General features: G+C 43.1%; 2 protein-coding genes and 2 long non-coding RNA genes across 4 annotated transcripts in view; 1 reads left to right on the top strand and 3 right to left on the bottom strand.

Annotated features, from left to right (window-relative positions):
* The first annotated feature begins 9,958 nt into the window (after nt 1-9,958).
* On the top strand, nt 9,959-13,150 carry LOC134438900 (uncharacterized). The gene is made up of 6 exons (XR_010032685.1): nt 9,959-10,531; nt 10,805-10,897; nt 11,303-11,390; nt 12,150-12,289; nt 12,656-12,789; nt 12,914-13,150. It is a non-coding gene; the product is annotated as an uncharacterized LOC134438900 (long non-coding RNA).
* A 479-nt stretch (nt 13,151-13,629) lies between these two features.
* Nucleotides 13,630-14,902, bottom strand: LOC134438901 (uncharacterized). Its single transcript, XR_010032686.1, has 3 exons — nt 14,771-14,902; nt 14,173-14,341; nt 13,630-13,730 (listed from the first exon to the last, which is right to left on the bottom strand). It is a non-coding gene; the product is annotated as an uncharacterized LOC134438901 (long non-coding RNA).
* Nucleotides 14,903-25,993: 11,091 nt separating this feature from the next.
* Nucleotides 25,994-76,447, bottom strand: LOC134439286 (NLR family CARD domain-containing protein 3-like). The gene is made up of 6 exons (XM_063189188.1): nt 76,440-76,447; nt 60,684-62,471; nt 59,969-60,030; nt 49,887-49,973; nt 26,471-26,686; nt 25,994-26,322 (listed from the first exon to the last, which is right to left on the bottom strand). Exons 1-6 carry the CDS (start codon nt 76,445-76,447, stop codon nt 25,994-25,996), a joined length of 2,490 nt encoding a protein of 829 aa, XP_063045258.1.
* A 55,129-nt stretch (nt 76,448-131,576) lies between these two features.
* LOC134439284 (NLR family CARD domain-containing protein 3-like) overlaps nt 131,577-131,583 on the bottom strand; it is a 39,203-nt gene continuing 39,196 nt past the window's right edge. Inside the window, exon 8 of the mRNA XM_063189187.1 lies at nt 131,577-131,583. This exon is cut by the window's right edge and continues 30 nt beyond it. Within this exon, the coding sequence (XP_063045257.1) occupies nt 131,577-131,583 (7 nt within the window).

Genomic DNA, 131,583 nt, shown 5'->3' with positions numbered 1-131,583 from the left:
GATCCGTGTTCCTACTATGTAATTGCATTGTTCAGGAGAAAGTAGGCTATTGTATTTTATCTTATTTTGAAAATTCAAAATACAGGGGAGAAAGTATTTTGATACATATTTCAAATACTTGACTGACTTACTGACATGAAATACAAAATTCAAAATACTATGTTCTATTTCGAAATGTATTTTAATTGAAGTATTCGAGATACTGACCATCCCTGCCACCACCTAGTGTCAGTATTATGTCATTGCTTTGAATTTCTTAGAATTTAAATTCTGTGAAATTCAGTTTCCTGCCATTCCAATTCGAATTGCAATTCCATTTCCTGTTTGGAATTTCAATTCAATTCATATTGAAATTCAAGAATTGAATTTGAATTTTGGGGTCATTCTCAATTCAATTCGGAATTTCGTACAAGCCTGGCGTCCTCACACTACACAAGCCGACAGTCGGATGTGAGCGAAATGCTTCGCAACAGGCATGTTTCCCCGGTCTGCAGAGGAGGGAACATGCGCACCTGAGGTGGAGATGAGGTCGCGCTCAACAGCGAATCGCACGGCCCTATTAATTTGTGCATGTGAAGTGTCAAATCGGGTCGTAGCACTGCTTTAACTGTGCGATTTACTAACGAGCCACGACCAGGATTTCAAACAGTTTTGATTTTCTTACGACCCTGCGATTGCACGATCGCGAGGTGAAATCGCTTGTCGTTACCCCATGTACATACACTACACGATGCGAGACTCAAGATTGACCTGCGATTGAGCAAATAATCGGCCCGACTCCCAAAGAGTCATGCAAGTGCCAAATCGGGGCAAAATCGGGGCAAAAGTCGCACAGTGTAAGCCCAGCTTAAGGAGGAGAAAGGAACAGGAGGGGGCGAAGCCCTCTCGCTCATAGAGCCAGAGGGGATAACCAGCATTGGAGCCACATCAGCTCTGTGTGGGAAAACGACCTGGGGAGTGACCGGAGAAGGCGTGTGTTAAGTTTGACACATGATCTTTGGCGACTCCAACCGCGTGGTGTACAGTCCGGAGACAGGGAGGGCATATTTCCGTGCCAAACGCAGTGATCTACAGCGTTGCCCCGAGGGTGCAGTCAGCTGCCTTAGCTAGGGAAGCAACACCGACCTACAAGGTGGTTGTCATTCTTCTCTGCACAAGATTCTCTTTGGTCACTGGAATCCGGGTGTAAGTGCCATCCGCCACGAGCAGGAAAGCGTCTACCTATTGCTCTCGACTTGTAAAATCTGCGAGGGGTGGCTATGCGAAACATTGCTAGAAATTCTAGTCTCACTACACACACGTCGCATTACACTCCCATGCAGGCATTACACTCCCATGCAGGGTGTAAACTGCAAGGTAGCCAAAGCGCCTGATAATAGGGCCCTGGGGAGATAAGGATATCCCACCTTGCTGCCGTGGCCAAACTCATTTCTTATCCGATGCTCCCTCCAGCGGTGTGTGTGTGACAGCCATGACAGAGGAGTCGAGGGAAAGCAACGCTTGGCCATGTGACCTCTCAGAGCCCCTAACAGACTCTCTGGCCCATCGAGCTAGAGAGGGCTCTGTGAGATTAAAAGGGGGGTGACGGCTACCGAAGTAGCCGCCTTGTCATGCCTTTCACTGGGCCAGCGTGAAGATAAGGAATATTTATGAGCTTTTGGTTATCCGTTTATCGGTTTACCGGCTGGGGCCTCTTCTGGAGCGTCACAAGCTCTCGAGGGACTTCGGTGGGCTCATGAAGCCGTGTATGGACCTGGTGGCTTGCGCTGCTGCACTCTGGGTTTGGGCGCACGGGAGACAATCGCTGCCAATGTTTCTGTGTGTGTGTTGCTGACCCATTCTGAATGCTGTTCTCCCTGGATGCTGTTCTGATTGTGGTATTCGTCTGGCCAAGGGCGCCTGGAGCCGTACGGCCGAACGCACTGTGCGTACCTTCACTAGTCGAGGGAATTTTTTTTTTTTTTTTTTAAATAAATATTATGCCTATTGTGTCTTCCATGAATATTTTGACAAGGCAACATATTATAAGAGAAGAAGCAGCATGAAGCAAATTAAAGAGCAGAGACTATGGGTGGGCACCATTAATTTAAAAAAGGCAGATAGCCTGCTCTTTGCTTCTGGGTGTAAAAAAAAAAAAAACATATACAGTAACAAGTTCTAGTTCCATCAGCGGAATTCTAACTTGAGTGGCTACTACCAGTCAGACATAGCCCGCAAAGTTAAGTCTAGTACTTCTATTTAGCAAGGACATCTCTTAATTTCCCACTTGGAATATAGGTCGTGGCGTCGCTGATGGCAGAACAATCAAATAACCGAAGTTAATGTCTTGAAAGTGACAAGTTTCAATCATAGCAAAAACCATGTGTTTGCCAAATGCCAAAAACCTTGTCATGTGGGCTAGCAAGAAGGCATTGGATGTTAGCAGTACAGGTAGACTAAAGCCGGGCATACACTGTGCGATATTTTCACTCGTGGGTCTTAAGCTTCTGCTCACACTGCACGATGGAATTTCACTGTTTAAAAGTTCACAGCTCACGACTCACGTCCTCAGACTACACGAGCCGACAGTCGGATGCGAGCGAAATGCTTCCACCGTACGACGCAACAGGCATGTTTCCCCGGTCTGCAGAGGAGGGAACATGCGCACCTGAGGTGGAGATGAGGTCGCGCTCAACAGCGAATCGCACGGCCCTATTAATTTGTGCATGTGAAGTATCAAACTGTTTTGATCTTCTTGCGACCCTGCGATAGCACTATCGTGAGGCGAAATCGCTTGCCGTTACCCCATGTACACTGCACGAGGCGAGACTCACGATTGACCTGCGATTGAGCAAGAAATCGGCCCGACTCTCAAAAAGTCGCGCGAGTGCCAAATTGGGGCAAAATCGGGGCAAAATCGGGGCAAAAGTCGCACAGTGTAAGCCCAGCTTAAGCTGTTTCATTCATCACTGAGCCCGCCGTGGCAAATATTTTAGGGTACACTTTGCTTCTGGTGTCATATTTCCTAAAGTATTTTGGTTACCGTTCTGTGTATTGTGGCTTTATTTCTACAGAGACGGTTTTATGGGAGGTACGGAACTTTGTACTAGCTTCAGACGGCAGCACTGACAGCTCGAGCTGTGTGTGCTATGCAAATACATTATGCTCGGGAAAGCATTCGTTCTAAAGCAATTCTGCATGTTTTGATAACATGCAATTTGAGTGTTTCTAATGCTTATTGTGCACATTTTCCTGTTTGCTGACATGAACAGCATTCTGCGATTTGTGTGGGAGTGCGTCGGTGCTCTGTCTGTATTGCGCATTTGTAATGAGCCTGGACTATATACATATGTATTCAGTGCATTCCCCGGTGGGTTAACAGGCTGATGTAGTCGCTTTCTGCCTTTTCTTGCACAACGTGCCCGGGCTTTTTATGGTCACAGCTCAGCCATGTTTGTGATGTGAGCTTCATTCATGCTGCAGCAGACACCTCTGCGCCAACTTTCTACCCGAGTGGAAAAGTATAAGGCTTGAAAAGTTATCTAAGTATCTAATGATATCCCCATGCACGAGAGAGAACAGAAGTGCATGCATGCAGGCCTTCGTAGTAGCCTAGTTGGGGAAGTCACTGCAGTTCAATGTCACAGTTTTTTTAATAGTAATAGTAAGCATATGCATGGCTGCACCTAAAGAAATAGCCAAACGGTTTTCAAAACCGTATCCTACCTTGTCAACGTCAACAAGTTACTTTATTTCCTAAGATAGCCTAAAGCAATATGAAAAACTGATGACTGATTAAGAAAAACACCCCAGACATATTGACTATACTCCAATCCTATGATTTTTTCCTCTCCGGTGTCATGGTCTGCTGTCATTTCTCTGGTGTTTTTTTTTTTTGGGGGGGGGGGGGGGGGGGGTGTTGGTGCGTACCTTACTGGTCAAGTCTGCAGGCGCCCCTGCATCTGACCCAGCCACAGAGAGAAGTTCCACTGCCAGCTACTGACCCAGGACGGATTGATCCAAGAGAGCCAGATCCAGAGTGGGTGCCCTCTACGCCTCAAATGAAGGCTCCTGGATCGCAGCGAAGGCCTCCTGGCCAAAGAGGCCCTCCGTTGCCAAGGGAAGGTGCATGATGGCCCCTTTCTCCTTCTATGGAAGGGCTTTCAGAACCGCGCCGTCTTAGAGGGATTAGGACCCTGCATACACTGTGCAATATTTTCAGTCGTGGGTATTAAGCTCCTGCTCACACTGCACGAGTAAATTTTGCGATTTAAAACTTCATATTTCACGACTCATGTCCTCACACTATACGAGCCAACAGTCGGATGTGAGCAGAATGGTCCGACTGTGCGACACGACACACTTGTTTCCCAGTGCTGGGAGTAACGGCGCTAGAGTCAGGGTTTCCGGCCGGACAAAGTGGCCGGCCGAGTTTTCATCTTCCGGACATTTTTAAAACATGCTGGTCAAATAAGCTATTTCACAGTTAACTAGCTTAAATTCTCACTTGCATGACCTGCACATGACCGTGCATGAACAACTAAACACCCCCACCAACTCTGTTAAATGCCGTAAGATCAGACAGACACATTAGCTCTACACACAGAGACTGTCCGTCACTCCACGGCAATACAGCTTTCGGCACCAACTCTTTAATGCGCTCACGACGATACACAGACACGCGTTGCACACCTCTCTCTCAGTCACATCGTCACCATTATCCATAGCCTACCAACATAACAAAACGGTAGTGGGAAAACAACGATTACAAAGTGATCAATTTATTTCCCCAAACCGTGTAAGCGCACTGCGAACAAGTGAACAGTGCGAGTAAACGGGAATAAATTTAAATATTATTTCAGCTCAGCTGGGGAACGGGGGGATCGAGCAGCCAAAGCGCAAGCAAGCAGACGGCTCTGAAGCATCCCATTTGACGTGCTATTGCTGGAGCCAATCACAAGCCTACACAACACAACTTCTCGTTCAAACCTCGATATTTTTCCCTCGAGATGATCGCCTAGGCCAGTGTTTCCCAACCTTTTTTGTGCCAAGGCACACTTTTTCCCTTGAAAAAATCTCGCGGCACACCACCAACCAAAAATGATGAAATAATGAAAACAAATTATTCTCTGATAAGAATGACTATATTGTTAATAGCCTATAGGCGGCTACAAAGTGTCTTGAATAGCAATCAAACAAACACAAAACTGTATTTTTTGTCATATTTTATATTTCCTCTTTCAAATAAAAAGTGCACTTAATGATCACTTCTTAAAGAAGCTATAAACTTCAAAGTAGGCCTACAATTTACAAATTGTTATTCTGTCCAAAAGCATTCTATTAGCAGGAATACAGAAAATAATGCTTATTCTGACAGTAGCAACATTTGGGAAATATTTCAATGAAGATGCGTACAAATATCAATCTCTGTATATTTTACTCACTTAATCTTAATGTGAAACCTATGCGTCTTTCACCTTTGGCTAAGGCCTGCTAAAATGCCCACTAAAATGCTGGTTTGACCACAATCACAGCGCTGCAAAAGGACGAGGTCGGTCAGAAGAAGTCGGACAGTTTGACAGCGCTCCATTAACTCAAAGGCGGAAATCTCATGTTTTCAAATGCAAGATATTTCGGTCATATTATTATTAAAAACTGATTGGAAATTGTGCCTGGGGTGTTTGTGACAAAGGTGGAAGTTTCCCCGCAGGGTAACGGGAGGTAATCGCTTTCCTCTTTCCCTAAAACCGGGCTAATTATGCTTACCGGCAGTTGGATAGTCTGGCTTGAAGGGTCTCGGCATCCTCACACTCGAATAGAAAGCACGCAGACCAACAAACTACGTTGTGTGCTCAATCATGTCACCACCTCACTCGTTTAACTTTTCAGTAAGGTTGTAAGCAAAACACAAATCTGTTTCAGGGTAGGATTTTGGTTTTCTGACCTAATTAATGAAGAAACAGCGCTAGCAAAGTTAACTATCAGTCACGTCTGGAGGATTGTTTTGACTAGCAGCTGATAATGGACACTTTTTGTTTGGGCTACTGAAGATACATCAATGCAATTCGCTACCTGCTGCCACCTAGTGATAAGGAATTATTTCATGCTTAGGACGCCAGTCAACAGCAGACATTAGGCTACTAGAAAATGACATAGGCATTATTTGCTGATAATAACATGAATTAAAAAAAAAAAAAAAATCCACAAGAATTTTCCACAGCACACCTGACGATCTCTCACGGCACACTAGTGTGCCGCGGCACAGTGGTTGGGAAACACTGCCCTAGGCTACCATACGCGCAATCTCGGCAGAAAACAGCACAGAAAGCCATCAAATGCGCTTATGTCCAGGCATTGCCCCAGCCGAATTCAAGCTACCATTTTCCAACTGTTGTTTGCAATGAACGCCAGTATTCTCACAGCTACCCCCGACCAGCAAACTAACAAACTACTACTGCTACGAACAAACTGGCTAAGAACTGCTTATTGGGATCAATCTCGAGGAAGTCACAGTGAACTTGTGAAACGCATGTTTACACAATGGCTGAGACGAAGGGAAATAGAAAGCTAACACAAATGAGCCAGGACCTGAATCTGCGATTATTATGGCAGCAGGCAGGCTAGATAGCTAACGATAGACAAAGTTTGCCTTAACTGAACTGAGTTGTTGAGCGTGTCACTACCTTGTTTCTGAAAGTATTTCCATTTGGGGGCAGCAATAGTCCAACTGATGTGTTGAAAACAAGACCAGCCATCTTATTTAATTACTGTATTATTACACGGTCACGGTTTTTTATCACTCTTCTCATGAGAAGCGCTAGCTAGCTGTCAGCTGTCAAGAAGATCTGACCATGAAACTCGGCTATTCTGATTGGTTGACAGGAATCACATTTTTCTTATTTTCAGCCATGATTGGCTGTTTGTCTACATTTCGAGGACGCAGCTGTGTGTGCGCCCAATAAGAGAAAATAGATTTTAAATAGACGGGATACGGCTATTATACATTTCAAATGGACGCTTTGACCGGTGAGATTTTTTTTTTGGACATTCAAAAATTGTACCGGCCAATGGCCGATAATTACCGGACTACGGAATGTCTGGTTAGAGTATAACGGCGTTACTAACGGAGCCTCATTTTGAGTAACGGAATAATTGCTTAATTACTTTATCCGTAATTGTAACGCCGTTCCCGTTCGGCTCAGGACACGAGTGAGCTCAACAAAAAATTGCCAGGTAGGCTATGTGGTTGAAAACATGTTTCCCTTATCCACTGTGGGGTCAGTTGTTAAGGGCTCTTGTTGCAAAAAAAAAAAATCCATCTCGTGGAAGAGAAATGAGCACATCCCTAAAAATGTTGTGAACTGGATTGACCATTGATAATAGGTCATGAAGATATTTTATAGTATCTTCAGCAAAAATAACATCACTGCCAAAATAACATCACAGAAAAAGGATGAAAACCCCATCACCATTCTTTCGTTTCTTTGACATTTTAGCAAAAAAAAAAGTAACGCAAAAATACTTTCCCTGGTAACTAGTTACTTTTATAGTTAAGTAACGCAGTTACTAACTCAATTACTTTTTGGAAAAGTAACTGGTACTTGTAATCAGTTACTTATTCAAAGTAACTTTCCCAGCACTGGTGTTTACCAGGGCTGCAGAGGAGGGAACATGCACACCTGAGGTGGAGATGAGGACACAATCAAGAGCGAATTGCACGGCCCTATTAACTTGTGCTTGTGAAGTGTCCAATCGGGTCATAGCACTGCCTTAACTGTGCGATGTAGTCACGAGTCACGACCAGGATTTCAAACAGTTTTGATTTTCTTGCGACCCTGTGATTGCACGATTGTGAGGCGAAATCGCTTGTCGTTACCCCATGTACACTGCACGATGTGACACTTACGATTGACCTGCGATTGAGCAAGAAATCGTCTCGACTCCAAAAAAGTTGTGCGAGTGCCAAATCGGGGCAAAATCGGGGCAAAAGTCGCACAGTGTAAGCCTAGCTTTAGGTACAGTGAGGAAGCTCGCATGGAGCCGTGGCGGGATGAGGCAGGATATATATATCTCGTCCGCTTCAGCGTTGTCATCATAGCGTTAGCCGCAGGTGATGGAGGCAGTCTCTGGCACATCAGCGCCTTGCCATGAGTCACCTGGTTTGCCGGACATTTGGGGAAATTGGGGGACATCAGGCCAGTCAAGACCCACAGCGAATAGAGTATCTTAATCCTCCTCGGCATAACAGCTCTTAGCATGTAAGCTAACCATGTGTTCCATAAATGCCAAGCGCCATCGTTGAGTGCTAGCGTTTACCTTCAGACACTTAGGACAAGCGTCGCCGCTGACTCTGTTGAGAGAGTGTGCACATATCAGAGACAAACGGTGCAGACATGGTGGGAGTCTTGGGCAGCAATATCGGATCCACAGTTGGCAGGGCAGCGGCGGGGTTCGTCACTCCTCCGTTGTTGGATTGACGAGGCTTGCATCTTCATAGAATGCTAGTCGGGTACTACCATTTCAGTTAGCCGAGCTAGACAAAAGGCTAATTAATTGGATCCAATTTTGGTCCCCTAGGGCAATGTTTCCCAACCTTTTTTTTCCCGCGTACCCCCTAAGCAATTTTGTCATATTAGTACCCCCGTCAATCATGCTCTATATTATTTCCTCCATCCCAATTTGACTACACTCCATACATTTGTATTATTACATTTTCCATACACCCCCTGAGATGTGCTCGCGTACCCCTAGTGGTAAACGTACCCCTAGTGGTAAACGTACCCTTGGTTGGGAAACGCTGCCCTAGGGGAAATTCTTTCTCTGCACTTTATCCCATTTGGACCAGTAAATCACATTGAAGTACACACACACTAGTCGATAGTAGTGGGCTGCTTTCTGAGCGGCGCCCGGGGAGCAGTGTGGGGGTTAGGTGCCTTGCTCAAGGGCACTTCAGCCACGGTGCGGTCAGACATTGAACTGGGAACCCTTGGGTTGCCAACCCACTGCTCTAACCACTGAGCTATGGCTGCCCCCTAATTAACACTGCTAGTTAGCTAACACAGATAGGGTTAACATTGGCTAGTCAGTGATTCAGCAAAAAGTTTGATATCGCGTGGTGGCTCTCGAAATAAAACCGTAAACAGGTATTAATATGGAATGAAAGATACTCATCTTAGAATATCAACTCTTTCGTCAAGACAGAGCTTAAGAAACCTGGACGCCTGGCGAATGCTTTGCACGGCTGTTCTGGTAGATAGTTAAATTGCAGGGTCTGGGGTGAAGATAGGCTGAATAAGCGTGAGCCGATGTGCAGAACCGTTTTCACTGTTATTGGACCCGTCCACATCGCAGCTCATTGTCCTTACGCCGTGATTGAATATAGCTTCGGCAAATGGTCTGCACTGAGAGTGCATACGCCATAGGAGATGTTGAATGAATCGACTGAAAGAGAACACAGACACAAACCAAGACACACACACACATATACACACACACACAGTATTCTTTGCTTACTTCTGATCAGAGGAGTCTCCTTTTCCAAACTGCAGTGGATAATCCATGGACTGGTCACTCTTCATGGACACACAGCTGGCGACAGGGGAGTCTGGCCTTTTCACATCACCTGGACTGCAAGAAAGTAAATATTACGTCAAGTTTGCATTTCAAACAAAAGATTTTCTAGGTTCTAATTTGCCTTTTCTCTAGTTAATCCTTAACACACACGTACACACACACACACACACACACACACACAGGCATGTGATCAGCACACAGGCAGACACACACACAAACACACATACACCCATGCAAACACACACACACACACACAGGCATGTGTATGCTTAAGGCATCAAAAACATATTGCACGCCACATACTATGCATTGCACAGCACATAACACAAATAGGTGTAAACAAATGAATTCTGTGCAGCCAAGACCCAACCTTAGTTCCACAACCTCACATTAAAGGTGGGATAGGAGATGTTTTTCTGGCACATATTTTACCATATCATCTGAAAAACTCCTCATGACGCCATAGCACCCATTGAAATAGAGTGTTTGGAAAAAAAACGAAATCTTTTGGTCCAGTGTAGAGGGCGTAGTCAGAAGAAAACGGCAATCAATAGAAGTAATACTCATCATCACTTCTATTGGTTTCTGACACGTCCATCAACCGCCAGCACTCACCCCTCCTCCCTGCGCGTTCACCGACTCGTGAACTTGACCGACCCCGCCCCCATCATTCATGCACACGCGACAAGGCTCATCATCACTCGGCTAGTAGCAAGGTAACGAGAGTTAGCAGCAGGCTGAGCTACTTGGAAACTTTGGTGGCTTTTGCAGAGCTACAGGAAGAACTTTGGCTTTTGGAACACTAGACTACCGGTAACCATGTCAGGATAACATACTCCCTTGGATTATCATCGGACTCGCAAGACCAGACTCCAACACGGGCTGAAAATTTGAAATGGGACCTGACACTCTTGGACACAGATGTCGGCTACGGCAGCGGCTTCAAATACGCTTTGGTGACCATATTTCTAATCGAGAGGTGAGATAATATATTTGTCTGTATAATATTTTGTGAATTGGTTTAGGACACAGTGGTGTCTTTTTTTAAGCAAGTATCCATTGAGAGGGGTCAGAGGATTAGCTCAAGCTCCAACATATCTAGCTGCTACCTTGCTTAACATAGCTGCTACCTCAATCGCTTTGTTTTTTTTGTGTGTTTTCCCCCCTGTGGCATTTATTCTGTGCACATGAACACGTTTTCAGAATTGCTATGTGTAACTCAGACGGTTACTCTTGTGTGTTTTGCTGCTAGTTGTGCGAACGAGCCAGACAAACCAGCTGGGAGGAGGACGGAAGCACCCCTTCTCCATCCGCGTTCAGTTGCTAAATACGGATCCACCCCGTAGTAAGTAACCTACCATGTTTACGCACTTTGACCAGCAAAGCCCATGTCTTTCTAGTGGTTTGCAAAAATATATCGTTTGCATGTTTTGCTTTGGTACGTCTCTGTTGTATGACTCTGGTAATAGTAGCAAGCACAAGCACAACCTGTTCGCCGCTCCAGCATTGCAAAATAGATTGCCTTGGGTTTTCAAATGTTTACATGATTGTGGGTGTAATGTTGTTAACTCGCTGATGTCGTTTTTGAGAAGACGGTAGTTTTGCATTTGATAAATACCACCTAATGACCATGACGGCTACACGGCAGATCTTTATTGTGATGGCTACACTGAATGATCACATGGAGATGCCGGTACATTATTTGTTTTACCCTGGTTATATTGAAATGTTCTGCTTTGTCCATTCCAAGGTGTGGTGTTTTCCATAGCTGCTCCTTGCTCCTGTTTCACAACATATCAAGGCTGCCAAGTAAATGAAGAATGAATCACCGCACACTGGTAGTTTATTTTATTCATGTTTGTGGGTGTAATTTCGTCCAGTTGCAGATACTACTATCCTTTTTGGAATGATCTGCCTTTGAAAAACAATGGTTCTATCTGACAAAAGCGAACAGATCCTGTAGTTGTAATTGATACACTAAATCAGTGTTTCTCAACCTTTTTTTAGGCGAGGCACCCTTTCAATTCATGGAAAATTTCAAGGCACCCCAAACCAAGTAGCCATATAGCATCACATCCGTACCACACAAGCTTAGAATGTAACACATTAGGAGACACACAACCTAGTAGCACGACCTACGTTCAAAGTTGCAGCTGGGGTGACCAATATTTACTTTATTGTGCGTAAATGGCAGATCAAAGATTCCACTGACTAACATTAACTTATCAATTTTGACAAATATGTTTTATGTTATATAATTTATTTATCAGCCACGTTTCCGCGGCACCCCTGTTGAGAAACACTGCACTAAATTATGATATTCCTATGTGTGCGCGCGCACGCGCCAAGTTTTCAATTCAACACACTGGGACACTTTTCAGTCTTTGAGGTTGCTGGAATCAACACAGACTACCTCCATGCACCTTATCAGAACACTTTGCATGTTTTTGTATACTTGTCCCCTTTGTGTATTGCTGCTAATCTTTCTCTTTCTAGGTTCTGTTGGTTGCATGCAGATTGTGCCAGATGATTTATCTGTCTATGGTCTAAGCATGGGCTCTGTGCTAATATGCAATTTGTGCTCTTTTTTCCCTCAGGTCAACAGCCGACAGGGTCCTTCCACAACCACATACTTATGCCAGTAAAAGCCACAGCTTTTCTCCTCCAATCCAAGAAGCCTGGACTGCAGTCACCATCTCAACACACCAACCAAGAGAAAGGCGGATGGCTCAATTCAGTATGTAGTTCTGCAAATATTCTCAAAGGTCTTCACAGCCCCCCATGGTGCAGAATGCATTTACATTTATTTGTGTAAGGTCAAAACAATGCTGATTACAGAACATAACTAGGGCCATGAATGAAATTTGAGGTAGCAGCCAGCCATCACCTGATGGTGAGAGGTGGTCCTAAGATCAGAGAGAAGCAGGTTGAAATCCCATCCTTACCTCTCCCTACTTACACCTCCATCCACAGCTGAAGTGCACTTGAGCAAGGCACACAAGTCCACTTAGGTCCTGGGACTGTAGCCAACACCCTGTAAAACCCTGCTGTGTAATTTGATGTAATGAAGCCCTAATATAGTCTAACACATTGCTTGTTACAGATATGGAAAATTGCACAATAAAAGTTCCAGGACATGAAGGCTGCATACTGTGAACGTCAACCTTCAGGGCACCGTCCTGCGCAGAAGACTTTCTACCCTAAGAGGGATGGCTGACCGCAGACACTCACAACCAGGTGAGCCCAGATAAAGGAGTTATTTTTGGTGTCCCTGCCCCAACAACCCAGGTTACTTACATTTAAAATGTCACTGGAGCTACTGTCAGATATGTGATTTCTAATTCTGTTTATCTTTTTACAGCACAGACGCCTCCAACCTCAAACCAGGCCCTTCACAGTTGCTGCACTTACCCACCTTCCCAGAGTTTTTGTGTGGTAATGACAACTGTAAATATAGTATAAAGTAATGTATCTAGTGTCATGTGTAATACATTGTTTAAATTGTCCATACATTTCAATGACAGTAAATATTGGTGGACACAATTTGACTGTGTGGCTTTTTTTTTTATTCATTCTCTGACTGAAAATGCATGGTTACATAATTTATATATTCCACAAGACCACAATCAGAAGAACATTTGACATGTTGCATTTATTTTCTATGTATGAAAAAAACAATGGTAACAAGACAAACGTGGTTCCAAACCAAAAAGGTGAGATGTACAGATGAATGCTCCTACAGATAATGAAAAATAATAAAAGTCTGCACACTGCCGGTTTGTGTGTTTTATACCGTACTCTGTATAAACCTTTTATATTGCTCTAGTGGAGCAGGGTAACCCTGGCTAATCCTGGGTATTGTACTGTGTATTACAAGGTCAGCCCTGTTCAAGTGCCCCATACTGTCTGCAGGCTGCATGCCTGAAGAGACCGTTTCTCTCACCTGGTCCTACATCAGCCCAAAGTCTTATCAAAACTGAGAACACCACAGCATTTCCTTTCAATGTTCATGGGCATCTCCTTACAGATTGCGCAGAGGCGCCAGGTTGGTTGTGCTACTGGGCTGTGACTGAGGACCAGATGTCATGTGCCAGGTCGAACATCAAACTGGGGTCACGGGTCAGGGCACGCTGCAGTAACCGATGGGATTGCTTCAAATTCAATGATTGAATCAAGGCCTGCAAAGCAATAAATACATTTTATGTAGTGCATTTTCTATTTGATGATGGGGACTAAATAACTCTATTGACAATAAGACCAATATGGACATAAGCAATCATTATTGTGTATAAAGATCTGCCAATTATATGCATACAACGTTTTCAGTCAATTTCTTACAAACTGGTGTTGTGCCAGGGGTTACACAGATGTATGAAGTAGATGGGCTTTTATGGATGTACTTGAACTACCACTGGTGTTGTGTACCTACAACCATGTAATATCACACTACTACTCATAGGAGTAGAAATATTGTAATGGTTATCACAACAGGTGTACTCGTGTAGCCTACTCGTGTTGCGATATAGAGTACATCCGTTGTGATAACATCCATTACAATACTTACACATCTGGAGGAATACAGCAGGACAATGTTATTGAGGGATGAATGTACATCCTTACAGTTAGCTGGGCGTCAATTCTGTTGGAGTCTCCCTAATCAAACCGACCTCTGCTGCGTCTATCTTCCTCCTCCTCCATCTCTGGCCATCGGTCCTACTGGGCTGTTAGGTCGTTATGATTGTGATGGGCCAGGAAAGTCAGAGCTGGAGCTCTCGTGGTCGTGGAAGGTCTAAAGCATATGAAAATATCGTCAGCCAAAACAATTTCATTAGCGTTGATCAGTTCGGTTGTTTTTCTTTACTCCCTCTGTCCCTGTGTCTGCGCGTGCGACAACCCAAGTGAAATCTGAAGTCATAGCCTAAAACACTACGGATTGTGGTGTCGGGCATATATAAATACAATAGTAAAATGTATACTGCGGTACACATCTGTCAAAATAAATCCATGTGTCAGTACTGTAGCTACTGGCTAGAACTACTGTCTAGGGATGACAGTATAGCATCTGTCATCAGTGTTAGGAAGTTAGAATGAGATATCTAAGTAACACGTATCAAGTCAAGTTCAATAACTAATCTAGTATACATCTACTGTCATCAATATTTCTTGAAATGGCAACCATGACGGCCTGTGCGTTTATTGTGATGTTGAACATTCTTACCGTAGCCGGAGACAGTGCCATGGCTGGAAGTTAGCTTGGCTAGTCGCTTTGTCGTGGCTTCTAGCCCGCCCCCCCGCCTCGTGAGCTCTCGTGGGTTCCCGGGATAATCCGAACACTTGACAGACTGCATGCGCGTTCATGTGTTTTAAAGGCGTGGCTTTGAGGGGAGGGCTGAAGGGAGAGGCGGGCTGTGTATTTTCAAAAATATAGCTCACAGGAACCGTTTTTCAAAGATCTCCAACCCTACCTTTAATCACTACAGTGTGAAGTGTTACCAAGAAAGTGAACTAAAAGCTGGGCTGCTAGCTAAGCCAGTAGAGTATCTCCATGAGGATTGGGATTGAGGTTTACTACTAATTACTAATATTCAACGCTTAGTTCTGCTAGCACACATCTGTTAAATGTCTACACATCTGTATAAACTTTCACTAGTCATGAAACTATAGCATGTGTGTATCTGTATGAGGCTTTGATTTGATGTGGGTATTATCAGATGAGGTTTAATAATATTCTACACCAAACTCTGGCAACGCTTGCACAGGCATACTATACGCACACACATAGACACTATTCACATACTTGTACCAGTATGCTGTAGTTTATCGTAGCGTCTTAAGCCCGCTGTACGCTTGTTGCGAGCTGTAAATTATGCGCGTCACCACAAGCAACCGACTGCACATGCTTGCTTTAAGAGCAGTAGACCAAGACACAAAATACTGGCGGTATCATCCAGGGGGCAGAGAGCGCACAGCATTGCAATGCGGAAATTGGGAACACAGACAGCAAACAAAACAAAAAACAAAAAGAGGGGCTCCATGGGCAAGTAAACAATACTGCTGCTGCTCCTATATAAGGAAGTATGATAGCAAATGTTTGTAATTCCGGACAAACTCAATGAGACGCTCTGCCATTGTGTGAGGACGCTCTGCCAAGTTTCTGCCATTGTCGTGTTCATCAGAAGCACATGCGTGGAACTGTGCAGTCTTTCTCACGATCACCCACAGCGAGTTTGACATTCGATACGCATGTTAACACGTTCATGAACGAATCGTGCCCGCGCACACGTATCCTACACAGCAAGCATGCCGAGAGCCTTACATCTGATCACAGGAGTCTCCTGCTCCAAACTCCAATGGATGACTCATGGACTGGTGACTCTTCATGGACACAAAGCTGGGGACAGGGGAGTCTGGCCTCTTCACATCAAGTGGACTGCAAGAATATAAACATAAGTTTGTGTTTTATCACACACACACTCACACATACACGTACGCACGCTCGCACACACACACACACACACACACACACACACACACACACACACACACACACACACACACACACACACACACACACACACACACACACACAAACACACACACAAAGCCTCTGTTATACAGTACCTTCACTGCCAAAAATGTCTGAATCATTTTATCTCTTCCTGCTAACTGTTACACAGGGATCTCCACATACACACAAATACCTAAACAGTAACAATACAGACATGGTGCTCACACAAGCTCATGCAAATACTCACATTCAAGTACTCAATGGGTTCCAGTGGCGGTTTTGGGGGGTGTGATGTTGGTAAGCACGAGTTCTGTAACCAAGCCAAACTAGGGGGGTCTCCCCAAAATTAGAATAACAAAAAATAAAAAAACGCTCTTAAATGGTGAACTTTGAGCTCTTCAGACCACCTTCCTACTACTATGCTACCAAGTCATTCTACCACGTTGCATTTCGCATCCTTCACTCCACGACTTGAAAATACAATCCAAGCGTTTGCGTTGTACAGCTTACAGCAACAATTCACATGAAATGCATTGAACGGAATAACACGTGATGACAGTCATCATTCCAGAAAGGGTGTGTTCTTATTCTGGTAGGTAGAACTAATAGAAATTAAGTCAAACGTGGCCCGAGCATACCGTAGTGACCAAGGGACACTTGCGTAGGCCTACCATTACCAGGCTACAGGAAAGACAGACACCAAAGCACTTATGAACAATTTGGACCCATCCATGGGTGAGCGAGTCAACCCATTCTTTAGCAGGTAGCTTCATCACAGCAAACATTTTACGGCGGACAAATATTAACTTTACCTTAAAACGTTGTCTTGACCACAGAAATCCCAACCTTTCACTTTAATCCACGCGTTTTCACAACCATTGTCCACGATCCCGTTTGTAATCCATATCATACCTAATCAAGAAAGTGATCATATTGTGCTGCTGTTTAGCTATTTGGGTCAGCTGACTTGTGTGACTCGTGTTATCTGCACATTATTCATTCGTTTCTTCATGCATTTGTCCCAAAGTTCTACTCTATGATTTGTCCACATCCAAAACACAGATGTTTCCTGAAAACTTTGATTGTAGTACAGATATGTTGTCTTCGAGATTCTTATAAAAGCAACTGGCTTGAGCTAAAAATGTAAACATCACGTCAGTCTGAGTTCTACTTCCTGAATCCAATGTCAACGTAAGGTGTCAGATCGAGTTATGATTCATCAACTAATCTGACAATCATATTCTCAGGCGCACTATTGGTAGAAGCAAAATCATAATGTTGTTGGGGCTGTATTCTTAGATTTACGCAAAGCCTTTGACACGGTCAATCACAATGTCCTCTTCTCCAAGCTTTCTCATTTTAATCTGTCAACACAAACACTGACATGGCTGTCCTGTTATCTCTCAAAGATGCATATTCCACTTATGCAACAAACACAATGGGTGTGCCACAAGGATCTGTGCTGGGATCTCTTCTTTTTAGCTCATCAATGACCTGCCACAACACTGTAATGGAGTGGATGTACAGTTATATGCAGATGTATGTGCATGGCAAAAATGCTGTGATGGCAGCTGAGAAATTAACAAACGCCATGCAAGGTGTGGCTCACTGGCTTGAGCAGTCCTGTCTTACTCTGAACATCAGTAAGACAAAAGGCATGTTCTTCCACAAAAACAAGGGGACTCCAACAGCAAACATTAAAATAAAAAATGAATCTATTAATATAGTCACTGAATTTAAATATCTTGCCGTTACACTTGACTCAAATCTCAACTCTAAAAACATATTTAAAAATGTCTAAAACAATTAAATATAACATGGCAAATATTAGACATATCAGATCCCATATTCTCATATTGCATCACCTGTTGGCAGGCTAGTGAATCTACCATAAGTCCATTAGTATCACAATTTAAACAAGCTTTAAAAAATCTTGACAAAAACACTTCATAATTTTTTAGGTTTTGAAAATTTTAGAGAGTTTTCAAGCCTGTTTAGTGTGCAATATTTTACATGGTCTAGCCCCAGCTTGTCTTTTAGAGTTTATATGTCATCGCCCTGCTATATCCATAAGATCCTTTAGAATTGCATCAATTTATGACTGTAGTATGCCATCCTACCGCACAGGATTCGGGCAGTCCTCTTTTTCCTACAAGGCCACATTACAATGGAATGCTCTACCAGGTAACCTGAAGAGCTGTTGCTCTTTCAAGAACTTTAAATTACAACTTAAATATGATCTTAAAGGGACCCAAACCTGTAACCACTGACACAAAATGATAAGAATATCTTATGGGAAATGTTTTTATTTTTTATTTTAAATATATTTTTAGATTTTGTTTGGGTGGGTGGGGGTGGTTGTATGGGTGGGGGTGGGGGGTGCAGGTGACATGAGTGATTTGTTTATTGTTTTTATCTGTATTTTCATTTTTAATTTTGATTGCTGCTTTACTTTATTATTCTATTGTATATTATTTACTTTTTAATGTCAGGGGCTACAGATTAAAACTAGCCCAAGGCTAAATCTGGTGTAATGCATGGAATGGAAACATGTAACATGAATTTAAATTCGGATGTCGCGTTTATCGTTTTTATTCGGATGTCACGTTTATATTGGTAAGCAGTGCTTCAATTGCTTACATTAAGGACCGCCTCTGCTGAGTTCCCACACACAGGTGAGTATCCTGCTGGCTTCTACGGCAGACAGAAAATATTGTCTTTATATTTTTACAAAATATTGTAGATTTGTGTTTTACTTCTGATCAGAGGAGTCTCTTGCTCCAAACTTCAATGGATAATCCATGGACTGGTCACTCTTCATGGACACATAGCTGGGGACAGGGGAGTCTGGCCTCTCCACATCATGTGGACTGGAAGAATATACATTACATTAGGCATGTGTTTTAGGAAGCAGTGTGCATTTCAACGTACAACACACACACACACACACACACACACACACACACACACACACACACACACACACACACACACACACACACACACACACACACACACACACACACACACACACAACTGTTCACAGCATCCTCCTCTCCCATTGCTGGGTGTGTGTGTTGTTCCAGAGAGACTCATGTTGGAGGCAGCAGCCCCCTCCTCAGGACCAGACCTGGATAACAAGCAGAGAACATTCTGTTAACAGCAGCCTGTCTCAGTGGTGTGTGTGTGTGTGTGTGTGTGTGTGTGTGTGTGTGTGTGTGTGTGTGTGTGTGTGTGTGTGTGTGTGTGTGTGTGTGTGTGTGTGTGTGTGTGTGTGTGTGTGTCTGTGTGTCTGTGTGTGTGTGTGCGCGCGTGCGATTCGTTTATCAAGAAAATCAAGTCATGCATTGAAAAAAAAAATGTATCCACTGTCCCTATGCGATTTATGTCTCCAAGCGTACAGAGTCATTGTTTATCAGTCTAAGACATGTCAAACACAAAACTATGGTCACCACCATATTAAATTTGGTGCACGGGAGGTGATGTACCATGGATGGATCCATGATCCATGTATGATCCATGTCAGCACATTTGAGAGTAGGCTAGCTAGATTATGCCTCCCTTTCCCGCCCTGCATTTCTGATGGACTCACGTCACAACACTGCCCATCAGTGCGGTGAAGAAATCTAAAAACTCAACATGTCAAGAGTAGACAAACTTTGTCTAGTAAAGAGGTCATTTGTTCTTGTCAATACACATGCAGTGGGATCACAGAGAGGACAGCTCTCCACTATTATTTAATGAACGATGAAATCATCCACTGCGAGGCATGAGTTTTCAGTTTGTTACAACAGATGTGACCGTTGGATAATAAAAACTGAAAAGGCAATGCTGTGTTCATGTCTTAACATTGCAAGCCAGGAAGCATAGTGGCCACCCGAAAAAGTCAGCAGCAACTTTGGATAAGAGCTGCAGTCAAGTCATCCTCAGAGGGGAAACCTCTGTCTCTGAAAACGTGTTTGTGTGAAACGGTAGACAGTAGGCGGTTTGCGAGGCTGTAATGCCTGCGTATAACTTGACTGAAAAATACTGTAATGTAGCTGGACTTTGCTAGCCTGGGCGAATAGCCGACTGTTGACTCCGTCAATCAGTCTGGCAAAAGCCATGAGGAATCCGTCTCCGTGGACGATGGGAGATGGTCTGATCTTACTCTATCATTTAAATTAATTGAAGTTCCAAACTCAAATTAAAACCCATATTGTGCTTTATTAGCATGCCTGTTACGTTATAGCGTCGCAAAAGCATACAAAACAACAAAACGAAAGTGTGAATATAGTTATCTTAACCAATCAGTAACGGAGCTCGCGGTTGAGTTCTACGTCACCACTCTCAACTGTTTGATGATTGACTAAACACTGAGAGAACCGAGCTCGAGGCTTTTGCCAGATGATGTGCGGAGCCAAAATCTTTGGGCGGAGTACATGGGATGGCGTCGCAAGGCTAGCACTTTGCAATATAGGCAAAGTTATTCCAGAACAATGAATGCTGCCAGACTAGATAACAGTAGAAGTGACCTCGCCCTCGATTAATTGAATCGGGAATTGTGAATCATGAAACAAGTTTTTTATGGAAAGAATGAAAAATAAATGTTGGGGGGGGGGGGGTCACCACCCAGCACTATACATAGACTCTCACACACATACACACACACACACACACATGCGCGCCTCATCGTCCTCTCCTAGTGCTGGGAGCTAGTACTCAGATATTTCCACTCCACAAGTCTGAACACACACACACACACGCACGCACACACACGCACACACACACACACACACACACACAGTAAAAATGCACACACACGCATAGTAAAAATGCAAACACACACACACACACACACACACACACGCATAGAAAACACACACACACACACACGCATAGAAAACACACACACACACACACACACACACACACACACACACACACACACACACACACACACACACACACACACATCCTCCTAGTGCTGGGTGTAGACAGCAAACATGTTGGATATTTGGGTAGATGACGTGACGTGTAAATTTTGCTGTCGCAGGCGCTTAAAATTAGGTAAATTCATGCTTTCAAAATTGTCAATGCTTTAATGATTAAACTAGTGTCCTTGTTGTGAAAAAGTAATGTGTAATAAAACCAGAGTTTAAATAAGTATACTTAATTTTGAGTCAAATGCCACATTTGTCCTATGGTGTGACTGTTGCAAGTCTGGTTCTCCATGTTATAACATTTTTAAACTAGAAATGCACTCAGAGAGTGCAAACCTCCGCCAAGGAAGCTGAATTTGGTTGTAATATTTGTGACATGTCGTGGTGTAATCCATGCATGCCTAGACTATTTATAGGCTAGGCCTACAGTGTTCAGAGAAGTGAACATTCAATTTTAACCAAATGATGTGTCTCTTTTATTAGCTAAGGCTTATCACCTCACCTGGTTAGCTTTGGTATTAGTTAGCCTGACATTGTGTGATTGGCAAATGTGATTGGTCATGCCATAGGCTATAGGACCTAATTTGGAAAATAGGCTATTGTATCTCATCGCTATACTGTAGCCTGGTGTCATTGTTCATTCATTGTGTTGTTATAAACATTTTGATGATTGGAAGCATTATGCCTTTCATCACATAATTGTTTTGCCACAATATTAAATAGCGCAGCCATTAATATCAATCCATAATATAGCCTATAGTGAATGATATGACAACGGGGGCACCTTGGCCTTTGAGAACGATTTGGTATCACTGTCAAACACAAGCTTTGATTAACTGGATACCGTTCCCTCCTTGGAGCTGTCTGTTCATCATTGAGCCAACACTGTTCACCGTTATTAGGCTATTTTTTCCCTCCCTCCGTGGGCTACAAACTTCAACAGGCGAGAGAAAGCTGATTTGGTTGACATGGAAAACACTCGGAGAACAATTAACTCCGCGAAAGTTGTGACGATATGCATGCCATTAGCCTACATATTTACATTATGTTTTGGTGCTATTAGTAGGCCTATTTATTGACTATACGCACCTATGGCTTCAGCCATGCAGGCACAGCAAATCCGCACGCTGTGCATTGCCATTCTTTTTGGCTTTGTGGTGAATGTCGCCACACAACTTTATTTAAACTTTCATGTAGAGAACCAACTGGGTAGGCCTACCTCTCCCTCCTTGGCGCTGTCTGTTCACTGTTAAACACTGTTCGCCGTTGTTAATATCTCCAACCTTCGTAAACTTCAGGGAAACACTCGGAGAGCAATTAGCTCCGCGAACGCTGATTTGGTTGACAGGGCAAACACTCGGAGAACAATAAACTCGGCGACGATATGTGTGCCATATTGTCGGCATATCGGCTATTATATATCATTTGGTGTGCTATTGGCTACGCATTGGCTACGCAGCCATGTAGGCACAGCAAATCCGCGCGTAATACATTCTGGCTGTGTGGTCACTGTCCATCAATCCACCTCACAGGCGCGCCCTGTCATTGCTCCTTGTGGCAGGACATGAAATAGCAGCGAACGAACAGAGCGACAGAAGGACAGACGGACAGACATGATAACACAGAAATCGGGCGATCACATAACCTCCTGGCGGAGGTAATAAATAATTAAAGCTCAGTCATTTGTCTAAACAACCCTGGCATCTTTTTCAAGGTGTCTATTTTAGCAAGTGGTAATGCTTTTTTTTTCCTGTTTTTCTGAGACCGTATGGACGTTGTCACAGAAAACAATTTCCTGTGGTGTGACATCATATTTTGGGGTAATTCTGTGGATAATTATCTATTGTTGAAGCTCCAGCTGTACATACATTGCGACTTTGGACCCTTAAGAATACAATGGCAAGGGTGGATTTTAGGTTTTTCTCTCAGAGTTCTTCAATCAATCAATTACGTTTTGCTACCACAAGATGTATTAGTTTTGTAGTCCTTTGGTGTGACAGCCATAAAATACATTTTGACAATAGTGTATATTTTTCATATTTTTTTCTTATGTAGATGTATGAAAATGCATCTTACTAAAGGTGAAATTGTATTTCAGTTGGCAACGACATGGCTTTAAATAAACTCAAAAGCTCAAAAGTCCTATGGTGTGATGGTAAAAGTCCTATTGTGTGACACTTTGAAGTATCACACCAAAGGACAAACAGGTAACACCAAAGGACTAGATATCTGAGAAGTAGGTTTTAAAACAACTGGTTGTACATTTTTTGTTTATTTTGTTGTTTGACTGAATTTGTACAGGAAGGTGTTACATCCTGCTGGGCATTGCTGCCTGTCGCACCTCCTCCGGTGCCCATGGGTCAGCTGCAGGGTCATCAGTCGGGAACCACCGTTTCGTCAACGTTTCGCCAATTTAATCCCGAAACGTCTCCGGTGGCGGGGCAGTGACAGGGACGTCTCCCTGTCACCCCCTGCAGCTGATAGATGTTGTCCCTGCGGCTGTTTTCTGGGGGTTAGTTGTTATTCCCCCAGCTCCTGTCCTTCCTCCGCAGCCAGAGCCAAAAGCTACCTTTTTCTGCCTCCTCTGCCAGCTCCTTTGTTGCCTTCTTTAGCCTTCCTCCAGTGACTCCCACATCCTTCAGAAGGCGTATGGTCGACAGCCCCATAAAGCCTCGGCATCCAACTTCGACTGGATATATATAAGTCTTCCAGCCCGCCTCCCGGCACTCCGCAGCCAGTTCGGTGTACTTGGCCTTTTTCCGTTCAAAGGCAGCCTCAATCCCTTCCTCCGATGGTACAGTGAGCTCTATGAGAGCTACCGCTCTTGCCTTTGCAGACCAAGCCACTATGTCTGGCCGGAGAGATGTGGTGGTGATCTCTGTGGGAAAGTGAAGCTTTCTATCCAAGTCAACCTTCATGCTCCACTCCTGGCCTGGAGTGAAGGGCCTTGTTGTTTCTTTTTGCCTGATGCTTCTAATTCCTCCTTCCGCAATAAAGATGGTAGAGTCCTCTGCAGGCGATGGTATTCTGCTACCCTGTCTGCACTCCTCCAGCACCTCGGCTAGCTTTCTCAGGACCTGGTCATGGCGCCATCTGTAGCGGCCCTGAGAGAGCGCGATTTTGCAGCCTGACAGGATGTGCTGGAGGCTTGCGCTGGGAGCACTGCAGAGTGCACAACATTCCTCCTTTCCGAACCACTGGCTGAGGTTCTGAGGACAGGGAAGCGTGTCATACGTTGAGCGGATAAGGAAGCTGAGTCTTGCCTGTAGGATCTTCCATATGTCTGACCAACTGATGTTTCTGTTTGAGATTCCCTCCCAGGTTGTCCAGCTTCCTTGCCGACCCTGAGACACGGCCTTGATCTTGTAGTGGTCTTCCTCCATCCTTGTCACCTCCGCCACCACCATCTCCTTCCTTTCCTTGCGGTGGGCCTTGGACCAGAAGCGTGGTGCATCTCCCCATCCTAGGCCTGCTCTTCCTACCTGGACTCTTCCCACGATTTTCTTGTGTTGCAGCCGACTGACAGCTTGGTCGAACTCTGTCTGGGCATTCCACTTGCGGCCAGTTAGGACCCTGGCATTGGCTTTCCTCACTGACTCGTCTGTGGACTCCCGAAGCTCGAGCACCAACCTGGTCTTTTCTTGCCTGTAGCCCAGCTGCAGAGATTTCAATGGTAGCTGGAGCATGTTTCTCCCGAACAGGCCAGTGTCAGAGAGGCACCGTGGCAGCCCCAACCACTTTCGGATGAATGAGTTGGCTTTCCCATCCATCTTACTCATGGTCGATGAGGGGATCTCGCTCATTTTCAGGGGCCACATTACTCTCTGGTAGAGAGTGAATTGGTAGCACCAGACCTTGTACTTCCCCGGGAGTTGGCTTTGGTCGATCCTCGCCAGGCCATCTGAGAGCTGCTTCATGACAGCTTTCTCCATCTGCTTATCGGACAGCTCAGCAGTGTACTGCCTCCCTAGGCTTTTGATGGGTTGCTCTGCGAGTAGTGGGATCTTTTCTCCTCTCATGACAAAGGTGGTGCTGTCGTTCCTGATTCCTCTCCTGAGTGACAGGCTACAGGACTTGGAGGGCTTGATCTTCATTCTTGCCCATGACATCAGCTCATCAATCCTCTTCAGAAGCCTTGATGTACATGGCGCTGTCTGAAGAAGGGTGGTGACGTCGTCCATGTAGCTCCTTAGCGGGGGAAGCCTCTGGCCAGTTGGCAGTTTATTCCTCCTGCCATTTGCCTAGCACCGATGAGAATGATCTCAAATGCTGCGACAAAGAGTATCGGAGAAATGGCACACCTCATCGCTATTCCAACTTCAAGCCGCTGGCACCCCGTGGTGAAGTCTTGGGTAAAGAAGCACATCTGCAGGTTGTTAAAAAGCATGCCATCATGTTCCTAATGCAAGTGGGCATGTGGAAGAACTCCATGGCGTAAGTGATCAGCTGGTGTGGGACTGATCCATATGCGTTCGCCAGGTCAAGCCAGATGACGTGCAGATCTGTCTTGTCCCGCTTAGCTCTCTGGATCTGATCCCAGATCATTGTGGAGTGCTCAACACATCCTGGGAAACCTGGCACTCCTGCCTTCTGGCAGTTGGTGTCGATGTAGTTGTTTTGGAGCAGGTAGTTGGTCATCCTTCTGGCTAGCACTGAGAAGAAGATCTTTCCTTCTACGTTGAGGAGGGCGATGTTACGGAATTGGCCAATCTCTGTGGAGTTTGCTTCCTTTGGGATGAACACTGCTACCGCTCTTTGCCACTCAGATGGAATGAGTTGTTTTTTCCAAATGGTTCTCATTAAGTACCATAGCAGCTCCAGTACCTTGGGGCAGTTCTTGTAGAGCTTGTAGGGTACTCAGTTGAGGCCTGGTGCGAAGGAGGACCTTGCCTTCTCCACAACTTGCCTGACCTCGCTGAGCTTGGGAGGCATGATGTTGAATTCAGCTGTTGGTTGTGCAGGTCACGGTGCGTATCCTGGTGTTCCTAAGGGGACGCTCCTTTGTGGATCACTACTGCTTTCTGACATGCTGTTCCAACTGCTCCCTGGTGGTTTCGAGCTTGCCAGTCTTCTTCTCCTCCAGCAGCTGTCTGGCATGCTTGAAGGGGTCCTTGAAGAAGCAGTCTCGCTCTTTTTGCTTCCGTTTGCTGCGTTTCCGGATGCGCTCAGCTCTGCGTAGCATGGCTAGCCTCTTCCTGACCTCCTCCCACAAGACTTTCAAACCTTCCTTCTCTGCCTGTGTTGCCTTTCTCCAGTTATTGCAGGAGTTGCCGTCGCCTTTGAACCAGTTGGAGGATTTCCTTTTCTCTCCTTCCCTTCTCCCTTTGGATGGTCTTCTGTCTGGGCACAATCCCACCAAACCTGTCCTTGCAAGTCTGGTATATGATGTCCCCAATCAGATTGCGCTTGGCCTCTGCCCCTCCATGCAGTGACTCCTCAAGGATATTGATCAAGTGTGTGTCCAGTGTGCGCCATGCCTCTGCTTCACTAGACTTTGGCCACTTGATCTTGCTCCTTCTGGCGGCTGTCTTGGTCTCTGTGTTTGGCTCTGCCCTGTCTGGCGTGGTGAGGACTGGGTCTTCGTGCTCGCGTTGGGGCTTGTTCTCCACCAGTGGACCATCCTCCTCTGCTACCCTCACGCCGTCAGCAACATTGGGTCCATTGGCTCTGTGGTTTTTGCCCTGGCTTTTGCCCTGGCTTTTCCCTGGACTCCAGGGAAGATAAATATTGTGACTAGATAAATATTGTGTATTCAAATTACTTATTCCTTTTTTGGCCATGGGAATTTATACGTTGATGCATTGTTGATGAATATTTGCTGTTGATTTTAGATACTGTCAAAGGGTATAAAATGTCATTAATGGTGCTTTGAAACCATAAAATATAATGGTAACAGTGAAGGAAAGATGAGTGAGAGAGTATAGAGAAGTATAGATGAATAAAGTATGCTGTGGAAAGCTCAATATAGCATAAATGTGCTGTCCAGCTTGAGATACCAAACAGGCACTGGCCACTACACACTACAGGTTCAATGGTGTGACAGTCATAGCATACCTACAAAGAGGGTGAGGTGTGATGGTCATGCCAACGTCACACTTCAGTATGAGTCTTATGAGCTCTGCAGGTTAAATTTAATGACCGCATGGCTGTCATTAAGTGTTACGATGGGCTGATAATCTATGACTTTAAGACCTACAAACATAAAGTGTAGGTCAATATTGACTACAACATCACATTATGATCAAAAGACAAAATAATCATGTTGATACATTTGTTTCTCACTCAGTTTTGCATTTCTGTCCTTTAGTGTGACATGAATGTCCTACGGTGTGACATTTTTAAAACGCTCAAATATTTGTTTGAGCTTAACAATAAATTTGATAAACACTGAATATTGCATTAGGGAAGAACAAATTATCATCCCTGAAATGTTAGTATAAATTCGGACAATTTTGAACATTTAAAAAGAAAGATATCCCTATATTTCCTCGAAGGTTTCTAATAAGCTCACCTCTAATGGGAAAAAAAATACTTAAATGGTAATTTCTCATTAAATTAAGACTTTAAAAAAATGCAATAAATATGAAGAGTGTAACAATGTTCATAAAACTCCATCAAGGACTGACTGTACTGTATTGGCCTTATCATCTCTGGCTTTCTTGTTAGCCGTACTCCGCTAATCAAAGTACACATCTACTGAAGGCCTTGTTACTACAGATCTAAAGACTAGGGATGCACGATGTATTAGCCAGATGTATCGGTATCGGCAGATATTCAACACATCGGACATCGGTCTGATGGGTAAAACTTGGCCGATGTTAACGCCGATGTTTTTTTTATATGTTACGGTTCTAAATGAATGGACTTGACGATGACTTCCACTGTTTGTCTTCTATTTTGTCTCTATTTTTGATCTAATTATCACAGGGAGTTAAAAAGTGTTTTTGGAAATAAGACGACATTCAAAAATTCTGTTTGTTTGCATCATTGTCATCTCTTTTTTTAAAAAAAGACATCGGTATCGGTTAATATCGGTCATCGGCCAAAACCGCAATATCATAATCGGATATCGGTATCGGCCGAAATTTTTGACATCGTGCATCCCTACTAAAGACGGCCTCGTTTATATACATCTACTGACAGCCTTGTTTCTACATATCTACTGACGGCCTCGTTTCTACACATCTATTGACGGCCTCGTTTCTACACATCTACTGACGGCCTCGTTTCTACAAGTAAGGTCCTCAGAGAAGTCATATGCATGTCAAGCATTCACAACTAGATATTAAGCCGTTAAGACATTCCATTATACATTTGCTGTTACCAGAATGGCAATGACCAAGTCATAGTATATTACTAAAGGCCCTGTATTATGTCATAGTAGTGTAGTACTACGGTAGTTAACTTCTCAATGACTCTTAAATTGTGCCACAGGAGGTATGGCATGCATTATGATGGGGCTATGATGCTTTTCAATTGGTTAAAATGTGCATGAGTTAGTTCGTTAAAAGACTGAAAGACTGTGCAGAGGAGCTGAAAGATGTTTTCACAGATATCTTCAACACGTCCCGTGAGTAAGCCATAATCCCATCAGTTTTCAAAGCTGCCACCATCATACCCGTGCCGAAGAAATCATCACCATCTGGCTTCAACGACTACCGTCCCGTTGCACTGACACCCATCTAAATGAAGCGCTTTGAACGGCTAGTCATGTCACACTTAAAAGCTACCCTACCCCCTACCCTGGAGAGAATCATTGTTTTGGTGTTTATATGTTTTCTCGGCTTTGGTAAGCAGCATTTCTTCATACGAGAAAGTAGTACACGTAGGACAGTGAGCTGCTTGAGTTTAGCTAGTATATTCTGGCTGACTGACAACTCTGTGTTATAATTAAGTAATAAAGTCGCCTAGCCTCCTGTTGTTGTTATGTTGTTGACAGTAGTTTCTTACATTCCTTCATTCAGTTTTAGGTGGGTTAGTTCCCCAACATCCCATTCATTCTCAATGGGGTTTTATGTCTGGTGAGTTAGAAAGTCATCACCTCCAAAGCACCTAAACATGGCATGGAAATCTGCGGGTATATTGAAGAGTGAGGTGTGGGTCACCAGACCAAACAAACAAAAACAGCTGAGTGCAAAGCATTAAGGATATCTGGGCTTCCATAACTCCCATGCGATGCCCTGCCATTGACTTCAATGTTAAACGCAGCATTCCAGTTAATAAGACAAAGAGCTTATCACCAAGTATTGAACATTGAAATGTAATGCAGAAGGTACCAAATTCCAACTGTTTTGATGTAAATGGGAAAAAAGAAAGAAATTTGGATTACAACACTATTAAAACTATGTTGCGTAATAATGTGGAACAGAGCATTTTAAAGGGGTCCTATTATGCTTTTTCATGTCCACTACCCATTTATTGGGTTACACAGCATCTGTTGTATGTAAAAGCTTGGTGAAAGCTGCATTTCACAAATTGGCCTCTTGGGGGAGAATTTCTCTGCCGCAGGAACGCTATTTCTCAACTGTCAGAGAACGCGTGGTTGGGTTTTCAACATTCTATAGCTTTTGTTTCCTGTACAGGTCTACGTCATGCTGTACCTAACATTGCTGCTTATGGGATGGCGTGTTGACGATGTCACAGACCATTTTAAAAAATACCGTCGTCATTGGAAGGTTCATTCAAAAATGTTTTAATTGTACTCTAATGGCTGAGCACTTGAAAATTATGACGACAGTCATTTGTATTGATTGTATTAATTACAGCGAAAAATGTAATTTGCATAATAATGTGGGAATGTGGTGTATTGTTATATACCTCTATTCATGGCATGTGCTGTCTATGTTTGTGCTTGTGACGAGTGTGTGTGTGTGTGTGTGTGTGTGTGTGCGTGTGTGTGTGTGTGTGTGTGTGTGTGTGTGTGTGTGTGTGTGTGTGTGTGTGTGTGTGTGTGTGTCTGTGTGTCTGTGTGTCTGTGTGTGCTTCACTCAAGCCTAGGTGACCTGAAGTGGCCCTAAAGACAAATGTGTAATGCTTCACTCAAGCCTAGGTGACCTAAGCATGCATATTAAAGATAAAGTTACTAGCCTAGGAGTGGTCTGTACTCTGATTTGAGCTTTGAGCCTCACATCAATAAGATAACAAAATCTGCTTTTTTCCATCTTAGCAATGTTAACCAAGTATGCGGCTTGGCCCACCGACAAGACACTGAAAAATGTATTAATGCATTTGTCACCAGTAGGCTAGATTACTGTAATGCCCTCTTCTCTGGCCTGCCAAAAAAAGTTAATGAAAAATTGCAACCCATTCAGAATTCTGTGGCAAGAATCCTAAGAAGGAACAGAAGGAGAGAGCACATCACTCATGTCTTGGCAGGTCTTCACTGGCTGCATGCCTCATACAGATTCTGCTGACGGTATTTAAAACATTAAATGGACTTGCCCTCAGTTATATCTCTGACATGCTCTCTTTTTATGGCCCTGCTCGAGCTCTCAGATCAACTGATGCAAAGCAGCTAAGGCAGTGATACTCACTATTTTTTCCTCAAAAAAATCAGGAGGAGAGCCGCATGGGGGTTACATCATGATAGTGTTGACCTCATTATACATGGTTGTAGTATTATTTATGCAAATTATTAGTAGTAGTAGTATTAATTATTAAATTATTAGTATTATTAAATTGTTAAATTATTAATTAATTACCCTATGTCAGCAAATGCTGTTAGGCCTCCTAGCTCACTTTTAAACACTAAAAGACACCTCTGCTGAAGAGCACTTTTACATCGCACGCAATAAAACACTCATACCAGGCTTGTACGAAATTCCGAATTGAATTGAGAATGACCCCAAAATTCAAATTCAATTCTTGAATTTCAATATGAATTGAATTGAAATTCCAAACAGGAAATGGAATTGCAATTCGAATTGGAATGGCAGGAAACTGAATTTCACAGAATTTAAATTCTAAGAAATTCAAAGCAATGACATAATACTGACACTAGGTGGTGGCAGGGATGGTCAGTATCTCGAATACTTCAATTAAAATACATTTCGAAATAGAACATAGTATTTTGAATTTTGTATTTCATGTCAGTAAGTCAGTCAAGTATTTGAAGTTTGTATCAAAATACTTTCTCCCCTGTATTTTGAATTTTCAAAATAAGATAAAATACAATAGCCTACTTTCTCCTGAACAATGCAATTACATAGTAGGAACACGGATCAAATAGTATGTAAGTGATGCTTGTAGCTATATTGGAATGTAAAAGTGTTTGTCTGGGAAAGGGGTGAAGGACTCCAAAGACTGACAGTTCAATTCCCAGGTAACATTTACTACCTGACTACGAGTTACTAACGAATAACCAGCCTCAAAATTCTGAATTATTGAATATATGCTGTTGGATCAAGAAACGCCACTCTTGATAAAATATCAATAATTGAAATTGCCATGCTAAGCACCAAGGGTGCAACCGTGATCATTACTAATGCTGCACCATGCATCATCCACAAGATGGCGCTCTAAGGCCACAAATGGTGCATTAGTGACGCTTTGCAAGATACGTGGACATAATTTACAAGATACACTTTCTTGTTTATTGAACTCACATACAGACCTTGAAATATCTTTACCGTTTTTTAAATGCTAGTTGTGCCAAGTAGCCCATTGTTTATATTGCCTTCTCCATAATTACAAACATTATTGTTTGTTCAATGACTGGAAATGATGGTTACACAGGAGTTGGTGTGGTTTACACGTAAAGTAGGCCTATCTTTTATTGTTTAAGTGAATTGAATTGTTATTTTTGGTCATGCCATACAAGCCATTGAGTAGCGAAGGGAAATTGAGTTTCCTTGCTAAGACTTGAATCTTGAACTTCTGGCATGCAAGGCTGGGGCTCTAACCGCTACACCAAATAGCCGGACTCATTAACTTAAGTCAGGGCAGATGTTGTGTATTTGAAAATGCAAAATACAGTATTTTGATTATTGATACATTTACTGTTATGTATTTTGTATCGTATTTGTAACATCTTAGAGCTGGGTATTTTGCATTGTATTTTGAAATACATTTAGTTGTGTCTTTGCCCATCCCTGGGTGGTGGTGTAAAATTAAAAAAAACTCAAAGTAATGACAAAATAAGAACACTAGATGATGCTGTATATTTATACGCATGTGTCTATTCCCGGCACTGCAAGGTGGGTGGGAAGAGTGAATTATAGCCCCCTTAGGTCACCTGTTGGGTTTAATATATATTTTTGTTAATGCTATTGTACTTAGTTACACTATTATTGTTGTATTTTACTATTTTGAAAACACAAAAGTTGCGTGTTCATCCACTTCCTGAATTGCATTAAGTTTCAATTCCATTTCCTGTCATTCAAATTCATTTAAATGCAACATCCTGTAGGGGTGGAGTCAATTCAATTCAAATTGAATTTCATTCAGAAATTCTGAATTTCGTACAAGCCTGACTCATACAAGAGAAATACCGCAAGTATGAGTATTGCCTGCAAGGGGCCTCAGATATGTAACAAACTTGATGAAGCTTTGAAGATCATGCCCCATCTCCAACTTCAAAAATCCTCTATTTAGTAATCTAGTAAAAACCTATGGCTAAAATCTCATCTTCCATGGTTAGCTGGATTGTGCAGGTGTGTGTGTGTGTGTGTGTGTGTGTGTGTGTGTGTGTGTGTGACTGTGTGTGTGTGTGTGTGTGTGGTTGGTTAAATGTGGTGTATGCAAATCTGTGCGTCTGCGAATGTGTGAGTGTGTGTTTGACTGTTTTTGCCTGTCATAACTTGGCAGTGGGTGTGAGTGTGTTTATGTGTTGTATGCAGGTTTGTGAGTCTGTGAATGTGTGAGCGCGTGTTTTCATGGTAACTGCCTGTCACAACTGCTAAATGTCTCATTTAACCACTCTGTATGATGAAGTGGTTATCTTCAGTTATCTTTTCTTCAGTTTTCTTCACTTATATTTTGCCTCAATACCTATTGTACCAAATGCACAAATGCGGGCCCCATCTTATAAGCTTATATTTAGCTTCTTATGGGGACCTTTCTCTCCACACTAATAGGCCTATACATTTTTCATGAAACTGAAAGTTACAAATTATGGTGTGAAGAGAAATAAATAAATAATTAATTCATCATTCATTCATTCATTCATTCATTCATTCATTCATTCATTCATCTATGTCTTCTTCTTTTGTCTTCTTGATTCTCTCTTGTTTCTGTCTCTCCTTTCTACTTCTCTTTTTAACTCCATTTTTAACATTGATGTTTTTTCCCATTTGTTCCCACTCTTAGCTGACATGCCTTGTATGATATAGTGCTATACAAATACAGTTATTATTATTATTATTATTATTATTATTATTATTATTATTATTATTATTATTATTATTACAACAAGCAGAGAACACCTTGATAACAGCATCCTTCCGTGGTGTGTGTGCGTTTGCGTTTGCGTTTGTGTGTGTGTGAGAGTGTGTACGGTGTGTGTTTTCCCATAAGGGTTTGGAATCTTTAGATCCTTGGAGACCACAAGTTCTCTTCGTACAGGTAACTTTATTGGTCTGGAGGTGAACTCGGTATCACAATACAGTAGGCCAGGGTTTTCCAAACTGGGGTGCGCGGCCTGACACAAGGGTGTGTGTGAGCTGAATAGAGCAATGATGGATATGAGAGTTTTTTATCCTATAATGTCTCCTATGGTCAAATGAGTGAGCAATCTCCAACTTTGACCTTGAAAAAAAGTATGTCCCACTATACATGTAAATTGGTAGCATTTTTACATGTGATGCAAGGGGGGTTAAGGATCATTAAAACATATGGACTATTACTATTGCAATTGGTCCCATGCTTTGCTGTTTTTGAGCTAGATTGACTGGACTATTACAATTCCTCCTCCATTTTAATTCTTCCACTGACAAAATTAAAAAGTGACCAGAGCGTCAGCAAGAAAGCATGAGAACATAAAACTGGTCTGTGGACACCACCTGCATAACCACTCTGTTATAGAAGGTGTTTTGGTAATTACGTCTCATGCCTGTCAGTTGTCAGTTCAATTTGCACAACAGAAGGTGAAAAGAATTCATGATCAGCGCTGCTTTCTAACAGGACAGGAGCATTTTGCATAGCAGTGGAAAGAGGGTTTATAGACAATATCTTACAAACAAATTTAAAATGTAGCATTACCCAAAGCTAAATACAGAATAGACCAAATAGGGTGCTCTAAACGTTTGACTAATCAAAGTAAAGCCACTGGAGAGAAAGGCTGGTTCTCACCGACGGTACGTGTGTGTAGTTCTGGAGGCCCCTGGTAGGGCCATGCTACACACACTACCATCTGGTAGCGCTGCCGTTAACATGCTCTTCTCAAGTAGAAAATGTGTTGCTTAAATATCAACGGCAGCTTGCATTAATGAGTCACAGGACAGATTGTAGGCTATATTGATTCTTTAGAGATGCACAGAAAACGTTTTTTAAATAATTTGTTGGTGGTGAGTTGCAATAAATGCAATACAATTATTTTCTGACTCGAGAAGAGCTTGTTAACAGCAGTGCTACCAGACGGTAGTTTGTGTACACACACACACCATCGGTGAGAACCAGGCTACTGGGGAGACACTGACAGATGCAAATTATTTTATTCTTTTAACTAAAGAGCTATTATGTATTTTCTTTAAAGATGTCCTCTCTACGTCATTTCATTGATATTGCTGTGTTCCCCATCGTTATTGAATGTATTACGCGTTGGTCCTGTTTTTAAAAACCTTCTGGTTGCTTTGTAAGACGTTTTTGCAAGCTAGCAAGGTGGCTTGTGGAGAAACGAGAGGGTCTTCTGGATTTGTTGTGTATTTGTTGTGTATATCTCCTGCTCTGCAGAGAGATCATCTAAGGTTAGAGTCGCCACTTCAACGGGTGGTACTGCACTATAGGGGCGCCAACAGAGGCGTGCAGGCTCCATTCACGGCCCTTCGACAGCGACCCCTAGGCGAACTGCAGGCATGGACCGACCAGAGTGGGACGGCTATGTATGAGGCTTTGTGCTCTGTGTGTATCTGAGAGTAGCAACCAGCTGATAGCTAAGCTAAGCTAGGTTTCGGGCCACCAGGCGTTGCTGGTTTTGAAAACAAGCAGAAAAAAATTACTCGACATGTTTTTAGAAAAATGGGTCGACATAAACCTTTGTGGGCAACGCCTTCTTTCGATGTGACGCAACACAGAAATGCTTTCGTGATTCGCTCGTTTCTCTGCATTGTTTATGTTAATTGGGAAACACCAGGAAATACAGCCAGGCGAGGTGACGCACCGCTATGAGAGCCTTGCATGTGAGTTTAACTTGGGGTGACCGTCCGATTTTCAAAAGGAGTGAGTAAAACTGTGTTTTATCGGAAGTTGGCCTTTAAAGGAGTAACAAATTGCATCTGTACATCTGTGCTGCAGGTGCCTATCCAGTGACTTTATGCATAGAGGCTCTAAGAGTATTAAAAGAGACTCCACTCACCACTTTCCGGGTGGTACTGTACTTAGGGGTGCCAACGGAGAAGTGCAGACTCCTTTCAGAATGAATAGGCTGCACTCTCTCGACAGTACCCCTAGTATAGGTGAACTGCAGACACGAGTCGGATGGCGAACTCGAAGGCTTTATGTAAATTGGCTGTCTTTTGTGTCTTTAACCCTATTCAGACTGGGCTTTTTTGGCATTCCTGGGCCTGGGGGGGGGGGCTCTTTTGACCCCCCCCTCATAACTCATGAACGGAATACGGTATGACCACCAAACTTTGGGGAGATGATCTACATATGGACATCTATGAATGACATAATTTTTGTGTCATTATCTGGTATTATGACGTCATTATGACATCATCTGTTTATAATACCTAAAATCTCGCCATAATGTATTTTCCATCAAATTTAGGTAATGCACTTAAATTTTAATGATTATATGCTTCAGACCACTTTAATGCTCACGAAGCTGTCTGATGCTAATGGAAATAACAAAAAAATATGAAAAAGGAACAATAATGAGACTTAGATCAGTGATTTTCGGTCAGACATACCTGTCAGAAAACCGTTGCCATGGCAACGGCAAAAAGGATAAACATAATCTTTTGGTACTAAACTGTAGCCAACTAAATGTTAGGAAAAGTCACCAAGTTTCGTAGTCATAGCTTAAGTCGTTAAGGAATTATACTACATCAAAGTTGGTGCGGGCACTTTTAGCCCCCCCCCCCAGTCTGGATAGGGTTAAGTGTCTTTCTGTCTTTTAATTTAAAAAGAAAAGAATTGCATCTGTGTTCCCCGGATCCTGTGTCTCCGGTGGCTATATTTCAATTGGCCACTTACTTACAAAGTTGTGAATGGGGGCACAAAGCAAAAATAATAACAATAATAATCAAAATAGTGTGGCATGACACATGTAGGCTAAGGGGGGCCTTGGCTGTTATGTACCGGTATATGGGGGGCCTTGTCATGGTAAAGCTTGGGAATCCCATCAGTGGCATAACACACGCACTTGGGCCCCCCCTGCAGGGTACTTAGAATGGGGCCCCCCAATCCCCCCAGCCCCGCACCGTCATGCCCCCTAATTACCGTAATAATATATATGTATTAGGCCTATATACTATATTGGTCTATATCTGGGTGGTTGATGTGACACCCTTGTTTTACGCAACATTGGTTATAAACCGACAAAACTGTTATTTTTCCTCTTAAAAACAAATGTAAATGAAAGATGTGATACATTATGTTTCATATTAGTGTTAGATGAGAGGAAATTTTTTTGTTAAAATTCATGCAAAGGTTTATATGTCAAATGTCCTGCGGTGTGACTGTGACATTAATAAAACCTTGAATATAATGTATATAAATTAACCAACAACATTTTGAATAATTTATGAATCATTTGGCATGATAGCATAAACGTTAATATTAAGATATGTGAATGTGAAAAAAACTCAAGACAGTAATATTAACTACAAGTTCCATTTCGTAACACAAATTGTGTCGTGTGGGGGGACATGTTTGTGAACGGGCAGCTGCAAGGCCAACTACAAGGGTCTTAAAGACAGGCTCCTAACCAGTCAGTACCTCAGTTATTGGAGAGTGGTGTGGAAGTTTAAGGTGACTATTCACCTCTTAATATGTCTACATATTGCAATGTTTCTGTCACGCAATGCTTAGGTTCATTTTATGGTGTCCTGTGGTGTGACTGCTCTTATAGAAGGAAAACAAAGTTTTTTATAAATGAAAACACATATTAAGATTAAACACAATATCATTATCTAGTTAGCATGAGCTCAGAGGTCAGTCATGTATACAAAAGGATTAAAATGGCCACAATGCAGTGAATTTCCTGTGGTGTGACTTCATGTCCTGCGGTGTGACATGCTTATGCAATGTGTTACTCAATCCTTACTTGTTTTTCATGTATCATGCAAGGATATAAGGATACCAGGAGATTTATTTGTCACATTCACACAATTATTACAAGTAATACAGTGAAACCATGCAGTGAAATCACAGTTGTCTGCCTGTTCAATGCATAGGTGTGTGTGAGTGGGGGTCGGGGTGCGGGTGGGTAGTAGGCCTAGTGTGTGTGTGGGGTGGGGGTTAAAGGAACAATAGTACAAAGAGCATGGGGGATATGTTTGTGCAGAATATTAATAATTTTATTGTATCTTACAGAAATGTCACACCAAGGATGTCACACCGCAGGGCACATTTTCCCAAAAATGGCAAAAGAATAGCCGAAATTCCATGGACCTCTAAGAGCTTTATTTATTTATTTATTTTTTTCAATTTTTTCAGGAATTGGAAAAACTTGGGGTTTTTTTTGCGTTACGCCCTTAAACGTCAACCACCCATAAAGGTGTGTACATGTGTGTGTGTGTGTGTGTGTGTGTGTGTGTGTGTGTGTGTGTGTGTGTGTGTGTGTGTGTGTGTGTGTGTGTGTGTGTGTGTGTGTGTGTGTGTGTGTTCATTTTTACGGATCTGCAACGCGATGCGAGAATCAGCCACTCCACACCTGCATTGCACGGAGAACTTTCCAGTATCAAGCAAACAGTGCGAAAGGAGTGTAGTGTTGGGGACATTAAAATAAGGGATAAGATTCAGTAGGCTACCTAGAATTATTTGAGTAGCCTAACATTTGAATCGCTCGTTTCTGAGGAAACGTGAGGATGAGGCAGGGGACGTCGCCAAATCAGCTGTGCAGCAACGCGGTGCTTTCTTTTTCTGAATAGGCTTACGGCAAAATGTGTTGCCGTCTTGTTCTTGAGTCTCCAGTCCACCCCATGAAAACAGCATGTGTGGTCATTATGGCTACGTTATGACAGCTGCGTTTGAGGGAAAGACGCACGCTGTTCTCTGAGTAGGCTATCTTAATTTGATAACTTGGGCTGCCCCACCACCTTGTGCTGTCCCACCCTCGCGGCCCAGTGCGAAACTTAAACTTCTTAGCAGCGCGCAGAATTACCCCTTCAAAGTAAAGTCACCGTGGTTGTTTTTCAACACTGATTTGCTTGGTAAAATAGGCTATCTTTTGATCAACCACATTTCAATGACCTTTACTAATGAGAGGAAGCTTGATATTTCACATTTCCGTTATGTCTGCATTCTGGGCCCAACGGTGCTGTAGAACATTGTTTTAGACTCAAGCTGATGCTGCCATTCTGACAGTCGGAGGGGAAAAAAATCCTTCAACGTTAGAATTAAGTTTAAAACTTCGAGAAAACTCACAACTTAAGATCATCTTAACTGGAGCAGTCTTCTACCTGTTCTTCTTTAGGCTATGGCGCATTTTGGTCTCACTTTCACTCTTGAGATTTGCGTTTGCGCAGTAGCCTTCTATCGCGGGGTGACAAGTGACAACTGTCACACACTGGAGAAGAGGGAGAAAGCTGATTGGGTCTACGGAGTGGATGTGGGTTTTTAGGTGCAGGTGCCGAGATGGACGAAGACACACAGCAGCAGCGAGAGGCAGAGAAACGAAATGAGAGAGAGAGAGAGAGAGAGAGAGAGACAGAGAGAGAGAGAGAGAGAGAGAGAGAGAGAGAGAGAGAGAGAGAGAGAGAGAGAGAGAGAGAGAAAGAGAGAGAAACGGCCTGAGAGAATAGCCGTGTAATTATAACATGGCTGTCAAGAGATAGGCTATTTTACTAGAGGGGGAACCATAGCCTATCCTCTAGGCTAATCATTGTTAAAAAAAAACCACAACTGTGACTTTACGCTACTGTGAAGGGGTAGGCTTCTGCGCTGACCTGGTGCGTCGAAGGGAGACAGACATGAAATCTCAACTAGAGAGAAGAAGCTGAGCAGCACAGATAGCCTACAATTGAGCACAAAAGCTCTTTAATTAAAAGAAAAAAATGTGTAGGATATCTGTGCTGCCCCGATGTCTTCTGCCCATTGGCTTACTTTGATTGGTCAAACGTTGAGAATCGCCTATTTTTTATTGTCTTTTACGAAACGACCTGAGAGACGGGAGGGGGAGCTAGGCCTAGGCCAGGCGATGCCCGCGTGTTGGTCCTTTGACACTTCAGGCAACAGTCTGTGGTCAACTTCAGATTTGTTTTATTAGGCCTATTATAGAAACTTCCTTACGGGCAACAGGCGATGGGTTGCATATCGGCAGCGAGTCATCAAATCTGCTCAACGGACAATCAAATCAGACAACATCCAGGATCTTTACTATCAGCGGTGTCTGACGAGGGCCAAACGAATTATAGCTGATCCGCACCACCCCAGCTACACACACTTCACCCTTCTACCAGATACAGGTGCTTACGTGCTCACACCAGCCGACTCAGGGACAGCTTCTTCCCTCAATGTATCAGACTGTTGAATTCAAAAACACCAACATAGGAAGGAATCCACTCATCACATCTCCCCTTTCTCCAACCTGCCATTTTTATTTTTTGTTGCAGCTTTCAACTTTTTAAATATATATTTTTTCTTACTTTTTTGCCTTTTTAACATTCTTTTCAACCTTTTTTGGGACTCCCAGAGCAGGGAAGCTTTTCATTGTATAGGCCTATATATGTTTCATATATATAGCCTACACATGACAAATAAAATATCTACATCTTGTACCTTGTAGCATAGCCTATTGCCCGAACGAGGTCTGCGGCCAGAGTAGAAATTTGAAAAGCTGATGAGGATTCTCCCCCGAATAGCACCAGGAAATTGAGATTGCTGTGTTGGTGTTTTAAATAGGCCTAGAGAGGCGACTGGCCTATAGTTTCCACCAGGGATGGGCAGTATATCTATTACATCTAATTAAAGTACATTTTGAAATACAAAATAATTTTTCGTATTTGTATTTCGAAACATGTATTTGAATTTTCCATTAAAATACTTTTCCCAGATATTTTGTGTGTTCTTCTTAAATAGCCTACAAAATAGAAAATACTTTCATCTAAAGAATGTTATTACAAGATATGAACACAAGATGGTGCTGCAGATTAAAAAGTAGGCCTACATGTTTGGCCCTTGCTGAATTAAAGAGAGGGGTCTGGCTGCAGGCTTGCTCTATGGCATTTTGCGTGGTTTATTGATACACCACGTAATGTTATAACTGTAGTGTGTGCCGGGAAAGAAACGAAAGGCCAACTAACAGAGTATCACGTGGAACATTAAAACAGGCCAACACCTCTTTGCTGGTGGTTGAAATCTGGACGGCAGCACAATCTCAGTAGGCGGCATTGTAGCTCAGCGGGTTTACCCTGTGTCTTGCTTTTCATTGGGATAGCGATGAAGTGGACGATGTGGCAGGTTTGCGTCCCCGAGGGGGACAAGTTGTGTTATCATACTTCTGCCACATTCCTAACATTATAATGTTGCCGGTGGTGTATGGAAAATATCTGGACCAGAGCCATTTCCTTGGGTTAATGAAAGTTAAAGATTTACGACACATGACGTGGCCGTCTGTCAAAGATAGCCAAGGCCTAGTTGATCAGACATGAGGTGTGATTGGTCAACCTATTGGCAGATGTAATCAAACTATGTTATGCAGACTATGCTATGTGTTGTAGGCTATATCACAGGTCCCCATACAAGTGCAGTTTTTGACCAGAAGAACTAGCATACAATTAAAAATTACACACAGCCACAAGTGCAGGTTTTTTTTTCTTTTTCTGAAAGACGATGTAGGCATAGGCCTACATAAAAAAATAATAATAATAATAAAATAAAAATAAAAACACATCCACAAGTGCAGCTTTTTTGATCAGAGGATCTATGGATATTAAACATTATTGTCATGCACAATTGCAGGTTTTTGATCAGATGTACAATAAATATAGACCTACACATCCACAAGTGCAGGCTTTTGATCAGGAAGACTATGAATATTAAACATTATTCACATCCACAAGTGCAGGTTTTTGATCAGAAAAACTATGTGCATTACATAATATACACATCCACAAGTGCAGGTTTTTCATCAGAAAAAAAATGTAGCCTGTGTTAGTTCTGTCAGGAAGACTCAAGAAGTCACATGTGCATTTTGCATAGCCTATCAGCAGCCGCCATTTCCTTTGTAGTGACAAGTCTATCTCTCCTTTATACTGGCCTAGGTGCGGCCAGTTCAAAATCTCCCCCTCCATCCCCACCACCAGGTTGGTCCAGTCTACCTGTCCGGGGGGGTTAAAGGCCCAGTCCCTGTTGCACTACAGCTCTACTGGATCCACTGGCTGATGATTGGACCTACGCCAAAGACGATCTACCTTTCAACAATGTTAACATTAGTTAAAAACGTATTCCTCTGTCTGAGTCTTAATGGCTGAACTGCATAAAGGGGCACACCATTTAGCATCCATCCTCAGTCCTTTGTCTTTGCATCTTAGTGCAGGTTTTTGATCAAGAACAAGGCATTATACATCCAAAAGGCAGGTTTTTGATCAGAAGAACTACATACAAATAGGGGCACACACTAGTTTAGACAGTCCTGTCCGTATCTAATTGCAACTTTTTGATCAGGAGAACTATGAACATTAAAAAGTACACACATCCACAAGTGCAGGTTTTTAACCTATATTATAGGCCTACATTCAAAAGTACACACATCCACAAGTGCAGGTGTTTGATCAGGAAAGACCATATAGGCCTACATTAAAAAGTACACACATCCACAAGTGCAGGTTTTTGGTCAGAAGAACTACGTATGTACAATTAGTGGCACACAGCAGCGTCCATTCCTCAGTCCTGTCTGCATCCAAGTGCACCTTTTTGAGCAAGAGAACTATATACAAGTAGGGGCACACAGCAGCGTCCATTCCTCAGTCCTGAATAATTCCAACGTAATACTTTAAATGTACAATATATTCAGAAAAATAGGGAATGACTAAATCCAGAAATGAAAAAAGCTTGTATTGTTCATAAATATGATGTGCATGCCTAATTGTGTGCTGTATGTGTGTCCGCATTTTTTGCACCGACTGTCCCTTTTACCATTCACCATTATTAACAGAATAGATGAGAGGCAGATCAGGATTGAGGTGGTGAGTGCTGTCATGGAACCCTCCTCACCATCTGCAATCTTGGCTCAGCTGACCACCTCAGTCCTAGGATGTATTTGTGCTCAGACTGGGCTGGAAAGCAGGAGAGCTCCAGTTAAACAGAAAGAGAAATAGGAAGAAAGATGAACTAAGTTATGCAGAATCAACTAAACTTAGTATACATTTAGGACAGACTGGTGTAATATGGGTGTCATTTGACCTTCAGTATTTACATGTACTCACACACACACACACACTCACGCACTGAAGCGCACACACACTCACACTTTCCTACACGATACCTTGTGAAGCGACCTTGGGTGTTCTATATAAAATGAAAGTATTATTATTATTAGTAGTAGTAGTATTACAGATGGTAATCACAGAATAAGGAGGCAAGGGAAAAGGAAGTGTTTGTGAGCTGCTTGCAAATTTAATTAGTATGTTAGCGAGTCTGTGTGAGTGTGATTGTATGTTAAGTGAATGTAGCCACTGTAGCCTATGTAGAGTGAGGGATAAATAATATACCTTTGGTTTGGATCCGAGTGCTGCTCGAGAATGTGGCTGTGCTTATCTGCCGTCCCATATATAAAAAAACACATTGTGTGCAGTGCAAGCTTGCAGTCTCAGTTGCCAAAGTAACTCGCCCCCCTCGGGGACGCGAACCTGCCACATCGTCCACTTCATCGCTATCCCAATGAAAAGCAAGACACAGGGTAAACCCGCTGAGCTACAATGCCGCCTACTGGTATTGCGCTGCCGTCCAAATTTCAACCACCAGCAAAGATGTGTTGGCCTGTTTTAATGTTCCACGTGATACTCTGTTAGTTGGCCTTTCGTTTCTTTCCCGGCACACACTACAGTTATAACATTACGTGGTGTATCAATAAACCACGAAAAATGCCATATAACCTCGGCTACTCGAACAAAAACAAATGTTACAGAGTACAGACGGCCTNTCAGCGAAACAAGCCTTTAGCAAACTGAAGGGCGAAAGTACACCCACGAATCGTGTTGCACATGCGCAGAGCGGGGACACAGACCACAAAACATAACATTCGACATTAAGCAACATTATAGGCCTACATGTTGAAAACATGTCTTCAATTTAAAGTCTGAATTTCAAAAGACGAGACCGAGGATCGGATTGTTTACATTTTAGCTTTGTCGCGGTCTTGTAAGCCCACAGACTGTCGTGTGGCTCACGTGTGGCTGCAAGCCTGCAGCCAGTCATTATAGAGATATGGCTGCAGCCTAGGGCCCCCACAGACTAGATATGGCTGCAGCATAATGCCCTCACAGGCTAGATATGGCTGCAGCCTAGGGGGGCCCAACTACCATGGAGCCCCTGATTGGTCAACAGTGAAAAAAATGATACAATATTGAAAAATTCATCGGTCATGTTGAGAAGATATGTTATCCTTAATTCCTAGCATGTTATTATGACACTGTCTATGTAAATGTGTTGCAAAATGTGCTTTCTGGGGGGGGGGGGGGGGGGGGGGGGGGGGGGGGGGGGGGGGGGGGGGGGGGGGGGGGGGGTGGATACAGCAACCTGTAGCCTATGGACCCCAGTACATATTAACCCCTGTCTTGTCTTCAAATTCTGTTACCATCCATGGTCCTCGGGTCATGTACGACCCGTGTTTTATAATGACATAATAAACACTAAAAAACAGTTCTGTATCATCACATTTGGTTTGAATCTCTTACATGCCTTGTGAGGCTTCCTTTTGTGTGAAAATATTTTCTTCAATGTGTTTAGTGGGTCCTAGACTGTCAGCATACCCGCCGATAACTCTGATCATTCACATTACCATGAATTTCTTCAACCTCCCCCGCATTTTTCATCCAAAAAACTATACGTAAACCTTTATAAACTATTTTATTNATAACTGGGTCGAAAACGACCCGAATACAACGTGTTACATTTTTATCTAGACCATTTTCACATTTGCTAAAATACATTTTTACATTAGAAATATGTTCAACTAGATGGTTCTAACAAAGTCAAAAAGCCTTCATGAAATACATTAACATGAAGTAGTTGTTTTACACATTTAAAAACTAAAAGGGGTCGGTGGCGACCTGAAGACAAGAGGAGGGTTTAACCAGCCCTCCCCCTTGCTTGGGCCCTTACAATCTGTCACATCCCCCTCCCCTGGCAGCACCTGTGGCTAACTAACCATCTGATCTCTGCTGTGTAACTCTGCCAGGGACAGTAATGCAACTGCACACATGCAGAAAAACAGAGAAACACACACTCAGCATGCACACAAGAAACAGAAACACATTAACTACCCTGTACTATGAGGCCCAAATCCGTAACCTACAAGTTTACGATCCAGTTAGGTGTGGAAGGCACACAATACTGCTGAGATAAAGGTTGAGACCGATAGCTCAGCAATGCAGCATCTACAGCAGACATGATCAACTGGCGGACCCAGGTCCGGATGCGGACCCAAACGCAATGTCATCCGGACCAAGACAAAATTCATCTGTATTTAATATGTATAAATTATACATGAGATTTCGCTGCCATGCGATCTATAGGTGTATTTCGCCAGTCTTATGACAAATGAGAGTATCATCACTATGACAACTCAGTGAGCAAGAGGTCAGTGCGGCCAGCGAGTGAGGCTATTTTCTGCATCGGTCAGTAGCGACTTTTTTGGACCCTGGAAACATACGAAATTTGGCGAGTGGACCTTTGCAGTTTCTAGTTGAGCACCCCTGATCTACAGTATACAGTATGAGGCTTCGGGACTGCCGAACACTTCTAGTTGGCATGAAATTTCATGTGAGTTGTATGATAAATTCTCTGATGTGCACGAGAAACCCTTGAGTTAATCACACGTCATTTTGAGGGCTCCTCTGTTACATAAGGATGCTAAATAGGAACAGAAAACAAGTTCTTGAATGAATGAGTGGTTTGATGTTGGACTTACGTCTCAGCAGTCGACTGCCCTGCTCTAAAGTTGATTGATCGACCCATAGACTTGTCACTCTTCATGTACACACCGCTGGGAATGGGAGAGTCAGGCATCTTCAGACAAATTAGCTGGTTAAAACCTCATGCAAATGTCAACACACACATGTAGACACACACACAAACACGTTTATGAGACACGTTGGCACCCATGGGGATCAAACACTGCTTGGGTTATTCCCCAGTCATACCCCACCTCTCACACTATCTTCCTCTCTACTCCTCACTGTCCTGGCAATAGAGGTGAAAGTCCAACACACACACGCACGCACGCACGCACGCACACACCCACACCCACACCCACACACACACACACACACACACACACACACACACACACCTGTTAACAGCTTCCTCCTCTCTTGGTGCTGGGTGTGAGTTTTGTTTTCCAGAGAGACTCTTGTTGGAGTGAGTCAGCTGCTCCCTCCTCTGGACCAGACCTAGACAACAACCAGAGAACAACCTGTCCCAGTGCTGTGTGTTAGTGTGTGTGCCTGTGCATGTGTGTGTGTGTGTGTGTGCGCGCGTGTGTGTGTGTCACATAGCTCTACTCATGTTGGAGGTAGCAGCCCCCTCCTCAGGAGATCTCCCTCTACAAGCAGAGACGAACCTCCATAACAATGTTGACATGGACATGAGAAATCAGAGGATAATTGGACTTGTTCACACAGTACAGCACAGGCGGACGAAGTAGAGGAGTTTTAGAGGAAGTGAACATTCTGTGGGCTCAAGGATCACGGGTGTGCTGTTACCAGCAAGACACAAAGTCCATCTCTGAAGAAAATGCTTGTGCCATTGAAACATTAAGTATAATGCACCTGTGAGGCACTAAAATAGAGGACATCTGCGCTGCACCAGATTTCTTTTTTTTTGTGTTGGTGTCCATTCCAGAAGTGCACATCACATTGTCTTGTTCTCAAACTTGCCTGTATATTATCGGTTCTTAGGTATGAATGTGCACATCGTCTGTCAATTTATGTCATTTTCAACAACCAGACTACCATAAGACTCCTCAATGCTCAGATTATAGGCTTAACACTTGGAAGCCAAACTCATTGCATTAGATTAGATTATGCTGGCTCAGTTCTCTGAGGTATGCATGTGCACATTTTAATGTCATAAAGGTTTTGTACATGATAGTCATAATCTGCCAGCATTACAGTTCATGAACCCAACAATTTATATGCAGCGAGTATGAACAAGCATGATCACTCTCTTTAAAATCCAAGCAGTTACTAAAACCAACAAAAATACTAAACTAGGTTTTAAAACAATAGAAAAACAAACTTGGTTTTGTAAGGCTTTGTATTATGGAGAAAAAAAACGTTTGTGACACAAAAAGATTGAGCTAATTAAATACTGTGTGACCTTATCTAATTATAACAGAAAGAGTAACAAGAAATTTACCACGGTGGGCAGGAGCACTGATGCCTAATAATTCCTCTACACTTTCCTCCCAATAATACAGTTCTTTCATGACATTGGTCGATGTTAAACAGGCTACTGCAATACTAAATGTTGCTCAAATAATACATTCATTAAAAAAAACTTCAAAGGATAAACAGAGAAGCATAACTCATCACTGTTCAGATTAGAGTGTGATAATGCTTATTATGTACTCTGCTCTGTGTGACAAACAATCTCAAAGGAGTTTTACTTCTGCCTTTTGTCACATGACTTGTAGACTGCAGTGATTGGATTTCTTTGTGTGACCTGTCTGTTGTGTGATCACAATAACATATGAGCATCACTTCCACTTTCTGGAAGTTTCAACTTAAGGCTTCAACCAGCTGCAACTTGTGAAGATAAATGGAAAAGACCTATATTGAATAAAAAGTAAATTTTAATCTTCTATACACATTGATAATACACATTGATGCAGAGAGATGTGTGGATATTGGGATCTCACTCAGAGCATTAAGGAGAGGAGGTCATGTTTGTAGTGATTATTCAGACATGGAGAGGAGAGTTTATGTTTGCAGCGAGATCATGTGGAGGGGCTGCCCTCTGCTGGATGGAAATAATCGTCGTGCCTTGTCTTCCCACTCTGCAGATAACTTCTCATTATTCTTTACTCACAACGTCATTATACAGTATAATTAGGGGCCAAGCAGCGAAGCTGGCGAAGGCCCCTATAGTGTTAGCTGGTATTCTTATCTTATTATTATTACGTAGACATCTTTCCTCTCCTTAGCAAGTCTATGGCAGCCCATAGAACCGTAGGTAGGAAAATGCTGTAAATTGGCACACACATTCGGGCCAGTCTCAGCATTACTCACAGCAATTTATAGGACCCCAACCCCAACGCTCTAGCGCCACCAGCAGGTCAAAGTTGCAGGTACATTTTTGCTTGTAACTTTTGAACCGATGGGCCAATTTTCATAAATGCCTCCCTGGATCCCTGGAATCCTTGAGCCAAGACGAATCCGACGCATATGACGTCATTTTCCGCCAGGATAGTTTTCCCGCCATTTGGAATTTTGTAAAATTCAATAAAAATGCTATTTTTCCCGCAATTTTTGACCAATTCGCCCGAAACTTGGTATATAGTATCTCTGGACTGAGCTACACATGGGGTCTCAAGGAATATTGGATATCTTTTATCGTTTAGCCGTGACAGCCAATCAAAATTGTCGTAAAAGTGCCAAAACAGGAAGTGAGGTCATATCTCAGCAACCGTTTGTCGAATCAATCCCCAGCTCAAACTCTGTAGCGCCACCAGCAGGTCAAAATTTTAGCTACATTTTTGCCTGTAGCTTTTACACCATATGCCTAATTTTAAAAAATAATACTATCACTAGAATCCTTGAGCCAAGCCGAATCCATCGCACCATATGACTTCATGTCAACTGGAAGAAAAAAATCTGCCATTTTGAATTTTTGAAATTCAATAAAAATGCTACTTGTCCCACAATTTTGGTCAGAATGCCTTGCAAAAGGGTACACATCATCTTGGGACTGATATGCTTTAGGTTATTCAAAGAATTTTGGACACCTCTTATCGTTTGCCGGTGACAGCCAATCAAAATTGTCTTAAAGGTGGCAAAACAGGAAGTGAGGTCATATCTCAGCAAACGTTAGTCAATTTCTGTTAGGATTTTTTGCACACATTCTAGTCCATCCCATGACCTCCCACAAAAAAATCCAGACCCCAAGCTCAAACTCTCTAGCGCCACCAACAGGTAACAGGAAGTGAGCTCATATCTCGGCAGCTCTTCAACGGATTCAAACTAAACTTGGTTTACGTGATCACACTCCCCTCCAAGGAATGCACACCAAAATTGGCGAGATTTGGACCAAAGGGGGCGCTGCAGTTCCTTCTGTTGCCGTGGCGACTCTGGCAAGTTTACTGCTTGGCCCCGCATTGCTGCTTGCAGCTATATTTAAGTATTAAAGTATTAAAACTCACGAGGAGACATAGACACATTAGGATAATCTCCCTGCATGTTTGTTATGGCCTCTTCTATACAAAATGTCAGAATAACACTTGCATTCCAGTCCACAGTCTGAGTTACTACATGTGTGCATGATTCCCAAACGTTTTCAGCAGGGACGCCCTTTTTGTGACCCAGCACCAACCATAGCCTTAGTCTAGTATAGCAATGGATTTCTAGCAATATTAGTGGATAAACTATTAATGGAAAATCTAGCAATATTAAAGCTACACCGTGCAGGAAATGGTCAAAAAAGGTACCGCAACTATGCAGCTCAAATTTGATATTTTCATGAAAGTTTACTAAGTAATAAACTAATATTTTCTAGTATGGCAAGTACAGTCATTTTTGCAGCTAAAATGGCTATTTCTGTAAATTCAAAATGGCGGGCCATGGAGAAGATCCCTCCTTTTCATGTATGAAAAGGGAAATTCTTCCAGTCATGAATACTTAGAATTTGATGGTGGTGGTAAGTATTCACGAATAAGATAACATTAGTGAATGGGTAGCATGAATTCTGGAGAAAAAAAAACCTTAAACAGTGTACCTTTAATGGACAAAAATGCCTAGAAATCCACAGGACAGTTAATAGCTTACATCTATTAACCATACAAGTGAATACCACTGTTCCTAAACAAATGATGGAATCGTATTAGCTGTTAGTGGATTTCCAATGTCCCTTTTGTCCGCGACCACCCTTCAGTAACTCTGTGACAACCCCCCAGGGGTCCCGGCCCCCAGTTTGGGAACCACTGTCTTAAAACATATTTATTTGTACACTGATACAAAATCGTGCTTTCACAAATTCACATACAGTACACATATGTACACAGAATAAATATTTGTATGTAAAGCCGGCAAGGTAGTCGTGTGTGAAGTTGGGAAGATCTGTGTGTGTGTGTGTTGTAAAGGTCTCCGTGTGTGTGTGTTGGTTCCTCATGGATGTCGGACCCCATGCGGCTCAGGGCCATGACTCACACTGCTGCTGGGTGCTGCTGGCTAGCATGTTGAGGAGACACCAATGCCAGATAAGGGAGGCGGCAGAGATATTGCTAGCCTTTGCACCTGTAGAACAAAACACACAATAACCCATGTTTCATAAATGTCTCCACGATGTTACAAATATTCTTTTATTCACAAGATAACACAGCTGGCTGCTAGTACCTCACTCGCCTGTCTCTGTTTGTGTGTAGTTGCAAACAGATGATGATGATGATGGTGTGTGTGTGTGTGTGTGTGTGTGTGTGTGTGTGTGTGTCTGTGTGTGTATGTGTGTGTGTGTGTGTGTGTGTGTGTGTGTGTGTGTGTGTGTGTGCGCGTGCGCATGTTAGGGCTAAAAGTCAGGAGATCAGAGGAGGAGAGAGAGAGCGAGAGCGAGAGCGAGAGCGAGAGAGAGAGAGAGAGAGAGAGAGAGAGACAGTAGTATCCACCCTTACGAAAATGGACCATGGTTTTACTATGAAAATGGACCATGGTTTTACTATGAGAACTGAACCATGGTTTTTAGTCACGTTTGTTTTTTAGCACAGTAAACCCATGGTTTAACTATGGATGTAACCATGGTATAACTATAGATTTACCATCATTTGACTATGTAAAAATTAACCATGGTTTTACTATGACAACTGAACCATGGTTAATAGTTATTCATTACATTACAGTGAGCTGGAGCTTTTCTTTTTTTTAAATCCGAAGCGACTTACAGGCTATTGGTTACAGTCCCTGGATCAATGTTAGGTGCCTTGCTCAAGGGCACTTCAGCCATGGATGGAGGAGGTCTATGGAATGGTGAGTGCAGGATTTGAGCCTGCAATCCTGTAATCAACTCCTTAGCTATTGCACCACGGCTACTCACATGTAGTTATTCAGGAGTTTTGTGTTTTCTTGGGTAACCATGACAACCATGGTTCGGGGCTGTGCTTTAACCATGCACCCCTTCCCCCCACCATGATTTTTTTTTTTTTTTTTTTTTTTTTAAAAGGCTTTTGGGGTGGGTGACAATGGTTAAAAAACAAAAATAAAAAAAACATGGTTTGGGGGGAACCATGGTTTATGGCAAAGAGTATACTAGGGTTAAACCATAAGTTAAACCATAGTCACAAACCATGGTTGTCATGGTTACACTAAAAACCATGATTAACTATAATCCATGGTAAATCTATGGTAAAACCATGATTAGTTTTCATAGTAGAACCATGGTTAATCTTTGTAAGGGCTACTACTATGACAGCTACTGTACTAGAACTATGGTTGGTTGATAGTACTTAGAATCACCATGAAATGTGGTAGTAAAACCATGGTTACTGCATTACAACCATGGTTGATTTTCGTAAGGGTAGAGTAATCATGACATACCATGGTAGAATCATGTTACTACATAAAAATCACAGTAGTACCATAGTAAGTCATAGTACAATTATGGTAGGTTCAGAGTACTTGGAATAATCATGACATACCATGGTAGAACCATGATAATCATAGTAGTACCATAATAAACCATGGTTCATTTTTGTAAGGGCATTTAGGAAAACATTCAGTAAACAATCTGCTAATCACGCAATCAATTCCCCCTTCAACCAAATTGCAATTGGTCAGCCCACATATTAGGCTGACATGTGGCACTTCTTTTGACAATCGTATGAATCTCAAAGGCACTTCTACTCAGTAATTACCATAGTGTCCGCAGTTTACACTCTGGGTTCCTCTGAAGAGCAGAGAGTGGCTCAACAGCTGATTCCGGAAGATAATTGCCTGCCATGTACAGATTCATGAGGCTTGAGCCTGAGCTGAGGGCTGAAGCCAGAGAGGAACAGCTTTTGCCTGTCAGTCTACACCTGTCCAGCCTGGAGAAACATGATACATATTAACACACTGACACTCTTACAACATGGGCATGCACACACACACACGCACACGCACACGCACACGCACACACACACACACACACACACACACACACACACACACACACACACACACACACACACACACCATTGCTTGAACAAAGACACATAAAGAATCCTGCTGCTATACTCACTTTAGTGTCTCCAGTTGACAGAGTGGATTTCCTAATGCAGCACTAAGAAGTGCCACTCCAGAGTCCAGCAGATTATTGTGACTCAGGTCCAGCTTTCTGAGACTTGAGCCTGATCTGAGGGCTGCAGCCAGAGAGGAGCAGCTTTTCTCTGTCAGCTCACACCTCCACAGCCTGGGGAAACATGATACATTTCAACACACTGGCACTGTTCCACTATAACTACAGTGTGGTGGTGCTGTGCTGCGCTGCCTGCACATTTTCGTGCAGCATGTGGCATAGCGAGTCAGTCAGCAAGTCAGTTGTGACAAAGTTGTGAAATTATCAAAGAGAAGCGTCAATACCCTAGTAGTGTTACCAAATGGAGGAAAAGGGAAGAGGCAAATCAAAGACAAATGAACTTCTAATAGTTTGGAGGGAATTTGTGCATTTTGTGACAAGTTTCTGATTTTTGGCAGAGTGTTAGGTATGGGTCTAAGGTTTCCAAAAAACATTGGCTACAAATTGGCAGCACCCCCTAGTGACCGCTATACATAAAATGAAAAATGGCCGGATTTTGCTTTATTTTTATTTGAAAATGTTTTAATATTAAATTTAATGGAATAATAGTTATGCCAACCTCATATTACTATTTGAAGGTCTTTCTCATGTTAAATGTGTAATCATGCTTAGGACTGGGTACCGAAATTCAATTCTTCAATTAAAAGCTAAGGTTCTACTTGGCATCGAAACGGGCCTTGTCTGTCGGTTCCACGTTTCGGTTCCTGAAGTCTGACTGTCAGAGCCATCAAATGTGTGTTTAAGCACGCGGCCATTTCAGCCAACCACAAGTGTCACAAACTGACCACGCTCCTCCTCTTCCCGTTTCGCACCTCATTTAAACGATTGATAAGACAGCTGATTTTCAACCAGCTGATTGTACTACTTGAGAAACAAAAACATGCCGTCGAAAGCGTGGCTATATTTCAGGAAAGTAGATAAGGAAGGAGCGCGCTGCAATATCTGCGATAAACTAATATCATGCAAGAATGGCAATACATCCAACCTGTTCAAACACTGCTCTTGCATTCGATTAACTTGCGTGCAGAGAGTTGCAGCATCTTTACAACGGCAACACACCGTCAACCTCAACTATGCCTGCTGCAATACCGTCAACCTCAACCATGACCTCGACTCTTCAGGAAGATGTCTCTGACTCCTTGGAAACATGTTTTTCCACGAAAAGAGCTAACTTAGAAAGAACTGGTCTTGTGTTGGGGACGCACAAATGTAGCCTATTTAGACCGTCGGTTTAATTCGAGGGAACAAAGAACACAGCGACAAAAAAGATTTCCTCTCTATCCGTTTGGATAATAACGCCATTGTTTACTTGAAGTAGCGGCCGCTTAAGGTTAAATAACTGTGGATTGAAAGAACATAAAAACGTTCCATAAAAAACTGTAAAAAGCTAAGAATCTCAGCTTTCGAACAAGCCCTAACACATGTCTGTAGGTCTAGGTTAAGGAGATCGCTGGCTGTTAGGGAAAAAATGACGAGATAAAAAAAATGGTTGGAAAGCGCTATTTTTTCACTTGCAACAGCGGCCGCTTACAGTTCAATAACTTTTGATTGAAAGAACATAAAAACGTGCCGTAAAAAACTGTAAAAAGCTAAGAATATCAGCTTTCGAACAAGCCCTAACACATGTCTATAGGTCTACGTTAAGGAGATCGCTGGCTGTTCGGGAAAAAATGACGAGATAAAAAAAAAAGGTTGGAAAGCGCTATTTTTTCACTTGAAACAGCGGCCGCTTACAGTTCAATAACTTTTGATTGAAAGAACATAAAAACGTGCCGTAAAAACCTGTAAAAAGCTAGGATTCGCAGCTTTCGAACAAGCCCTAACACATGTCTGTAGGAGAAGGACAGGTTGTTTTTACCACTAGAAAGTGGCAATCTTGGGTCTCTGTTTTGCAAGCTGTTGACAGACTGGGTAGCGTAGGCTACATTAAAAAATCATGTCAGGTACGCTTGACATAGGATTGGTAGGCCTACCAGAAGTGAAGTTGCACCGTAGGCCTACAGAAGAACAATTTTAATCAGACATGAGTAGGCCTACATTTATCAGTATCAAAACCGTTTATTATACTTGCCAAGCCATGCCGAGAGGACAACTTGCAGCATGCAATTAATCATGAATGCTGTATAGAATTAAATGCCTTTAACCCGCCATTGCTTAAGTCACGATGAGCGCCGCCTTGTGGCAGGCAGGGAAACTCATGATTAGCAGACTCGTTACGCCATCTACTGGCCACTTTGGGTAACTGCAGGTTTAATTCAGGGTTTCTAGGAACCGAAAATGGAACCGTTCTGGTACCGGAACCGAAACGAAGGAACCGGAAATGGAACCGGAACCGAAAATTGTCAATCAATACCCAGGCCTAGTCATGGTCACTTTTTCTTGAAAAACAGTACATATTACACTGTTCACAGTAATGAACTGTAAAATCCCATCCCAGATTTATGCCACAATGATTTACAATATTTTGCTGTAATGTACACAGTACACAACCACACTATACAGGTAAAGTGATTTACTGTAGTGTATTATTTGTTCATTTAGATATTACTGGGACTTACTTAAGGCTTATATTGTTCCTGTATTGTGACTTAATTTAGTCAAGTTATTTTAGGTTGCTCTTTTGAAACTCATTCATTCTTTAATTCATAAAATACATAAAGGCCCCTGTTGAAAATAAAAAAGGTTGTATCTAGTGGAGTCGGTTACATGAGAAAGGGGGGGGGGGGGTGGCTCTGGGAAGCCACGGCGCATGGGACCGCTTTTTGGGTGGCACTTCAGTCATTCTCACATACCATTACAACATAATGTCACTGAATCCATGTACGTAAATGCAACCTGTATTTATTATAATATGGGCAAACCTGGACCTGAACCTGGGCAAATACAGCCCATTCAATTCAACCAAAATCATGATCTGCATTGACAATCACAAATAAATAATTAGGTCTAATCTTTACAACCACTATTAAAATCCAACAGAGGGTGCACCATTTGTGAAACGAACTATTGACTGAAAAACAGCAGAACAGTCCAAAACCCAAGGCTAAGAAACTAACAGTTGCAGCAGGCACAGTGGTGGGTGATATTGGTAAGCAAGAATTCTGTGTGTGTTCCCCAGACGAGAATTCAGATAACCTCCCTCCTTCTGCTCAGTAATTTTTCTTGCACGCTGCGTTTCGTATTGCATCTTTCACCCCACGAAATGTTTGCATTGTAATAGGCTACCATTATAGCAACAACTCACATTAATGGCATTCAACAATAACACATCACCGAAGCGCAATCATCATTCCGGAAAGGGTGTGTTCTTCCAGACCAGGTAATATTCTGGTAATAAATGAAGTCAAACCACGAATAGCTATAAGGGACACTCAACCACCTGCGTTACTCCGTGATTGCAGTTGTGACAGGGGACAAATATTAACCCAGTGCCCTTACCTTAAACGTTGTCTTGACCGCGTGTATCCCGACCTTTCACTGTTATCCATGCGTTTCCGACCATAACCATCTTCCACGTTCACTTCCACCTTGTAATCCACACCATAGCTAAAAGCAAGAGAGGGACTATTGTGCTACAATTTGCCGATTCCTCTCAACTCACTCGTGTTATCCGAAATATTGCACATTTGACCACATCCAAAACAGTTCGACAAAAGGCGCGTTATTGAACAACCTCAAGACGTTTGCCCAGTGCTTGTTACAGCGGATTTGCAGTGCGATGTCACTGGCCTGGGACAGTATGATTGCAGTACAGAGAGTAATATGTTGTCTTCGAGATAACTTTTAATATAAAAGCAACTGGCTTGAGCCAAAAAATGTAAAGTAAACTGGCGTCTGTGCAACATCCTCTGAGAGAGATATTTTCGCTTTCTTTTCAGTTTGTATTGTGCATGATTTTACGATGTCGCTGCCAACCAATTGGAAGGGGGGCCCCTTCAGCTGGGGGCAGGGCTTTGAACCGTTATTTTTTTCCTAACGTTCCGTTCCGAACAGAAACGGAATTATAACGTTTCCGGTTATGGGTTCCACCAATAAATTGACGTTCCCGAACCGGTTAGAACAAAAAAATATTGTTCCCGGAACGGTTAATTTCGTTCCTGTCAGCTGATTACTCCCCATAGGCCTAACTGACGTTAATTAACCAAGAAAGACGGAAGTGCAAATGAGTCAGCCTACATTCCAAACTGTTTATTCAAGCAGATGAAAAGTACGTCATTCAGGGACGACCTAAGCGGAGAAGCGGAGAATAAACCTCAATGATGAAAATGCGCGCTCCACGCTGAATTGGGTCACAGGGAGCGCTATGATGGACATTGTGAGTTTGTGCATATTTGAAGCGGCCATGGATGCAAAATAATGCCGAACATTCTCGATGCGCTTTACATGTGCTTCTCCGCAATGTCTTACAATGATGCAATGGAAACTCTGCCCTTTTGTATGACAGTGGTTTCTCTTATTTAAGATGTGGAGTGGAGACTTTGTAATCCACAGCTCTCTCTCCATTCAGTCAGAGAATGTCTGATGTCACACAGGACGTGAACCTCAGCCGTCATGGTAACGTGTGCAGGAAAATAATAACTTTTTTTTTAGTTTGAGGAACGGTATTAACCGGTATTAACCGGTTACTATTATTTTTAAATAAGTGTTTCCGTTCCAGAACATAAAAAATAATAACGTTTCCGGTTTCGTTTCTGTTCCCTGTAAAATACAAAAAGTTCCCGGTTTTCGTTTTCGTTCCTTGAACCGGTTCAAAGCCCTGGCTGGGGGTATTTTGACTATACTGTCGTTGGGCTTTTCGGCACTTGACCGCACGCTGTCGCTGATGCAAACCAATTTGAAGGGGGCCCCCTCGAGCAGGGGGTATTCGGGAAGCGGTGTTGCTGCCCTCGCAGCAGAGCCGTTCATACAGATGACAGTAGCGTATTATAAAGCTATTTAAAATCGTCATTGCGGTTGAATACAAAACATGTCGTCCGTGGGGGCCCCTCCTACTCGGGGGCCCTAGGCAGCTGCCTACTTTGCTTACCTTAACGCAACGGGCCTGCCTTTACCTTCTATGTTACGATCTATGTGATGGAAATTAAAGGATGGAGAAGCTGCAACCTTGGACACCTTGTTGTACCTGACACTTCCCCATTCAGATGCTGCTGAGCGAGCATTATCAGCAGTCTATTCTCACCGTAGATTTAGTGCGGGAAATACCAATTTTAATTCTGGCCTATTATGAATCTTCTCAAATCGTTCACAATGTTACATTTGCTATCAAGCATGTAAACACAGACTTACCCATACTTTCACACTATGTACATTTTTGCAGTTTCATCAATCTGGTCAAGCAGGCTACCACTGCCCTTGCCCTTTTCCGAGGCCTCCTAGGCTAGAATTACAACATATACTAAAGAAACACCATGCAAAGTCTGATACTTTTTTCACTTCCGTAATGGTAAAACCCTGACAGACCCTGTCAGAGAATACACAGTGTGCAGACTGCTTCATCACACTACCTACTAGTGGTGTGGATCGGCACTGCCCTCACGATCCGATTCGATCACGATTCGGGAGGTAGCGATTCGATTCTATGCGATCCGATCCGATTCAATTCTACAATGCATTGCAATGCATTACATTTCTACTGAAAGCAAAGCAAATGTTTAATCAGTCATGATGAGGCAATACAAGTAGTCAGATACTGAGCAACAATTTATTGGCTGTTTTCTGTATCAGTCTGTATCAGTCTTGCGATTTTTTAAAATGTTTTTATTTAATTTAACATTCATTTGCTCCCGAAATGTTTTATCTTATGGATTGCGGCCACTAGGGGGCGCCACCAATTTGTAGCCGATGGTTTTTGGAAATCTTAGAACCATACCTAACACCCTGCCAAAAATTAGAAACTTGTCACAAAGTGCACGATTTTCAGGAATTCCCTCTAGACTACAAAGCTGATCCGTGTAGCATGCTACAATGCTACACGGATCCATTGACTTTCACTAGCTTAGCGACATATTCCCTCTTTTAACTTGTCTTAAAGCAAGACAACGCTTAACATGAAAAATAAAACACTTTACCACCTTTATAAACCCCAGCCAACGATTTTAACTGTATTAAACCCCAAAATAGTGGCATACCCCTTTAAGATCAGTAGATGGTAGTGATCATGTTCGAAGCAACGCAGTTTGGTTCAAGAATTTTTGTGTCGTGGGATATGCCGGTGTAGCCTGGCTCTCACGCAGACCCTTCGTGCATCTTCGTTAAAGAGCTCGCACAAGGGTCTGGAGATCTAAGACGAGCCCGAACAGCATTTGATATTTCATGGTCGGTCCAATCAGAATCGCGGGGCGGGGTATATACAAGTCAGTTGTTGAAGTAGTAGTGATTCAGAAAAAGTCATGTGAATTCTCCTATCAGGTTCGAGCTGTTTTGAGCACACCTGTGCCTTTCCAGAGCTAAGCGATTGTCAATGGTGAACTAATATCCCTTATTTATCTGTGTTGTGTTTTGATGTCAACACCTGGGGAACAGGTTGCAGTGGTAGCCTATATATGCAACATCATTTAGTACACCTACAAAATGAATGTAGGCAGGTACAGTATGCAAAAATAATTAATTACAAAGTATATGACTAATTTTCTTATTTATTTATTTTGAAATCATGGGGCATATCGAACCGTGATTGTGATACAAACCGAATCAAGAGTTGGCTGTATCATTACATAACATTATCTGTTACAGTTGGCTGTAACACACACACACACACACACACATACACACACACACACACACACACACACACACACACACACACACACACACACACACACACACACACACACACACACACACACACACACACACACACACACACACACAGGCCCGCCGACGGGGGGACAAAAGGTACTGCAACTATGCCACTCATTGAAACTGGGCTGCCTATTGCCAAATTTGATCTTTACATGAAAGTTTACTAAGTAATAAACAAATATTTTCTAGTATGGTCCAAGTACATTCATTTTTGCAGCTAAAAATGGCTATTTTTGGAAATTCAAAATGGCGGACCATGGAGAAGATCCCACTTTTCATGTATGAAAAGTGCAGTTTTTCCAGTCATAATGAATACTTAGAATTTGATGGTGGTGGTAAGTATTCATGAAAAAGGTAACATTAGTGAATAGGCAGCATGAATTCTGGAAATAAACAACTAAAAATCTCACACAGTGTCCCTTTAAGACAGGAAAGGCAAAATGTCTGGATATCATTTTTTCAATGCAAATATAGCGCATTGTACCTCCCTAAAACTAACTAATTTTGAAATAAAAAAGAACCATTAATCACAAACTTCATGAGGACCCAGTTCTGGGCCTCCCTCATTCCTGGACCAGGGATAAAATACCTGTTTGTCCCCCCTGTCGGCGGACCTGCACACACACACACACACACACACACACACACACACACACACACACACACACACACACACACACACACACACACACACACACACACACACACGCACACACACTCAGTTCCTAAACCAAAAAACCCATTTGATTGATGCTGCAACGGTTGCTGCTGGTATACTCACAGTAGTGTCTCCAGTTGACAGAGTGGATTTCCTAATTCAACACTAAGAAGTTCCACTCCAGTGTCCTGCAGTTTATTGCCACTCAGATGCAGCTGTCTGAGACTTGAGCCAGAGCTGAGTAATGATGCCAGAGAGGAACAGCATTTCTCTGTCAGCTTACAGTAAACCAGCCTGGCAAAAATATTGTTACATCTCAAAACACTGACACTGTTACAACACACACGCACACGCACACACGTCGGAGACTTGAGTGTAAACTGAGGGCTGAATGCAGAGATTATTTTACACACACAGCCTGGAGGACCATCATGATACATGTCATCACATTGACAGTGTTACAAATACACGTAGCCTGTGAGGAACAGCTTCTCTCTGTCAGCTTACAGCCATTCAGCCTGGGGAAAACAGACTGGGGAAACACCATGATACATCTCAACGCACTCACACTGTTACAACACAAACACACACACACGCGCACAAACACATACACAATTAGCGTGTAAACAAAGAAATGTTACAGTTGATGCTGGTCTACTCACATAAGGTCAAAACGGAATTTCAGTGTTCAACATCAATAGCACATTTGTCCAATAGATATCAAACAACAAAAAATGTAAAAATGGTTCCTACACACACAGACACACACACACAGACACAGACACACACACACACACACATTTAGTGTGTAAAAAAGACACTTTACTGATGCTGCTATACTCACTCTAGTATCTCCAGTTGACAGCGTGGATTTCCTAATGCAGCATTAAGAAGTATCACCCCATCGTCCTGCAGATTATTGAAACTCAGGTCCAGCTGCCTGAGACTTGAGCCTGAGCTGAGGGCTGTAGCCAGTGAGGAACAGCTTCTCGCTGTCAGCTTACTGTTATTCAGCCTGGGGAAACATCATGATAATACATCTCAACACACTGACACTGTTGCATCACACACACACACACACACACACACACACACACACACATACAGACACACACACACACACACACACACACACACACACACACACACACACACACACACACACACACACACACACACACACACAACCTGCTGATTAAGGTGGTGTTTGATACTGACTTACTTGGCTTTTCTGGAGGTCTTGACCACTGGCATCAGCCCCAACAGACATATCTCTGATCCACCATATTTATTCAGGTCAAAGATATCCAGCTCCTCTTCTGAAGTCAGCAGTACAAATCCCACAGCTGACCACTGTGCAGGTGTGAGTGGGGCTTGTATTAGTTTCCCTGATGTCTTCAGGAAGCTTTGGATTTCTACTACAAGGGACTGGTCATTCAGCTCATTCAGGCAGTGGAAGAGGTTAACACATTTCTCTGATGAGGGATTCCTCATGATCTTCTTCTTGATATACAGGGCAGTTTCATCTGTGCTCTGTGATTGAATGGTTGCCTGTGGCAGTACAGCTCTCAAGAGGCTCTGATTGGACTTCAGTGAAAGGCCCAGGAGGAAGCGGAGGAAATGGTCCAGGCATCCATTTTCACTCCGTAAGGCCAGATCTACTGCACTCTTATGCAGGTCATACACAGACACGGCAACAGGTGTGAGCCTGAAGAATTGGCTAATCTTGGAACACAGTGTGACTTTTTTAAGAACGTTTTCCTTGTGGATGGTGAGAGTGAGGTGCACATATAATGCAGCAAGATGCTCCTGAATGCTGAGATGCACAAAGCAGAACACTTTCCCCTCGTACAGCCCAGCCTCCTCTTTGAACATCTGGGTACACACGCCTGAGTACACTGATGCTTCTGTGATGTCAATGCCGCACTCTCTCATTTCCTCCTCATTGAAGATCACGTTCCCCTTCTGCATCTGCTGAAAAGCTAGTTTACCCAGTTTTAAAATCATCCCTTCATCCGTCTCTTGTCTGTTTGTGTATTTCTGTTTGACTTCTGTCTGAATCATTAGGAATTGAGTGTACATCTGGGTGAGAGTCTTGGGGATCTCTCCTGTGTCTCTTTCCCTCAACATTATCTCGATAACAGTGGCTGAAATCCAGCAGAAGACAGGAATGTGGCACATGATGAAGAGGCTCCTGGATGACTTCAGGTGTCTGATGGTTCTGTTAGCTAGGCTCTTATCACTAATTTTCTTCCAGAAGTACTCTTCCTTCTGGGGGTCTTTGAACCCCCGTACCTCTGTCACCTGGTCCACACACTCAAGAGGGATCTGATTGGCTGCTGCTGGTCTGGCGGTAATCCACAGGAGAGCAGAGGGCAGCAGATTCCCCTTGATGAGGTTTGTCAGCAAATCAGACACTGTTGTTGCTTCTGTTAAATCACAAAACTTTGGGCTGGTGTGGAAATTCAAAGGAATCCGGCACTCATCGAGACCATCGAAGATGAACAGCACTTTGCATTTGTCATCAGTGAATATGCTGAAATCTTCACCAAAGAATCGTTTAATCAGACCCACCATACTAAGGTGTTCCTCTTTTATTAAGTTAAGCTCCCGGAAAGGTAGAGGGCAGATGAAGTCGACATCCCGATTAGCTTTTCCTTCAGCCCAGTCGAGAATAAACTTCTGCACAGAGACCGTTTTTCCAATGCCGGCCACTCCCTTTGTCAGCACAGTTCTAATATCCTGTTCTTGTCCAGCTAAGGGTTTAAAGATGTCATTGCACTTGATTGGTTTGTCGTCTGTAGCTGATCTCTTGGATGCTGCCTCAATCTGTCTGACCTCGTGTTCATCATTGACCTCTCCACTGCCCCCCTCTGTGATGTAGACCTCTGTGTAGATCTCATTGAGGAGTGTGGGGTTTTCCTTCTCTGAGATTCCTTCAGCTAAACACTGAAACGTCTTCTTCAAAAGGGTTTTATGTTCCTGTAGTACCTCACAAGTCTTTTCAAATCTATAAATCAAAAATAAAAAAATCAAAGAAATAGGATGTAGCCTACTTTCAGTCAAATTTGACTATATAAAGTGCTTTACAAACTCTCAGAAATAAAAGTACAGTGAGGGTTTAACGGTAAGCACGATGCATGCTCCAACCAGTGTTAATTTTGACAGGAATTTTTAATTTAGTTTTAGTTTTAGTCTCAAAATTTTTATTTTAGTTTTAGTCACAATTTTACGGTGGCCCATTGGTGACATGGAAGGATTTTTTTTGGAAGGGGGAATGTATGCACTGGACACTAACACTTTTGCGAGATAACGCAAATCTTTTGCGAGATAACGCAAATAATTTGAGAGATAACGCAAATATTTTGTGTGATAGCGCAAATCTTTTTGCGAGATAACGCAAATTAAAACTTACATCTGCGGGTTCACCACTTTGATTTGCAGCACACTTTTTGGTCACCGGGGGGCAGTCTGAACCAACACGAGTACGGCTTTGACACACCACAGCTGTAGGGGTAGGCTATTCAATTCACCACTACTGTTGTTGGATAACAGCGAGAGGGACGCTGAAGGTCAAAAACTACCACAGCTGGAAGGACATGCAAGGACACCATTATTTTATCCATTGTTTTATGTTTGATAAACAACAGATTTTGAGAGACCCAGTAGCACTTTGCTTTGCGCACGGACACAAGGGGAAATATAGGATTTTTTGGACGACACGTGTCTGCACTGCAGAAGCATGACAGAATTAAGGAAGGCAGTCGGAACGACTGTTACTGAACGGTTATTTTCATAGATGATGAAGCATATGAAGATCATTTTGTCATATCAAGACCCACATGTGAATTATGTAGGCTAATTTTAACATTGGCCTCGACGTTGAGGCAGCACGCTGTATTCTTTCTTTCTTTTTATTGAAACGTTGAAGTCGTTTGTTGCGGTTCTCCCCTTTTAATGTATAGGCTAAATCAAGGCTATCACAGCCATGCAGAGAGCTTAGACTTGTAACAACTCCGACATTTGGAACTATCCAAAGTGGGCATTCATGGTTAATAGTTTTCTCAGACAGACTTGGATTGGATTGGATTGGATTGGATGTCAGACTTGGATTAATGTTTCTTAACAGCAGTTAAGTCTGAACCAACACACGTAGCTATATAGGGCCTACGGCTTTGACACACTTCAGAGCAACCACTGCTGTCATTCATTCTCATGATGTCAACAATGCCAGGTCAACAATGGCAAAAATGTTTGAGAGTTAGGATAGGAAGGCTAGACCAGAGACGATCTAAAATTTAAATGAATTAAATAATCTTTGGCTAGTTATAGACTATCCGTGACTCTGGGCCGTCGGCAAATAATTAAAATAATAATTACCAATTTCAAACAGATGATTGCACGACTACGCCACTGAGGGAATTTCGCCCCCAGAATTTATTTAGACTTCAACTGTTAAACCCAGCAGCACATGTTCGTTAAGCTCGGACCACATAGACAGGGTTCAAATGACTTTTCTGTTATTGTCTTACCCTTTCTTTTTAAAATTTACAAACAGTTAAAATAGATTAGGCCTAACGGCTATTGGACACCCGCACCACCCACATGGGCCAAGGAGGCCAAGGTTTTCCTCACTAGTAGTAGGCTACACAGCATAGCAAACCAAAATTAAGTAATGAAATGAAAATACAAAGCAAGGCAAACCCACACCGATACCACTGGACACTTGTGTTTTACTTTTACGCACAGCAAATGAGATATATTTAGGGGTAACCCGCACGCTGGGCGGCCCAAGTGGTGTGAGGTAATGAACAAAATTAAACAAAATATAAACAAAAGAAAGATACAAACAAAACAACAAACAGAGAACTCTCACTTTCTCCTTAATAACACAAAATAAGAACTCAAGTAAAGGAAAACGTCACACACTCGCGCACGCAGACACACATAGTCACTCTCCAATATAAACAGCAGCCGCAGATAGACCAACAGGTGGATCCACAGGTACCACGGACAGCGACCGACTGTCTCGAAGTCGCCGGGCAAAGTGCGCAGCGCAAAAAGCCTGGTTCCTATAACGCCAAGTACGAAGTTGCCCTAGTGAACCAATGTGGCCACGCTTACAGTCGCACCCCCGTCATAGACCAAACTCCACGAAATTGTCCCTCTCTCGTGAAGCGAGGCTCTACATGGGCTCGACTCCCCAGCGGCACCACACACACAAACCAAAGGCATAGTTGCCACAAGCACACAAACAATCTGACGGTTCCCTCCGACTCCGAGCAGATTGTGCCAACCTTTTAAAAGCGTGCCAAGTTTTGCCAATTGGTGCCTACTGATCACATGGCGCACCAACGCACGACAGACTTAATGATGCGGCTTAAAGGTACACATCCCATCATGCTCACCTACACTACAAGACACTAGTGTGCCATCCGAAATCATCTGGTGTGCCATGGAAAATGAAATGGCTGTAGGCCTACCTTTATAGGCAATATGGTTGTATTTTCAGTTAACATTTTCAGTTAACATTTTCATTTGTGGTGTGCCTTGGCATTTTCCCTCGATAAACGGTGTGCCTTTGCTCAAAAAAGGTTGAAAACCAGTGGTAAACAACGGATTGAAATTCTCACGTATTGATGTGCATTGGTGTAGAATGGTGGATGAGGTGCATGTGTGTGTGCGCACGCACGTGTGTGCTGGGGGGAGCGCCAGTCTGGGTCATACTGGTAGCGCAGTAGTTCTCAACCATTTTTTGAACAAAGGCCCCCTGAACCTCATCATAAGCATCCCAATCCCCCCCTTGATCCCTCCCAGCGCCCCTTGGTTTTAAAAAATATATAATGGACTAATTACCCCCGATGGCAATAAGCACCAACTCTATCACCTATCCTTCTCAACTAGGGCTGTCCAAAGAGGTTATAGCGCTAATGTGGAGAAATATTAGGGAGCGTGAACGGGGTGGGCATAGGGGGATATAAGGTGATCAATGAAGGGGTGGAATGGGAGGGCTATGGCCGGTGTGTGTGTGTGTGTGTGTGTGTGCTGTGTCCCGCCACACCTCGGAAAAAATATCCTGTCAGTGTTTTAGTTTGTGCAAAGTTGCGTTAGGCTACGGCCCGTTACGCTATGGTTTTAGACTGCTTACAACGAAGCCAGATCAATGCCAGTAGGCTATTGACCTTCTGCCAAACTTGACACTTCTCCATGAATTTTTGACAGTTTTTAGTCATCTCTGTGAGCTCTGCGTTCGATTATCTCTCAGTGTTACAGGGTCGGAAACCATGGCACCATGGGGCACGTGGCGGTACGGGTTACATCCGAAAGTAATTTGTGTTCGCTAAAAGCCATCACTGTAAAACTGGTTCACAATTAAAAACAAGATAACTATTTGATTTCCTCCATTTACCTTAGACCGTCATATAAACAGGAGCAATTTTCTACCAAAGAAAGGAAATATTCAGCTTTCTAGTCATTGAGCTACTGCGTGAAGTTCCGTGATCTGCCATCATGTCATGCGTTAAAGCAACACTCAGGTTTTTTTGACACAGGACCTCATTTCCGAGTCAGCCATAGTGTTAGAAGTGTGTCCAGATCGTTTTTTTGAAATTCCATGCAGTCCTTGTAAAACCGCAGGTCGATGTTGCTAGGCTAGCGCAAGTGATCCACCTTTGCTAGCATGACCCAAAAAAGCAGTCTTAACAAATTCAATACGCAATCAAATCACATCAATTATTATGCCAGACTGTGGATGTGAAGGTTTGTGGTGATCGAATACTGTTTCAATTAAAACTGACCTGGCCTTACATGGATTTTTGTAATAAGGTGAACTACTTTCTCCCTGTCAGCGTAATTTTACCTTGCTCTCGACAGCTGTGATCAGATGTAAACCCACTTCAACAGTGAGACGCCAGGTAGAACTACAATACTCTACATTACTGCGTCTTTTAATGTATGGTGGATTATAAACCAACAACGTGGCAACATGGTAAATAAATGTGTATAAAATTGCGACAATAGAGCCCATACAGAAACGTTCTCATTCGTTTCCTGAAAAAGACCCGGATGAAGAAAACTAGCTCCTATCTGCAAGAGATAGTAAACACATCAGACACTACGTAACAGCTAACAGGGTGATCTGCAGTGATCATTTCAGCCCTGACGACTTCATAAAGTCAATCAGAATAGCCGCAAAGAAAAGTCTGAAAACATCTGCGGTGCCATTCACCTTCCCAATCCCTGGTGTGCCACAGCCACTGTGATACCAACAGTCTCCGAAGATCACGTTTGTCCTACAAGCTTACACAGGCATTCTGCTGCTGTCACTGTAGCAGTGTTTACTGATGATGATTTAGCTAAGGTTACCTAAAACCTTTGCTGTGCTTTACGCGCTATGGCTGGTGTGCCTTCCTTGCAATAGTTACACTGTTTACATAAACCTACGCGGCAGCTTCGTTCTTCAACTAGGGAACAACTCACAAAATGTTTTAATAGCTTACCACATTGACAACTGGCCATTGGGTCCATGTATTTTTTCTCGACTGAGAAGAATGTTTCTAGCAGTCCACGATTGAGATACAAGTCCTGGTGCTCCGTTATGCACACATCTCGAGATATGCTGTGGCATCTAGACTATGGAACGATGCAATCTCCATCTCTTGCATCTGTGGGGAAACTAAGTCCCAACTCGGCAGCAAAACATTCTTCTTCTGTCTCCAATGCCTTGCAATTTCGGCACTGACACGACACCAATCCCCTGTTATTCTGTTCCGGCTTTCTGCTACAGTTTCAGTGGCTGCCTCATACAGACGCGCGCTCTCGTTCGGACCTTTTCAAATCCATCTAAACTCTAATGCAGTATATTCCGGCTCATACAGGTATGCTTCTGAATTTGCTCGTCCTCGTCATCAAAAGCGTAGGGTTCTCCGAACATTGCCATTCTTTTTTATGATCAGGGTTCGTCTGGTCGTAGTTCTAGCAGACAGCTGCGCTCAAAACAAACTTGACAGTGAGAACCGGTAACACTGGTGTTAGATATCAGTCCGCGACTGCAAAATCAGGAAGTAAGTTGCTGCGGATGAGCAATGTAATTCTAAGGTTGGTTTACTCCCTAAATCTCTCCATCAACGTGGGTATTTGTGTCGATAGCCTGGCGAAGTAATTGACGTGCTTTGAGTGTTTATTGAACTTGTTAAGACTGCTTTTTTGGGTCATGCTAACAAAAAGTGGATCACTTGCGCTAGCTTAGCAACATCGACCTGTCGTTTTACAATGACTGCATGGAATTTCAAAAAAAACGATCTGGACACACTTCTAACACTCTGGCTGACTCGGAAATGAGGTCCTGTGTCAAAAAAACCGGAGTGTTGCTTTAAGCAACATCAATCCAAGTCTGACCGAGAAAACTTAGACTTAGACTTCTTTATTGTCCATTAAACTTACATAAAATGGAGATTTTGCTTTGGTGGTGGCATAAGGACGCACAAGGACACACAAGACAAACACACATCACTGTCAACACAATAAAAAAATAAAAAATAAATATATATATATATATATATATATATATATATATATATATATATATATATGTGTGTGTGTGTGTGTGTTTGTGTGTGTGTGTGTGTGTGTGTGTGTATAAAGATAGCTAGATAAAACCTGTGGAATAAAATTAAATCTCATTACTCAATTAAAATTAAGAGACTATTCAATTTTACCGTATTACTTACTGCTAGCGCAGCGCACAGAGCTTCCTATGCTGTATTACAAAGCACTGTGTTACTGTATGAAATTTTAAAATTAACAAAACACTACTGATGATCTGCTCTCTGTAATTATAACCAGTTCTTTGTTAATAATAGCCACAGCTGATGGTACAAATGACCGCTTGTAGCCACTTACTGTACTTCTCACAACTTTGAGTTTTCTGCCCCAGCAACAAGCTTTTGTACCTTTTTTGTACCTTTATTTCTGAGAGTGCAAGGAGTATAAACAAATACACACACACACACACACACACACACACACACACACACACACACACACACACACACAGTAAAGTATCTTTATTTGGTATACACACTGGGCTCCAGCATACTGTGTGATTTTTTTTAGTAAGGGTCACTGGACACCAGTTCACCTTTGCTCTGCATAAGACCCCTCTTGCTCTCCACTCTCTTCCTCCTCTTCTTTGCCTCTATCCATCCGTCCTCTCGCTTCCTCATCCTCTCTGCTTCTGTCCATCTCCTTGGGATGACCATATCTCTGCTGTTCAACACTGGAAGAAAAAATATGATGAATTGCGAGAATAAAAAAAAGAATTATTTCACTGACAGTTCTCTACACTTCATGAATGATACTCTACAATGATTTCAGTAATTGGATGTGGTAATTATTTGCTGAAATATACAGTGCATCAGGTGTGAAGTTTGATTTGACACCTACGTCTTTCCAGAAGATTCCCCTGCTTGAAACTGTAATGGTCGAACCATGGACTGGTCACTCTTCATGGACACACAGTTGGGGACAGGGGAGTCTGACTTCTTCACAGGGAGTGGGCTGGAGGAATACACTCATATCAATTTGTCCTGGCAAATGTAATTCTCTCTCTCTCTCTCTCTCTTGCTCTCTCTCTCGCGCACGCACACACATACACACACACACACACACACACACACACACACACACACACACACACACACACACACACACACACACACACACACACACACAAGCAAACTGGGGTAACATCATGATACATCTTAACTAGGCATGGGACTGATCCGATCCAGTATCAGGATCGGGGTCCGATATCAACATAATTCATGTATCAAAAACTTCCAATCCACTGTTAAGATTTCCGATCCACATATTCTCCTGAAACGATTCTCATAGCACATATCCCCCTATGCCGCTTTGCTACTGCAAGATGTGGAATGGATTGTTGTTTTTCCATGCAATGTAAGATGTTGATTGAACTAATAAAAATAATTGGTTTATTGCTCAAAAGAAGCTGGCGAGAGTGAAACATGAAGAACCCACATGCCATGGATGAATCATGGTGAACATTTCAAATACCTTTGATCCCACAAAGTTAAATAAAAGGCAAGTATGCGGTAGGCTTACTATTTTAATAGTTTAGAATAGCTCTCAAATTCTTCACTGTATTTACTTACCATCTCAACTGTGTGTGCAGCTGCATTCTGTGAAGGCTGCAGTGTTTTGCCATACAATAGAAGTAGAGCTAGCTTACAAACGCATAGAGCTAGCCTAATGGGCAGATAAGATACATTGCTACCGGTATGCTACATGTTTGAAATGATATAGGAGCAAAATAGGAGCGAAATACATGGTAACACTTTATTTTAGGGATACATCTATTAGCACTAATACATACAATATTAAAGGGAAAGTACATTTTTTTGCATGTGGGGCATTATTTCTGGAATAAAACACATCACTCTACACACCCATACCATTTTTTCCCATTTGGTGCAGTTTGGAAGATTTTGTGTCAGACGGTATCCACTCAACGGTAGCCGTAGGGGCAATATTACCAAGCCCATAAATGAGTTGTCCCCACTTTTTAAACGTTGTACAGTTGTGACATAGTCAAATCAAACATGTACCGCATCTGTCACACCCCCGCCTACTTTAAGTAATTTATTTCTGAAAACTGCAACGAAGGCGGCGCCGTGACGTCATCGGCTGGCGACACCACAGACATCATATAGGAAGACTAGATGCGCCATCCGCGTTCCCGTCATGCAAGTCGAACTTCCGCGCATGGCGGCCATGTTAGCGCAGCCTGCTGGCTCAACCAGTTGCAGTGAGATTTTGGTGATCCATTCTCTCCAGATGACCACAGTTCCCTCAAATTCACGTTGATTTTCGAAAGGTTTGGTTTGTTATACAGTATAAAACGTTCCAAACGAAAGTAATATTCACGTATATTATATTATATTATATTACATTACATTATAATTTACATAGGCCTAAATCATGTATAATATGGTTTAGTAGGCTTATTCAAGTAATTAAATAGATCCCATAAACGCACAAAGTATTCTTTTACATTTTGAGTAAAATAACAATTAAACGGTCCCATGTGTGCTACATTCTGCTTTGGGTTCGACTGCTCCACCCTGTGTTCAAAATGAGTCATGACGCTTAGAATGAAATTGTTGCGGTGTAATCTCTCTTCCAGTACCTCACTCAGGCATGAAAATCCCTCACCTTTCGGCGAAATTCGCCGTTTTGAAATCAAAATGGGTCATTTCTGTGAATCGTGTAGATCCGAGGAGAAAATTTTAGGAGGGGGGGGTCGAGCGAGGAGAAAAGTGTAGCGCCAACTTACTGTATCAGCGCTCTACCGCAGAAAACTTCATATAGTTTCAGGAGAGATTCCACAACTGACAATGACGTTTGACCAATCACAGCATTTGTTGCTGTCGGCACAGCCAATAACGTGAACGAGCTCAATCTAAGTCCCGCCCTTCATACTTGTCTTTGAAAGCGCAATTTAAAACAGGTGCCGCTTTCGTCTGTGGGGCTGGCGTGGTTGTATCAAATATCTGTCCAAACGATCTGTCACAGATAGTCTACACCAGTGATTCTCAACTGGTGGGTCGGGACCCAAAAGTGGGTCGCGGAGGGTTCCTGGGTGGGTCGCGGAGCTGTGATGCAATGCACTTAAAATGACTATGATGTTGAAGACAGAGTGAAACATAGTTAATAGGCCTTTTCCTCTCCACTACTTCATAAGACACATTGTATATCAGCATACAATGCAAATAATAAAGCATATTATGAAATGCATGATGATATTTTTTATTATTATTGGAAGAATCTGACGGTGCGACACGCAGTTTGGGTCACAACGTATTGACCACGGCAAATTGTGGGTCACAAGACTATTCCAGTTGAGAACCACTGGTCTACACGTTTCCCAGAGAGGTAGCTATTTGAGATCATGATTCTTGTTATGAGAACATCAGGACGCAAGCATTTAGATGAGAAGTGAGTGGATGTAGTTAGCCACAGTGGTTAAGCTGTTATTCCTAATGATTTGCAACCGCATTTGCCCTGCCCACGTAAAAAAATATTTATTCTCAAAAGAGCTCCGTTAATGAAAGCTTGGGTAGGCCCACGGCACGTTTTCCTGACGGCTATTTTAACGGGTCTGTGCGCTACGAAATGGCGAAAGTATCTAGTAGGCGTTACCGGGAAGAAGCGCATGTAGGCTACGCGAGGCATCCAACATCATGCTTCGAATCATATGCTGCGGCTTCTTCTTATAGCACGCACGAGGGAGAGGGAGAGGGAGAAAGAGCGCAGCCTAACTTCGTCAATCGTTTGACACGGGACAAATTGTTATAGGAATCATGCCAAGTTTTTTGTAATCCCTTGGTAGCCTACATCTAAATGACATTAAAAATCTACCGATTTATATTTAAGCTTAGTGGAACACGGTCAAACAGTTTTTTTCACGGTCAAAGTTGGAGCTTTCCTATTATTTTTTCCCATAGGGAAACAGCTATACTAGGTGAATAGACTAAAATTTGAGTAGTTTGGATAAAATTTCAGTAGTTTATCCAAACTGTGACAAATATTTTTTGTATAACAAGTTGATGATTTACTGTTCAAACGAGATCACAACCAGGCAAGCGTTGAGGGGACATTGGATAGTGTTGAGAGGAGGGGGTGCTTAGTTGCCATTGGGGGGCATTAGTCTATTTTATTTTTAAGGGGGGCATTTGCAGGGTTTTGATGAGGTCGATGGGGTGTTGGGAAGCTTATGATGAGGTCAAGGGGGATTTTTTTTTTTTTAAAGGCTGAGAACCAAAACCCATTTTATCTATCTATCTATCTATCTATCTATCTATCTATCTATCTATCTATCTATCTATCTATCTATCTATCTATCTATCTGCCCCCCTCATCAGACATGACAGCATGACAATCATGAAGTAACGAAGATGGTTGGCAGTTCTTATGTTCACTGTCCCTGGGTCGCTACAGTATGCTCAAGATTCATCATTTAAAGACGTTTTTTTCTCCCATGGGAGACCATGCCCCCAGACCCCCCTAGTATGACTCTTATACAACACTATCCCCCAAAAACACGACTGCACACCACACATGCGCGCGCACCGCTGCAGCACACGCGCCGCTCCGTGCCACCGCGCCACGCCGCACCTTTCTCACCTTTTTCACCCCTGACCCGTTTTCATGCCTGCTCATCTGTCGCCTTTAATTTGATGCAAACGCAATTAATATATCCCTTCCATCAACGTAATGCACAACAACAGTTAAAATGTGTATTTGCTCTCGGTCCATCTCTATTTTTGGACAAATAAATAAGTGGGTAGCATATTACTCTCCTGTGCGTTTTACCTCAGTCTGCACTTAAGTTTTAAGGAGCCGTACTATTTATATACACGTGTCAATATTTCAGCGAAATAACAGCATACATATTTCAGCATCTCAACGTCTCAATTCCTCAGTTAACTTCAGGTGTAACGGAGGCTCTGTGGAGAGTTTAGGCTGCGCTAATATGGCCGACCTGTGCGGACGAGCTTGAAATACGCGATGACATATATAGTCTTCCTATATGTTGTCTGTGGGCGACACCATTTATTCTGACAGCAGGCTGTTGAGCTTCATTCGCTGCAAAACGCTTGTAAACATTTGCTTTTTGGGAGTAAGATTTGGGTTTTGCAAAAATGGTTGGAATGTGTACATTCCTAGGATGCGAAAACAGGATGACTAGATGGACATCCTTGTCTTTTCACCGGCTTCCTCTGCAAAACCGAGAAGTGTTGAGACTGTGGCTTATCGCAATGAGAATGGATCCAAACATCAGACCGCAGCGATTGCGATCATCAGAGCGATCATCGAGTTGTAGGGTTTTTCTTATTAATGTCAGACAGGCACTCTTGATCTGGTGAGTTTTCTGCATATTTTATTACTGCTCCATTGGAACAGGAGACGTCGTAGCCAGAGACACCATTCTCTATGATATCTCTAGTCAGGAAGCCTCCTTTCTTGTGGCATCGTCAGGTCTTTTATAGCTCTTGGCCCAACCAGGGCCAGGTACTTTACACATGCTAATTAGCTTGACTCCACCTCAGAGACAAGCCCTGACACTCAACACAGAGTACAATGCTTACACACTGGAATGATATATACATATAGTCACATACATATACCTTTATATTCCTGCATATACATGTACATATAAGAATCTACATAAGAATCACATAAGAATAAAAAAAATACGACATAACTTCCCCCATTTGAGTCTATAAAGACTCACAGAGGGTTACAATTTTTATCTTATATGCCTCCCATCTTCAATCCTTAAATCGTGGCGAAAACCTTCATCTTCATCTTGCAAAACCCAATTCTGCCAATTTAAGGGAAAAACAAGACGTGAAGGGAAAATTCCACGATGACTCCATATCAATCTGGCAGTCCTGCATGTTCAGTTAAGAATTGATTTAACATGAATTTGTAACCACTCTGCATTAGAATTTTAACTGAGTAGGCTTGATTAACCCATGATTCCTTTGACCATTTTACATTGTCTTGAGTTACACTAAGTATTTGACTAGTTCCATTTCTCTTCGCTATTTGCTTAACAATTTACTTTCTTCAAACTACCAGTAATATCCAATCACAACATTTCACAAATACATTGCACACACTCTGTCATCCTATCAATGAATATGAAATATCACACTGTTTCCACTCAGCTAGTGCCGTGATTTGACCTCTAATGAATCCTTCTGTTGTTATATAATTCAGGTTCACATTGCTAAATAATCCTGATGTGTAAGTTGCAAGAATCTGACATTCTGTACATTAACTTTGAACACCCGGTCTTGCTGTCAGAACTTATTCAACCTTCTCATCATGACATTCTTAACTGATTCATTCTGCTCATTCAAAGTTCAAACACAGTTATCCAATTTCATTCACTGATATGTCCATTTTCTTTCTTGCTTCTGTCACTGCTCCATCGCTCCATAAGTTGAGTAATTTCAGTAAGTCTCTGTCGTATCCCTCAGTCTATTGTTCTCTTTGATATATGCAATTTGGCTTGCTGTTTGCTGTTGTGTCTCTTGTCATTAAGGTGTTAATGACCTTTAATCCTATCCTTTCGCGTTTGAATATTTGTGTTCCAAAGTGTTCTGCTTCGTTTGCTTTCATGTCTTAAGGATTTCTGAAGTCCTCTGAAATGTATGCGTTGTCTGATGTTTTGTTCCTTCCTCTCCCCATGTCACTTCGAAAACAGTTCCCCATTTCAGGGCGGGCACCGGGACCCAGCGGAAGGGCAAAATAGCGACACTTCCTAGAGTATAAATTTCTGTAAATAGTTTAAAAGCGAGATGCCAGATCTGGACTCTCCTGGGCTCGCTGGTGTTATCTGTCAGGTGCAGTGTTGCTGTGGGGTGGTGTGAGGACCCGGTCGTGCGCGAAGACCCATTCCGTTAAGGTAAACAATGTAGGCAGTTCCCTAGGGGCCCCGAGTAGGAGGGGCGCCCAAGGACGACATGTTATGTATTCAACAGCAATGCTGATTTTAAATAGCTTAAGGGGTCAAACATACCAAAGCCGAACGGAACGGCCGCGGGACGAACACGGTTTTTCTGCTTAGTTTCGGCTGGTGTGTTTTTCTCTGCCTATCACACTGACAGCGTCTGCGTGCGCGGCCAGTCCTGTTCAAAACCCCCCCACAGCAAAAGCTAGTGTGTTACTTTACCATTCATTTGAATGAGACACCGCTGGTCGCTGGTGTGAAAAATATGCTCGAGTTCTATTTTCCAAATGCAGCGCGGAGCGGAGCCGGCTCCCACGCCACTGATGCCCGACTACCGCCGGTTGGTGTGTAAGGACAGATATGTTTTAATGTATTTTCTCGACGCTTTACCGCCCTAGTGTGTAAGACCCCCTATAATAAGGTGCTGTCATCTGTATGAAGGGCTCTGCTGCGAGGGAAGCAACAGCGCCTCCCTAATACCCCCTGCTCGAGGGGGCCCCCCTTCCAATAGGTTTGCATCAGCGACAGCGTGAAGTCAAGTGCCGAAAAGCGCAGTGTCAAATCCAGCGCAAATACAAACTGAAAATGAAGCGACATAATCTCTCTTGGTGGTGGATGTTACAGGGCAGCCTGATCTCCAAAAATTCCGTGCTCCTAGACACGGATGTTAAGGACACGAAATCCGTGTCCAGGAGCATGGATTTTGCCAGGATTTTTTCCTGGACACGGAATTGTTTTCTGTGATGGGCACACAGAAGTGCTTTCTATAGGCTATTACCACAGCACTGTGTTAACTCTATCATTAGAAAACACATACCAAATGCTAATCCTAAATAAAATAATGCTATAGCAATATAGGTTGTGCCCTGACCAAAACATTCCCTAACCTTAACCTGTCATTTAAGACATATTTTTGAGAAATACCTTTTCCAGTTGGTTGCTAGGCTATCAAACTCATATAATGAATGAAAGAAAACTAGCTGTGCCCAGACCAAAACTATCCAAAACCCTAACCTGTCAGTAAGAAATGTTTTTTTTTAGACAAAATATTTGAAATTAGAAAAATCCTGAGAAAACACAAGACTGTGGAAACATAGAGCTGTGGGAGTATAGAGAGCACTTCTGTGTGTCCATCACGGAAAATAATTCTGTGTCCAGGAGCACGGAATTTTGGCAAAATCCGTGCTCCTGGACACGGATTTTGTGTCCTTAACATCCGTGTCCAGGAACACGGAATTTTTGGAGATCATGTTGTACAGGGTCATCCCCAGGGTGTTCCCCGCTGCTTCCAAGTAAACTGCCGCATGGCAAAGCGCAGTTTGTGGTTGCACCTCTGATAGGTTAGGTTTAGGGTTAGTTTTGGGGGAGACCCCCCTGGCTTGGTTACAGAATTCTTGCTTACCAATATCACATCCCCCAAAACTGCCACTGTACCTGTTCATAGTTTCTCAGCCTTGAGTTTCTGGTTTCTTTTTTTTGTTGCAAAAATGGTGCACCCTCGGTTAGATTTTAAAAGTGGTTGGAAAGATTGTGAGATTGAGATTATGATTGACAGATCATGATTTTGGTGGTAGGGTCAAAAAACCTGATTGGGCCATATAGGCCTACTCTCGTGATAGGCCAGGTTACAGTAAACAATAGAACATTCAATTAGTCTACTTCATGTGAAATTATGAACCTACTGAATTGAATATGCTATATTTGCCCAGTTCTTTCTTCATGAAGTTTCGTATAATAAACTGTATGGATACGTTATCATAATAACTAGATTGCATTTCCTCACAGAAAATGCTGGTGTATGCTTGCTCGTTATGCATTCGTTGCCCTTCATGCTTGTGTTGCCCTGCAGCCTACACAACATTAGCCCCATGCGTCTTTGTTGCTGTCGATCAACATTGACGAACGGCGGGAGCGAGAATTTGTTGTCACGGTGCGGGTGTTATTAAATACAGCGCATTTACAGTCGGCCACAAATATGAACAAGACGACGAGCTCGCACCGGTTTGCTACTAATACACCACATGTGAGGAGTGGGGGGACAGGCAGTGAGGAAGAGCTGAAGTGTGGGTGAGACAAGACCCATATACACGCGTGAGTGAGTTGTTGACCAACCAGTTCATGGGCGCGTGACCTCGGAGGCAGTCCGCAGACGAGCGTTGAAGGGGATAAGCAACTGCAGAGGTTGCAAGATCTGACTGCAGTCGCATTCATCCCGCGATAGTTTGACACCATGTGACATGTCACCTCGTCAACGCAACATCGACGAAATTTCGAAGTTTGACAGGAAATCTAACCGTCATGCAGCATTTTCATCCAGGGTGCATTGCTGTCTAAATGCGCATGCATGCGTTGACAACAACTCGATCGCACCTACTGTCAAGGTATGAGGTAACTTCCTGTTTGTTCCATTAGGTTTACATTGGTTCTGTGTAGAGGTGGGCAAACTTGAAAATGTTTAATCGCATTAACTCAATGACTTTCTATGATTAATCGCGATTAATCGCACAGCACGCGGAACCCAAATATGAATTCAAAATCCGCTTCAAAAGCTCCAATATATTTGAAAATGTCAGATTACCAAATCACTGATTACACCGTAATCATCATATATGAGTGATTCTACGATTCGGCTGCGCTTTTAAGTCCATGGATTTTATTTGCCAATTCCACTAACTATTAACTGCATCCAATGATGTTTTGGACATTAGCACACATTTATCTTTCATATAATACAGAAAGTGTAGACATGGCATTATTTCCCTCAGCAAGAATTAATATTTAATACTGGTTTTGGTCATTTTCATGCCGTCCTGTTTTCCAAATGTCAGATTTAGTTTTCATATTAGCATGTAAAGAAACTTGTTTTGCCCAAGACGATTGCAAATGTTGATTCACAGTAATCATCACAATATGACAAAACTGTCAGAAAGACCACTGTCCTTTCCATTATACATGAAATTTGCCATTTTGTGTGTGTCCACGAAAACTGTGTTAACCGTGTCACGGTCTGAAACCCCCTCCATAAATCAGTAATGGTTTGGTCTTAGGCCATACGAATAACATCACGTGATGTCATAACCTCTTTGGCAGGATATGGGAAGAGTTTTTGGTAAGTTTTGAGCTCCATCCTTCCATAATTTAATCCATTATTTTTCATGTTCTCATAGCGGGAAAATTCCCTGTCAACTGTGTTATCAACATATTCATAAGAATCTGAATTAGAAATCAAATGTAGAAAAACACAGATAAAGCATACAAATACATTAATTGATTAAGGTGTTGTGGTCGAACTTCTGAGGTCCACAGTTAGCACAACACCATAAAAATGGCTGAAATGTCAAGTCGTGTTACCGTCAATGGTGTTACAATTAGCTATGACAGTTGAGGAGGAGTATGTTTTTGCCAATTTATCTCCATATTGACAGACAAACAAACAAAATAATTTGTGTTCTAGGGAGATGGGTTTGTCTGCTCTGTTTTTAGATGCGTCCAGCATCTCTATAACAGGGTCTGTCTGTCCGTCCGTCCGTCCGTCCGTCTGAAACGCATTCCTTCAATTGTTACTTCCTGTGTCCACAAGGTGGCAGAGTTGGCATTTTGGCCTGGAGCGAATGCGTGCAATCCAAAACGTCTATGATATGTTACCAAACCGGCAAGGCTAAGCGGATTGGGTTGTGAGACAGACAACTGAAGGGGCATTCCATTTTCGGCATTGTTTTGCATTTGGACAGTGGGAGGCAACTTCGGTCCGTCTCCACAGCACGCCAACACCACTGTGAGTGTCACTTATAATTCACGGTCTTTATTGCCTTATGAGACACTTCGGCCCATGAGTAGCCTATGTCAAACGTGAAGGGGGCTTTATCATGTTGTGTATGATAGTGTCGCGTTGTGCTCAGCTATTTTGGTTCGTCAGAAACTCGCGGATATGAACGATTTAGAAGTCGGCAGGCATTTTTTGACACAGATGTTTGTACCCGGATGGAGGGGCGTTTGCATTGCAACGCTCCACGATATGGAACTGTAATTAGTTGACAGACCTCGACCCGCAGCGCATAAATCTTCCTCTAAACCTGTAACCTTAGCTATTTTTCTTTCACAACCTTCAAATCTCCTCCACTTTTCTCCAGTCCGCAAACTCGGGCTCAGAAGTGTGTACAGTGAGGAGAATAAGTATTTGATCCCTTGCTGATTTTGTTGGTTTGCCCACTAATAAAGACATGATCATTCTATAATATTAATGATAAAATGTATTCTAATATAGAGAGACAGAATATCAAAAAGAAAATCCAGAAAATGACTCGAAGAATATATTTTAATTGATTTGTATTCCATTGAGGAAAATAAGNATTTGACCCCTCTAGTCAAAGAAGACAAAATGACTTGGTGGCAAAGCCCTTGTTTTCTCATACAGAGGTCAGATGTTTCTTTCAGTTAATGACAATGTTTGTGGATATATTAGAAAGGATTTTTGTCCGCTTTTCTTTGCAGATCATCTCTAAATCACTTAAGTTGTATGACTGTACCTTGCCAAATGGGAGCTTCTGTTCCCTTCACAGGATTAGTATAGGGTTAATGTTTGGAAACTGTCTAGGTCACTTCATGACCTTAATATGCTTCTGCTTGAGCTACTCCTTCGTTGCTTGGGCTGTATGTTATGGATTATTATCATATTGGGAGGCCAATCCATGACCCACCTTCAGTTTAGTGGTGGTGGGAAAGAGGTTGGCATGCAGCATTGTACGTTTACATGTCTCCTTCCATTAATTTCTTGACGATTTGAAGTTGTCCTGTGTCTTGGCCAGACAAACAACCTCAAAACATAATGTTACCACTTTAATTTATGATGTTGGAGAAGGTGTTGTTCTTGGGATCATAGGCAGCATTTCTCTTCCTCCAAACACATCGAGTTGTGTTAATGCCAAACAGTTTGATTTTGGTATCATCTGATTCCAGCACCTCCCAATCATATCCTAATCCAGTTTGATGTTCATTGGCAAACCTCAGGTGAGCCTGAACAGGTTCCTTCTGAAGCCGGGGTACCATACATGCACTGCAAGATTTTAATCCGCTGTGGTATCAAGTGTTTCCAATAGTTGCAGGGATTAAAGTTTTCCGTTGCTACGACGGAATTCCGTCAACTGGATTTTAGTTTGGACGGATTTCCGTCCGTATAATTTATGTCAATTAATTTACATTTTTTACTTTCCAACTGAACTCAAATCGAGAGCACTCCTGGTCATGAGAAGGGGACGAGAGGTGTGTTTGGTGTAGGCCTACGGATGTAGTTAGGCTATACACTCCACCATTGGCGGTGTGATACAACATTCACTCATCAGTAGCCTAGTTTTGGGTCATCCCCTGTTCTTCCGTGTTCCAAAAAAAAGTACACGAGCGGTCAACAATTCTGTGGCAGCGCAACGCGAGAGATAAAAAAAATAAATAGCCAAAATTGTTGCTGATGGCAGAAAAGAAAATAATTGTAATACAATGTATAAAGTGCAGTGACGTTTCCATATCATTGCACCTGCCGTAGCAGATATTTAGAAAAAAAAAATGAATAGTTTACTTCGACTGCGTATGATGTCCTTTTCATGAAGGGTTTGCCTTTTAAGCATTGTGACTCTTACTAGCATTAGTCATAGCCCCAATGGGACGACTATGGCAGCTAACTAGGATAGCCTACCATGCGTTTCATCCTCTAAGTTTAGCGCGTTTGACTTGCTGCGTGTAGAGCTAGTTGTCTTTTTGACAACGGATAATTCACAGTCTCATCTGTACTCATAGCAGATTAACTTTGTTGTTGCCGATATATATATTCAAGAAATAAGTTAAAAATGGGTTGCATTTGGGTCACGGATAGGCTATCCCTGGCAGAGCCAATTTATGCCACGTCTTGTTCTGGGAAGCAGTGATGGGTGGACTCATGGTCGATAAATGCCGTTTCGACGTTTGTTTCACTTTCAAGGCTGGTTACTGTGTGACGCTATTTCTGCTAACTGGAATAGTGTGCAGCAGCAACAGTTGTGTGTGCGCTTGTTTTTGAGTGGCTCAACGTCTGTGCCCATCTTCTCGGACTATGCGTTTCGTTTGAGTTCAGTTAGCCTATTTGCGCACTGCGCACTCAGGACTGATGGGTGGGTGATTTGCCTTGATTCGAGTGGAAAGCTGCGCGACAAGCTTGGGAAAGTGTGTTACCTTTGTAAACGATAGGTCTGTGACTGTCGTGTCTGCTGCGTCCTGTCAGCTTGTAGAACACGTACGCATAGGAAGAATCGGGGACGTTTTTTGAATCAATGGTAAGCGTGTGCTTGGCACCGCACATCGAGAAGCAAAAAAGTAGCCAGTAGTTCAAAACGGTAGAACACAGAGGTAGACATACCGCACCCTGTTTGTAAACGTCAACAAGTTATTTGTAACAGGATGAATACTGAAAAAGGCCGAAGGGTGAAAAACATACAAATAATTAAAGCTAGTTTTCTCCCTCTGATTGCTATGATCAGGGCTTTTTAAATGTCAGAAATACAACTGCAAGCAATGCGCACCATTGCTTTCACCAGAACAGTGTTTGCCCATTCTAATGTGAAAGACAAAATATAGCCTACTACTACAACAAAAAACCCATAATGGGATCACTCACTGTATCAACACATTGCAATTCCAAGTCAATAATTCTGTGAGATCAGCTACCATTTTGAAGCAGCATTCATTGTGAATCCATTCTGCATGATGTTGTGAACAATTCATAAACAATGGGTAGAAATAAGAGGAAATAACCAAAACCTGCCCCAAATTTCAGTTCAATCTGTGCAGTCTGATACAGTAGTATTCATTATCCCTCCATTCTCGGCCAGTTCTAGTCAATCTGGTGAGCGGCCTAGGCCTGCCCGCCCTCTTTCCTTTTTTTGTATTTAGAAATTGGCATCTGTAAACATAGCATTGTAGGCTTGCATCTGATTGAGCACATGTGATCTAGTACCTACAGGTACACTCATACTGAGTCTATATAGGTCTACTGAGTGTATAATGAATATTCATTGTTCATGTGAAGTGTAAAGATTTATGTTGGTTGAAGTTCTGATTTTGTGGCACTTTTTGGTATTACTGGCGCCCTCAAGACATAGGCCTATTCTGCTCTAGGCGACTGCCCCGTCTGCCTATGCCGCTGGCTCTGGCACCATTCCTTGCATGTATGTTTCGACATGAGGGCAGAGCCTGGCTACATTGGTTTTCGTAGGGTTACGGAGTGATACTCGATCGGGTGCCTAACCGGTAAAAAAGTTCAGTCAGATTACTTTTTTTTGCTTTAATCCCTGTAGTTTTCTTAGTGATTGAGGTCCCAGCTGCCTTGAGATGATTTCCTAGCTCCTCCCATACAGTTTTAAGGTGTTTTATCTCCTTTTTTCTGGTTATTAAATTCCCACTAGGTCAAATCTTGTATGGAACCTGAGACAGGCCTAAGATTGATGATCATTTTGTATGTCCTAAAATTGGGAAGAAATCCACAAACAGTTTGCTCTTTGATATCCAGGAGCCCATTTCAGCCTTGTTGAGTTCTAAAATCTTGTCCCTGACATCCTTTGACAGCTTTTTGGTCTGTCCCATGTTGGCGAGTTTGGTTTGATTGATTGACTGATTCTATGGACTGATTCTGCAGATTCAATGTGTCTTTTGTGCAGGTTACTATTAACAGGTGTGTTCAATTCAGATAACAAGTTGATTGGAAGTGCCATTTGATCTGCGGGATCAGAACTGTTAATGGTTGGCAGGGGATCAAATACTTATTTCCCTCAATTAAATATAAATCAATTATTATATATTCTTTAGAGTTAATTTCTGGATTTTCTTTTTGATATTCTGTCTCTCCATATTAGAATACATATTATCATTAACATTAAAGACTGATCATGTCTTTATTAGTGGGCAAACCAACAAAATCAGCAAGGGATCAAATACTTATTCTCCTCACTGTATGTAGGCTACAAGCCTCCCTTTCAATATTACAAGGTGTTCACTCGTTTTCTGCTGGCGGGCGCATGGACCTCACTGTGACTGGTGCTTTCCGTTGCGCTTTAGAGAGAGCACGGGAGCGAACGCCTCTTTTGATTCAAACAAAATAATTTGTGTTTCAGGGAGATGGGTTTGTCTGCTCTAATTTTCCTCCTAAAAAAGTGCCGACTTGTTCCCCTGCACTGTTGACCGTAACACAGTTGAGTAACACGGTTGACTGTTTTGAAAGTGTTTTTGTGCTATTGATCCCTTATGTGTTGGGAAAATCCTATGAACAGACACTAGGGATTAGGAGAAGGAAGTCTTGTGTAAGGATGGTGACTAAATTCAAATCAGACGATCAGACGGGATTTATAATGAAAAATGTGTCAGTCTGTATCACAGTGAATCATAAAATCCTACTTATGAAGCTCAACAATCACATTTTCTATATCAGTTGCACAGATTAATGACAACATTATTGTTAAGGGACATAAGCACTTTCAGACGTATGTTGTTTCAACTCTGTAGTATTTTTATATATGTTTGAAATGACATAGTATTTGTCCATAACACTGTTGACAAAATAATCAAGCAAATGTTCGCTTTTATTAGAGTATTTATCAAATGATTTAAGATTAAGCTTGGCAATTTGTTTGTTTGGAAACTTAAATATATACACATTGAAAACATCTAGGTCATTTAGTTGCAGGCGAATCGTAGAATCACATATCACAGACGACCACAGAAAGAATTGAAATCTTTGCTGTTTTTTTTTGTTTGTTTTTTTAAAACAGACTACATTGACATTTTCTAAGATCAAGCAGACCTATCATAATCATAATTTGCATAGCCTATGTAGGCTACTGTAACCTGTGTAATGGGCCTATATCCATCTTTCAAAATAAAAAATTTGCCAATCTAGGCCTACATAAAGTATCAGACTAAGTTATAACGCATGCCCATAACTAATGAAAGAAATTATTGTAGAGGAGAGGGTTTTGTTTGCATACTAGGCTATTTAAGATTAGAGTATCACCATTATTGCATACAATTATTAAACTATAGGCTATTTAGATTGAATGTCATGCCCCGACCTGCCATGCCCCAACCTGCCAGCAGTTGATTGAAGACCTTTGGAAAAGATTTATGTTATCCTGAACACTTACCTGAGTTAATGTTTTTGAAGACCTGTGAAAAGAAGAAATAAACCCCACTCATTCAGCCTGATCTTTTGTCTCCCGCATTAGTGCTCTGATTGAATTGTCACAGCATGACCGAGCCACGAATGAGCACTGCGGAGACTGAAGATCTTCGATCTGTAATGAGCAGAATGGGAGAAGCCTACGGTGAGCAGGAGAGGCGCGTCCAAAAGATGGCACAAACCATGGACCGAATGAACACCGCTCTCCAATTCCTCACTCAAGCTGTGGCCAGGATCAACATCACACCGCCACCTCCAGCCCCAGCCCCAGTAACCTCACCTTCACCAGCCCCTACAGCCACAGGCCTGCGCCCAGATGTACGCCTTCCCTCACCTCAGAGGTTTGATGGAGACCCTGATGCCTGCCGTGGATTCTTAACTCAATGCGCATTGTCCTTCCAACTACACCCCAGCAGCTTCCCCAGCGAAGAGGCGAAGGTGGCATACATCACCACACTGATGACAGGCAAGGCATTGGTGTGGGCTACAGCGCTCTGGGAGAAAGACTTGCCCATCTGCCACAATGCATCCGAATTCATTGACCAAGTCCAAGCAGTCTTTGGGCACCCCACCAACCAAAGAGAATCAGCCAAGCGTCTCCTTCAGCTGAAGCAAGGCAAGCGGTCTGCTGCAGAGTATGCCATTGAGTTTCGCACCCTGGCTACAGAAGCTGGCTGGGAGGGAGATTGCCTGATGGCCACCTTTTACCATGGGCTTCAAGACAACCTGAAAGACGCTCTTGTCAACCGAGAGTGGGGTCGTAACGTGGAGGAATTGATTGCCCTCACCTCTGAATTAGACCTCCGAGCTCGGGAGCGCAGACGAGAACGCACCTCCAGCTTCCAGTTTCCTGCTTTCCTCCCAAAGAAGCCATCAACAAACCAGACCGCTCCCAAGGATGCAGAGGAGCCAATGCAGCTGGGACGGTCTCGACTTTCCCTAGAAGAGAAGGACCGAAGAAGACGAGAGAATCTGTGCCTGTACTGTGGGAAGTCTGACCACTTCTATGACAAATGCCCCGAGCTAACGGGAAAAGGCATGGCTCACTAGGACCCAGAGGACCTCTAGTGAGCAGAGCAGCAAGGTCCTCTCACCCCACCTCACGGCTGCAGCTCCCTGTGACGCTTGAATGGGAGAACACCACTAACGGCAGCACATCTGTCCAAGCTCTGGTAGACTCAGGTGCCGAGGAAAACCTAATGGACATCACCCTAGCCAAACAACTCCAAGTACCCATTGAGGTGAGTCCCTCTCCATACTCTGTTCAGGCCCTAGACGGCCGACCCCTAGGGTTGGGTAAAATAGAGTATGTCACCAAGCCTCTTACTATGAGAGTGGGTAATAGCCATGTTGAGTCCTGTAAATTCTTTCTGATTTCGTCACCTAAAGAAACTGTTGTACTGGGTTACCCCTGGCTTAGAGCCCACAACCCCCAGTTTGACTGGAAAAGGGGAACATTTCTATCTTGGAGCCCTGCATGTTCTAAGACTTGCAGAAGTAAAGCACTTGAACCCCATGGCGCATATGGAGCTACCGTTGAACGAATTCCAAGACTGCCTTCAGAATTGCCAGAGGTAGACCTCACACTTGTTCCTCAGCAATACCATGATCTTGCGGATGTCTTCCTCCACATAGACCTTACGACATGGCCATTGACCTGCTTCCAGGAACCATGCCGCCAAGAGGCCGACTCTACCCACTATCTGTGCCTGAGACCAAAGCAATGGAGGAATACATCCAGGAATCTCTGAGAAACGGTTTGATACGCCCATCCACATCCCCTGCATCAGCAGGATTTTTCTTTGTGTCCAAGAAAGATGGCGGTCTCCGCCCTTGTATTGATTACAGAGGCTTGAACAAAATCACTGTCAAAAATAAGTACCCACTTCCCTTGATGTCCACCGCTTATGACCTACTCAAGGGCGCAAAGATCTTCTCCAAGCTGGATCTTCGAAACGCGTATCACCTGGTCCGTGTCAGACAAGGGGATGAGTGGAAGACGGCTTTCAGCACTCACAGCGGCCATTATGAATACAAAGTCATGCCTTTTGGTCTATCTAACAGCCCTTCTGTCTTTCAGGCCCTAGTGAACGATGTGCTGAGAGAACTGATCAACAGGTGTGTCTTTGTATTTTTGGATGACATACTAATATTTTCTGAAGACATTGAATCCCATGTTGGGCAGGTCCGCCAAGTGTTGAAACTTCTGCTGGAGAACCATCTCTATGTCAAGTTGGAGAAAAGCCAATTCCATGTAACTGACACCTCCTTCCTAGGTTTCAAAATCTCACCAGAGGAGGTCTCCATGGATCCTGGAAAAGTGCAAGCTGTACTTGACTGGCCTGAACCAACATCCCTGAAGCAGGTCCAGCGTTTTATTGGCTTCTCCAATTTCTATAGGCGTTTCATCCGAAACTTCAGCGGCATTGCAGCACCCATCACAGCACTCACCCGGGGCCGATCCTCCAAAATCAAATGGACAACTGAAGCACAGACAGCCTTTGACACCCTGAAAAGTCACTTCACCACTGCACCAATCCTACGGCACCCAAACACTGCTCTTCCCTTTGTGGTCGAAGTGGACGCCTCCAGTACTGGAGTAGGGGCAATCCTCTCTCAAAGGTCGCCCCAGGATGACAAGGTCCATCCATGTGCCTTTTACTCCAAGAAATTGACACCCACCGAACAGAGGTATGATGCAGGAGACCGAGAGCTACTGGCCATCAAACTCGCATTAGAGGAGTGGAGGCATTGGCTAGAGGGGGCTACTCACCAATTCCAAGTGTTAACTGACCACAAAAACTTGCAGTATCTAAAGGAAGCCAGGAGGCTTAACCCTCGTCAAGCACGCTGGGCACTGTTTTTTAACCGCTTTGACTTTATACTCACCTACAGGCCAGGCACAAAGAACACCAAAGCAGACGCCCTCTCCCGTCAACACGACAGCTCCGAACAACCCACTCCTCCAGAGAACATCATTCCCCAAAGCCGAGTGATCGGTCAAGTGCGCCTTGCTTTGGAGGACTCCATCCTCAGGGCTCAGCAGACAGAACCTGACCCAGGAGGCGGACCACCAGGGTGCTTGTTTGTACCCTCATCAATGCGCTCAGAGGTACTGAAATGGGGTCACAATGAGCATTGGGTTGGGCACCCAGGAGAGCTGCGAACATTAGACTTTCTAAGTCGCCGTTTTTGGTGGCCCGATATGTATAAACAAATTTCTGACTATGTTAAGGCCTGCACTATCTGTTCCACCCAAAAGTCCTCACACCAAGCCCCAACTGGACTGCTTCGCCCACTCCCAATTCTTAGTCGCCCATGGTCCCATCTGTCTATGGACTTCATCTCAGTGTTACCAGATTCCGAAGGCAATACTGTAATACTGGTGATTGTTGACCGTTTTTCTAAAGCCTCTCACTTTGTTCCTCTTCCCAAGTTACCTACGGCCAAGGAAACAGCTGAAGTTGTTCTGAAGGAGGTGGTCCGTTACCATGGGGTCCCCGCCGACGTGGTATCTGACCGGGGTCCACAGTTCGTGTCCAGGTATTGGAAAGCTTTCTGGTCTCTCTTTAACACATCTGTCAGTCTCTCTTCAGGATTCCACCCCCAGTCAAATGGGCAGACTGAGAGGATCAACCAGGAGCTGGAGAAGTACCTGCGCTGTGTGATCTTTGACAATCCCAAGTCATGGAGCAAGATGCTACTCTGGGCAGAGATTGCCCATAATCAACTGACCTCCAGCTCTACCGGTATGTGTCCGTTTGAGGTTCAATGTGGATACTTACCACCATTCTTTCCCTCTGAGCAACCCAGTGTCACTGTCCCCTCTGCTGAAGCTGCTGTGGCTAGGTGTAGGCGAGCCTGGAAGCGGGCCCACGCCGCCCTGAAGCAATCAGCCATGCGTGCCCAGCGTTTTGCCAATCGCAAGAGAAGGGTGAACCCTTCGTTCAGGACGGGCCAGAGGGTGTGGCTGTGCACATGGGACCTTCCTCTGCGCGTTGAATCAAAGAAATTCAAACCACGCTACATTGGCCCATTCAGAGTTGTACGGCGCATAAAGCCAGTGGCCTACCAGCTTGCTTTACCTAGGTCTCTTCGGGTGAGTCCAGTTTTCCATGTCTCTCTGTTGAAACCGGTTCTAACCTCACCTTTGTCTCCTTCTACACCCCCACCTCCAGCTCCTCGCCTTGTGGCTGGCGGTCCTGTGTACACGGTCAATCGCCTCCTGGACTCCCGAAGAGTGGGGAGAGGGGAGCAGTTCCTGGTCGATTGGCTCGGCTATGGTCCAGAAGAGCGCTGCTGGGTGCCGTCACGCCACATCGTGGACAAGTCGCTCATCCGTGACTTCCGCAGAGACCACCCTGGGGTTCCTGGACCGTCGGGTGACGGTCGTAGAGAGGGGGGTACTGTCATGCCCCGACCTGCCATGCCCCAACCTGCCAGCAGATGCCGCCAGTCTGCCTCAACCCCTGGCAATCGGCCTGGGAGACCCCAGACACCTAGGCCGGGCCCTGACCCTGCCAAGCAGCCTGGGAGACCCCATGGCAGGTGATCAGTGGAATCACCTGCAGCCCATTCTTCAACTCATGGCACATGCTTTACTTAAGCCTTTGACATTCATTGTGACCTTGCTCGGTCATGAAGATTCCTTGCCAACACTGAACTCTATGCTCTGAACCAACTTTGCTGTGCTTGCTCCAAGAGGAACTCTCTATTGTGAACTTTGCCATTGCTCTCTCCATGGTCGTAAGAAACCTCCTTTGTTCTGTTTGAATGCTGAAAAGACTTTATGTTGAGAATTCTGAAGAATGAGAATTCATACCTTAGTTCATTACCCATGTGGAAGAAGATTTATGTTTTGAATACCTACCTTTGTTGATTGAAGACCTTTGGAAAAGATTTTTGTTATCCTTAACACTTACCTGAGTTGCTGTTATTGAAGACCTGTGAAATGAAAAAATAAACACCACTCATTCAGCCCGATCTTTTGTCTCCCGTATTAGTGCTCTGATTGAATTGTCACATTGAACTGAAGCTGAAATATTAGAAACTCAAATTAGGATAGTCTACATGGGCCTACAAGAAACAAAACTTGTCACTTAAAATGAATTAGGCAAGCAAGCGTGTGTGTGAAATGCCTCTCATTCCCTCTCTGTCAAGAGCGTGGAGTAGGCCTAGCCTAGAACTGTACCGTCCACACTCCGTCCTCATCTATTATTTTGGTATTGCAGCGACTAGAAACTAATCGACTGACTGCTGGCAGTAATTAGGCTACAACTTTCAAATTAATAATGTTGGCATGACAAAACAATAACATAAACGCTGGCAACGTGAGGTTGCTGATGTTGGGTGAACTTTTGGGTACGGCGAAATCATACTATGTTGGTGCCGATATGAATGCTGAATGTAACTTTGTGAAGCGCAGAAGTTAAACGCAATTAGACTTCGGCTAAAGGTGCATTCTTTTACCACTGATTTTTCAACTGTGCCTCTTCTGCTAGCCTAAGATGCATGCGCAACGCCAGATGTAGGTAGAAACCAAAACGTTGCCTGAGGAATTAATATCTCGCGGTCTGCTTTTTGATCAAGGCTTTTCATCAGCTTTGCACACTGTCAGTCCGCGTGTCGTTATTGACAGCTGATACATTTTTTTCATAACCTTGCGAGTTGGCAAGGCGAGCCACATGCTGTTCGAGAGCTACAATGAGGGCTGTAGAACTTTGTACCGAAAATTCAGAAGTTTTGCCTACTTTCTAGACCCTGATGTCTTTTTCTCTGTCAGCTGTCACTGGTGTTCTCCAGCTGCTGCGTGCAATTGGGAGGGCTTTAAGAGCGCTGACGCTTTCAAAGTAAAAGTAAACGAACGACATGACAGTCATAAAAGGCTAAAAAAAAAAACCCAATGCGTTAAGCGTTAACAAAATTGTCGGACGATACTGACCTAAATAGTTAACGCACCGTTAACACGTTAACGTTGCCCAGCCCTTGTTCTGTGACATTATGTTGTAATGGTAGGCTATATGACAATGACTGAAGTGCCATCCAAAAATGGTCTGGCCCATCTGAAACAGAAATTCTGGCGCCGTGGCTGCCTAAATTCCTAGCCCACTCTGTTGCGCCCTCAGGTAAGATGTCATGATGTGGTTACTAGTTTTAATGTTGTTAAAGGTGTAAAGTAACGGTGTGGGAAATCCCTGTTAACACTGCCCATTAATGTGATCTGTAGGTCTGACGGTGCCCATCCATTTGTCAGTTTGACGCAAGCCGAACGCATTCAATTTATTTTCAATGAAATGCGGCAGATCGTCGTTACCAGACTCGAAAAGCATGTTGGGATTCCGGCACGGCGAGCGTGGGTCCGGTGGCACGTCAAAAGTTGAGCTCTCCCGAAAGTTATGCAAATTAGCAGCGGCTGACGGACTGCGTTACCCAATGACTGTTGAGCACATGAAGATGTCCCATGATACCTGTGGTCATCACGAAGGTGCATTTCCCTCCGTAAAAGTAGATTTTTGACATCTATCGAACTTTTGGATGTACAAAATATAGACTACAAGCATTTATGTTCCAATATGTAAGGGTTAACGTTCGGCGAGAAGGTCGCTACCGTGGAATAGCAGCACGACAGAGAGAATCTTTAGACCCCGACGCGGAGCGGAGCCGAGTCGCCGAAAGTTAACCCGCTTATTATATGGATATACTTAAATGATTCACACATGGCGGGGACATTTCTTTAGGCCTATTTAATGTTAGGTCAAAAGATTGTTGCTGCGCAAAACGAAACAGTGCCGTTGTGGAACACCGCTAGGCAACAGCTAGGTAGCCAGGACAACAGGTGTTGTCTATCACAGCAGCTGATTAGAGTCTTGTTGAAAAGTCGCTTTAGCAGTGAAAAGTCGTCTGTTATAGACCAACCCGTCCGTTATCGAAAAATAACAGACGTGCGAACGTTGGGGAGCCCCGTTGAAATGAATGGAGCATTCGACCGATGACGTCACACCATATAATAAAATATAATAATATAATCCTAAATTTACAATTTAGCAACCTTTAGCAACTACCGATACGCACTCCATGCTAGATTTTTGTTTTGGATGGATGAAAGGGAGGCAGAATAGCCGCGTCTGATTGGTTGGTCGCAATGAAACCATAGATAAAAGGACACCTGAATTGTGGCTATTCAGCCTTTTGGCATAGCCTAACCCCGGGCGCCGCCATCTTTGACCTGCATCATTACATTTTGCATTGATGCTACCACCACATACAGGATAATGTGCGTATAGCCTGGAACTGATTGATGCTGGCCATATAATTATGATACCGGTTAAATATGGCGCCGCTGTGACAGCAGCCCAGTGGTCAACTGAAAGGCGTTCATATCTGGAAATACCTACCGTCGGAGAATGATTGACGCAATCTCCGAATTAATAAAGTCTAATATATCGCTGTGTTGTTAAATTACAATGCTTCCATGAGAAGTGGCCGTTGATGAAACGGATATTCTAAATATTGAAAATTATTTTTAAGTGGGTATAGGCCTACTGAACATTAGAAGTGGGTATACTGAACATTAGAAGTGGGTATACGGAAATTACCAAAATTAAGAAGTGGGTATACGGCGTGTACCTGCGTTCTACGTAGACTACACCACTGGCCTGACACATGTTCAACAGTGTGTTGAGAGTGGGGCATTCTGTTGAGGGTGGGGGACACCACCATCTTTCTCATACTGGGTTTTTGTTTGTTTTACTGCCTTAACCCATTGGCGCCTGAGCCAGTTTTTAGAAAAGGTCCCCAATGCCTGAGGGTTTTTTGAGATAAGAAAAATTGGTTGAAAACTCCTATGAAAAATTCAATATCTCAGCCTCTGGAACACATATGGACATGGGACAAATTGCATTTAAAAGGTAAAATCCTCTGCTTTCACGGGATTATGTTCATTCAGCATTAACACTAACACTTATTCCTTTAAAAAAATAATATCTCATAGTCTAATGATTGAAAAACGTTTCATGTGCTTTCAGGATAATGCTTGATGCTATTTATTATAAGCTATTAGGCTACTATTGCTACTGTTACAATAGCCGACTATAACTAGGCTGAATCATAATAATAATTATTATTAGGCCTATAATTATTAGGCAGTCATTTCTGCCATAAATCGGGGGACATTTGTCTGATACAGCCACTTGCTCTCCCACCGGCGAGTATGGCCGTTTTATTCCTCCAAACGTTATGCAGAGAGACCGATGAGCAATTTCATATCCTATTTTGAGACGGGGCTCCACTTTGAGCTAGATGTGTGGCCGCGCGTCTACAATTCGCATGTCTACCGTTGTCTGCCTCACCAATAGGTTATCACCATATCCTAAAGTTCCTCAGTGAAAATATTCTGAAATATATCTGAAGGACGTGCTTCCTCAGATATTGGCACCTTCGCCAATTGCCCCGAGTGTCGGAGTGAAGTTTTGGTAACGTCGGGGGCGAAATCTAGCAGACTGTCTATTTGGAAGCCACTCGCCCACATCTTCATGCGGCCGCGGCAAATCACACTCCTGCTAAAGGGTCTTCAATCATATTTCCTCTCCTCGATTAAAATTTCTTCATTACCTTTCAACTGAACATCACGTTCGCTGTAACAGCGTGTCTTGCGAACCACTGCCTTCTTTTTTTTTCTTTTTTTTACCTGTGTGAAATGGCTACAACCCACATATGCTGAAGCAAGCGTGGTTGATTGCGTTTGACATTTTTGTCGACGAATCAAACTTTTTTTTTGCTACATGATCTTTAAAAAAATCGAGAACACCCACCTCTTGTGTATTTGAACAAAACATTGTGCATTGCATCTCTCATGCGTCTTGAAAATATTGACAAATCAATAATGTTGCGTTTTGCAACAACCGGCGTCAGGGCCAATGTTGCGTAACGCAACAACCGGCGTCAATGGGTTAATATGAGCTCTTCAGTGAACGGTGTAGGCCAGTAGCGTGGTAGTTCAAGGAATCTAGGGGCTGGAATTGTAGCTTCCCTGGTGTAACAGTAGCGGCTAGGGTTACCATATGTCTGTCCTTACGACCTTCTTACGAAGTGTGTCCCTTTTTCTCTTTCCTCTCATCCTAGCCTTGTGCTTATGGCCTCGAGGTGTGAGGAATAGAGGTGCTTAACTCGAATCTTTGAGGCGTCCGGATTGATTGGATCATTCCAAGGAGGGTATCCGGATTAGACGGATCACTCGGATCACTTATTTAAAATAAATAAAAATAAATAATAATAATGTATTTTTTTAAAACGTTTCTGCCGTTAAGTAGCTATGCGCCTCGCCTTTGTTGTTCCATTTATCAATTCACGTTGATAAATCAAAGAGTAAGACAGTTTGATCAACAAAACTCTCTTTATGAATCGTCACACTTCCGAAACTCATGCTGCGATCCGAGCCACCTGGGTCTCCTCACTAAACATGCAACCACGACTCGAACAGCCTTTGGCAGCAGTGAAACGGCATGTTCCTGCTTTTGCAATAAATAATGTGTGTGTTTTTATTTAAGAAGATGTTTCAAGAAGGAGGCCGCACCTTGCATAGTAGTGTTTTTATTGCACAGACGCGTTTCGTTTCGTTTCGAAGGCACACGCCGAAACGCGTCTGTGCAATAAAAACACTACTATGCAAGGTGCGGCCTCCTTCTTGAAACATTGAATTTGAAATTTGGGCCAGCACCCTCAGAGATTTAATAATTAAGAGTGACGCCTGCTCCTAGAAGAAAATTGACATTGTATTTAAGAAGACTAAAAGTCAAATATTTGGGAGCAGAAGTCTAGTTGAGCAGGGACAGACAGGACGCGAACAGCAGATGACCACACGCTTCCGCTGCCGAGTTGCCTTGCGACTTGCACACTCGTGGCAAAAGCGAAACTTAAGCGGTGATCCGATCTATAGAGGATTCGCTGCTACCAACAACTCAGTCAGGATTCATCTCACCGAGTCGGCGAGGGCGCCGCTGCTGAGTGACTTGGACGAGGGGAGTGACAGCAGTGGCTTTAAAGACAGTACCCTGTAACGCAGTGAGTGAGAGTCACGTCTGTAGACTATAATTTCCCTAAGAGTAGCCTACAGACTGAGATGTTAAAGTGTTGGCAGAACAGAGTCAGAAGCACACACATAGGGAGCGGGGATCTGCGACTCAATTGGTCACAACAGGCAGGACGGATCAATCAGGCTAGATGAATGACGAGGCGGGAGTTGGTTCAGTTTTACTCAGTGAGTGTTCGTGACTGAACAGCATACTAGGGAGATTAGAGAATGGCTGTTGTAGTCAACTAAAGAGGATATATTCCGGTTTCACAATTTCTCGCGCTGTAACTGCCATTTTGTTGACATATTAATGAAATGCCGTCTGACCCGCCTTTGGCGGATCAATACACGACAGCCATCCGGTCTGTCCAGAAGAGGTCTTGACCCGGCTCTCCAACCGGATCGTTCGGGTTTTATATCAGCTCTAGTGAGGAAACATCATTGACACAAACTAGACTGACACTTGGTCGTGCTTCCGATATCTGCAGCCGCCATGTTACTCCAGATTTTACTCCAGACATTGCACAGCAAATTAACTGTATTGCTGTAGCCTAATGTCGGGGAAATCTGCGTGCAATTCGTGTTATTTGCGGTTTATATCCGAGTCTACGTGAGGCACATTAACTGACTGTATGAAAGTTAAATAAGGTAGCTATTGTCTATTACTGTCTGTCTCCTATTTTTCCTGCAATGGCAACGCATAGTGCAAGTAGGTTTATCCGCTAAATGCATTTACTACGAAGGCTCTCACAACTTTGCTACCTGGGCAAAGAAAGCATCTTTCTGCAAGGGCGCTCTCTTTCTGTTTGAGCTTGTGTTGTTGCTATGGTTATCCAAGCGTCTGCACAAGGAAAATTCCGACAGAAGCGGTCACCTCTCGTTTTAAAACAACGCTGATGAACACAGTCTTGACCGTAACTTTGGGTTAAGTATGTCAAATACATTGCAGGCTATTATACACATGCATGACTACCCAATATACTTTATAATATTGATGAAATAATAGACAAGGGCCGCCAATGTAATTGTCTAACCTCTAGCGTCTCTGATACAACGCTGTTATGGGGATGACTCCTTTATTGGAGCGAGGAGGTAGGTGTAATGAAATGCGAACATCCTTGCCAAATCATCTTATTAACACATTGACTCCCAAGCCATGTAAAAATATGTTTTTGCCTCCCATGCGTTGGCTCCCAAAAATTACGTTTTTAAGTTATTTTTAATGGATTCTGAATCTACACATTCTAATGCACATTCTGTGTGATTTTTGTAATAATGTGATGAACAGAACTGACATAGATCGTGAAAACACCTACAAAGTCAAAACCCCTACAAAGTCTGGATCTGGATATTTCATCATCCGTGGATTTTATTAAACACAGTATTTGAGTTTTATTATAGCGAATCAAACCACTTCCTGATCACGTCATGTCACGTCTCAGTTACTTCCTAGAGAATCAAAACATGTCCTGTCAGTGCCTTGCTAGCTAGCCTATTCCTAAACATATAATGGAAGGATAAGGAGTTTTGCTGTCATCAAGATAGGTGTAAAATGGAAGGTTGTAATGAAAAACAGCATGCAACACAGCAGGAAGTAAGCTAATTTTGGGTGAGTACTTTAGCACGTCTACCTTTATCTACAGAACGAAAACTGCCAGTCAAGTGACATTAGCTAGCTAGCATTTCAGATGATGTGGCTCTGAACAATAGCCTGACCAGGTGATTTTTGCATCGAAATAGTTTACTTGGAAGCTACTGGAGTTGTTCTTCGGGTGTGAAAATGCATTTAAACCCGCAATTTAAACTCAGAGAGTCAAAGAGCGCACCCGTGACAAAAAAGTATTTTTCTCCAAGTGAATTGCTCAGGGAATTGTTCAGAAAAAATCTTGAAGGTGCTCTTTTGTGTTGGGGATTTTTCTCCGTTCGAAAGCTATTTCTACCTAAACCAAGGTTGACTGACGGTGCCCATCCATTTGTCAGTTTGACGCAAGCCGTACCAACGCATTCAATTCATTTTCAATGAAATGCGGCAGATCGTCGTTACCGGACTCGCAAAGCATGTTGGGATTCCGGCACGGCGAGCGTGGGTAAGGTGGCACGTCAAAAGTTGAGCTCTCCCGAATGTTATCCAAATTAGCAGCGGCTGGCGGACTGCGTTATCCAATGACTGTTTACTGTGTAGAACATGAAGATGTCCCATGATACCTGTGGTCATCACGAAGGTGCATTTCCCTCCGTAAAAGTAGATTTTTGACATCTATCGAACTTTTGGATGTACAAAATATAGACTACAAGCATTTATGTTGCATGTGCTTATGATGCCTGGGTTCAAATGATTATGTTCGATTTCGACCATAAGCATAACAACACGAGGCCAAGCTGTGTGTGAAAAAAACACATGTGCCGAGTTCGGTAAGAGCATTTTGAACTGTAATTTAGGGGCAGTTGGTTTGCTATATCGATAAAAACGGCTAGAAATGTAGATTGATATACTTCCTGTATATAACTCCCGGGCCACGCGAGCTGTAGTAGCAGTGCGTCGACACTGGGGCATCCAGTACGTCGAGCTGCGATAACGTAACGCTATAATGGATCCCTGGCCTAAGACTTGAATAACTTTGGAATGGAATACGCTTGGGACAAACCGTAAAAACACAGACAGCTGAGATTTTGGGCTTTCGAACAAGCCCTGACACGTGTCTGTAGGATTAAGACAAAATATTCAGTGGCTGTTCAAAAATGATGAAATTGGCTGGGAGTCTACAGCTAAAATTCCAAAAAAAACGCCTGGAATTCAATGTGTAAACAAGTAAAACTGTTGTAGGCAGCTGAGTTAGTCTGAGGTAAGATGGCAGCTCTGCACCCTGACTTCAGCCTACTATTTAGAATGCCGACTTGGTTGTTTTCTCCACGGAGGCGGGGAGTCAGTGAGTTGAAGCAATGGGTACGGTGCGAGGACAGTAGGTTAGATAGTTAAGGGGCTGGGCAGTCAGGGGCGGGGGCAGTTGGTGTGCTGTGCCATTTCAGTTTACGTTTTATCTTTTGGTTTGGTTTGGGTTACTTCTGATTCGTACTTTTATTTTCACAGTGTAGCCAAGTGCTTTGTTTCTACTTATTGACTGCCTCAGCCTAGGGTAACCAATTCAATTATCCAGTCCATGATGTAAACCACTGCTGGCAGTAGCCTACTACAAACCCCAACTCCGGTGAAGTTGGGATGTTTGGTAAACTGAGAATAGTGTTTGGAGGTAGGGTGCGCACATCCACAGGTAGTTGTCCAGGTGTTAGACAAAACGTAGTAGGTAGTGTGATGAAACGGTGTACACACTGTGTATTAACTCCAAAAGTACTTTATTTCATTTAAACATATGGCAACGTTTCGATCCAACAGAGGGATCTTCCTCAGGCCTCTGGTAAACTGAGAATAAAATCAAAATGCTATCATTTTCAAAACATTCAATACATTCCTTAGATGGAGAATAGTGACAAGACAACATATCACGTGTTAAAACCAAGAAAAAATATTATTTTAAAGTTTTGAATTCCCTTGATTTACTGTGATTGAGTGTATATAAGACATATTTTTGTCATTAAAATCATTGTATAGGTTCATGACATCATGAAATATATATTGGCTGTAGTCTCACTCTAGCACTCCGAGAATTACAGCTAGTTAAAACTTGACCATATTAAGGACGCTTCATGTGTGCAAATGATAGAGGGGTTTAACATTCCCCTATCCACCCGAGCTCACTTGAAATAGACCCAGAAGACATGGGAAACTGTCCGTTGCTTACAAAAGTCAGCAGAAGTTGCAGAAGTCAATTCTTTTTGAAAATAATAGTCTTGCACATCCTGTGCTACAGTGAAAATTGACCATGTAACTTGTGTTAGTGCTAACTTCAAAAGTCAACCTCCATGATGGCATGGGGGTGCAGTAGCACATTGGTTAAGCTGTTCTAACTCACCTGTAGAGTTAATACAGTACTGAATTAAATGAATGGAAGTTCTGGCAAACCCAATGACTACTGCGAATAGGGCAGTTGGAGTCCAGGGAAGACTGGAGGACATCCAGGAGAGACTGGATGACAGCAGGGAAAGACCGCACCGGGCGTGGGCGGCTAGTTACCCAACCCACAGCTCCCTCATTAGAGGGAAGCCCAACCCCAACTACGAAGAATCATAAGAAGCAACAGCCCGGGGGCCCTCCGAGAGGTGGGATGGAAGATGGGCCCAATAGGACGGACCACACGGTGACGACGGCAACGGAAACGGATTTCGAGAATACCAGAGCTCCAGGAAACGAGGAGAAGATCCTCCGAAGGTGTGAATGTGGATGGGAGAAAGTGACCACGTTCAGAGGCATCCGGATCCACCAGGGGAGAGCGAAGTGTGGCCAAAAGGGCCAACAGCAACCTTGCACTGCGACAGCAGGTGAGACAAGAGGGACCAAAAGCCAGGACAAAAACCACAGTGCCAACGGACCCAACGTTGCTGGAGGCATGAGAGTGTCAGAGGAAGAAGTCCCACTGGTGGAGAACGTGTCCTCACGTGAGCACGAAGACCCAGTCCTCACCACCTCACACCGAACAGAGCCAAACGCAGAGTCCAGGAAACCAGCAAGAAGAAATAAGATTAAGTGGCCAAAGTCAAGTGAAGCAGAGGCATGGCGAGTACTGGATGCAGACCTGATCAAGACCCTAGAGGGATCACTGCATGGAGGGGCGGAGACTAAGCTTAATCTGATTGGGGACGTCATATATCAGATGTGCAAGGACAGGTTCGGCGAGGACCACCCTAAGAGAGAAGGGGAGGAGAGAGAAGGAAATCCTCCAACTCATGCAAAAGCGGCGGCAACTCCGCAAGAACTGGAGAAAGGCAACCCAAGCGGAGAAAGAGGGGCTCAAAGCCTTGTGGGAGGAGGTCAGGAAAAGACTAGCCGGACTTCGCAGAGCCGAACGTATTCGGAAGCGCAACAGGCGGAAGGAAAAAGAGCGAGCCAGTTTCTTCAAGGATCCCTTCAAGCATGCCAGACAGCTGCTGGAAGAGAAGAAGACTGGCAAGCTTGAAACCACCAGGGAGCAGTTGGAGCAGCACGTCAGGGAACAGTACAGCGATCCACAAATGAGCGTCTCCCTTGGAGCACCAGGATATGTACCCAAGCCTGCACAGCCAACAGCTGAGTTTAACATCATGCCTCCCAAGCTCAGCGAGGTCAGGCAAGTCGTGGAGAAGGCGAGGTCCTCTTCTGCACCAGGCCCCAATGGAGTCCCCTACAAGCTCTATAAGAACTGCCCCAAGGTACTAGAGCTGCTATGGTACCTAATGAGAACTGCCTGGAAGAAGAAAATCATTCCATCTGAGTGGCAAAGAGCGGTAGCAGTCTTCATCCCCAAGGAAATGAACTCCAAGGACATCAGCCAGTTCCGTAGCATCGCCCTACTAAACGTGGAAGGGAAAATCTTCTTTTCAGTTCTAGCCAGAAGAATGACCCGCTACCTGCTTGAGAATGGCTATATTGATACCAACTGTCAGAAAGCAGGGGTGCCAGGATTCCCTGGATGCGTAGAGCATTCCACAATGATCTGGGACCAGATTCAGAAGGCAAAGAGGGAGAAGACTGACCTGCACGTCATCTGGCTTGACCTTGCCAACGCGTATGGATCAGTCCCGCACCAACTGATCAACTACGCCATGGACTTCTTTCACATGCCCACCTGTGTCAAGACCCTGGTAGCAGAGTATTTCAACAACCTGCAGATGTGCTTCTCCATACAAGACTTCACTACTGGGTGGCAACGACTTGAAGTCGGAATCGCAATGGGATGTGCGATTTCTCCGATACTATTTGTAGCAGCATTTGAGATTATTCTCATCGGTGCAAGACAAATGGTCGGAGGGATCAAACTGCCAAACGGTCAGAGGCTTCCCCCACTAAGGAGCTACATGGACGACGTCACCTCCCTCCTGCAAACAGCAGCATGTACAGCAAGACTGCTGAAGAGGATGGACGAGCTGATGTCATGGGCGCGAATGAAGATCAAGCCCTCTAAGTCTCGCAGCCTGTCACTTAGGAAAGGAGTCAGGAATGACTGCACCACCTTTCTTGTCGGAGGAGAAAAGATACCACTTCTTGCCGAGCAACCCATCAGAAGCCTGGGGAGGCAGTACACTACAGAACTATCTGATAAACGGATGGGGAAGACCGTCATGAAACAGATATGTGACGGCCTGGCAAGGATCGACCAAAGCCAACTCCCTGGGAAGTACAAGGTTTGGTGCTACCAGTTTACACTCTACCAGAGGATAATGTGGCCCCTGAAAATGAGCGAGATCCCCTCATCAACCGTGACTAAGATGGATGGGAAAGCCAACTCATTCATACGAAAGTGGTTGGGGTTGCCACGTTGCCTATCTGAAGCTGGCCTCTTCGGAAGAAATACACTGCAACTACCACTGAAGTCACTACAGTTGGGCTACATGCAAGAAAAGACCAGGTTGGTGCTTGAGCTTCGGGAGTCCACAGACGAGTCAGTCAGGAAGGCTAACGCCAGGGTCCTGACTGGCCGCAAGTGGAACGCCCAGACCGAGGTCGACCAAGCTGTAAGCCAGCTGCAGCACAAGGAAATCATGGGCAGAGTGCAGGTAGGTAGAGCAGGCCTAGGATGGGGAGATGCACCAAGATTCTGGTCCAAGGCCCACCGCAAGGAAAGGAAGGAAATGGTAGTGGCGGAGGTGACGAGGATGGAGGAAGACCGCTACAAGATCAAGGCTGTGTCTCAGGGACGGCAGGGAAGCTGGACAACCTGGGAGGGAATCTCAAACAGGAACATCAGTTGGTCAGACGTGTGGAAGATCCCACAGGCAAGACTCAGCTTCCTTATACGCTCAACCTATGACACGCTCCCCTGTCCTCGGAACCTCCACCAGTGGTTTGGAAATGAGGAATGTTGCGCACTCTGCAATGCTCCCAATGCAAGCCTCCAGCATATCTTGTCAGGCTGCAAAATCGCGCTATCACAAGGCCGCTACAGATGGCGCCACGACCAAGTCTTGAGAAAGCTAGCCGAAGTACTGGAGGAGCGCAGATAGGATAGCAGAATACCATCGCCGACAGAGGACCCCACCACCTTTGTCGCGGAAGGAGGGATCAGAAGCATCAGGCAAAGAGAAACATCAAGGCCCTTCAGTCCCGGCCAGGATTGGAGCATGAAGGTCGACTTGGACAGGAAGCTTCTGTTTCCCACAGAGATTACCACCACATCTCTCCGCCCAGACATAGTGGCGTGGTCCACAAAGGCAAGAGCGGTGGCCCTCATTGAACTCACCGTGCCAAGTGAGGAACGAATCGAGGCTGCCCTCGAGCGGAAAAAGGCCAAGTACTCTGAGCTGGCTGTTAAGTGCCGAGAGGCGGGTTGGAAGACTACCATCTACCCAGTGGAGGTTGGATGCAGAGGCTTTATGGGGTTGTCGACTCTACGCCTCCTAAAGGACGTGGGAGTCACCGGAAGGAAGCTTAAGAAGGCAACAAAGGAACTGGCAGAGGAGGCGGAGAAAGGGAGCTTTTGGCTCTGGCTGCGGAGGAAGGACAGAAACTGGGGGAAGAACACCTAACCCCCAGACAGCAGCTGCAGGGATCAGCAAGCCTATCTCCCAACCGGCTTGCGCATTCGGCACTTCACTCAACACTGTTGTCACCCCAGCAACCAACGCACCCGAGCACAGCTGCATTGGAAGGGGGTTACAGCCAGCAGCCAACGAACACCAAACAGCTCAACTGCCTCACAAACAACTCGTCAGTAAGCATTCAGCGCATTCGGCACCTTTCACTCAGCACTGTTTTTTTTTTATTTTTTTTTATGCTTACCAAATGTATGTATTGTTGGTGTGAGCTGTACGCCAGGGGCAGATGGGCAGTGAGCCTGGCCACTCACTGTTGGCCCACTAGCCGGAGTTGGCGGTGTTGTGGTTCAGGGCCGAAACACCGCAGAGAAGGCTGGACACCACCTGACGACATCTGCTTCTGGCGTAGGGCTACAGCTACCTGTGAAGGTGGTTGAGGAAGGCACCTCCTGTGCATGCATGATGAATGTGAATGTGTATTCCCTGTTTGTCTAGTAATTTATACAATAAAGATGTTTGTGTCACAAGTCTTATTTTCTCTTGCTGACCCATGGGCACCGGAGGAGGTGCGACAGGCAGCAATGCCCAGCAGGTATTAACAGCTACCTGTACAATCCTGATGGGTTTCAAATAGAACGAAAAGCCACTCGTGCATTATATTTTGAAGGGAGATCTTCGATTACTGCCACATAGTAAGGACAAATTGCATTCTCTACAATGTTTTAACAGTTTGTCAGAACCAGGCAGTATTTTGTTATTATTCACAATTAACCCTTTGAGGTCTAAGGCCTTTCAGAGGCTTTTAGGCTGCTTGCACCACCCTGACATTTTCAAGTATTTTCAACTAACAGTAAGCATCTATGCAAAAGTGGAATATATGGTTGTATTGTGAAAAGCCTGACAAGAAATAATCTGAAAAAAATTGGATGTCAGACAAACAAGTTTTATTTAAATTGAGTATAAACACAACTGTACAAAAAAACAGGTTTCAGAGGTCTTCAAAAAGTTCAAGAAAACACACAATAAATATATCTAGCCAAGACTTTTGAAGTTTGAATCTTGTAAACAAATGTGTTGGCAGCATAAAAGTGAAAAGGGCATTTAGAAATGTTTTGTTGTTTTCATACAAAATGCAAAAAAGAATGACTATGTCACTGCCACTGCCTGTCTCATTTGAATACTAATGAGATAGGTGTGAACAAACCTCTAATGGCCCACACCCCCCTGTCAATCCCCATGTGCTCTGATAGCCCCAACCCCCCTGTCACTCTACGTCTGCTGTGTTTACCCTACCTGAAAGGGGCGTGTTGTCACCTCTGAATAGCCACTCAAGCACCGGTACTTTACATGTGAATAGCTATAGGTGTGACTGCTACAGGCAGAGAGTACAGAATATGCGAAGATTTCTTTTCACTTTCTTTAAATTGGGCCAGCTATATAATTTATTTAATATATATATATGAAATCTGGAAGGTCTGAGGTTTCTAACGGTGTAACTTATATGTTTCAATGACAAAAACTCACAGAGTTACAGATTTGTTTTTGGAGACATGTCAAATTGCCCTCTCAAGGGCAATTAGACCTCCAAGGGTTAACCTTGCGTCCCAACTTCTATGGAGTTGGGGTTTGTACTTGTGAACTACCTTCCGCCCATCCTGATAAGGATATGTTTTAAGTATTGAACAAGAAAAGAGAAAATAAAAATACCGGTAATCATACATGTATGTGTCCAACGGCGTCGAACAGGGGGGGGGGGGGACCCTGACTCATTCTTAGGGCCCAGACCACCTGGGGGGCCCACCGGGGGCCCTCCAATGGAAAATATTTTTCTTCTTTCGTTTTTTTTTTTTTTAAACATTATTTTAAAAATAATGTCAATACATGTTGCTATGTTCAATGTTCTCTGGAAATACATCTGTTGAATTGGATATACTAACCTGCAAATAGGCTAAATTCTATATCAGACACCCCCATACTTCGTTATTAGGAATTAAAAGCAGCAGCCGGTTAGCAATGAAAGACGTCTAAAACACCAGGCTTTCACAAAAAGAATAGAAAGGCAAGAGAGACAGGGGAAACAAAATGAAGGAAAGCAACAGCAGCTGATTTCTTGCAAGAAAGGTGAGCCCAAATGTCAAAATTACAGCCTACACAGTAGGATATTAGTCCCATTCCCATTCCGTGTGGCCTTCTGTGATAGCCGAAGTCAAATGAAAAAAATAATCTCATTTTGTTGGCTATCATTGTGATAGAATCCATATTTGTCTTTGATATATTCATAACAAGTGTCCCAAAAGACCAACATGGGAAGATGTTGGTTCAAATATCCAAATGATAGCAAGCTATTTGTAAAATGAATCCCACTCAATTTCAGATGCCCCCTGTCGCAGCAGGTGCAAATGGTGTGAACTTGAGAGAAGGTGAGCCTATTTTAGCTAATATCCTAGTCTTGAAGAAAAGCAGTTTCTCAACCGGGTGCAATGCTGCCCGCCCTGGTCATCAAATTTGCAGATTGATTCTGTCCTCGTAACGATATGAATATTAATCGACGTCATGTTCATCAGTTGCCAATGTCAAGGTAGCTTTTATTTTGCGGTCTCAACACTCTCAATAGGAAAGCTCTGGTTACTTGGCCATGTCTCTGACCATCTGACAACGCCCGTTATAGCTGAAGTGTGGTAAAATAATGACGAGATTTTGACGGGGCACCAGTCTGCGTTTTGAATGCTGCTGACGCCATTCTAATTGCGAAAAGACAGGCAGTGTAGCCTACCTACCTCCGTACTGAGCAGGTAGCCTATCTGCATTGAGTGCTCATGAAAATTACAAGGTAGGCTACTGTGAAATAGGCTAGTTACTGGCTAATTTAAATCTGAAATTATATGCAGTAGCCTAATAAATAATGACTTCAAAGAAATAAATAGCCTATGACTAGGTTCGGGGTGCCCTGACTTTAAAAGGTTTAGCGACATCAAATCCAAAAAGCGATAGGCCTACTTTTGTTCTGTTTACTCTGCTTTACCGCAGGTTTTAAGCGACATTTCGAAGTCAGCTTCTACCAGTAGCCTAGGCACAGCTGATTCTCTTTTCCTTGCTCTCCCAAACACTGATACGGGCAAACGTGACGTGCGTGCGGGGCAGTGCAAGTGAACGAATGTGTGCGTGAGCGCGTGTGTTTCTGTTCAGCGATGCACATTGAAGAAAGTTCAGTTCAACATATCAATGTCTCGTGTGTCCATAGTGCACGAAATAGTAGGCTGGAAGCATTGTGAAGAGAGATTTACCAGTCTCTCTCCTCCCCCTCACACCATAGTGATGAAGTGATTAAAAGTCATCCCTATGAATATGATGCCTACTTTTCATAACTGGTAATGTGAAAGATTAAGACATTTTATATTTGTATTATGTCATATGATTGAAGATGAGGATGATTCAAGTGAAGGAGAGGAAAGCATAGAGGGGTATTCTGAGGAAGGCAAGAAGGATGACAATATCAAGAGGTAGGCGCTCGCGCTTGGGGGTTGGGTAGGTTGGGGTGTGTGTAGGGGGGCCCATGGAAGAGGTCATTCCTAGGGCCCCAAATTTGGTGCTACGCCCCTGTATGTGTCAACAGTTGTGTCCTCATTGATCATCTACAAACCCCAACTCCGATGAAGTTGGGACGTTTGGTAAACAGTGAATAAAATCAAAATGCTATCATTTTCAAAACATTCAATCTATACATTAGATGGAGAATAGTGAAAAGACAACATATTAAGTGTTAAAACCGAGAAAAAATATTGTTTTGGGGGACATATGTACTCATTTCTAATTTGATGAATCCAACACGTCTCAAAAGAGTTGGGACGGGGACAATAAATGGCAGCACATGTCGAGGAAGACTAAAAACAAAACAAAAGACAACACTTAACAGTTAAATACATTAACCGATGAGATGATTTTATATCAAAAACAGTGTTAATTCCTATCTTGGACATGATTTCACCAGCTTAAATGGTGGGTGTATTCCTTGTCATGTTTTGCAATGTTTTCCTTTCTGTAGTGCTTACAGTGTGACAGGTCTTGACCAAAAACCCACCATTTTATCACCTGCTGGTCCTTATGATGGAGCCAAACTGTTAAAACATAGTAGAGAATGCAATTTGACCTTACTATGTGGCAGTAATCGAAGATCTCCCTTTAAAATATAATGCATGAGTGGCTTTTCCATTCAGCACTGTATTTAACTCTACAGATGAGTGAGAACCTCTTAACCAATGCACTACTGCACCCGCATGCCATCATGGAGGCTGACTTTTGAAGCTAGCACTAACACAAGTTGGATGGTCCATTTTCACTGTAGCACAGGATGTGCCATGCTCTATTATTGTCAAAAAGAATGGACTTCTACAACTTCTGCTGACTTCTGTAAGCAAAGGACAGTTTCTCATGTCTTCTGGGTCTATTTCAAGTGAGCTCAGGTGCTTAGGAGAATGTTACACCCCTGTATCATTTGCACGCATTAAGCATTCTTAATATGGTCAATTTTCAATAGCTCTAGAACTCCAGGAATTAGAGTGAGACTACAGCCAATATATATTTCATGATGTCATGAACCTATACAATGATTTTATTAACAAAAATATGTCTTATATACACTCAATCGTGGTAAATCAAAGGGAATTCAAAAATGTATGTAATAACTATGGTAATTATTCCCTTTGCATCTTTAATTCTGAGTGACTCAGCCTCTCTGTGATGATGTTATACCTGGACACGTATATTGTCCATCAGTACAATTCATTTTGAAATGTTCTTCTTTGTTGTTTTATCTTATTTGGATGTTTACTAAATTTCACTGATCCCCGTCCCAACTCTTTTGAGACGTGTTGGATTTATCAAATTAGAAATGAGTACATATGTCCCCCAAAACAATATTTTTTCTCGGTTTTAACACTTAATATGTTGTCTTTTCACTATTCTCCATCTAATGAATAGATTGAATGTTTTGAAAATGATAGCATTTTGATTTTATTCACTGTTTACCAAACGTCCCAACTTCATCGGAGTTGGGGTTTGTAGAACCTGTCGGGGAAGTTGATTTACCAACTTGTCTCGCCCTAAACGAGACTGGCGTAGTCACCTCGTAAAAGTTTGAGATCTTGGTAAACACAACTCAGTTAGAGGTGAAAAAATCTTTTCCAAAAAATTCCTGTATCCGGATCAAGATCCAGATCACCATCACTTTTGTCATTTCCAAGAACTCCACAAAATATCTTCAAAATTCGTTCATAACTTTTTGAGTTTTCCTGCTGACAGACAAACAAACTAACGCGACCGGAAACATAATATCCTGATTATTTATATGAAATACACAGTGACTTTACTATATTCAGTCTTACTTTGTAGAAGATTCCTCTGATTGAAACTGTATTGGTCGAACCATGGACTGGTCACTCTTCATGGACACCCAGCTGGGGACAGGGGAGTCTCGCCTCTTCACATCAAGTGGACTGTAAGAACACACTCATATGAATATTTCCTGGCAAATATAATATATCGCTCTCTCTCTCTCTCTCTCTCTCTCTCTCTCTCTCTCTCTCTCTCTCTCTCTCTCTCTCTCTCTCCAGGGTTCATACACTTTTTCACCATTTTTTTTCCAGGACTTTTCCATGACTTTTCCAAAACCTTTTTCTGAATTTCCAGGACCGAAAAACCAATGACCAATCGCGCGCGGGGGGTGGGGGCGTATTAGGCTATATTACAGGCTATATTATGTAGCCTATATTATAAATATGTAATTACTGTATATATTTATACTATAGACTATGGCATATTATATTATATATTACATAGCCTATATTACAAATATGTAAACAATAAACATATTCATACTATAGGTTATCTTTTACTACAAGCTATAAGCAACCATTATACTTCATGTTGTATTACATTAATTCTGCTATTATTCACCAATGTTATATAATTCGCTTGTCTAATGTACAGTCAGAAATGAAAATGAATAGGCCTAGGCCAGCCTATAGCAAATTAGGTCGTGAAATCATCATGAAGACACATTTGTATCAACATGCTCTCTATGGAGATGGATAAATGCTCATCCTGCCCAAGTAAGAAATCATAGGCCTGCCTACTACACCTGCCTAAGCACAACAGTCCAAAGCTCCTGTAAGAATGATAATGTTGTCATTTGTTGTGGTCGTTGCTGGAGCAAAAAAAAAAGAGAGAGAGACTGCACTGTTCGTGGCATAGTTCTAGTCTGACGCCCACTCAAGGAGATGCTAGGGTGAATTTCATTTTGTGTTACAACGATCTGACCGATTTGAAAACAAAGCCACAGATGACTTTTTCAAACTCTAGTCACGCTGCCGTTTATACCGTATTTCAAAACAGGCGCGTCATGCAGACATTGGTAATCGTTTGGCTCGCGGTCAGCTGCACATAGACTACTGTACGGATTTCATGTAATCTTTCAGCACACTGGACAAGTTCACTCGCAGGCAGCAGGTGCATTGCTTATCAATATCAAAATCTCGGGGCTTACCGAAAGCATAAAGGTTCGCTTGGTGCCCTATCTGGCAAATTAAACCAAGACCAAACAGGTTTTAGGATTGTATTCCTTTTGGTATTAGCTACGTTTTAATGGAACCGCTAAATATTTTAAAACGCGTATAACTGCTAACCTGTTAGTAGCTGAGGAGGTAACCGCCTGCTGTATCTTGCCCTTCAGGTGGCTAACAAGTGCCGCTGCTTCGCCCATATCGGACGGACACATCACAACTTTCGTCCTCTCCGGCCATTGTTGATCATCTTTTCAGAAAGTTAAGCCGCGCATTGTTGAAGTAACACTTCGCGACATGCTGTAATATCGTGCAGAACCACATTTCTTTTCTAGGATTAGAGCTATGATCACCTCTCACCACCACGCACACACTACATCTAGCTCGCGCGTTACGAGGCGGGTTGCCAGGTGTGACTGATTTCTAGCGCCAAAAACGCTTGAAACCCGCCTGGAGCCATTACAACATGCGTTATTTGAAACCCACTCAATTTGGCAACACATGGTTAGGCAGACGCAGCCTGCACTAGACAACATTTCCACGAGAACTCGGACATTTAGATTTTATTACGCCGTGGCATCAACTTCATAAAGATAATTGATGAAACACTGGATGGATTTCCATGACTTTTCCAAAACTTTTGACCAAAAACACGTTTTCCATAACTTTTCCAGGCCTGGAAATTTGAATTTTCAAATTCCATAACTTTTCCAGGTTTTTCATGACCGTACGAACCCTGTCTCTCTCTCTCTCTCTCTCTCTCTCTCTCTCTCTCTCTCTCTCTCTCTCTCTCACACACACACACACACACACACACACACACACACACTGTGTATCGTTCACTGTGTTGGTACAATGTGGAAGAAATTATAATTAATTAATTACATTTTATAAACACAGTAGTTACTTTATGGATCATTATCATATGATTTTAACTGGTAAAGTAGCGGTTCCTGACTAGGTATCCTCTTTGAAATAACCTCTATTGACGGTCTTCAGTCTTACTTTGTAGAAGATTCCTCTGATTGAAACTGTATTGGTCAAACCATGGACCGGTCACTCTTGATGGACACACAGCTAGGGACAGGGGAGTCTGGCCTCTTCACATCAAATGGGCTGGAAGAACATATTAAAATGGATAGTTCCTGGATATTCTCTCTCTCTCTCTCTCTCTCTCTCTCTCTCTCTCTCTGTCTCTCTCTCTCTCTCTCTCTCCCTCCCTCTCTCTGATGGGGCAAGCCAAAGTTCTGCACTTGGAAATGTAACAGACTGGAAGAAGAGGGGAGTGTGGGGGACCGGGTGGGGATGTTCAAGGCCCTGGTTGAGGCCAGGATCAGACTATTAGTCGAGGACCCAAAGTCCCAAAATTGGGTTGGACCTGACATGGCGCGTTATACTTTTTATATATGATTTTTTTGATAGTTCTATCCCTTAGGACAAATAATTGGAGGGTCTGCTCGGGCGGAAATATCGCGAAAAAAAGTTGTGCCTATTTTAATGCATGTACCCTTAATTTTTCGAGATAAATTTCTGAAAAATTAAAAGTAACCTGAAATCCTTGGTGGCTCGGGTAAGCTGTCAAAAAAGGCTTTCCTAGTGCACATGACACAACTACTGACTATATTCAATTAAGAAAATATTGTTAAACCACATTTGAACATGATTTTGGCTCAATTTTAACTTTAATTTTAACTCAACTTTTCTTCATCTGCAATCAGGTTTTTTGTCAAGGTTTGACACCAAACAATATGCCATTCTTTTTATTAAGCACTATACTGATTCCACAGCAAAAACTATAAAAATACAACCAAAATCGATGGATCTGTGTGACTTCAACTCTAGTTTGTGATCAATAGGCCCAGAAACTCAATAGAATTTCCAGCTACAATCAACATGCTGAAAAGCACACTGAATGCTTCACAATATGACATACATCCTCACGTGCACACACACACACACACACACACACACACCATACAATGATTTGCACCCCCCACAACGTGCATATGTAGGCCTACTATATACCGTACATCACCTGTATATACTTTACATATTTTGTGGATTTGACAGTGAGCTATTTCCACAGAAGGGGGAGATGGCAGACGTAAACAACTACCATTGAACACCTAGCGTACCTTCTGCCATCTGCAGGCAAAGTAACCCAGAGGAAAGCCTAGAGACTACTCTCAAAATTGTGAAAAATACACTGTGTGGAGTACACATTTTTTTAATCCTGAAGGAAATTAAGGTATTAAGCAGCATACATAAATAGATATGAAAAACACAATACATATTATTGCACAACATATTTAACATATAACACACATTTAACTATAAGTCAGTTCACACAACCACACACATACTGTAATACACATCATACGCAGCGCACATACAGCAGTATGTCATGGAGATGAAGTTCTAGCGATAAAATGTCCATTCATTACCAGAAATAGCTCACTTCTGGCTTGAAAGTTGTGGGTCCTCATCTCTCAGTCTTGGTATAGGAGAGGGTGGTGTTACCATAAGAATATGTAGGCCTATCATATTCAAGCAGGCACAAATGCATATGGTGCATACTATGAGGTCACACTCAATCTGCAATATCTGGACTTTTTCCATCCAGTGTTGCTTTAAGTTTTCACCAAGGTATTGTGTGATGGTAGAATTTGAACACTGTATTAAACCTTCTCCAACCAACCTCAAGATTCTGAATGAGATTGAGATCTAAACTCTAATACCAATTATGTTCCCTGAACCAATAAGTGCAACAACTCGTTTTTAACTTCTTAAAACTTCTTTAAACAAAAGACCATATGTCATGTAAAATATGCTAGTCTGTTTGAGGGGTTCAAAATAATCGCTGAAATATTTGGTGACAGGTCTAGTTTCCTGTTTCCTGTCTAAGAATGAGTAAAGCTGAATCAATATGTAATTCTATATATTTTTTAAATACAGGCATATTCATCAGGCTCACATTTTAATGAGACATCATTGGTACACATGGATTGTCCACCACAAAGTCTAGACCTCAACCTCACTGAGAATCTTTGGGATATCCTGGACAAGGCGTGGCATAGTGCCCAGACTCTACCATCATCCATATAAGATCTTGGATTGGTCCAGACTTTGTAGACGTTTATTAAGACAATACAAAACCAAATTTGTATCATAATCAAAGAAAAGGGCAGTCATACAACATAACAGTGTGTGAGACCTTTTTGATGCTGATGTTTTAGGCCACACTGTGTAGAACCCTCTCTTATAGTTATGGCAGGGCATCAGAGCGATGACCGGTTCTGGAGCCAAGAGTGGAGGGGCTGAGGGCAACAAGGACAGAGCAGATGAGCTTAATCTGTTCTACAACAGATTTAATTGCCCATCCGAAGACTGCACGGCTACAGGCACAACTCCCACCACACGGTGCCCCCCTCCTCACTCTCCCACCACTGAAGACACCTTGTAGCAACCCAATGTAAGTAGGCTGCCGGATGTGAGTGCCCGGATATCCGCCCGAGTATCTGCGTGCATTTGCATTCATTTCCACCATCAGGAATGCTTTGCGGCACCACAGCTACCCTATGTGAGTCGACTCGCGCTGTGTCGCCTGTCTGTCCCTTCTATGATTGTAGCGTACCGTTACAACTCACCTCGGCCCCCACCGCAAATATCCACCACCACGGGTCCTCTGGTGTTGTGACCATTTTAGGATCTTTTTTTCATAATAGACCTACTTGCACATTAAGAGTGACCATTCCATCATGGATGTTTAAACGATACGTGCGAATGCAGTCATTTTGAATTTAGGGTGGCCAAATCATGCCATGTCATGAAGAACGTGCATCACATTATTTAAACAGCTCGCGTAAACAGTTATCCTGAGTGCCCGTGTCTTTTTGGAGATCGGAGGCTTGATGAGCAAAGAGATGGGAGAGAAATTAGTTGTGGCGCGCACACACATCTGCACAATATCCACCGGACACGAAGTTACTGGCTCCAATATTTCAGCGTCCCGTTTGATTTTGTACTGACGCTTTTAAGTTTACGTAGCACAATCAAATGAATAGGCTATGTCTAAATTATAGGCTGTAGTCTCATGTGCCTAGTTTCACGTGTGGTTGGCATCACCAAATAATCTGCACAATATGCGGCATAACTTTTCGAGTGCTACATTTAGACCGGGTAAAGTATCGAGCATGGTCTGTCCCTTCAATAATATTAAGAGTGTCCCGTAACAACTCGGTCTCGGCCCCCGCCGCAAGTACTCCACCACGAAGGTCCTCTGATGTTGTGACCGTTTAGGATATTTTCATATAATAGGCTACAGAAATAAGAGCGTGCGCGCGCGCCTCTGACTGTATCTAGACACGGAGGGAGAATGGCTCCAATATTCAGTATTCAGCGCCCAGTTTAATTCTCCACTGACACTTTTAAATGTACATGGCACAATAAAATGAGTAGGCTATGTCTAAATGTACTAGGCAGGCTCTAGTCACCAATCGTTGTGATGTTGTTTCGGCATCACAATAATAATGGCACAATATGCGACATGGTTTCGCGTGTTGTTTTTGCACCACCAAATAGGCTACTACACAATATGCGGCATAGCTGCTGTTTTCTAACTCAGAGAGAAGGCTATGCCCAGATATTCTTTTAACTTGTAGGATATCCTGATGTTATGTTTCACTAATGTAAGGAGTAAAACTCAGAAACTTCCAGAAACTAAACTACATTTAGACTGGGTAAACTCGTGACTTTAATGCCTTCCGAAACGGGCTATTCTGTCTGTGACAGTGTATCTATTTTAGGCTATAGTCTTGTGCAAAACCTTTTATTTAACATTGCGAATGGGCAGGATGATTTGCTTAGACACGCACGTGCTTCAGAGCAGCTAGAACTGTGCAAGGTGACTGCTGCAGTGTTCAGCTCAGTCCTCCTGGATAATAAAATAAAATAAAAAAAAATGCCGACGAGAAAGTAACGCCGTTATCTTTTGATGGATTCCCTTTGGGTGCCCGGTTGAGACCGTTTAATTTTCATACCCAAATCAATTCGGTTTTAAGTTATAATGTCATTTTATTATTTTTTTTATTATTTTGATGTTATTGGTCACCGGGCCTATTCTTTTGATTGGGATATCAAGGAACTCTCTGGTGTCGCCGAAACGGCGATGTGCTGTGGGCTCTTTACGCACGGCACCTATGTCCCTTCCATCTTCAGTCAGACTCAAATCGGACCGAAATCAAGTAGCTGAGGTTAAACTGTCGTAAATACACGACCGAAATCGAGTAGCTGAGGTAAAATAGACGTAAATACTCGGGCGGATATCCGGGCACTCACATCCGGCAGCCTACTTACATTGGGTTGCTACACACCACCTTTGGCCTGTGCAGCCCACACCTCACCCATCCCCCCTCGGCCCCCAGCACTCAAACTGGACCTCCCTCCTCCTCCTACCTCCCCTGAAGTCCCCTGCACCTCTCCCATCCCCCCTCAGCCCCCAGCACTCACACTGGACCTCCCTCCTCCTCCCCCTACCTCCTCTGAAGTCCCCTGCACCTCTCCCATCCCCCCTCTCCCCCCAGCACTCACACTGGACCTCCCTCCTCCTCCTCCCTCCTCTGAAGTCCCCTGCACCTCTCCCATCCCCCCTCTCCCCTCTGCTTCCACACTGGACTTCCCCCCTCCTTCTCCCACCTCCTCTGAAGTAACCTGCACTGACACACCGACACCGATAGAACCTCTACCCTCCCCTCCCCCACTGCAAACGGAGCAGCCACCCCCCACCATTACGACAGGACAAGTCAGGAGCGCACTGCGAAGACTTAAGCCGAAGGCCAACGGACCTGATGGGGTCAGCGCCAGACTCCTCAAGACCTGTGCAGAAGAGCTAGCTGAGCCACTGCAACACATTTTCAATAAGAGTCTGCAAGCGGGTAAGGTGCCCACACAGTGGAAAACCTCATGCCTCATACCTGTCCCCAAAAAGCCACACCCCAAAGAACTGAATGACTACAGACCGGTAGCCCTCACATCACATATAATGAAGACATTCGAGCGTGCACTGCTGCTCAACATACTGAAACCCCAAGTTCACCACGCACTAGACCCACTACAATTTGCCTACCAGGAGAAGGTGGGAGTTGAGGATGCTATTCTGTATCTGCTGCACAGAGTGCATTCTCACCTGGACAAAGGAAGCAGTGCTGTTAGAATCATGTTCTTTGATTTCTCCAGCGCCTTCAACACAATACAGCCACTCCTGTTGAGAAACAAACTACTGCAGATGGGAGTGGAGACGGGGCTGGTGAACTGGATCACAGACTACCTCACAGGAAGGCCCCAGTTCGTCAGACTAGGTGACCTCACATCAGAGACTGTAATCAGCAGCATCTGATCTACCTGGACTCTTTACCCTTTGACTCCTCTTCAGTGGAATGCACAGCTGCTTGTGTGTGTGTGTGTGTGTGTGTGTGTGTGTGTGTGTGTGTGTGTGTGTGTGTGTGTGTGTGTGTGTGTGTGTGTGTGTGTGTGTGTGTGTGTGTGTGTGTGTGTGTGTGTGTGTGTGTGTGTGGAGAGACACAGTTGGCGACGTGTGTAACCCCTTGGACTACTGATACTCCTGGACACTTTGGTGGTAACTCTGTCTTGGCCACCCAGCACAGGTGACACTATGTACACTTTATTTTTGGTGTGTGTGTGTGAGAGAGAGAGTGTGTGGAGTGACACAGGGGGCGACCCCCCTCCCCCCCATCCTTTTTCCAAGGAATACTATGGACATTGTACTAGACAGAGAGACTATGGACACTCCTGGACACTTTATGGCCACTTTTGTCTTGGCTTCTATGTGCCACTTGGCACATGTTAACACTGTGGACACTTTACACTTTATATTTTGGTGTGTGTGTGTGTGTGTGTGTGTGTGTGTGTGTGTGTGTGTGTGTGTGTGTGTGTGTGTGTGTGTGTGTGTGTGTGTGTGTGTGTGTGTGTGTGTGTGTGAGAGAGAGATGCCTTGGCAAAATGTATGCAACAGTAAGCTATATATGATTATTTTATGTGTAATTATGTGTGTTATGTCTTGTGGGCAATGTCTTTATTTATGTGTGTATGCTACTTGACACCTTAATTTCCCCCTGGGATCAATAAACGATACTCTACTCTACTCTCTACTCTAAAGAGTGGAGGGGTGGTTCTCCTAAAGTTATCCACCTGTCGTCCACCGGTCCCCCTCCAGCCCACCCTTGATCCACCTCACAATTGCAGTGTCATTATGGAAACTTGCATGTGATAGGTGTAGGCCTATGTGCTGTAGCAAAAGTAGGTATAGGATGAACAATACCAAGGAGAACACCATTCTTTGTGGCACTCCAGTGCTGCTGACCACAATTATGTATCCACCATCTGCAGAAGTGTGTCTCTAAGCAAGAGTGGCTGGGTGTTGGAGGCACTACTAGAGAAATCAAAGAGCATTATTCTCACAACACTGTCTCCTTTGTCCAAGTGAGAATGTGCCCTATGTAGCAGTTGCAGGATAACATCCACAACTCCCACATTCTCCTGGTAAACTAATGCATGGCGAACCTGGGTTTTCTTTGTGTAGAGCAGCAGTACTCAGTCAGATGTCTTCATTATGTGAGCAGCTGGTCTGTAATCATTGGGGTGTGGCTTTTTGGGGACTGGTATGAGGGATGAGGTCTTCTTCAGTAGGTACAATCTATAGCGCCTTACCCATTTATACACTCTTGTTGACGATGTGTTGCTGTGGCTCAGCTCTTTTGCACATGTTTTAAATATTACAGGCTTGAGGCCCAAAATACACAGAACATCAATATGTACTGTAAAATATACAGTACATCCATATTTCACTACAGCACACTTCACATAAAGTATATACATATAAAGAGGGAAGCTCATGAAGGCACTTATACCAGTGTTCCCAGTGTGCATAGACATGTCCCCCTTTGACCTAGATCATTGTGCTATCAGTTTGAAATAGGTTAACTTATGTAACTTTTGTAGTGCAGGGATGAAATAGCCAGCATAATGGCTTGGAAATATCACACTCTTCCCTGCTCATGTTGGCATCAGCCTCCAGTGTATCATTCAGAATGCAACAGAGATATGTTGTGGTATTTGCTACCTAGCTGTTAGATAGATGGAAAGGAGGGAACTTTGTTACATTATCACACTCTTCCTATAATTATTGTTAATGTCAGACTACCCCATAATCATAACAAATATAAAGGAGCTGTTGGAACCAACTGTTAATTGGAGATAGAATGGTATGGTTGGCTGTATATAACAAGTGATTAATCATCACCAACTATACTACCGGTTTGTTACCTAGACAGGTAATCGATATAAGCATTAAATAAGGAGATAAAATTCCCCTCTGTCGTACCCTGTTGCTTACATTAAAAAGTGTACATAGGATGTTCGCCCAGTTGGTTAGAGTACCAGTAGGCTAAAAGTTTTACCAAACTACTGGGAACTCCACCATGCAGAGGTTGAGATAGTCATCAATGAAATTATCTCCTCCTACGTATTCACTGTACTGCAGAACAGAACATTCAGTGGACTCAAAGCAGTATCTCAGCGCTTCTTCTGCTTCTGGTGTCCACAACCTGATAGTGTGTGTTGTAGTAGATAGTACTAATCTCTGGTAGAAGAGACATTGAGATTCAGGTAGAAGATACATGGTTGGGCCTTGCTGACCACTGAGGCTATGTGAATACTCCAGGACAGGTCTTCAGTGGCAGTGTCCTCCAGGGATTTAAACATGCTGACTGTCTCCACCACCTACGAGTCACCACTACAGAGGGGTTTGTGATTGTTTTTGTAAAAGTCCACAATGATTCCCTTGTTGTTTTTAGTCTCCAGGACGAAGCTATTGTTTTTACACCATGACGGAAGATGTTCTGTCTTGTTCCTGTAGTCTGTCTTGTCTTCATTCATAATTAGTGTGACATTATGTTAGCGACTGAGGAGAAAGAAGCAGTTGTGGGTGAATCGGGTGTAGAGCAGAGGGCTTAGCTAACGCCCTTGCAGTGCGCTGGTGTTGATAGCAAGAGGGAGCAGTTAGAGAGGAAATCCACAGTACATGATGGTTGGTCGGGCTCAGATAGTAGGGTTTAGAACAAATACTCTGAGGCTGGATGGTGCTGAAGGTCGAACTGTAATCCAAAATTGTGCATATGTGTTCCTCAGCTTCATGTTCTCCAGCAGTGTATGACGCATGCTGGTGATTGTGTCCTATGTAGAGCATTTTGCCCTGTATGTAAACTGAAATGGGTTATGTTATTCCTGAAAACATTGGCTTTCCAGAGGGTTACCATACCTGCAGAGTGGCAGGTCTGTCAGGTGTTTAATGGTAGTTGTGTAGGCCTGCCTTTCCCCCTTCTGTGTAAATAGCTCACTGTGTCACATCCAGGAAGTAGGCCTATGTATGTGTGGGATATGTCCGAAGCATGTCAGGTGTGCAGGGTGTCACCTGGGGTGAACATCATTGAAGGATCCCCAGATTGTGTGTGTGTGTGTGTGTGTGTGTGTGTGTGTGTGTGTGTGTGTGTGTGTGTGTGTGTGTGTGTGCGTGTGTGTGTGTGTGTGTGTGTGTGTGTGTGTGTGTGTGTGTGTGTGTGTGTGTGTGTGTGTGGGTGGGTGTGTGTGTGTGTGTGTGTGTGGGTGTGGGTGTGGGTGTGGGTAGGTGGGTGGGTATGTCATATTGCTCAGTATTCAGCATGCTTTTCAGCATTTTAATTGTAGCCTGAAATTCTATTGACTTTCTGGGCCTGTTGATCACCAACTAGAGTCCAAGTCCCCACAGATCCATTGATTTTGGATGTATTTTCATAGCTTTTGCTGTGGTATCACTATACTGCGTACTGAAAAGAATGGCATATTGTCTGATGTCAAACCTTGGAGAAAAACTTGATTGCCAGAGAAGAAAAGTTGAAAATATAGCAAAAAAGTGAAAAAACGCCTTATTTTATGACATAAATTTGAGCCAAAATCATGTTCAAATGTGGTTTAACAATATTTTCTTTATTGAATATAGTCAGTAGGTGTGTCCTGTGACCCAGGCAAGCCTTTTTGGACAGCTTAACCAAACCACCAAGGATTTCAGGTCATTTTTCATTTTTCAGAAATTTCTCTCGAAAAATGAAGGGTGCATACATTAAAATAGGCACAATTTTTTTTCGCAATGTTTCCGACCGAGCAGACCCTCTAATTATTTGTCCTAAGGGATAGAACTATCAAAAAAATTACAAATAAAAAGTATAACGCGCCATGTCAGGTTCCTCCCATTTTAAAGCACTTTTGAGGGTTTGGGTCCCTGACTATAGACAACCATGAACTATTTGTTAAGAAGTGGTGTGTTGGGCACTGCCGTGGCCATTCGGTAGGGCAGTCGCCTGCCATGTGGCTGACCGGGTTTGATTCCTGGCCCGGGTCCTTTGCCGACCCTTCCCTGTCTCCTACTTGTTTCCTGTCCTACTCTTCACTATCGGTTTAAAGGCTAAGTAGTGGTTCTTCAATAGATAACTCATTTAAATATACAGTGTTACAGTCACTAGTGGTTATTTCAGACTTACTTTGTAGAAGAGTCCTCTGATTGAAACTGTATTGGTCGATGCATGGACCTGTCACTCTTGATGGACACACAGCTGGGGATAGGGGAGCCTGGCCTCTTCACATCTAGTGGGCTGGAGGAATATGCAGTATATGAATGCCTTGATCTCCAGTGGTTACACAGACACATTAAACAAATAATTATGGACCCAAAGCACCCCATATTTTCTTACGAAAAGGGGTGTTAAAGGCCCAAATATGATATTTATTATTTATATTTTGCAATTATGTTACTGGTCCAGCCCACTTGAGACAAAATCGGCTGTATGTGGCCCCTGAACTAAAATGAGTTTGACACCCCAGCTAGGAAAGAATGCATGAAGAGAGTCTGTTTTTCTAATGAAAAAACAAACAAACAAAACTCATTGCCCCTCATGCTGTAGACTACACACATACAGTGCATTTTCATGACACACACACACACAAACACACATGCATGAGCACACACCTATGCACTCACACACACACACACACACACCTGTTCCCATCCTCCTCTCCCATTGCTGGGTGTGTGTTTTGTTCCCTAGAGAGACTCATGTTGGGATACTGAAAGGGAGCACAGTAAAGAGAAAGCACGAAGAGTGGAAGTCTGGAATACAGTAAAGACAGCATGACAAGTGGAAGTCTGGAATACAGTAAAGACAGCATGACAAGTGGAAGTCTGGAATACAGTAAAGAGAGCATGATAAGTGGAACTTTGGAATATAGTAGAGGGAGCATGGCAACCAGCTGGTGAATCTTTTTCAATAGGCCTTCTGGTCTGTAATCCAATGTGAAAACCCTGACAGGACAATAGGCCTAATTTTCGCAGCCATAGACTCTGTATGTGCATTTCAATCATTATTTTCTGCACTTTCCTTTGGATATTGCAAGGTGGCCAACTTTATTTTCATTTCTTTTAATTCAGTCAACCTTTGTAAACATTTATATTAGGAAATAGGACAGAATAGTGCTGAAAGTAGTTAATCGTTCATGAATATCACCTTATAGTACAATGTAATAATGCATGAAAACAAGTCATTTTGGAAAATGGCGGCCATATTGAATTCTGAGCAAAAATTGACGTGGCCCCATGATTTAATTTCTTCCAATAGGGTTTCCGGTCAGTAATCCACAGAGAAAAGTGCGGTAGGACGAAAGGCCTAATTTTCCCAGCTGATGACCTGTCTATCTTGCTCTCTCTAGCTGTGCGTGTGCGTGTGCGTGCGTGTGCGTGCGTGTGCGTGTGTGTGCGTTTGTGTGCGTGTGCGCGAGAGCAAATGTGTCTGCTACATAATAAATGATAGTAATACATCTGTATGCAATGCAATATGATGTGTGTTGCAGCGAGCTGTGGTTACCAAGGATAGGCCTTTGCCATAGTGGAGAGCTGGATCACTTCTGATTGTCTACATTGAAGCATTTTGGACTTCACTGCTGTGACCAGTGAGTGGCTCTCACTCTCTCGCCCTCTTGCTCTCTCTCGCTCTGTGTATGAGCGATCAAATATGCCTGCCACACATGATGCTATGTAATACGCAATGTAATATGTGTGTTGCAGCGAGCTGTGGTTACCAAGGACAGGCCTTTGCCATAGTAAAACACATATTGAGATTAAACACAATATCATTATCAAGTTAGCATGAGCTCAGATGTCAGTCATGTATACCAAAGGATTAAAATGGCCATAATGCATTTCCTGTGGTGTGACTTCATTTTGTGATGCAATGTGTTGATGCAGGACACATTTAGAAAATTCCACGGACCACTAAGTGCTTTCTTTTTTTCTTTTTTCCCCCAATTTTTTCCATAATTTTTTTCAGGAATAGGAAAAACTTTTTTTTTTTTTGCTTTACGCCCTTAAACGTCAACCACCCATATCCCACACCATGCTCTAACCTGTTATATAATACTATGGCATGGCATGCTTTAATACCTGTTATGTAGTGCTGTATGTGATGTTAAACCTGTCTAATACCTGTTTATAATATTTGCAAATCAGCTGTTTCTCCTCCATACCGCAGCTATCGGTGAGTATAGGGCTGCTGTCATTTCCCTGCTGTCAGTTCTCTCAGGTGGGGCTGAACCTACTTCGGAAAAAGGCAAATTAAATCTCAACACATTAATTCGGTAAATACTCACTAGAACCCTGTGACTTTGGAGAGCCCTTCTCTGAAGATCTTTTGGAGATCTTTTCTGTTGGTTCCCTTGTCTTTGAGGTTCCCTTTTGTTGGTTCCCTAGATTTTGGGGACCCCTTCTCTTTTGAGATGTCTTCTTCTGGGATCATGATGACGGGTGCCATCACCTGTCTGTCCTTCTTTTACCCTTGGCATGTTAGTGTGAAGTATTCTACCAGATCACTTTGTTGCCATGAACACACCAGTAGAAACACCTTCTTTTGGTTCCCTTCTGTTGTTCGTGTCGAGGTGCCATCACCATTTTGTCCTTCAGTTACCCATGCATAGTAGTGATAATTATTATATTACATCACTTTGTTGCCATGAACACAACAGTGCCTTTTGTCTGCATACTGTATTGTCACTGAAATAATTTGACGACGCGTCTGACATGCCAGTTACTTCCACATAGGGGCAGTGGTAAGTCACCCTTATGGCCACTGTATCCTGTAGTGGGCTATGAGAGCTTCATTTATGGCCACTGCAACTGTATGAGAACCCTGTACTGGGCTATGAGGGACTTATGGGAAAGGGATAGGGAACTGTGACACAGCAGGTGAAATACATTTAACTACATATAACTAAACATTGTGGGATAACACCCAGAGCCAAATGAGTGTAAGTAAACTATGAGGCTCTATGAGAATATATTCTGCTTCCTCCACTAGAGCCAATGACTAGTCAAGTTAAAGTCAATGGTAGGCGTGCTCTGCTACACACCTTTCAATATAATACACTGTGTGTCAGTTTTCAAACTACTTATATAATATACTTGCTTGCTATCTGGAAGTATTCTCTTCATGGTCCATGAGGCTACAGGTAGACTGACTAGATGTCATTGGCACAACACTGTGTAGTCTACCCTGAAACACATCAGCAGTGTAAGTGTATTTATAATCTTGTCTTCTGACCGCACTGCTAACCTCCCTCCTCTAAAGCTCTGGGCAATGGCACTCTCCTTCCCTCTTTCCTACATTGTCCTCAGAACTGTTTAGACATTCAAACTCAGATTCTTCAGTGTTTTCTTTTTCTTGAGGTTAAATGTCTCCCATGCTCCAGTGTAACACTGTAAATGCCATAGCGTGCTCTAATGCCTGATATGTAATACCACAACATGCTCTATGGCCAGGGACATGCTTGCTGTGTGTCTAAAACTATGCATGCAACCATGTGTGACCCAGTGCACATACTTGCTTCAGGACAATTTGAGCATTTCACACGCATCTAGGGGACAGATAGACTATTCAACGGGGCTTTCATTAATGTTTCCATCATTGTTTGACTGTACCGCAAACCCAAGACCTCAACTGTGTTTGTGCCTAGTGTTGCCACCTGTCCCGGTTTTTCCCGATTTCCAGATTGTCCTGGATTTTCATACTGGATACTCATGGTTTGTCCTGGAAAGAAAAAAAAGAAATATCGAGACACTGAATGTCCCATTTCTTTGTACATGAAGGGCAAAATGTGTATTTCCAATCAAATTTTTATAATGTAATATAGGGATATTGGGATCTATTTTATGTCATTATTGCACATTGACAATGATTACCTTATGCACACTGCTCTGTGGGGCACACAATAACGAAGGAGTTTTAATTTTGTTATTGTCACGACTTGCTGAATGCAGCAATTGAATTTTACTGTGTGATTTGTCTGTTGTGTGATCACAATAACAAATCAGCATCACTTCCACTTTCTGTCAGCTTCAGCTTGCGGCTTCAACCGGCCTCAACTTGTAAAGACTACTACTGTTACCATTTCATATTCATTTCATACTATGTACTTTTGGTACCACATGGCAGCACCTCGGCCACACATTTCTAATTGTGCAAGTGTGTTTCCCTCAGTCAACACACAGACACACAAAATGAAAGTGTGTTGTTGATATGTGTCCCTAGATAAATGGAATAGACTTATATGGAGCAGAACAGGCTACATTTTATTCCACTATACACATTGATAATGAGGATTACACATTAGCACAGAGATTTAAGGATCGCACTCAACAAATTAAGGAGAGTTGATGTTTGCAATGATTACTCAGACATGGGGAGGAGACTTCATGTTTCCAGTGAGATCATGTGGAGGTGCTGCCCTCTGCTGGCTGGAAATAAAACTATTCAGGCCTCGTCTTCCTCCTCCGACTCTGCTGATGACTTCTCATTATTCTTAACTCACAACATGGAGGCTGTATGAGAGCATGTGTAATAACCATATAGGATAGGATGAGCCTTTATTGTCTCTTCTAGAGAGAAATTTGGTATGGGCACAGAGAGTCTAAGCGTTTACACAGAACACATATCAACACATTAGACAAACACAAAAAACACACTTAACATGCAGGACTGAACCACAAAACATGTAAACATGTAGCCTACATCCAAACATGCACATATACACACAATTATATAATACCATGACTCTTTCAACCCCCCCCCCCCCCACACACACACACACACTCACACACACACTCTCACACACACTCCCCAATTCAATAGACCTAGAACATTTACACAAAAAATAATCCTGAGTATACAACCCCCCCCCACACACACACACACACACACATACACACCTACCTACTATTGAGCAATCTAATAGACCAAGGAACCACTGAAAATTTAAACCTGTTTGTCTTGCAATTAGGTAGCCTATATCTTCTACCTGATGGTAACAGTTCATATTCACCATGCAAGATATGCTCCTGGTCCTCTGCGATTGTCTGTCCCTGCCTCATCACTGATTCATCAAATAAAACCTGAAGTGATGTGGGAGGGGGCATGCCCATAATTTTCCCTGCTCTTTTTATGAGGGTTTGTAGTTGGGCCTTCAATTTAACAGACAAGTTCCCAAACCATACTGTGATGCCATATCTAATAATGGATTCAATTGATGCTCTGTAAAAAGCCATCATTATGTCTTTGTCGATCCCAAACACTCTCAGCCTTCTCAAAAAATGAAGACGCTGACTGATCCTTGAACATAAAAACTCAACCTGCTGGCCCCATTTTAGGTCAGAGTCAAATAAAATACCTAGGTATTTGAATGTGGCTACTTGTTCCACCCCCTCCCCATTCAATGTCACCACAGTATGATTTCCTATGGATTTTGGGTCAAAGATTATTTCTTTTGTTTTAGTCGCATTTAAGACCAGTTTATTAGAGTCACACCACCTCACCACCCTGTCTATTTCTTCCTGATAGCCAGAGATATCAGAGTCCTGCATTAAAAGGCTCAGAATTGCTGTGTCGTCTGAGAACTTAATTATAAAATTATTTTGATGGTAATTTCTACATTCGTTAGTGTACAAAGTGAACAATAACGGGGAACTTACACAGCCTTGTGGGACTCCAATATTGATAGACAAAGAGTCTGATAGTGTGGAGTTAAGCCTTAGGCTACTTGCTGTGTCCTCCTAGTAAGGAAGGCCTCATACCATTTAATCATTGCTGGGTTCACCTCCATTCGTTTTAATGTGTCTAACAAAAAAGTTGGTATAATGGTATTAAAAGCAGAACTAAAATCCATAAAAAGCAATCTGGCATAGGCCTTGCTGTTTTCCAAGTGCTTCAGAATAAGATGGGATGTCGTGCATAAAGCGTCCCCAGTACTTCTCCTATCTTTGTATGCGAATTGGTAGGGATCAAGTAGATTTTGGACTTGTGGTCTTAATTTACTCAGCATTACACGTTCAAAGGATTTCATTATTACTGAAGTTAGCGCTACTGGTCTAAAATCATTGTTTTCTCTTGGGCAGGGTTTTTTAGGAACAGGAATTATTATAGATCTTTTCCACTCAGTGGGTATGGTGTGTGTATCAACAGAGAGCTGAAACACCGGGCACCAGGCTGCCGAAAGTTCCCAAGCAAAATTGTGTAAAATTAGTGGGGGTATCCTGTCTGGTCCACTAGCTTTCCTAATGTGCAAGGCCTTAAAAGCTTTTATTACAGAAGGTGTGTCTATGACAATTCTATCATCAACACCACAGACCACGTTTACTGGCAGGCCCCCGTTCCCCCCAGTGTCAAATCTTTTATAAAAAAATATATTAACAAGTCTGACAAAAATCTTAAACAAGAAAATTATACATTCCTGAGTCAATGTTAAACACATTTGAATATACACTCATTTCATGAACAAACATTAAAATTCACAAAGACACAGTAGGATCGTCTCCCAGCATGTTTGATATGGCCTCTTCTATACAAATCAGGCAACTACAGCGTTCGTATTACACTTGTATTCAACACACGTACACATAAATTACAGCCGGCTCAGGGAGTGACTACATGTCTTTAGTTCAGTTTAGTTTGAATAAGTGCTAGTTTATTATGACAGGTCCCATGTACAATGTTCATTAGTTAGAAAGTAAATAGATATTCACACCACCCTAACCTCTCCCTACACCTTCCTCCATGGATGAAGTGCCCTTGATCAAGGCACCTAACCCCAAAACATTGCTCCAAGGGGCTGTAACCAATACCCTGAAAATGAATAACTGTATTTTGCTTTGGATAAAAAGCATCAGTTTAGTGTAATGTAATGTAAAAATGTAAATAAAATAGCTAAAATTTCAACTCAATCTGCAGTCCCAAACCGCATATAATAAATGTACAAACTGATATGAAATCGTAGATTATTGACACACATTGACATAGAGTATGTACACAGTATGAACACAATGTTATTGAGGTGTTTTCTCAAACTGTACAACTATTACATGTGCCTCCCTGTCTGGAAGAAGCTGCTTCAGGTGTGTGTAGCTGGGGAGGTATCCATGTGTGTGTGTATCTGGGGAGGGGTCCGTGTGTGTGTGTGTGTGTGTGTGTGTGTAGCTGGGGAGGGGTCCGTGTGTGTGTGTGAAGCTGGGAAGGTCTCCTTGTGTGTGTGTGTAGCTGGGGAGGTATCCATGTGTGTTTGTAGCTGGGGAGGTGTTCATGTGTGTGGGTAGCTGGGGAGGTATCCATGTGTGTGAAGCTGGGAAGGTCTCCTTGTGTCTGTGCTGGTTCCTCATTAACCTCTGTATGTAGGAACCCATGCAGATCAGGGTCATGGCTCACACACTTCTACATTAGTCTTCAATGTTGGGGGGAAATCCACACGAGGCAGGGGGAAACTAGATATGTATATTAACATCCCTGCCACCTGTAAGATACAACACATAATTACCCATTTCATCAATTTCTCTGTCATATAGCAAGTGTCCCTTCCACACACAGTTAACACAGCTAGCTCCTATTAGCATGTCACACTGTCAAGTAAAAGACTGAAGGAAGCATGTGAACAAAGTGTGTGTGTGTGTGTGTGTGTGTGTGTGTGTGTGTGTGTGTGTGTGTGTGTGTGTGTGTGTGTGTGTATGTGTGTGTGTGTGTGTGTGTGTGTGTGTGTGTGTGTGTGTGTGTGTGTGTGTGTGTGTGTGTGTGTGTGTGTGTGTGTGTGTGTTTTGGGGCTGGCTGTCTCTCCCCTCACTCCATATGGAGTCAGGGGATCAGAGGGGTGTAGAGATAGACACTGCAATATCTATTTAGGAAATCATTCAGGGAAGTCATTCATTTTACATAATATGTTTCCTTCCACCAAATCCCCAATATGTTGGTCGACACTAGGGGTGTAAATCACAGCCTTCATGGCGATTTGATTCAAAATGGTTTACTTTTTCTCTCAAGGCCAACAATTCAATTACTTTTGATACTGAAGAATGCTCCATGATTCGATTCAATTCAAATCAAAGGTTCATATTGTTATACCTTACAGGCTTGGCTTATTTGTGAAATGTTAAATAACATGTAAAAGCTGAAATATCTGCATGCATTTTATTTAGGGGCATCTTTATTATGGTCTGTATTATTATCACTGCATGAGCAAAATAAAATGCCTCAGAAAATGAGTGCAATAATAACAGAAATCAATTAATCAATTAATAACGATTAACTGATTCTCTTGTGGATGAATCGATTAATTGAATCGCCGGTTGTAGGATCAATGCATCGATTCAAACACATTATTATTCACACCCCTAGTCATCACTAGGAGATCGATGCATCGATCCTACGGTTGACGACCGTATCTTAGGGCATTCTTAAGTATTGAAAATAATCGAATTGCTGTCCCCTGCCCAATACCCTAGCTCAGTGGTTCTTAATCTGGGGTTCGGGCAACCCCTGGGGGTGCGCCAGAGATTTCAGGGGGTGTGCAGAATTCTGTTATCGTTGAGGATACAACCAAAATTCTGCTAGCAAACATAATAATTAGGCAAAATCAAGACCGAATTAAAACACGTCTTGATCCCTGTGTTAAGTGATTAAGGTATTGATTAATGTCTCAAGCAAGAATCATTGTAATTAATCGCTTAAATAAGCTGTTAGTGTATATACACGTGTAGACGTTTGGGATGGGGGTGCCGCCTTGTCTTGGGCACAGGTAAAGGGGTGCGTTAAGAAAAAAGGTTAAGAACCACTGCCCTAGCTGTTAATTTTGCAACACAATAGAAGTGGAAAAGCAATTGGAAGACAAATTTAATTGAATCACGTCGTATTGTGGGGCACTCTTAATTGAAAATAATAAAGTCACTGTCCCCTGCCCAATGCCCTTGCTGGAGTCTTAAAGGGTTAATTGCCCAATGCCATTGCTGGAGTCTTAAAGGGTTAATTGTGCAACATAATGAAATAGTATAGTATTGTGGGGGCATTTTTAATTGAAAATAATTGAATCGTTGCCTTACTGGGCAAATACACCAGCCGCGACATGAGCGAGGCCGAGCGACAAGTAAATGACTTTGTATTTAGTTGCGCAACAAAAGCGATTCTGAAGACTAGAGGATATTTGCGCGACGAGAGTGACAGTTTGTAGTTGAACACCTGGGAATATTATATAAATGAGGTATGACACGGTTCGGCGACAAGCCGCCACAACCAATAACTGTATAGAGGTCAGTAACCATAGCCAATGGGAATGTTGGAATGCTTGCATTCTGCTTTTACGGACATACTAGTCGCTTCAATCGCTCGTATCGCTCTTGCTGCACAAAAGCGATTCTCTGTCGCTTGAATCTTGTCGCGGCCATTCTATTCGCCCGGTTAGCGAATTGTATCGTCATGGAGACTGTGATTTACACCCCTAGTATAAAGCCACATTTGATATTTGCATTTTTAAACGATTCCATGAATCTCCTATTGGTCCACCTCTACTCACTATTTACCATAATTTCTGCAGTTTAAATTCTGGGTTCCCCTGAAGAGCAGAGAGAGGCTCAACATCTGACTCCTGCAGAGTATTGCCTGTTATCTTCAGCTCTCTGAGACTTGAGCCTGACTCGTTAAGTGCTGAAGCCAGAGAAGAACAGCTTTTCTCTGTCAGTTTACACCGCCAAAGCCTGGGGAAACATCATGATACATCTCAAACTAGGGCTCTAAATTAACCTTTTCCACCACCAGCCAATTTGGCTGGTAGATATTTTTTCTTACCAGCCAAATAGAAGTTCAACTACCCATTTTTTTTTATCTCGCCAAAATAAACTATGTGTTATGTTTTTTAAAAATTATTTTATTCAACTATTTCCACAACACACAGAAATAATATACATACTAATAGGCCTTTACATACTATAAAACTTTACAAATATTTTTAAACTTCTGTTTAATTTTTCTTACTCAATCCATTTCATTAGTTTTTCTTTCATTTCCACTGAAAACAGTGAATCACACCACATAAGCCAGACCTTTAACATAGCACTAACCAAACACATAGGCTACAGCCATCACCACAAACCGTCACAGCCCCTAACACCCTCACTCAAACCTCACATACTGTAAGCCTACAGTATAAACCTAAACCTCACACAAACACAGCCTTCAGCACACAGCCAAATACCATGGACCATGCACAGAAGAGAGGGGAGCGGAGGAGAAGAGACGAATGGAGAGAACACGAACACACACACACGTGCGCGCGCAAACACACACGCTGTGCAATAAAGTGTATGATGTCTTATGTGTTTATGATCAGTAGTAGCCTGCTAGACACCTTAATTTCCTCCAGGAACTCAGCTCATACCATGCGCAACAAAATGACAAGTAGCAATTACGCCATGTCACAAAACTGTTCGCTTTCTTTGTTACTTCCATAGTCGGTAGTTTTTTTGTTATAGTTTTTTTTTTCACGAACTCGCTCGTCCATGCAAGGTCTGCCCTCCTTTTCCGATGGTGTGGGCCTCCGAATCAGCAACTATATTCAATTGTGCCAGGACTAAGAAAATGTCAGACGACTTCTGACTGACAGCTACGCTCATAAACTGACATGCAGAGATCTTATCTGTCCTTCTCGTATTCACTCCACCACCACTCCATTTGAACGTCTCTGTTGCTATTACTAGCATTCACCGACACAGAACCTTGCTGTTACTACCACGGCATTCTTTATCACCCGTACAAAACCTACAAAACAGAAGTAACCCGTGCTTGTCATGTTATTGAAACTGAATTCAGCGTGAGCGTGAGCCGCGAGCCGCTGTCAGAATATCTCTGCTCTTCAAACAAGCAGTGGCTCTGGTGCGCACGGTGAAGCAGGCAGCCAATAGGCGTAAGTGTGATTAAATGACTAACCAATGGCTGTAGGCTACATCATGTCAGGTGTCCATGGGTAATGTAGGAAATCTTGCCGTCATTGTGTTCATTATAGAAGCAGCGGTTTCGGCGTTCATATAGCCAAATTGGCGTGTAGATCATTTGCTCTACTAGCCAAAATGAAAATTCACCCGCATTTGGCAGGTTGGCGGGTGTTAATTTAGACCCCTGATCTCAAAATACTGACACTGTCAGAACACACAGAGAAACATACAAAGACGCGCATACACACGCCCGAGACAGGAGACACCTGCACAGAAGCTCATCAATTCTCTGACTGACTAACAGGTGTCTCAATTCCAAAACACAGCACCAACCACATACACGTTGCGTTCCTCTATGGCAGGGGTGTCATACCGCATCCGGCCCGCCAGAGGGTTCCATCCAGCCCGGATGTAAAAAAAAAAAAAATTTTTTTTAAAGTTTTTTTTATTTTATTTTTATGAAATAACCGAAATGCGCAATTACGCCCCTCGGGGCAAAATCGAGACCTGCATGACATTAACCCAATGGTCCCTCTGTTATACTGTATATATGTAGTAAAGTGCACATCACACTTCTATTATAAATGGTGAATTTGTACTGTAACAGGCATTTGATAAAGCTCATATATTATAGACCTCATATATAGAGATAAAATGTTAATACTTCTTATTTGTATTGGTATTGGTTGTAATTAAATAATAAATATAATTGGATTTGTATTGGTTCCTATTAAGCTGAAACTGGAAACGGGATGTTAGAATGCGTGAAAATGCAGGAAATTACATCTAAGAAATACAAAATTTTCTGGGGGAAAACCCCCAAACCCCCTGCCAAAATGAACTGTCCCATATTTAATTAATTGACAGTTGGCAATGAATGAATGAAGTCAAGGAAATTTTGCATAGGATTATCAGTATTGCATTGCTTTCTACATATTCAACACACTTAAAACGTGATAGTACTGAACACTAATCCTCAGCTTTAAGATTTTTTTTGCTATGTTACTAATGGGGACCGCTTGAGGTCCACATGGGTTGTATGCAGCCCCCGGACCAAAATGAGTTTGACACCCCTGCCCTATGGCCATGTCCAACTCTGTTCTTAAAATCACCTTTAACCTTAAGGCAAATAAAAAAAAAAAAAAAAGTTACATATATTCCGCCTTGAAACTTGTTAGGGTCTGCTAGTGAACACCCCTTACCACTTTGTGAGCTGTAGACTTGGGAGAACAAATGTTTAAGGTGGCTTTTAAGAACAGAGTTGGACATGCCTATAGATGTTCATTATAAAGCCAATTGAAACTAAATACAAATGAGACAAATAACAGAGACTGCAGCAAACATGAAAAAAAAAATTGAGGGGGACTCTAAATCATTGCAGACCACTCAGAAAAGGGGTTTAATGTTCAAAATAGTGACGTTGTGCTTTAACAAAAGCTTGATCAGCTGATCTCCAACAAAAACATTTATTTGTATGTTTCTCGCCAAAACTTGGCAAAAAGATGACTTAGTGGCAACATTTATTTGAATACATGGCAATGAAGGTCCAAGCAGACCATAAATCACTTAGGGATAAGAGGAATTTGCTAGATTTTTTAAACAAAAACATTGTTGACATTAGGGAAGGCATAGTAACCTTCCCATCTTGTGGCATCCCAAGGGGATGTGCAAATCCTCCCAGGAAACCATAGGTTTCCAACACTTAAGTCCCATCACCAAGGGTGATTATAGCATCTTATCTTTAGGGG

Source organism: Engraulis encrasicolus, chromosome 22 (genome assembly GCF_034702125.1).
Source record: "Engraulis encrasicolus isolate BLACKSEA-1 chromosome 22, IST_EnEncr_1.0, whole genome shotgun sequence".
NCBI lineage: Eukaryota > Metazoa > Chordata > Actinopteri > Clupeiformes > Engraulidae > Engraulis > Engraulis encrasicolus.
This window is presented reverse-complemented; position numbering and strand designations above follow the sequence as displayed.

What these genes read in the sequence shown, in the direction of transcription:
- LOC134439286 (XM_063189188.1), bottom strand. An exon ending in TTTCCCCAGGCTGAATGGCT is followed by an intron (nt 49,974 to 59,968) that starts GTAAGCTGACAG and finishes TTTGTTCTACAG; the next exon opens with GTGCAAAGGCTAGCAATATC. An exon ending in CAGCAGCACCCAGCAGCAGT is followed by an intron (nt 26,687 to 49,886) that starts GTGAGTCATGGC and finishes CCTGGAGTCCAG; the next exon opens with GGAAAAGCCAGGGCAAAAGC.